The sequence below is a fragment of the Eufriesea mexicana genome, unplaced genomic scaffold (assembly GCF_001483705.2).
Source record: "Eufriesea mexicana isolate 0111107269 unplaced genomic scaffold, ASM148370v2 scaffold2340, whole genome shotgun sequence".
Lineage (NCBI taxonomy): Eukaryota > Metazoa > Arthropoda > Insecta > Hymenoptera > Apidae > Eufriesea > Eufriesea mexicana.
Window position 1 is genome coordinate 33394 of NW_016910419.1, and position 144179 is coordinate 177572.

Below are 144179 nucleotides of genomic sequence, written 5' to 3' on the forward strand. Positions count from 1 at the left end.
TATAAAATACCATAAAATACTGCAGGTATTTACAAATGGGGAAGAAAATGATCTTGTCCTTTCATTTTAATTTTATTTTAACTTTTTTTTGAACTAATTAACTCAACATTGAAATAAAGCGTAACAAAATGTTTAGAAAATAGAAGAATTTTAGTAGTTTATCGGACTTTTAATTTTAGGTTTGAAATAGAAAAAGAAAATGGAGGTATAGAAATTTGATTAGGACAAGCGGAAAGCAGGCAGGACCCAATTAAAAAGCGATATCTAACGAAACGTATACGGGTTCGCAGCTGGAAGCCGGTGCTCTCGTAATTTTCGTGGGGGTCATTATCACCGGGCGCACTTGCGCCTGAGGAAAGATTCTGAACGCAGCCTTCAGTACAGTTATAACTTCGCCACGAGACTGACGTCTCTCTCTTGTCGTCTTTGACAATCGGCTCGCAGTCGCTGTTCCGCTCGGTTCTAAGACACATCCGGTCCTGCCTTCTCTTCCAAGACAATGGAAAACCACGTTTAACCAATTTTCATTCTTAATTACCGAAGAAATTTAATTTACCACTTATTCGAATTTCGCTATATGTAATCGAGTATGTCTTAAAAATATAGCGAAACATACGCGAATTATATGCACGAAGTAAATTTATTGATTGTAGTCTATTTCTGATAAGGGGAATTGTGATTTTGTTCAGGTTGATGTACTTGAAAGTGACCAAGTGCCACGGGACATGAGGATGGACAGAGTGTGTGTTGGTGCTCAGTTATGAGGTAACAGAGTGAGGAACAGAGGGGTTAAGTGAGAGAGAAAGAGAGAAAGAGAGAACCAAAGATGTTGTGCCTGAAGAAGCGGAGAACCTACAGCTTCACCCAGGGTGTCTGCTCGGAGGTGCCTAGACGATCCAAGGAGGACAATCGGTACGAAAGGTCCTTGAACATGGCTATTACGACACTGCCGCGTAAGAGCAGGTGAGTCACTTTTCCTGTCTGATTTGATCGTATGCTAAGTCCAATCTGATCCGTTACAGGGAAAAGTGATTAGAGATCTCGTAAATTAAGTGCTCATCCAAGATTTATGCTTGTTATTTCAGCGTACAGATATGCTATGTTCGATCAGATACTTTGAGCGTTCTGATGTCAGGTAACCTGGGTAGGTTAATGTTAGATACTCCAGTACTTTGAGTACATTTTGGATAAGTCGGATTCATTGGATACTACCATGTACCTTAGATTTTTTCACCACCATCAGGTACTCTGGATACTTTGATATCTTATAATATTTCAGTTACTTTTGGATATCTAAGCACTCTGAGAAACTCTCCGGTACTCAAATATTCTCGTTGCAATCTGGCCGATAGAGCTCGAGAAAAGTAAGTCGCAACGCGAAGGTCGACCGGAGGTAAAAGTAGGTATCGTTCGATACAGTTGGACAAGTGGATAAACTTCCTACGCGTGCACCGCTGGAATGATTCCCGATCGCCCTCAGGATGTTGCGCCCTGCGTGTCCGTGGAACGCAGTCACGTGTGACGTGCAACATTATATATGTGAGAGGCAGTGTTTCTTTTTAATTAGATACGATTCCCTTTTAGGAGATTGCTAGACTGTTACGCCAACCTCATTTTCATTCCGTTTTCAGCTTCTTTCATGAATCCATGGATTGTTTACTTCACTCTTGTTTCTAGATCTCTAGTTACTGGTCTCGATTTATCGAAGACTTGCGAAGACTTACGAAGGCTTATAAAGTCGTGATTTCAGAGAAGGATGACTGTTGGGTTAGACAATCAAGAAATATTTTCTCTCTTTCTTGAAGAAGATTAAATTATTGTTGAAACATTAGATGGTAGGATCTTATATATTAGAAAATTCTTACGGTATCTGATTTCATACAATATTGGAGTACTGCAACTTTTTTGGGATCAGAGTTTCTCTATATTCGCTATATTCACTTGATAGGAACTAGCGTTCATACTTAAGGTACTACGTTTAATATAATACTACTAGCATTTCTAAAGTTAATAATGTTAATTTTCTTTCTTTCTTCTAAGTTCCTTGAAACTAATTCTGTTGCTTTCTTCAAACCAAATTATTTTGTCTTCACAGATAATATAATTATCTATAATGATCTATAATAAAATAACGAATAGAAAGAAAACATCAATTGGGGAAATCTCCCATAAACTCTGAGCAATTATGCATTTCCAACTTCAACAAAGAAAATAACAGCTTATTTCGTCATTTTTACTATTATCGTGTTTTCATTGAAGGATGCTTCTTCACTTTTAATCCACACGGATTTGCGCGCATGGTTATTGCATGTATGTGTGTAAACGGCTGCGAAAGGTGGATTTGAATACGGTGATTACTGGTTGCTACCGTTAAAGATGGGAGGAAAAGACAAGAGTAGCGGTGCGAATCATAATCGCGATATTAACGTTGCGTAAGTTATTAGTCGATTTTTATCTTCAACGCCAAGCGTGTTCTCAAGCTGGAACAAAGTGTTCCAAGTGTTCGAAGGATATGCGTTTTTAATGATCCTCCAGTGTTAAGTAATCATCATTGTTTCATTTCACTGATTTCCTTTTATTTTTTTAAATAAAGAAAGATAGAGGAATGTTTTATAACACTGAATACGTACCTCTATTTCCACAGAGGTGAAAAGTTGTAGTTTTAGAACAAAAGTAATTGTAGAAATTTATTTTTAAATAGCTTTGCTTTTGCAGTGTTACAGGTTGATTTTATAAACAATTTCATAAGAATGTTCGCTGATTATTTTGCTAGTGTAAACTATCTAAATGTTAATAAAATATTTGTGGTGTGGAATTGGCAGATAAATTTACATATCATGACATTATATAAAGAAATTTGTGAAAGGTGTTCAGTTGTTAATAGAATATTCTGTTAAAATATAAAAAATTGTTCTTAAATAAGTTTTCCACTTACATAAGAATCATAAATAATTATTATAATATCTAATCCAGGCCATTCTTTCTAACATCCACTAATTAATCTCTTTTTAGAAGTGACCTAACTTCATACTTATCCACAATTACTACCTACCCAAAGAATCAGTAATTAACAGTAACAATAGATTCTGTAATTGCATTATAGGAACAAAGGTATGAAACAAATTTTCTCACTGATCATCCTTAACACACCTGAATATAAGTTCCAGGGTTACTGAAGCTTGCTCAGATTGGTACCTATAGCGATAAACTAATCAAATCCCGTATTTCTATGTTTCTTTTTTTTCAGTAACCGATCTTGCCTTTTACCTCCTATCTAGTTCATCGTGTTCGTCCCCTTTCAATAGCCATGCAAGTGAGTCAGACTATGGTCGTCTCGATTGTGCCTTATCTGGTATAGTTTCTTTGGTCTTGGTTTTTCCTAGCTGGAAGTACCTTTGAAACCATGTCAATGTACTTAATTAATTGAAAGGTCGACTTATAAAGCGGGATTGGCTCTTCTTCGTCAATGATCTTCTTTCGCTGGTAAAATACATAAGTCATACGTAATTTATGAAATGCAGCAATATATCGGATCATATGTAACCATATATGGAACAATATAACACTAATTTTATAAAACAAAATTCTAATTTTAAGGTTTAATTACTACTTTAATTTACTGCTTTGAATGTAGTTTCTTAAATTTTCCTTTTTGTTATAAAAAATTATATATGGAGGTATTGAAAAGTTTTGAAAGGATTATTATTATCTTGCAATCCGTTGAAAATACAGACAATGTGGAAACAATCAAATTAGGAAATTGGAAAGTTGGATAATTAGGAAACCAGGAATTAGAAATTGTATGTTAATATTTGGAAGATATTGTATCGCAATAAGCTTGTGAACAATAAAAGGTGGTATATGTTTCTTAATGCACTTATAAAGTAGCAGTGAAATCGGATATCATTTATTCAAATGGAACCACTAAAATTTATTTTACTATTTCTTAAATTATTACAAAAATTCTTATAGATATTGCAAAATTTTTCATAACAATGATACTATTTAATCTGTTCTAGTACTTCTTTCGAGTGATCATCAAAATTATTGTTTCATTCTCTTATATTCTGTAGAACGGATCTCAGGGAGATTTCATATTTCATAAACCGTCATATGTTACCCATATGTAGTTAGATTTAGATCCTCTTTGTCTCATGGTCACTCCAGCAGAGAGATTCATTGTTGAGCCTTGCTCAGATACACTAGTCCCCAAAGCTAGATTCTCACAATTCCCGTTTCTCCCTAATGGGAAGTATCCCTCTTCTCTTCTCCATCTTCGAACGTAACAGAAGTGGAAGATTAATGCACGATTGTCTGGTTGGCTAACAAATTCCTGTCTCTGGTACACGTTGCACTTAGATTATAGTTGCTTTTGTCACGAATGAACCGCTATTTTCAATCGATTACAGACAATCCCTGATATCATTTCCAGTCTTCTACACGTGCACTCGGTTCCCTGGTAAAAGCAATTACTGCCTACTATCTACCATGTTCCTGAGACATCCTTCTTATTCCTTGGATCCTCAGTAACTGTATCATTGTACTGTACTCATTGTTGGGAATTTGAAATTATTACCTGGTGTGATTTTATCAGCGAATGTATTCTTCTACGTTGTGAACTTAGGTCGAGTTCTCTTAAATTAGTCTCTTGTGCTGAAATGAATTAGGATAAGAAATTTTTATAATTTGATGGCTAACTAAAGTTATGGAGGATGGTTAAATGGTTGAATGGTTGTTTGAAATTTATGTAGAATCTGTATGGAAATACCTTGTGTTCATAAGGTAAGTAAGTGGAGGTAATTTTTAGCTGTGATCCAGATATTGAGGAATTTAGAATCAATCGACTGGCACTTTTTGATGTTGTCATAGATGGTTGCACTTAGGTGTATCTTGTTTTTTAATCAGGCTAACTGCTGCTGTTGGGGACATTTCTTCAAACGTTTCCTCAAATTCTGACATTGATTTAAAAGTACTGGTACAGATATTAATAACAATTTTCTTCATTTTCAACAGGATGTTCGCTAAAAGGTTTCTTAACAAAATTGTTAATTAGTGTTCTCTTTTTTGAGTTCTATGAGACACGTAGTTATTCCAAACTTTTGGTCGGAAGTATATACCGGTTAGGTTTCGATTTTCACGGAATCTGATCTGAGGAAAATCATGGTTGAACTGCTTTTCTTGTTGGCATGTCGTTCGATAAGCACGATGTTAAGGTTAGTTAAGCACTTTCTATGCCAGTCGATGGCCGGTCGCTTTGGACGAGCCTCGATTCGGAATGGAAATTATGTCGTCGGCCTCTGTTACGTGGAATGTTGTTTCCCGATAATGAGGGACACCACCAAGGATACGTGCTTGCTGAAACTGCTGTTGTTTGGTTTCATTCACGAGTAGCTTGTACACTATAGATACTTCCTTGAATTATTAATGTGATTCAAGATTTAATAGCAAAAGACGTAAATTTACTATAATTACTAATTTTTTAATATTACACCAATTTATTCATAAAAGGTTTGATCATCGTTGTTTTTTCTTAAATTAATGTAATTATTTTCTCTCAACTACATGTAATACTATATATAATAATCTTTGGTAACCAAGTCTTGTTTTATTCATAAGAAGTTTATGTACTATTACTATATTTAGAGAAATGAATTACTAAAAAGTTACAAAAAAATTTAAACCTAATTACAGTATAGTAATAATAGCAGAATCAATTTTTAAATATCGCCAAGGTACAAAAAATTACAAAAAATTAATAAAGTATTTTTAATTATAAAAAATTAATAGACCACAAATAATTCCCTCATTAATAACTACGCAAGAAAGTATCTTCAACTCAATCTCTATTGCAATAACAATTATTCTCTGGTCAACCATGTCATTTTTACCATTCACTAATTAGTTATTGATCCAATCTACCTACGCCTCACTAAATTTTTTCCCCTAGTAATCAAGTAGTATAGTCTTAAGTTCCAGTACATTAAATCCATCATATTAGTCCATGTACCATGCGGACTCATCACCTGTTGCTACTAAATTGGCTCGTGGAACCACGACACCCTGTTCGAGACAAGTTGCCAAGAGAACAAGGGAAAAAGCGTTCAATTAGAATGATAGCCGTGTCGTGGCGATCTGAATTCTCTGCGGATCGTTCATTTAACATTAAAGACACGCATCTTTTTGGCACGGGGATGCATCGACGAGGATGCCCCGCCTAGTTGCAGAGAAACGATCGGTTACAAGCATAGACGCGTTTCCAGTCGTTCAGTTATTCCATCCGCAGCACCATTGCGTTTCCGTTCTGACGGGAAGTGATATGAATTCATCGGGGTTCCATCGATCGACTGTTTGGCGAGGGCATTTCAATGGACGATTGTTGCAGGTGTTCGACATCACTTAGTCTGGAACAGTCGATGGAAAACGTGTTAAAGGAAGATCTTTTATAGGTCTTGTAGTTCTGGAAGATTTACGTTGGAATTTTTTGTAAGAGTCTCTATTAATCCGATATTTTTCATTTGTAGGTTCTGTCTAGGAAGTTCTTGGATGTGCAAAGAGGTTTTTACGAATTGTGTTGAGTTCGGGAAGTTGTCACTGTCAATTCGACATGGCTTGCCCAAAAATTAAATCGGTGAAGTTACAACTAGGGAATAAACATACGTTATGTACTTGTACTACTTATAGTAGAATTACAAATATTGGAATTTGATAGCAATGGAAAAAATCTGTACTCTTTGATAGACTGGTATAACATAATTATGAAAATAGTCAATATCCTATTTTTGAAGGAGATAAGATTTTTCCATTCATCTATTTCCAAAGTTTTACATACGAAAATGCAGGTATTTAGTTACGCAAGGATCGAGGATCCTACTAATTACCCATAATTACGATTAATTGCAGCTGATGGTAGCCTTTGGTTCAGCTCTGAGAACGACACTGTTCTCAGACAATTTGTCGGCCGTGCAGAGATTGCATTTCGTCCTTTCGAGAATGTCCTCGTTCCACACCGTTATCTTGTGCTCCTGCAGATCTCACAGGTGGCTCGATGTCTCTAAAAATAACAATGAATTCGTAGAAAGTACCCGCAAACAATTTACATGCACGCGTTCACCTCGCCTACTTGTAACTCTGCCTCTATTCTGTCCTTTCACTGCTATGGTTTTCCAACCACCATGTGTAAACACTGTGTGCTCTTCTTTTAATAACAAACTAACTATTTATGATGTTTTGTCGAAGTTTAGATGAAAGTTCAGTTACATAGACTTATTTCGTAAAGTTAGGCTTGATAAGGTTTGACTAATTATAAGTTACATTAGCACTACTTGACAGAGAATTCATATACTTAATCTTTTAACTATAACAACGTTGGCTGAACGCTATTATCCATACCAGATAAATACTTGTATATCTAAACTCCAGTATTTTAATTTTGGTTTGTACAATTTTCTTCTATTTTCTATCACTTTCAAGCTGTAATTTCATTTTGTTCTATAGATGAAAGAAAAAATTGTGTTCTCATTTACTGAAAATTACGGAGCATACCTTTAGCAGAATCAGTTTCTGTTTCTTTTCAATTGAACAATTATATATGTACATACATACACGCAATATTAGCAGGGGTTGAAACAGTTCCAAAAGTAACTGTTAATAACGGTTGTATAGAAGTTCGTTCCAAAACAGTTATGAGAAACTGAAATGATGTTATAATCCATGACGAAACAATTCATATACTTATATCAATTTCTGTTACAGTTCCAGTTGATTTTAAAATGTTGGATCTATATTGGTTCCATATCTCGTACTTATATACAATTTTTCATATAATTTCAATTGTATAAGATTTTTGTATATTTTGTTATTATTGCTTATATTCAAAAATTAAATTACAAATATTATAAATATTTTATTTATTTATAATTACTATAATTACTAACAGAACTGGCAATTTTAGATTTCTGTGACCTACGATAATTGAATCAGAAATATGAAAACAAAAGAATGTCGTCATTCTTAATGGTCACACGATATCACTCACATTGGTCATCGACAGCGGCAATATCATTGTCAAAGGGAAAATGATGTCATGGTTCGATAAGCAATTTCTAATTTTACAAAATCAACAAAAGTATCAACTTAATGCACTGATATAAAACTGATATTTTAAAAGCTATTAGAACTGTAACAACTATTGATATCTTCACAGATTCTGTCGTACAATATATTGTTTTTGATAAATGAGCATCGATAACATAACACTTTTCAAATTCTAGTTATTGCATCGTATGTATGGTATATCCAACGCAGCGACCATAAACACCAACCTTACAACTAGCTTAATTTATCTTAATCTTACATTTCAATGTAACTGCTGTTATTCGCTCTATATTTTCATTTTCAAGCTCTCAACTTGGCATTATTCTCGAAAGAGAAATCTTTTGAAATCGATGTCAATTACTAGGTCTTTCTTAGTCCCAAAATTAGCGATCCTTTATTATATGTCTCCTATTATTCAAGCTGATGCCAACGGGAATATCGAATATTGGCTCTATTTGATTAGAAAAATGTAAGAATTAAAAATTAATTAAAATTCGCAATGTGTCGAAATGAACAAGTTCACGATCGCCCATTTGAATTGACTATATTACGCGTGCACTGTCGTGCACGAGATAACTCCATCCTCCAGCACCCTCGACCGATCAGTCCTTTAACTCGAGTCACGACCGACCTCGACACGGCTTACACGAGAACGAAGGTAACCAATAGTATCATATGACAGGACAAATCGAGGGTCTTTAGCGAGATTTTGTACCAAGATACTTACCGTATGGGGTAGGAACCAATTTACCCTTAATAATCATGTCCGTATTAACAAGATTTCGATTTTATGTAAAATTTCCTTGATCTCATGTTAATATGATCTTTTATGTAAAACCGTGTATATTCGTGTTTTCTAAAATGTAAATTATTTTGTTATTTTAGTCACGATACGTTAATAAGCATCATAATCTTATTTACTAAATCTATAATAAAAAAAAATTCGGAAATTACTGACCGATTTTTGTAGAATAATTCGACTCTTAAAAGGTTAAGAACCATCCATGAGAAATGAACAAGGCACGTCACCCTCTTGATACGGCAGTTTCGGTTGCGCATGCGCAACCACGGTACGGAACAATTCCAACGCGAATGCATTCTACACTATTAAAGTTATGAATTAATGAAAAATTTTAGTAATTGAATAAAAATACTGTTAGTATACCGTGAGTGTTAGATGTTGGTTGTCTATAGTCGTATTGTAGTGCACAACGAGCGTCAAACGTTGAGTGACTATAATCACCCGTTAGTATTGAAAGACTCCTGCAAACGATCGACATTATTGACAACTTTTTGATATTGTATTAATATTCACAGCATACATACGAAAGTTCATTCTAAAGTAAGTAAAATAAATAGTTTCATCATTTATACTGATCTTTTTTAATAAATTCACATGTGAATATTGTTTTTGACATCTAATTCAGTGTTTATATTTTATATGATATTTTAAAGAAAAGTATAGTATTATGGCTAAATAGACTTTCCTTCTAATTTTCATAATGTTCACAATGAATAAAGTAAATAATTAAAATATATTTTAAATGTAGTACAGAACGGTAACGTGACGTTTTATAAAGAAAACCGATAATACCTTCAATTAAATATTATATTGTCAATAATATTGATTGTGCACGAAAGCTTGGAAAGATTAAGCGCGCCAAAACTCTAGAACCTATACTACGTATAGATGGGTTAGATTTAATAAACCCTTACCTTGACTACAAAAGCGCCATCAGTCTGACGATGATACAACGAACTCGTCGCGTATCGATGATATACAGTGACTTGAGCGTCTGTGGAATGAATTCCAGAGAGCGATTTAAGAAAGCAAAAAGTTATCATCTGCGCGAACGTGCAGATTACTTCCTTTACATGATCGGGAACTAATAATCGCGAGAACAATTATGTTATAATAACCGACGGAGCAAGGAAGAGAGGGTAGAGAAGTTTTATTTTTCACTCTGAGTTAGATAGTGTATCTTAGTATAAAAGAGTGCGCAGAATGGACTTAGGTTAGGTATTTATCTTGTAATTAATTTAAGCTAACGGTAAGGCACACGCATTTCAAGATACTTGACGGTGTTCCACATTTAACATATTTGGTTGTGAAAAGATTTACGAATTGAGAATAAATATGGAACGAATATGAAAGAAATTCCATATTTAGGAAAGAACATTCGTTAAAAATACCTTATTTAATATTTTCAGTATTTGATTTCAGTATTCTTTCCAAAAGGAATAGTAAATTTTAAGTAACTTCAAAATATTTTTATATTGTATGGTAATAACTTGAGAAAGTAGTATGTGTTGGATCGACAATCATTACCCATGATGTTAACTGATGATTCCTATCTACTACAATCTATCCCAACCGAAGTCAAATTGACGAAATTGCTTAATCGATAATACTGCAGCCTTTATATATGCAGCTGCTGCTTGCAAAAGAATGACCGAAAAATGATGATCATTTCCGATCTCACTAATAATAACAGCTAATTTTATTATAGCTATTTTGGATACAATAGCCAATAATTTATTATTACTTTTATAATAAAAGATTTATTCTTTGAAAATTTATTATTAATGATACATTTAGTAATTTGTACATTCTTGCAAATTATAACTGTATTTACAACCCCATAGTATACATTCCCATGATACATCTATGTTAAAATATTCTTATTACCTTCTGAAGTTAAGAATATGTATATGGTAAAAAAGAGTTAGATTAATTAAGAGTTATCAATTAAGAAAATCTATAAATATATGTATGAAATTATTCACGCTATAATTAATTATAAGATTGCAAAATTAATAATATAAGGATAAAATATTTCATTAATAAATATATCAGTTACATTACATTTACTTTTTTAATCATTCGATAAAAAGGTTTACCCTCGCATCGAATATCTGTTTTATCGATTACGTATGTTACGTTGAATATAATTTCTAAACTCCTAGCTGTAAATCATAGAGGGCGTAACGGAACCTCTGTTTTTTTTGTACAATCGGTATTCCTGAGCATAGAATACAAAGTCTCATAATATGTTGTCTATTCGATAGATTGTCGTCTGTGGTGACAAGTCAATTGTTTACGTCGTATTTAAAATAAATTCAACGGACAAACGAATATCAACAATTTATAGTGACAAGCGTGCGTGTTGTCATGGAAATCAATTATATAGTACCATCATTCGACAAATAATTTCGTGGACTGTTTCGTAAAATCAATGAGAGTATTGATTTCAGATCCAATATTGAACCTCATTTCTAAAATTATTAGAACTCTAACCAAAGACGTTCTTTATAATAATTATAGAAAATAACGGTTTTTCGAAACTATTTCAAGAATCAAAATGGATATAATAACACTTTTCAATTCCTGCATATTAAAGAGCCGATCCATATAAATCACGTCGTAAATGCATTTTCACATTTACTTCGAGATTGCTAACAGTAGATTCTAGAAGTCAATAAATTTGTCTTACCAGGCATAATTATATGGCAGGGTAATGCATTTATCACGGAACTACAATGTGTCTGCATATATACATACGTGGAAGCTTGTTTAAAAATAAATTGAGTAATAGATTCACGCTCACAGCAGGTGAGTTTAGATGTGTATTGTGCCGAGTCGCGTGAAATCGAGAGCTGACGAAAATGTGTCGGCGCATGCTCGAATGCACTCTTATCCAAAGGAATCGTGGCATTTCGGAAGCGCGGACGGAGCCATGCTTTCTAACTTTTGCCTTGTAAATCGCGCTCCATCGGAAGACGTGTGCAAACTGATAACATCTACCGTTCTATGTTAATATGCACAGTGAAAACGGATCTGATTCTCTTAGGTTATTTTTTGAAATTGCGTTAATCAACACAACGGAATATTCATAACCTGGTATTTAATTTGGTGTTATGTTTCTCTATCGAAAAAGGTAAAAGTTTAGAAGTTTCGTATCATATATAATGTTATACGAAACATGAACTTTGTAGAATCTTGGAATAACATCTAGAATGATTCGTATAACTGATAAGGTAATAATTTTTTACTACAAAATAAATTAAAAGTTTGAAATAATCTCTGCATCGAAGCTTTTGTACATTACAATTTTGTTATAATTTAGAATTTTTTTTGTTATAGGTAACAACTTTTTTCTGAATCGATGTTTATATAAACATAAAGTGAATATTCTACAACGCATAAAATATTGTTCTACAAAATTCGTGGCATCAGAATTAAGAAACTTGTGTTGACTTTAATTGAGATAGGAATTTTATTCATTATGTGAATAACATGATGCGCGCATGCCTCTGCGACATTGCAATCATGATCACAATTGCGTACGTTGTGTTGCATCTATTGCAGGCGCTCTTTCTTCACCTTCTAGAACTCGTAGGATTTTATTGTCTTCTCTTATTGAAAAGTTGTTCTATTTTTAAATTATTCCTTGCACGCGTATATATGCGTGTGTGCACACTTTAATGTGTAATAATTATATTAATTAGTGAAATACAATCAGTATAATCAGATACTTTAAATCAGATATTAAATTCAATGTGTTGGAATAAGTTCTCACTGTTGATGACTTGAAGGTTCTCCGGGTTGTTTAACAATCCAAATCCTTTCCTGCTTCACCGCATTTCCCGGATCATAATGGCGAACACAAGAAACGGTTCATAAAACTTGTGCATAGCTGTTCCTGTATTTTATGTTGATTTTTATATTTCGTTCATTCCTGACATACTTAAATCATCGATTGCATAATAATTTATCTAAGAAAATTTCTTCGAAAGAAGAATTCAATGATTTCTGTTATATTTTATGCTAGTTGAGAATTTCAATTAAGCTATTAAATTTACAGGTCTTTTATTCTTGTATTTTAACTCAGTATTCTCTTCCAATTTTCTTATATAATAAAAAATGGTTTATTCGTTTTTAAAGTATTTATTCGTAATAAATTGGTTTGTAATAAGATAAAATTTCTAAATACATAAATTATAATGATTTCTAATTTTTTAATTTATCATATTACTCTTTATTGTTTTACCAATTGTTTAGTAATATGCAATATTAAAGTTTTAACTAATTACTAATTCTAAATAATTATTGTAGAATTATAAACAATTATTAATGTAATAGTATAATGTAATAGTGAGTGGCTCCATCACTCGTGCAAATCCATATGCAGGAAAGCACGTGTCAGGCATACATAACCACAACCAGCAATTCGTTGCTTCAATTCTTTGACTGAGAACAGAATTCAACCTTTTTTTCTTCCCTTTAACGTTTTCTTGATTCAATACGGTTTTTCGCCTTCCAGCCGCAAAGAAAGAGCCAATGGCAGGGTGTGACGAAGGTATACTGTTCAGAACCGGCAATACAGCAGCTGCTATCGATGTTCTAGCACGCGTCTGTTGCCAACGGTCGCTGTGCATCATGTGTGACCCTCGTACGCACCCTCAGTATGTTTTCAAACACATTCGTGAATAGTGTTGTGTCGTGCAGAGTAGAGATTCAGCAAAGATGGGTTTGAAATTGCGTCGTATTTTTCAGAAAGTTTGGTGAGTCATAATTTTCATTTATCCTAATTCCAGTATCTCAATTGAGTTTATTTTTGACATGTTTATTGAATAATACGATCGTTGAATATTTTGATGGTTATGTTGCGTCGTTTGAATTCAGCGACGGGTTTTCGGCACGTTTTTGCGTTCACAGAGCGAGAAATTCTCAAGTAAAATTCCGGTACGGTAGATTCCATAAATGAATCATTTTAACTTAGTGATATAAGATGAAATAATTCTTACATAAATTTATTAGATTGCGATTTTTAACGTGTGAAATTATATTTTAGTCGATCATATTGTCCGTTGTTTCGCAGTAGCATAAGGGAGATGAATTGTTGATAAGCGTCTAATTTAACTCGACTGTGGGAAGTTATATAGTCAATATTATTAGAATTGAAACGTTTTATGTTCAGGTCGGTTCGTAAAATCGTCGATGTTCTTTTTCAGTTACGAAATCAGTGTATTGTAGCATAACGAGCAAAATCAAACATGTGTATATACTAACCTCAATTTTCTAATTTTTTTTAAATCAAATTATACGATAGTTTTTTTATAAATATCTCTTGCTTTACTACAACATTTGGAAATATTTCATTATGTATCAGTGTTATGTATTATTTGTATAAATATCTCATAAAATAATTTTGGGAAGGTGTCTTAAGAATTTTTTGAGTACGTTTATTTCAAATAATTTTTGAAGTTAATAATAAGTTAATTTCTTAAGTCAATGTTTAATTTAGGAATAGGGACATTTCATCTATTGCAATTAATTCGTTCTTTGTCCATTTAGTATAGTGTATTAATCGGTATATAATGATGTATATATCTTCTTTATTCGATTTACATAGATATATTTAGTTTCAAATAATACATTGTTAAAACTCTATATCAATTTCATATAAATAGAAATTCTTTCAAAAGTTTATTGCGAAAGAGATATGAGTATTTCTATTATTATCGACGTGTAATTTAATTTTTTTTAATATTATTTCAAGATAAAGAACAATCGAGATTCGAAGAAATTTAAAATCGACAAATCCATAAAAATCATTCGTTTATCGGTAGTTTCGAGTGGTTACGATGATGACCGAGCGACTACCGAAGTCACCCGAGTGGCTGCCGGAAATCTACGACGAACAGGCGCGAAAACTACCGAAGCTGTTCGCGCGAAAGCCGTTAAGTCTTGATCAGTCGGAGTCCGTCGATCAATGAGTGTGGATCGTTAAGTTTTTCTCTGACACGTGTGCCTTTTCACCGTGATTAATCGCATAATCTACATAAATTTCTACATTTCCAAGAAGACAGTCGAAACATTTGATTTGATTGTACATTTGAATAATAAAAGAAGTCGTGGTCGTTGGTTGGCAGTGTGATTTTCTGACGTGGACCGACATAAAAGTTCTCGAACTTTTTTGTCAAGCATAAAAAGTGTTAGTGAGAGAAAGAAAAATATAAATTCGTGGAACTCGTGACTAGATAAATACATCTGAGAGACTACTGCGGAAAGTCACATTCAGTGACTATTGGGATGACAACAACGGAGAATTAATCGGTGAGTTGATTTCTCTTTGAATCTTTCCCGCCTCTTTTTTAAAAATTCAAACGACGTAAAAAAGAAAAAGAAGAATTATGCGTTTCTTCTTCGTCTTTAAACAGCATTCAATAGATTAGATATTAGGTATTTCCGTTTCTATATCATAAACAATTTTGTTATCATGTCATTAATATTGCATGTACAAATTATACGTTTTGCAATAATTAGGACGTGACTAATCTTCCATTTCGTATCTTTAAAAATGTTAATTTGTATATGCAAGTTTCCATTAGTGACGGTAAGTACTAAAATCGTCAAAATAAATTTTTAAAAATTTTCCAACGAGTTTTGTAGTACGTAATAATATAAATTTTTAGAGAAAGTACGTTACTAGACAAACTTTTTGCATTCAAATTATGGAACGTAGAAAAACGTTATGAGTTACATGCGTTATCCTAACGGTCGTTTTTGGGATGTTTCATTTTCGTAGAAAATATCGTAAAATTGTTGTAAAAAAGATATTTGTTAGATTTAATTTTGAACTAATTTTTTTTGTATTGGCACACTCTGGCAGGATGATATGATTTTCTATTGCGTACTTCGAACAATTTTTCAAATATTTTCTCTCCTTATCTGTCTCGCAAAGTGTTCCGCAATAAACCTAGACAATAAACTTCTTGACAGACGTCACACATAAATTGTCTTATGATTTCGTAGGATACTTATCGTTCTGATAAAGCTTTTACAGATTTCTATTTACCAATGCGCTAATATCTCGAAATTTCTCGTTAATTATCGCCATTAGATTCGCATAATGTAAATATGGCGACGTTGCACATATTTTAAAGTACGAAAGCGTTTTTTTATATAACCTAATAATGTGCACTTTTTGTAACGTTTCAGGGTTAAATAATCAATTATATCGCTTTTATCGATAAAATTTATGATTTCCGTGATGGCAGATATTCACCGGCATTTTTTTTCCATTTTTCGCAGAATCTTTATCACGCAACTATACGTACTCACCTTGAGGTGCTAAAAACTTCCATTTGTTTTAAATTGATAAAAAGCTGGCTGGTTTGATTTATTCTTGATAATAAATACCTACGTTATCGAGAAAATATTTCGAATTATTTGTCTGCTCCCGAATCGTTTTCGAGATTTCGTAAAGCCCAAAAACCAAACAATAATGTAAATTCGCTGAGCAACGATGCATTATGTGAAGTTTAACAACAATTTCTGTAACAATTGCAATTTTTGCAATGGATTATTATATAATAGTCCTATATATTATACTAATAATCCAATTATTAATATAACAATATTTAGGTAAGGGAAAAAATAAGTTGGGGAATGTTGGCCGCTATCTTGTCCCTATGATAATTCCCTATAATAACTATTTAGTAATTAATCGTTATGAATTGTTAGAAATAGCAAATACAAAAAAGTATACGGGTTAAATATTCAATATAAACTGGTAAATTTTATTCGAAGAACCAGTAGTCAAATAGAGAGCGACAACCGTCGGCAGTTTGCATGGCTTAGTTCGTGTTTGAAGTTTCCCTTTTAGTATTTCTGGTTTCCCGGCTCTATAAACGTCGCGAATCCCGTGTTTGTACAAGAATCAATCACAGGTGGTCTTTTGACAGCCGTGTTTCTTACGTAAAACAGGAGAAAATAAATTAAGCGTTTCGCAACGAACGTATGGGCATGGGGTTACAATTTATAAAATAAAAAGAGGAAAATAAAAATAGGTTATGTTAATCCTAAAATTCAGAAGAATATGGTCAAAACTGAAAATCAAAAATTTCAAGCTTCATTCATACAAAAAAGAAGATAATATCAAGAAGCGGTGGTTCTTATAATAATTCCCCAGAAATTCTCTGTTCTATTCATAAATTTAAATACCACTCGATCTCAAGAAATAACATTCGCAAATCATAGGTAAATATTAATCATGGTGGTTAATATAAATCCTATAATCCGTGGCATAAATTTAAATTCAATATTAACTGCAATTTATATCCCCGCTTTTCCTAACGTATAAAATTTTGTAGTTTCAGCCAGTGTACCCTAGCTGAGTACTGGTCTAACTATCGATGTCGTTAGAACGTAATTTCGACAGCAAGTAAACAAACCGTGCGCGACCTTTCCATCTTGAATTTTGTTTATCTTCGTCTGAACGCGCTCGTCGTTTCTCTACGCGGCCATTTTTTTCGTCTGCCGTTCCGGGAATACAATCGAACCAAGGCACCTGTCGCGACCACGTGCGTTCTAACACGCTCGTGTTATGTGTAAAAATAGTTTTTTTTACGGTCGCTGCCGGGTAGTCCGTTAGTTGACAAAGTTTATGACCGGCGATCTGCCTGACGACTGGAATAATAATTATAAGACAGTCACCGACTGGATTTAAGCTCATATATCCGTCAGCCATATTGAATCTGACGTTTCTGATGTGCTTAACCTCTCAAGCCGGTTCAACGTAACGTATAAACGTATATACGACAATATAGCGCGAAATTATCTGCTCGATGAGTTAATGTTTTTTGATTCGACTGTTCAGTCAGAGTGATGTGCGCTGAATTAAAAAAAGTCTTTCAGTTAAAAAATTAATTTTTATCGGGTAATAAATAATTTACTCTTACTCAAACGATAAAAAGAGTAATTACTGTAATCATAAAATTTTTAAATGTAATCAGGTAATTGCAATTGCAGAATTATAGTTCGCATTTTGATCACATAATTTCTTAATTGTAACGCTTAGATAATTAGGTATTCGTCGATAATTAAGCAAGTTATTAGTGATGAAATTGTTAGAGGTTGAATAGAAGAAAGAATATAGAAGAACATAGAATTGTAAGTAAGGTAGAAATTCTAATTTCGTAATTTATCAAGCAAATAAGGCTTGGTATGCTATCAATGGGTATAACTTTGAGCACTATCTTATCCAGTTTAGGCTGGCTGTTATCGAATCGGCTCTTTTGAACATTCTCATTCATCTTTTTCTTTCGTTCTTCTTGTTCCTATTGAACTTGCAACACACGGGCTATTGCAGATTCTCGGACACTTTCGCTGTCGGCCGAGTTTTTGCTTGTCAGATGTGTGTCTGTATATGTGAGCAAATATCCTGGCCTTGATTTGAAAATCTGGGCCGCGTTGCATGTCGTATCGGTGCTATAATCAGGCTGTGTACAATGACTGGTTGCATATGCTTATCTTCCACTTTTTTCTATCCATTGAATGCGAATTCATTTTGTCCCGTGTACCAACATAATTAAATCATCTGTGTACTGTACAATTCATCATGTACAATATTAAAAAATACCTTTGCTTGGGTGATCTTATGAGGAGAAGAGGATGGGTTAATTGGCCATTAGAACTGCTTTTTTTATAGGCTTGTTTCTATGGGCGTAATAATTCTTTAAGTTATAAATCTTTTAATTTAAATTTCAAGTTTCAAAATTTTTATTCTAAATGTCGGAATTTAAATTTCAAATTTCATAATTTAAATTCCAAGTTTCAAGATTTAAGTTAAAATTTCGAAATTTTAATTCTAAATTTCGGAATAAAAATTCTTAATTTTAGAATTTAAATTCTAAGTTTCAAAATTAAAATTTTAAACCTTGCAATTTAAAATCTGAATTTTCTAAATTTTTTAAATTCCAATACTCACAAAGTATACCAATAATTATGGAAAGGAAACCTGTACCATATAATATTCTTTGATTATTGACTCGTAAGGAAAGAAATATCCGGCAGACGTTTAGTTTTATCTGTACGGCTTAAATCTTCTGAATAAGTGACTTCGAGTATCTTTCTGCTCCGCTAATTAGGCGTTGCGTGGATTATTTAAAAAGAGGAATTTACGAGGAGTAATATCACGGTATAATTTCATATTAAATTGTCGACCTGCCTACCGCTATCGTGGCTTATCATTAATAAATAATTAACGACGCAAATAACGCTGCACGTTAGATTTTAAATAGTTGCCTTAATTACCGTGTTTCCATAAAGTAAAACGTGGAATTTAAATTCCACCAAGCTGTTCAACAGTTTCTGAAATTTTCTCTCTTCTTTTGTCCATCCGTAAGTAACATCTTTCATCGTTGGAGAAAATAGATATTGCAGAGTGTTCAAGGCTTTCAAGATGTGTGACTGTTAATTTCTCGCGAAACTTTCATTTCCTTATCCTATTCCCCGTTTTCGGGCTTCTCAGTTTGTCGTGGCAGATATTTATTATTGGAGGATAATTGACAAACCAGTTTCTGAATGAGTTGAATGGAAGTATTAATAATCATACACACGAAACGAATACCTTTTAGTTAAAAGACAAGTAAAAGACACTTTTTTTTCATTCTTGACTTTCTCTCGTGTATCGTACTGTGATTATTTAGTGAAACCAGTAATTTTAGGAGTCGATGACTGTAGTTGCTCTTATCTAAATATACATCATAAATTGGTTCAGCTTTGTCTTTCTCTAAATTAATATTAAACGTAACGTGTAAGATGTATGAATAGTTCTTTATATCTCAATAATTTGTATTCTAGCATTTACTGAACTTAATATTTAATATTTTGCATTATTCGATATTTAATATTTAATATTTTTTAATATTAATATTGTTTTATATTACTTAATATTTTGTATTTTAACAGTAATTTTATTCCTGTTTGGAAATAGCAGCGAGTGAATTTCAGACATACTTAAGATTCATAATTCAATTTTAAAAAGCGATTTCATATGCAAAAAATTTTTATAGTTGTAAATATTAGTTATTGCTAGTTACCCAATTATAGGCATTCGTTTACGGTGTGTTTAAGATACTAATAAGACTCGTACAATTTTTTAATTGCTCATAAATTGGTTAGAAATTGATATTATCTTTATAATATAAAACTGAATAATCGCACAAAGGTATATCTTCGAATGAGATTGATTATCTAACGGAATTATGTGAGATTTCGTTCTCTTGAAAATGTTTATCTACTGAATATCTGTATCATGTTTATGTTGTTTTATATATTTCCTTGTTGAAAGTATCCGCATTGTAATCTTATTATTGTGATAAAATGTGTGTCTGATATTGATTCACAGATCTACTGATTTACACACATTTAATGATTCACAGAATTATGTAAATCTCTTATATTGTATCTGTGCCTTACTTTTTAATTATCAATTGTAGAAAGACTCCGTATTAGTGGTTGTTGAAATTGTTTAATACTTTCACGAGTCGAACAAGGAAAAATTTGTGTCAATAGTATTGTGCAAACAGTATGACATACGTAGTGAGAAGAAAGATTATATCAGTAAGATTAAAAAATAATTGGATGAGATATGCGATACGTACGATGTATTTCTTGCAGATATGAACCGTGGTGGCGCTAGTGAGTTAAACAGAAGGTCGCTTTAAGACTGCCTTAAGACACCTATCCGTAAAAGAGTTAATTTTACTATTTTACTAACAATAGAAAACTATACTATGTTATTTAAAAAATGATAGTAATCTTGAAAACCTATACATAAAAAATTAGATTTAAAATTATACTATATAATTTTCTACACGCGTAAAATCTGTCCAGGGGTATTTATAGGTTATTTAATGTGGATAACATTATTGATCCGCCTTGTGTATTTAATACACGCACATTACCAACATCAAAGTAGGAAAATACAAAAATTTATCTTCGAAGATGAACTTCGCCTACAATATTGTCTGTAACTCGACTAAGGAAATCGTCTCAAGTATGAGTGAGAGGCGTGGTTTGTGGATAGGATCCAATATAAACATGAGTTAGGCTAATATTCGTTGATGCCTGTCTCAGTTCCGTGTTATTCTTCGCCGCATTCGCACGAAATGGCTCGACGTATGATCGACTGTGCTGTTATGGCACGCGTCATTGGAACTCAAGTCAGTAAGATAAGAGGTTAACAAAGGAACAAATCAGTATTTTAAATTTACTATTGACTATCGATTCTTGTACCTCTGTTAAATTGTGCCAAAAGTGATCTACAGAATGCATAAATGCATATTAATACGATACAATTATAAAAGTATGGCGCGTGTATTTCCCTCGTTGGTCGTAGCGATCGTATCTAGAAATCAGACAATATAATATCGCATGACGAATATAGCCAGCTAATCGCAACGAGAGTGAGTGAGATAGAGCGATAACAAGCGTCGCACAAACCTCAAAGCATTGGCGTAGATACTCGCGATAAGCCTCGGAACTGTACTATGCGTTGCAGATAAGAAGTCCGCTGTTTCGAAATTTGAATCGTATACTTTGTTGAAAGTTTTATGTCTTACAAAGGGAAATTAGATTTCGTATACTTGATTTTGATTGTGCCCTTTCCGAGGTATTCTTGAAAACAGAAAATAGGTATTACAGAAAGATGCGAGGAACACGAGTATGTACTATGCGTTGCAAAGAAGTCCGATGTTTCGGCACAGAAACAAGGGGGATATTCCACTCGCTCGTAGTTCCCACTCTTCCTTGATACTACCGAAACCACTATCTTCAGGTTCGGTAACATTATATGTTAACATAGGCATAAAATATCTGTAAAATTCCTATAATCGAATAATACATTGCAAGCCTGCGAACATGGGAATAATACTGCACAAGCAAAACATGATTATTTTCATTTATACTTCGAAAATATCGAACAGATATTTAATACGTGTACGAAATATAAGTATAGTTAAATAAAATTAGGATATGATCATTCGTCGGAAGAATCTGAAATTAATGCTTTACGGATGAGTCTACGCTCTTGCATATATTTCTTCGTCTGTCTCACTTTGTCTCGATTGTTTCATTCATTTTCTTTGTTACATGATACTATATGATCAGGCTAATAGGAAGGGATCATTTGCACCAATAAAAGCAGCCCGTTTACTCTAGTCCTGCGATGACGTTAGAACGAGTGCGTTGGTGAGGGTTAGTGGGTATTAGATGCTACGTTTTGCTCAGTGGACTTCTTCTCTGCAACGCACAGTACATCTCTCGGATACGAAGATTCTGCATCTTATGTCGGTATGTGTCACGGCGTGTGTGAGGATTTCGAATAGAAATTAGGCGTTGCAAACAGAAAGTACTGTCGTTCTGTGGGACATCTCGGCAAGGCACAGTATGTTTACGCACACTGTACATTGTGTACCAGTAGCGTAGAACGCAAGGAATGATCGGGACGGGTTAATAGCAACTTGGTACACAGAAGTAACTGTTACGTCTAGATTCAACGTGGAGTTTGCATGATTGCCGATCATCGTGTCTACGGGTAGATGTGAAAACTAAAAACGTTGCACCAAAGAAGTGGGAAACGGTAACTGCACTCGGTGATGGCTCACATAGACCGCAACGAAATGCACGTTACAGTTGGAAAATAATATATTACCGAGCGATTTCAGTCAGTGAAACTTCTTTTCCGGAACTTTGTTTCTCGTATGAATAATTTCTATGCCTTCGTTTGCATCCACAACGGTTAACATGGTCGTGTGCATGCATCTCCGATCACGATAATTTTGGATTAATCATAGTATAATTAGATCAACGTATTAAAAGTTAAGATATATTTGAAATAGTTGGAAATAGAAAATTCTGAATGTTGTAGGCAAATTTATTTTAAAAATTTGTTAGTTCCTTTGGGAGATTAGAGTAAATTGGAAATCAAAAAATGTAATATTTCTTATTTTTTTATTATCAATATTTATAAATGTATTATAATGTATTTGTAAATGGTATTATAAATGTCGAATTTTTCTTTCTTTTTTTTAATTTGTTTGGTATCGTGTTTCTTGTTTAATTGTTAATAACCATCATTTCTACATTATAATTACAAATTATATGGATTTAGTACAATTCGGTTGTGTTTTATAATTTATTGTTTCATAATTCAGATTTAAAAATCTGTTTTTATTTATTTATTTATTTATTTGATATATTAAATTCATATATACACTATCATTAAAGAATGAATAAATAAGTAAAGAAATCATTCATTAAATAATGAATATGTTTAATATTTTTCTTATGTATTCTGAGTGATTGAATTTTTATTGTTATACAATTAAGTAAATTAACTATTTAGCTTCCGCTTCGCGACTATTTCCGGTCTGAGATTTAAAGAAGATACAAACTGTGTTACGCAAAACACGAACCCCAGCTTGATAAAACTTTTCGTATTAGGGAACATAAAATTTTTATGCGTTTCTTTAGAGGGATAGACCAGTATTATATTTCACGATTCTTGGCTTCGTTTATGACTTGTAAACGCGGCCACTTTACCTGGTAAAGAGCGAGAAAAGATTATAAAAACGAAATAATGCGAAAGTATGTTCCGGCTCACTTTGTTGCAGATTCGAGTGGAAAAAATGAAAAGAGAAAATCCTTGAACGTGAATAGAAATAAACTATGAATCTTGCGGTACATTGGCGTACAGTTCGGTTCGTTTCATGCGTGACAACGTGACATATATATTATATTCCTCAATTTTCACTATATCGGAAATAATTAAAATAAAAGACACAGAAATTTCAAAAAGAACTTTATAAGAAAAATTTAATTTTGCATAACTATTTTATATTTATCTAATTCTCTCTATATTTCAGGTAACTATTTTAATAACTATTTACATGTTTCATCCTTTTGGCTATAAGAATATATTTAACACTTGAAATCCATTTACAAAGTCAGTTCTAAAGCTAGACAAGTTCAGTTACTTTTTTAGGTTAAGACTCTCTCCTTAGTGATATATGATTTTATCACTAGCTGCAATCTATCATAAAAACGCAAAACTTGCACTTATCTACCTGTATAGAAAATCCCTATAAAGGCATATATCCGCCAAGCGTGTGTTGGCAGCCATGATTTATGCAGGAACGATTAAGTAATACGTTTGTTCCTGATCCGTTTACGTAAGTGCGGATGGAGAGAAAGACGCACGAGGAACGCGGTTTACATGGCTGCGTGTTCGTATGCGCGCGCATGCGTATAAGTATTTGCGAGAAATGCCGGCGACGAGCGAAAGAGAGAGAGCGGCTTTCGATTCTATTTTTCTCGATATTGTCAAGGTTGCGGGAATTTGTCGCCGCGTGGCAGCATTTTGCATGCGACACGAAACAGACGCGTAGGATGCACCGTTATTCGCCCTGCGATGCAGATCCCGCAATAGGTAAATGCACAAGTCGGTCTCTGCCTTCATACAGATCGTTTAGCATCCTCTCGAGCGGTGTTCGTTTAAAGGAATAAAGCGTGTACAGTTATACCTCGTATCGTGGATTACACGTATATAACAAATGCTCATTTCGGATATGAAATATCTCGGTATAGGGTAAATTATGTTTGCGAATTCTATCGATTTTTAGGTTAGGTTGGATTATGAAGCTAAACAGGGTGGGAAAAAAGAGGGCCGCTGAAGTGGACTCTTGTCTATAGCCGAGAAACGTATCCTAACGTGGAAAGTATTGAACCAGTACGACAGCATATCCTTTCTGGGCGACCTGCGGCTCGTAAAGACGATCTGACCAAGAAAAAGTGAACTCTTGCGGGTTACGTTTTACAGTTACACAATCGACGGCTATTTTCAACCCGACTTCCTTCGAACTAGTGCGTTTAAGTTTACCCAGGTTCTCTCTGTTCTTTTGTTGATATTATTCGAACTCTGCTGCTCGTTTTTGAAGTATTCTATATTCTGTGTTAAAACTTCCTGACCTATGTTGCGCTAATAAAATTTGGGATTCTATAATTTTGAAAAAATGTCAAAAGAAAGAAGTTTATTTGAATTAAGTAGTAAATCTTACGTTTTCTTTCTTGTATTTTCAATAAATTGTTTATGGTGTTTGTAGTATTTGCGGTTTTCTCTATAACCGCAAAATTCTCTATAATTTTCTCTATAAGCAATTAAAATTTGCCAGGATTCCATTATTATTTATCCAGACGAAAAGGATTTTGCGATAAAAATAAGTTGGGAACCCCTGTTCCATCTAGTGATTATTATTGCAAAGTTTCTAGTTCTCTAGATCTTTTCCTCTAGTTTTTTTTTCATCAAAGTAACGATAATTGGACGTGTTGAGTGGAAATAATTTTTAATCTTCTTTGGATTCCGAAGTCCTGGTTCCATTTTCTCAATGTTTATTTAAATTCCCCAGAATTATTCTCTAGGCTAAAAAAGATACCAGGATTAATGAACCATTTTCTACGGCAATTTTCAACTTTCCAAACTTTCTTAAGATACTTAAAGTATCGTTAAGTTTTAAATTCCGAGTAAAAATTATATTTATCCTTTTGTATTTATCAGAACTTTCTCAATGCTTATTTTTCTCAATGCTAGGTTTTCCCCTAGACTGGCCAGGTCTTTTCCTTACCGGATCATCGTACGTGTTACTATTCTTGATGCACTTGCGTTAGAAGTTCGTGGAATGTGTGTCCTCATGCGAATTTTCAATCGAATAGAAAAGAATGGTCGATCGTGACTGTTGGATGAACGAGATCTACTGGATTGACGAGATCTACCAGATCGATTGTTGGCGTTGCAACCTGTCTCAAATATAATGGGAGTGGAATTTGCAGGGATTGGGATCGGTGATCGATGCGTTTACTTATAGATCATCGGCTGATCTCTTTCTCTCTTCAGTTTTATAGATCTCCCTTTCTGTCTCCCTCGACCAATGTCGAGTTCGTGACTTTGTCAGAACCACGATCGCTGCTAGTTCTAGGTTCTTGAAGCTGTTCACTGGAAACCAATTCCTGATACCTTAGATTTCTTACTTCCAGCTTCTTTAGTTTCCGTGATAGAAATCGCTTTTGACAAACATATGTCATATGGTATAACGTATTATAAAGGGTGTCTCAAAATTCACGCAAGTAATTTTGATAGAAAACACAGGTTTTTAATTCAAAATTGTAAATATTATTCAACAATGAAGACACGTTGTTCATCCCGAATTATCAGCTGTCACGCTTTCTTCTTTTTTTTCGTTGGCAACACTTTACCGCACAAATGGCGCAAAATTCAAATCTTGCGTGAATTTTGGGACACCCTATTTCATATATGTATTTATAAAATAATTCAGTACTGTGTTTAAGGATTGAAAAAAATATTCAACTATTTTTATTCAATTTTTTGCATTGTTATGTCAATTATTTGAGACTTACTCCTATTTCCACATTTTTTGGCTATCAAAACGAGGTCGAAACGAGGTTCGAGGTGAAATAAAATTCTCATAAAATTTCCTAGCTCTCGTGTAATATCTCAGACACATACAGTGGGTGATTACAATTAGCAACATAAAACGTGGAAGTTTTAAATTACTTGTTCTTTGACCACACTGTACATTGCTTTCACCGTATTTGCTATAGCCGTTGGTGAGCAAATACTTTTGAGTGTAGTGTATGTGGGTCCTTAGTCCACGCTAAGTGTTTCGCTTGAAACCTACGTAGGAGTTTACAGTAATCAGAAAGACAATTTAGAAAATCTCAGCTCCTTTAGCCATCTTGTTTCTTGAATAATTTAAATTCCTGAATTTCTCTTGACATTTAAATCGACATTGCAATTTATAATTTTCTTGGTAGTAAAATTGGTACTATAACTACGTGCCATATACAGATAATATATATAATAAATAATACGAATAATACAATGGAAAACAGTAAATTATCTCTTTCTGTTAATTTTCTACGATAATTTTAGTAATGCCATCCACCGACTATTTGCTAAAGGCACATGAAAATTCACCTTCCTCTCACTCCATGGAAAGTTTGTAATAGCATGAAGAGGACACCTCTATTGTCCTACGCCGTAATGTGTCATCGTTATCGCGACGAAATAAAAATCACTATTCATTTCAAGTCGAACGTCTTGAGATATGAGATAACGCCTTGTTATATGCAGTTATCTCTCCATTATTTAGCGCTGCCGAGCCTGTTGTCTAATCGCTTCTAATTACTAGGTAGCATTTTATTTTACAAATTTGTAGTTATCACGATGGGCATTAACCACGAGGATATTTCCAACGAATTCTATTCGTCGAGCAATTTTCTTCGTTGCAGAATAACGCGTTAGCTTTATGCAGAATTTATGTAGAATTTTCATAGTACTTACACTTAGAGGTATACAACGTATTTCCACAATAATTTTATAACGGCATTATCGATACGCTAGTGTTACAGTAATATAGTGGTATCGTGATCTTGGATAAATTGTATATAGTCCATATACTAGAGACCATGATCACGTTATCATGTTCTTATATCATGATACCGATGATTCCCAGTTATCCTGATTTTTTTACAATCCTTAAAATGGTATTATGTGCTATGTCTTTATATCTTGTTTTTGCTGTAATACCCGTAGCACGATCTGGTATCGTATTTTTCTAATAATACAGTATGTTAATTACAACACGAACGGATTGCAAAATTGCAGAAAACAAAGCACTAGGATTTCTGGCATCTGGCATCCTTATCAATCATTTTCTCCGGCGTCAACCTTAAAAACCGCTTAATTGCCGTTTTAACGTCGCAGAAGTAGATGTAATCTCAAGCAATAAATTCCCTCATGGCTCGTAATAGTTTCATCTTTATTGTGTTTGCCGTCTGAAAAGTGGGAGATCAGAAAAAAGTATGTGATAACCGTCTTCAGGTTGAATAGTAACCAGACATACTTTGCAATCCCCACTGCAAGAGTTGTAAGATAACTGTAATAATTCATGTCACTGCAAGAGCAAACATTGTAGAAGTGTCTACAATACACGTTTCTAGAGCTCGTTATATCAAAAGCAACAAAGTTTATTAAAAATAATACCGGCGTCATACTCGATTTACAATTGGTTTGAGGTTAGGAGCTATATTCAATCCTGAGAACATCAACACGTATGTAGGTACTGTACATGATTTCAAGAAAGTGAATTTTACGAATTCCTGAATCATTTCTTCAGATTCAATTATATTTTTCGATAATTTCTGGAGAAATTTAATCACTTATACATCGTAACGCAGAGATCATAACCTTTTTTGAGGTTATGTAACTTTTCGTGGAGGTCTCGTTACTCTTCATTAATTTGTACCTATGTATTATTTACATACATTAATTTGTTGGGAATATGAAATAAGGAATTGTGTGAAAGGCCATTACGACTAATCGAGAATAATTTTGGGCTTCTGAGTCTTTATTCCCCGAACGCAATTTTTCTTCGGCCATATTACGAACTCGGGATCCGACGTTATTTCTGTTGAAAGAGAAGTGTCCGAATTTAAATCAGAGAGGTGTTCATTAAAATTCAGGATCAAGCCGGATGACCGTCTCGTTAACTCGTTTCTCTGCTCCTCCTCTTCTTTTCATAAACAATTTTTTTCCCAACCTCTTCACGATGACCTTAAATTCTCGTTGCATATTTTCTCGATTTACCAGGCACAGGGAAATCGAATCTGAATCCCTCGAATCGTAATTAGAACGAGTTTCTCCCTCTTTCTTTCTCCGCAAACCGGAAGTCGCTGCGTCACTGATTTCGATGCGTTCCGCACGACTTATTCTAGCGATCTCTTTAGTATTGTTTCTTAGTGGAATATCCCAGTGAAATTTTAAGCGAGCATAACCTCACTTATGAAATCTTCCAATTCTTTCAAAAAATTCAATGAAAATTTTTGGCAACGGTTTAGCGATGACTTTGATGATCCTTGTCAGGCAAGTTATTATAAAAAGCACCTAAGCTGTTAAGAATTAATTAAGAATTTTCTATTTTTAGTTCCTTCCAGGTCCTTTCAAAGTCCTCATCGCGTAATTATTTGTTTAAATTCCATTTTTCTTCCTTTTGGTAACTAAGGGAGTACTTGATGAAAAATATTAAAATTCTCATTTTGTTTTTCGTTGGAAATAGTTTTGGCATAATTTCATTTTATTTTACCATAGTCTCTATCATCCGAGAATGCCATGATGATATAGAATTAATTGGCGAAATAATTTATAGCGCTAATTTATATCCTTTTCGATTTGCTGCTCTCAATTAATCGCTTTTTAATAGTGGTGACACTGTGGTTTCAGTCTGCGTGCTGGTGTAAAAAGTGGTAGGAGCTGGATTATCCAGAGCAATCTTGAGTTGGATTCGCGTATCGCTTTCTTCAGAAAAACGAAGAGAAAAAAGAGACCGACAACTGCGTCTAATCATAGAGATGGTTTCTGATGTTGGTCGGTCCTGTTAAGAACACCTTTCTGTCCGTTCGACCGAGCTAAAACTCTGTGTCGTTTCATAGAAACTGGACCAATCCGACGGACGTTTTACAAGTTTTTATGCGAGGCGTAAAATACTGGGTTTGCACGGTGTAAAAAGTACTCTATACAGCTCTATCTCTAACGTCAATATTGCTTTTTGATACGAAAATTATATTTTAATGACACTAGTTCGTAAATTCTGTTATTGAGAATAGACTTAAGGATCTTTTCTTTTCCTATATCGAGTTTATCCTGGGAATAAAAAGAAATGAATATGGAATTAAAGATAGAATCCATACTAATAACAGAATAATAATAAGGGGATAATTTTAATAATATAATTATTTTATTTCAACAATAATTCGTATTAGCGTTGTTGAGAATGGACTTAAGGATAAGTGTTCTCCAGTTCCTCTTCTTTTATTATGTTCAATTTATTTCAAGAATAGCGATCAGAATAAGGAGAATAATTTTTTATCTCCTGTCTCTATGCGTGCATTGAAAACTCGCTTAAGGTGGATTTTCAATTTCCAGCGATTTTCATTTCCGGGAATTAAATTGGGCGTCCAATTTGATGTCTTAATGGGGACAGCCTGTTACTTTCATCGAAAATTGAAATGTATGTTCTCGTCTAAGCCTTGCTAAATTTCAAGTCGCCCAGCAACAACGAAAGTATGACCGTTGGACGAGAAGAAATGACGTGTCCAACGGGGACCAGTTTTTCCACGACAAGAATCGAAACGCTCGCCGCCGATCCACGCGCGATCTTGCCGGACTGCTTCTTGCGGATCGGTTCTCAGCCGACGATCATCCGAAAGTCCTCGTTGGGAAACGTTAATCGCCGCTCTGGACGTGGTTACTTTCGATAAATGCGAGCAACCACATCCAAGCAGCGCTTGTGTGCCGTCGATAATTTCGGAGAAAATTTTAATCGCTTGCCGGTTCCACCGTGCACTCGGTACGGCTTAAAAAGTGATCTGGCCCAATGGAAAAATGAAGCAAAAGATGACTTTGGATACTCGAGTAAAGAGTACTAATAGGAAATTTAGGGGTTTTTAATTTTCGTGAAAATGCGGCATTATGATGGACTAAGTAGTTACGCAATTTTAATACTGGGCGATGACACTAGTATTATAATATATGGTATGATATTCTAAAGTTAGAGTCATTTTAAATATAAGTTTTTTTTATGCAATATTAAAATCAAAATATCTCCTAAACGAATAATTTGATTTAATTATTTATTTAATAATGAAGCCGAGTTTCATAGGTTTAGTGTCTTTTTTCATAGGGAATTTGTGACATTTATATTATAGGAAAAACTTTGCATGTGATAACTTAAAACTTAACATTGTAACTACAATGTGTACCTAACTGTAGAGTACATAGATAGTACTAAATAATATATGATGAAAATAATTAATTAAATGCAATTACATTTCCACCTTGACGAAAATTAATACCAATTTCTTCAAAAGTAGCTATATATTTTCAGTAACTGAATCTGAATTCAGTCACTTTGGCTCATTTGGTAGTGCTAGTCTTAGTTCTAAAGCATAATCAACGATTTAAAAAACATGTAGGTGAATCTTTTCAAATGAGCCACCCTGTGTATTAATTAAAAATAACGAGTATTGCATTAGAGTAATTTTTTAACCTGAAAATAAGTCCGAAAGCTGTCAGTAGCTCTGGAACACTAACGGCACGTTGGCCATTATGGCAGAGGATTGATTCGGCAGCTGACAATGAAAAATATTGGAAAGTGTTGGAACAATGTTTCTTTGGTCTGAAGACGGAGTGGCGTGTTGGATGGAGGATGGCTGGACATAATTTTCGACCGACTGGTATCCAGTTTAAGAAAGTCATGCTTATTAGGCGCCATTAAGGCCACCCTGCAGAAAGTGGGTTCCCCAAGGGAAGGAAAGGCGACATCGCTCTCCATTTTTACTTTCTTGCTCAGGCTGGGAGGGAAAGTAACGAGAAATCGAAGAAAAATGTTCGGTTTCCCAGAAGCAGTCTTACCAAAAAGGTCTCACCAACATCGCGAAGGTCTCACCTTCATCCCACACACCGCAAAATTGATCCCAAACCATGCTCAAAGCTTGCAAGATTCTACGCTATTCGTAAAACAATTAAATCGTGGTTCTAATTCGTTGGAAACGGAACTTAAGAAAATATTCGTTTGCCGCCTTCATCCTGATAATCAGAGAATTCGCTGGCCACTAAGTCGATTAGCGAGAATAAATGATTAGGGTCAGCCAGATTTACCTAACAGTATTAATGGATTACAGTCACGAAGCTTGCCTAGTTTCAATATGGCCGACCCTAATCCGAGGAAACAGGCTCAGTTTCCGCCACTAAGGGGTAGGAGTACGATCCTGTTGATAGAGCCAGATATTTTCAAGCATTTAATGCACAAGAAGCAACGATTGCTTCAATAATCGATGTGAATAAACACGTAGAAGTCCCGGAGCAAGAAGTTCCGGCGTCATGGCTGCAAATGGATTCTGATTAGCAGATAGGTCGTCTAGCCAAAGCATTAATCACTAGCTTGCAGCTATTACCGGTGTCTCGAGGTCAGGGTCACGTTTAGCGTACACGGGGAAAGCGGAGAAAAAGAAACCGAGGTTGCCTTATCCAGCTGAGGAGAAACTGCTCTCGGATGAAGAGAAAAAGCTGATTGGGACATGATCGAAGGGTGAAAAAGTTGAATGAAAGTTAGCTTCTGTCTGCGAAGAAGGAAGAAGCTGGGAACTTTAACGAGGCCCGAGACTTATCTTCAATTTTCACCAGGTGGAAACCATAAAGAGAAAGAACCGTGTGCGTTAGATGGATGAAACGTTGAGACCATTCACTGGTGTATTTTGCAAAGTAATTCAGTTTCTAACGCAGCTAGGAAGAAAAAAGAGACCCATGAGCAGACGCTATAACATGGTCAGCTATTAAACTGCCATTTCATACTACAATATACCGGCGGTGATACTGACACTGCAGCTGTATTACGTTCCTCAGCGTTAAATGATCCTTCTGTAATTCAATTAGGTAATATTAATTAGATAACTCGGTAATTAATTACGGTATTTATTAGACAATTAACGAACTGGTTGGAATATTAAACGGCGATAATGAAACATGTTGAATAATAAAGACACGAGATTAAAAGAGGTATAAAGACCTATTCCAATAAAAATCACGTGGAAACAAGGAAAGGGATTGTCAGCTGTCATTTTCTTCTTCGTTGGCGGCACTTTACTGTGCAAATGGTGCAAAATTAAAAGCTTGCGTGGATTTTGGGACACTCTGTCCATATGGATATTTGTATAGAATGATACAAAATTATTGCTTTTGGATTCTTTGTTTCCGTTGTATATAATTGCATATACCCGTTTACTTTCATCCTGTCACCTTAATTATCGTTGCACATGTATATTACGTTTAAATACACATTACGGGTAGTTCTAGCGTGAAAAGATGATTCTTGGCAAGAAATCTGGACGCCATAGTCCTGCAGCCTGCGTCAGGTACTTGAGACTCACTCGACGACGGTCATTGAATCCTGAGCAGCAGCATGGTTCATAAAAATGCATCGGATCTCCTCGAGAAAGTTTCACGAAAGTCAGCGTGGAAAAAGAGCGATATTTCAGGATGATCGGCTGGCAAAAGTGTGTCACCGCCTGTCGAATGGAAATAATTGCCTTATCAGAGTCGAGCAGAGACCGTGAAGGCGTGCGTATTTCATTTGACACGTGAGAATCCGCCTTGATACGACTATTCAACTTGATTTAGTGCCCCGCGTATATTATTTTCAGAATCCCATGCGATACCGCGTGATCGCGATAACTGCGGCTCGATATCTACAGAGAAGACAGTGTAACATTAGGGAATCGATTTGAGTGCGAGAGAAAAAGGACATGCATCAAGAATAACTAATTTCCTCGACTGCCCGAGATAAACGGCCATGATTAGAGCACCTGTACACGCCCATCCATCGGGAGATCGATTTGTATTAAGGCTGATTTGTATTAATGGGTGAGCAACGTCGCTGTTAATGAGCTTTGGGTAGCCACGGAAATTTTGATTAAACGTTCAACGAAGAACGACCGACGCATGCACGGAAATTTACACAGCGCAGGGTTGTTCGAATGTCGATCGGAAATTCAACAGATGGCACCCGATGGAGCTGACTAATGGCGCGTGCGCCCTGGCGACAACACGCGCGAGTCACGCAAGATGTCCATTCGGACCACTTTATTCGATATTTCAGTCTGTTGTTACACTCGAACGAGCACTGAAAAGCCTTCCTCTCGCGATTTTGTTTGCAACAGAAATCTCGAATCCTTGGCGAGTATCAATTTTGAAGGTTAGTTTACGTTTATCGCGCTGGTCGTTCTGTATAAGGCTCGAGACGACCTTAAGTGACATTGAAAGTTTTTTCAGGTTGAAAATAAAGCGACCTCAAGGAGAAATATTTTTAAGAATGTTTCTCGATGTATTCTTAATAGATACTTCATTAATTTGTTTTTTAACGCTAACTTCCAACGTGTTAACGTCCGAGGTACCAAACGAGTCAAAATGGCAGGTATACGGGAATACCCGTTTTATGTTTCCAGTTAGTGAAAACACGCAATTAATTTTGGCAAAGTTAATTTCGACTTTTATTCGAATAAAAACATAGTTTCATCGTGTCGCTTTAATTATTGTTATTTATTTATATCTTCAATATAGGCGGATACTACAAGCTGACGCTAGGTAACCCTAGCGTTGAACCAAAGTATATCATTTTAGGAAAAATTTGGTTTAAGTAGATCGCAAGTCAGGTTCAGTGATCTGTTTCATCGCATTGTTATAACTTGCGTTCGGTGTCTGAAGAAGAAAGAAGAAAAAAGAACTAGCGGTGAGAGAAAGTAACTAGAATCTAGTGAACAACTTTGTATCTCACGCAACGTAGTCACATTTCTCATTTTCTAAGGAAGTATCGGATTAGTTTGACCCGGTTCCAAAAGATCCACGATCCTCTCGGCTTACTTACCTTTGCTCCTCGTGCTAGAATCGATACAGTCGTGCTGTATGTATATAAAACACGAGTGGAAAGGTCCTTGAATGTGAACAACCTGGGGTGCCGAGTGACAACGACCTTGCTACTCTGACATATCCTCGTGACATCCTTTTCGCGATGCTCGTTTTCCCGTGCGAGTTTCGATCTGACCTTAAAACTCGCGTTACATGGAAACACGGTTTTAATTAAGGTGATCTGTCGGGTAGGCGAGACTTTTTTCATCGGTCGGGAGATATCGACGTGTAGGATGGACGATCTAAATACAGTTAAAAACGTTTCTCCTCGCACCGGTGACCCTGTTCGACATATTCAGGCTCGTTTTCAAACACGGTCGCGGATTCTCACGTATTTATCTCTTTGTCAATCGTAATTGGCAATCCTGAAACGCTGCATAGACCTGGCAAAACGATTTCTAATTGCACCACTGCTGCTGCAACGTGCGTAGCCAAGAAAATGGCAGATGGTTATCTCAGAAGTTACGATGAATCCATATTAGAAAATACAAGGAAAACTTCACATCCGATTCTCAACGGTTTCAATAAAATTAGAAACTCTTGCTGCAGATATTGGATCAATCGTAATAACATCTGTAGCATAGTAGCAAGAAATTACCCCCACCTTGTTCTTCTTTTTCTCCCTTTTCTTTCCCTCCCTCTTTTCCCACAGACAGACCAATATAGTTTTTTTCTTCTTATTCTATATTTATTTCCTATATCATAGATTAAGTTCTTATAACTTACTAATTCCCCATTTACTAGTAAGTGAATCTACCCCTGAAGTGCAGTACTCTGGCGCAGGATCTTTAATTTATAAGATTAAATTAATCAATACTTCCAGTTTATACGTTTAAGGACTCTTGTTAAAAATTTTGTTTCTTTTGTTAATTCTTCTGTATATATTCAAAAGCTTTAATAAACGTATGTTACAAAAAAAAAAAAAAAAAAAATAGTGTCAGGAATAAAAGAATGCCAATACTCGATCTTGGGTTCACATCTAGTAGCGATAATTTTCTTTTTCTTAGCGAAATAATTATATCAATCGTTACAATAAATAGGTGTATCGATTATTTTATGCAATTTTCTTCATTTATTACAACACTGTCTTTACATCTCAGCCAAGGTTGAAAAAATTATACTTGCATACATCTATGCGATTATTCAAAATCGTACATGCTTTTTTCAAAACTGATTCAGTATATGCAGCTCTGTGTTCATAGTCATACTTACAGTAAAGATATAACTTATTCACATTAATTTCATTAAACCCTATTAGTTTCTAAAATAACTTTAGGAAACTTAACCTTAAACTAACTTTAAGAATTGGCGTATAATCTAGGGGCGAATGAGAAATGAAATATTGCACAGGCGTAGATTTTGAAATTTTTTAAGCGAAGTTTAAATTTGTCGTATTAATACCAGAGTGATTCGAGGCTAGAGAATACTTCCCAAGCGAAGTACAGCTGCGGAGAGTCGCAGCCTGGAATCTCCGATGGCAACGACCTTGCCAGTCCGCGACGTGTCCTCGCGATATCCTCTTTCGCTGCGGCATCCTGTTTACATCCCGGTTCACCTGACGGTAAATCGACTTCTCTTTTTCTCTTACTCGTTCCACGAGGATTATTAATGCACGCGTGTCGAGTCCGTTTCGCTAGTTGCACGCAACCCCGTCCCTCGCGTTCCCCCACTCCGAGTCATCCCCACTCCCGGCCGCATCGTAGATCTACGACCTCGGCGAAAAACATTCGGCGCTCTATTTGCTTCACGAAAAACCAATTTCCACGCGAATGCTGTTCTTTCCAGTGCCTCGAGCCGCGAATAATCGTCGAACACGTAATTATCCTGGCGTTAAAGCTAACACGGCTTTTTACGCGACCCTTGAGCGTGTCGATGATCCTGATCGTTTCCTGAAACGAGAATTCCCGGAAGAAAGGTAGTAATCCTTCTTACACACCTTGCCTGTATAATTAAACTTGGATTAGATTATCGTGTACTTTATCTTTTTAGTTTCAATTATACTTATGGTAGCAGCAAAAATTCCATTGTTCTGGCAAAAGAGGATGTTAAGAAAAGGCCATTTTTGGCATCGTTTGGAAACAAAAAATTCCTGTATCACTTTGCCGAGAAACGATGGGAAAATTGTCAAGAATAAGTCGAATATGTGAAAATAAGACTGATGAACATACACGAGCGTCATGTTTCGTCGTCTTCCTCTTCGGATATTGAACCATCTTCGAAATAATTAGCGAGGATCTCAGCTGGCAAATGAACCAAAGGTTTGAATCGAGCAAAGCCGAAATACCATATAAGCATTGCTACATGGGAACAACACCCAACAACGCATTCCCCAACTTTGCATTCACACGTGTGTGCAAGAACGGCTTCCAGTTCGACTTTACTTTTATCTATTAATATGAATACAAAATATTTCCAAGTATTCGAATGCCGTGGACGCAGTTTCGTTTTCAGTAAAATGCAATTATTTCGTTCTACGGCGATTCGGTATTTTTGATAATCCATGCGATACCATGGTGTTGCAATCTTTTGATAATCTATGCGATACCATGGTGTTACAATCTTTTGATAATCTATGCGATACGATGGTGTTGCAATTTGGAAATCAAACTCTCTGTTTTATATAAGCATAGATCCTCGTAACTCAACGTTGGTAAGATTCTAATTGTACGACTTCTATACGTTAGAAATCTGCTCGTCTTGTGTTCATGTTTTCTGTATGTACCAGTTGTCCCAAAGAATTAATCCGGTTCGAATATTGCAAAATCCTGTCTATAATTAAGCGATCAAAGTCAGAGGCATGTATTGGATGAAACATAGCGTTTAAAATGGCACAAGCTATTTTGAAGTCATGGAATAAGGTGGATAATGTAATATTTTGGGTACATTTATAAAACAGCTTTTTATGCGTCCGTTAATTGCTTCGACCATAAACCAATCTTTTGTAACGAGTCGTGATTGATTGGCTTATTCAACTGTCAATGGTTCCCAAAGTCCATCTGCAAATGATGGCATTTTAGCAATGAATTCTCTTCTCGTGACTTCTTCCAGAGAATCTCAGAAACTACAATCCACGAGGAAAACATCGTGCCCTTCAAATTGATTGAATGAATCAGCTTCTAACAACGGTTCATTTAGAATTGATGCATTATTTTTGGATTTCTGATAGTCTCTAAATATCTACTATATAACCGTCCATATAACTAATTGATTAATTAATCGGTCATTGATTTAGTTCAAACTTTGCAAGTTTGTAGATTTAAGTCATCCAGTCCAAGAAAATGAATCGTTATAAGGGCAACTAAATAGTTTTTGATATATTTATATAGTTATCAAGTGTCGCCAAGTATGGCCTAATGGCGACATCCGAAAATTCTTTCGCTGGAGGCCCAGGGTCTATCCTGTCTGTAATTAATAGTTTTATTTCCAATTTATATTTTATTTTCTATTAATTTTTCGCTCATGAAAACAAATAATTGTAAATAAATTTTGGCGACATTATTCTCACCCTCGCCAATAGACGGATTCCTACTTAAAGGAGGTTCGCAAGTCCTCAGTAAACCCTCAATTTCCTATACATACAATTTCCAAACTTCCAATATTATCCCCATCTAAGTCAAGGCTTGCTAGGTAGTCTTACTGATGAATCCACTAGTAATCCAGTCCAGGGCGAAACGCATCCCTGCCTTTCCCCTTGCGTCCCTTCTAGCACCACCAATCACATTGAGCATACCTGCGACCGAACTACAACAGCAAACGCGAAGGGACCCCCTACAAAATTGTAAATGAAGAGGAAGACGAAACATGTTGCTCGAGTATGTTCGATTAGTCTCGTTTTCACATATTTCGACTCATTTTGACAACTTTCCGTCGTTTCTCGGCAAAGCGATAATGGAATTGTTCGTTCCTTGCAGAGGAATTACTCATTTCCAAGCGATGTCAAAAATGACCCTTTTTTAACATTCTCCTTTATATGGTAGCGAATAGACGGGTTCTGGAGATGCAGCCGAGTGGATTCTAGAAAAGTCAAAGATCCCGGAGAGTCAGGCTAGCGGTCCAGAGGAAGCAATTGGTTACATAAAGAACCCTGGTCCCGTTCCTCGGAGCCGAGAAGAGAAATTGAATCGTAAGGTCGTTCCGTGACGCGTTCAGCTCGTAGCTAACGCTCCGCGGACACGTAACACGTCGCGCGTAGAATAACGTAAGATGTAACGATCGTCCGCGGGCTCGTACGGTAACACACTGCGCACAGGATGAAACACGATCCCGTCAGGTGAGCTGTGTGCCCCGTACACGTTCCCTGGCGTGACCTTATACACTTCGCGGAGCGAACTTCTCTTCCGCGAAGAAAGCTTCGAGATCCCGTACACGTGGCCGCCTATACTGGGTGTCATGGAACGACGAGATCTCATCTGTTCCCTGGAGTCAAGAATCTAACTCCGTCCTTTTTCCTAGGGTTACAGCCATGTCATTCGAGCGAGTGGATAATTACAATAACAAATTCGCGATAATGGCCAGCGTTGAGATCAGGTTTCTCGCATGGCACTGGTTTGGTACCGTGTTCCAAGTGAACCTGAGTTATACCTTGTATATAAGTGGAAGACTGCTGTGAAAAATCGATCGTGGTTCATGATTTAGCATTCTGTGATATTACAGGTTTCACGGGTGTACGAAATTACCTGGTTAGGCTGTTACTTATTAAATTTCGCCTTAAATCATCGAGCATTTGCAGGGAGCAGTCGAGTTTATCAGAGCATTTCTGAATTATCCCAGACGATTAACACGATTATTCCTCGAGTTACGTCGATTGCCCCAGTTAGTGGCAACTCGATCCTCCTCTGGCAAGTTCAACGTTGTCACGATGGTCAATTGTGTTGACCAGAGAGGTTCCTTGTGTCGTTAAAGTCTTCTTCGAATTCCCTGGTCGCATGAATGACCGCTCCTGGTCGATTCAGCAGAGTCTAGGCTGCAATTAACTCGCTGGAGAAGAAAGAATCGATACACCGGTCTTTCCTTACACCGTGGCCAAGAATGTTAGACTGATGCGTTGTACAGGAAGATCAATCACGTCTGGACAGTTCCATTTTTTCCCTGACAGCGGTATCCGCTACAGCTCTCCATAGTTGGACGCTCTTATCAGTTTTGATTTGGAGTTTTATTCGGACAAGGTGATATACTTCTTTCTTGTTCTAGCGGAGTCGAAGTTTCCCAGATTCTGGGAAAATGGAGGCTGCACAGAGGGACCTGGTGATTAAGGGGAAAGGCTGGAACGAGGATAGGTGTGACTCTGATGAGACATCTTCGCAATGAGCACATCAGCGTCATCGTTACTTCTTCTAAAAAGAATCTGGGATGTCCCGCTAGTAAAAAATATTCGCACGTGTTCTTTTGGTGACGACAGACATTCTCCTTCCTCCTCGTAATCCTCTTTAGTCTTGCCGATCGTGACACAAATGGATATGAGATCACTTCCTACTGCGGATGAATTCATGCTCCTAATCATTCTTCAAGTATTTTTTGAGCTGCCTTTTATAAACCATTACGAACCACGCAGCTTTTCGCTGCTTCCATTCTTCTCTATAACGTGCAAGTATTCGTCTATAAGAAGTGTTTTTGTTCGACTCTTATGTTAGTAACCGGTTACCAGGATACTCTGTTGCATCCTGCAATAAGATCTTAATATGTATAGCCAGATCTTGGTTACTCGGTGTCTTCTTTATATGCTTTAGGTTTAGAATTTTGAAAATGATGTTTCGGTACCAAAAGATATAATTTTATTTATTTATTTTATTTATTTATTATAGTCCAATGTATAGCTTTGTCACTTTGTTGCATCCTGAAACAGGATCTTAATATGTATAGCCAGATTTTTGTTACTTGGTATGTTCTCTCTCTGTTTTAGGTTTAGAATTTTTAAAATGATGTTTTGGTAGTAAAGGATATAATTTTATTGATTATAATCCTTGCATAGACGACTTAAGATGGCTTCCAGTTTCCAATGCATAACTTTTTACATTCTTCTTTCTTATTTCTAACTCTATAACTAGTTATTAATAACTACATCTTATAAAATTGATTTATCCTCTTGATTTATAGTCTCTTGAGTAAGCTTATCATCTTATAATCTACCCTTGTACCCTTTGTGTCCTTGTCGATCTTTCAGTCTTCTTGCAGGAACTAAAAGTAGAAACTATTTTCTATTAGCTTCTAGTATTCTTCTTTACTGATTTTCCTGTTCTTCCCTCCTGCTTTATACATATATTTTATGTCTATTTTATTTCATCTTTATATGTCTATTTTATATGTCTTCTGCAATTTTATATGTATTCCTCCAATCTCTTTTACCACCCTCCCCTCTAGCAAAGGATATAACAACGAGAGACACAAAAAGATAGATGAACATTTATATGATAATATTTCATTACATACCAGTGTTTTACATTTCCAACAGGAGTGCTCAGAACAGCAGAATCAATTTCAATAATCAGATTCTAAAGATCGATGTTAATTAATATATCAAATTTAAAATTACCCAACGATGCGTATAATGTCTAAGTAACAATAATTTCGCGCTTTTGCATACGATTTCTTATTTATCGTTTTAAAAACATCGTCGTCTTATGGCAAAAAGTCTTGGAATTATTATTTTTCTGTAACGAAAAAATCCTCGAATGCAGAAGGTTAATTAGGTTCAGATAGTATATTTCAATTAATAGTAATTTGCTATTTGCTCTGTGAGAAAGCGTTCGAATAAGTACACGTAATTATGTTATGGATGTTCCATCATGATTTACAAGGATAAAAATATTAGTAGCTTGTTTTTGCTCGGCAAGAAAAAGAGACTATGTAATATTGTTACGTGATACGTTCTACTGTTGGTATGACTGGTGTGCGTGCGCACACGCATCTGCATACAAGCATGGCGAAGCATTGAAACGAGCCTGGAGAGATCGGAGATTGCATTCTTGGCAAGGGCGTTCGCAGTTTATGTTCCCCTGGAAGAAACTGAGAAAAGGAAAGAAAGGGGCGCGCTTGAGGGTTCCTCTGGTTTCGTTCTCATGAATCGAGTCGACGTTTTTCTGCAGCAGCCACGAGCTTTATCTCGCTTTTTAGTCCCTAGTTGATTTTCTCCTATACCTGGAACATCTCAAATTATTCCCAGGTATTCCTTCACTTCTCCGCCATTTTCCTCATCCTCGCTCGGAGGATTTGCAAAAAAAAGAAGCATGCAGTAAACGTGAAATCTTATCGGTGGAAAATAACTGTCTGAATTTTATTTTTTCTTCTTATGAGCGAAGTTGTTAAATATGGCGTAATAGGCGATTAGAATTCGGAATAAATTAATCGTCGGTTATTAGCAATTACTTTGAGTGTACGTAGTAAACATATGTCATTTTTTGCCAACGTTAATTGCACATTAGTAATCATTGGTGGTTGCGTCGTTATTAATTTCGTCCTCTAAAAAGCTTCCTCCGTTTTGCATTTTCATGTATTCAAATTCATGATTCACAACGTTCAACCTGCACGAAGGTAGAATGCAAAACTCGAAGAAAAATTTCTAATTAAAATAGCTTCCGCCAGTAGGAAGCGATGTACGCAATTATTCGTCGAACCTATAAGCTGACTTGTACACTGGGATTTACGATGTTGTGTAATGCTTTCTTTCCTGGTATAGGAACTTTTATTGTCGTGTGTCATCTACCGTCTATTTATTTTCGTCTTGCTCTTACGGAATAATCGGTTTCCCCTATGTAATTTCTTAGACATTAAAGTCGTATCAGATTTCCCCAAGGTTACTAGATTTGTCTTCGACTCTTGCATGTTTAGTGAGAATTTTGGTTCGACATTCTATAGGCTAAAATTAATCGAATATTAGAGATATTATGGTTACGTAAAGAGGAAAAAGGACAAAGATGGTAAGAAAATAATTGCAACAGCGTTTAGAAACTAGATCTATTTGTATGCTAAACTGTAAACACAGGTTACAAAATGGTGTGCTGCGCAGCAGCTGGAATAAATTATCCCTCTCTACGATCCTGATCGTGCGCAAATAATACTATAGATCGATTTGTGCCACTAGAACGACAATTACGTTTAAGGTCGCTTAAGGATGAAACATGCGCAGAACAGGTGATGACACTCGTCAGTGACCTTCTTCTAGACACACTTCGAGGACGCATTCTTCATCTTCCACGTCTGTGGTATTCGATGCATCATTCGGAGCTGAAAAGTGAAGCGTAGATAAAATATAAACTTACGAAAGAAAAGTTACCGAAAAAGTCACTAGGATAATATTAGTATCGAATAATGCAAACTCTAATAATATCCTAATTTAAACTATAAACATTCTCATCTGAACCATTCTCTAATCAAAAACATCTTCAAACATGTATTCAAAAATTTGGACAAAGAAATGATTTAGGTTAGGTCCGGTTTAGGTTAACTTCCTATGATTGTCTAAAGTTTTTCCAAATATTGCATATGTACGGAGGAAAAAGTCGTTCCAAATCTTCATTTGTACAACGTATTTAAAAATCACCAGAATTTTTTTTGCTTTTAACCTGTCGTAATTAATCATAGTTCCTCATCATGATTTAAAAATTAAGCAGTGGTAATAGGTAGATATTACAGACTATTTAATATCAACATAATGGTACAGTAATATAGAATACAGTGATAAACGAATAACTTAAAGATATATGCATATACAGGGTGTCCCAGCAATGGTAGTATAGCCTGCAGGGATATTTAATTTCGAGGAATTAAATCTAACCCAGACCTAACCTCTAAGATTATATTAACTTATATATCTTTGGAGTTGTACAGGGTGTCCCAGCAACAGTAGTACAACCGGAAAGGGGTGGGAAAATTCTATGTAAAAAAACAAATTGAAAATAAAGAATAAAATTTTTTCATTCGAAGCTTCATTATCGAGAAAATTGACTTTGAATACTCACCGAGAATATCCATCTGAGCCATTGCTAAGTGCACGCGTACTCGGTGAATATTCAAAGTCAATTTTCTCGATAATGAAGCTTCGAATGAAAAAATGTTATTCTTTATTTTCAATTTGTTGTTTTACGTAGAATTTTCCCACCCCTTTCCGGTTGTACTACTGTTGCTGAGACACCCTGTACAACTCCAAAGATATATAAGTTAATATAATCTTAGAGGTTAGGTCTGGGTTAGATTTAATTCCTCGAAATTTAATAAATATTACACGACCTGTTTCTAGTATAAATGTAATATTATATCAAAAAGTGAAAGAATCTGCGCGATGGCGAACTATTATGTCAATAGCACTGGTCTTTCCCTGTTAGTCATAGGGACAGAGGGAAGTATGGGACATGGACCTGGTCTACTCGAATAGCATTCATAGCCGACCTCACAAGACCCAAATCGGAGACAAAATGAGCGGAAGGAAAAAAGAAGGCGGTGGCATTGCAAGGCTGCTGGTCGGGTTTTGCAATCGCGTTGTGATGCAATCGGACTCCGAGTCTCGTCGCGACACTGAAACCAACCTACCTGTGTGTTCAGTGGGAGTCAGCCTTGCCGCGAGTTTATTTCGCGTTTTCGAGCGGTGCTCTGCGATTATTCTACGTAAGATTACGGTTTTCTCGTAACGAATTCCGTCTTGCTTCCTTTTTTCTTCTATCTCTTCAGCTGCACAGCCATCCGAGAGACGGATGCCTGGCGAATGGCCTAACGTTTCATGGATTCACGGTACACGTGCTCCTTTGTTCTTATTCATTTTCTTATTCCTTTTATCGCCACCATTATACTTGCTAACTCGGGAAACTTTTTACGCGTGGATGTACAACAGTGGTGTCTTCACAGCATTCTTGGTGGTTACGCTAGAAGTACCATTATGGGTACAGTCGCTTTGAGCCATATAGCAAGGTCGTAAAATCAGCCCAATGAAAAACCACGATTGTCCCGACTTCCGAAACAATTCGAAATATTTGGGTGAGATACCAGACTCAGAAGTCATTTAGATGCCGTGCGAAGTCGATTCAAAATGGATTCCCGCATCGGAGTAAATTGCTGACAGCGGCCTGCGAAGAATTTCTTTTAATTACTCGGTACACCGAAATTTAGTGGTAGTAAATTGGCAGTAGCTAGTAATAAGCGATCCGCACTGGGATTAAAAGTTAATCCACTGTTCCTTTTCATTTTATTCGACGGTTTACTGCCTAGAACTGGTTGCATGTGGTCCTCGACACCGGTAACGTCAACACTGCCCGCACTGAACCGGGGCTGTTGCTTGATACGTTAATTTACGACCTGGTTGTATCACTCGATTGTATATACCATATATTCCAGGTGCCATTTTTGAAAGTACTATTTTTCAAATTGGTGCCATTTCTAATGAAGTAATAGCGGATCATTGGAAAGGCATCGCTGAGTGTTAATTAACGAAGGAGCACTGAGTATGGTCTACCATGGACCATTATGACGAAGCTGTGAGAGATAATGGTATTCGCAACTTTCTCTTTTATATGCGATGTCAATGGACCACATATCAAGCGCGTGTACAGGGTGTCCAATTTTAATCTGTAGATGAATATTAATCGGTAATTGCTCGCTGCATGAAAAATGTTTTCGATGAAAATTGGATAATTCCCGGAGGCTATAAGAAGATATAATTACTCTTTTTGTAAATGAGCGTGTAGAGGATATATGAAGGACAACTACATTTCTTTTTTAGTGGAATTATCATTTTTAGTATACTAATCGATCCAGTTCATTATCGGAAATAAAAGGTACTAGATCACGTGTGACGAAAAATTACTAGTTTACTAGTAATATTTAATATTTAGAGATATTTAAAAAATTTTTAAATTGCAATCATGTCAGATAATTTATCCACAATTACAAGGGGGGTCCCTTTTTCCCCCTTTTGTCTTTTGTCATCCATTTTCTGAACCTGCGTGGCCTTAAACAGGCAGGGCAGTTCTGACTGTACGTCTGTTCAAAAAACATATACTTTGTTCCACCATTTCCACTCGATACGTTCCTTTTCGTAACATAACCTCTCAACCACTCAACATAAATAAATTTCGTTATTCACTTTAAACATTCAAAAACATTTAATTCATTTTCAATATTTGTATAATAGATGAATAATTCATAAACTTATAATATTTCTCGTGATTTAATACATCTCCATTTATAATCACGAACGGAATCGATTAGCGTAGTAAAAATTACACGATTACTTAAAAAAAACAAAATTGACCTTCACGTGTCCTCTACCCATCCACCTGCAGAAAAAGTCAACTATATCACTCTATAGTCCCCTTGAGATAATTCGATCCTTATCAAAAACGTTTTTCAATATTTGTATAATAGATGAATAATTCACAAACTTATAATATTTCGCGTGATTTAATGCATCTTCATTTATAATCACGAGCTGAATCGATTAAGGTATTCAAAATGACGCGATTATTTTGAAAAAAAAAAAAAAAAAAATAAAGTTGACCTTCACGTGTCCACCTGCGGGAAAGGCTAACTATATCATCCTATAGTCCCCTTGAGATCATTCGATCCTTATCAAAAACATTTTTTACACAACGATCAGTTAACGAGCAATTTTTATTTATAGATGAAAATTACACACTTGGCGCAGTGTACGTACGCATACACGTACAGTAGCAAGTACCCTACAACATAGGTATACTAGTTTAGTATCCAAGAAGTTCCTCGAGAGAACTGAATATTTTACAGTGATCTGGAATATTTTTATCGGTGTAAAATTTCAGAAAGTGATTCACTAGGCACGCCAGCATGGCGAATTCCAAGAACTAGCGGACGCATTAACCGAACAGTATAATGGCGGTATCATGTTTCGTTGCTGATACCGGAGTTATACTCTGGGCGACGCGCTGGCAGAGAATATCTCGATTGGCGGAAGTTGTTTATTTTGCCAGGTGCGCAGTCGATCCAAATTTCTGCCGAACAATAGAGCATATTTTCGGCTCAGTGCGTGTATTAGTCACGCGCAATAGCCGCTTCTCGAAATGGTCGAATTATCTACATCGACTTCTGCGTCGATTTGCGATTAGTCTTCGAATTAGCTCGAACATAATATCGAGCAGGTCTGACTCACCCATTTATCGCTTTCGCTTTCACAGATAACATTTTATATGCAGCCTCCATAGATCCGGCATCTTTTGGCTTCGTTTCCAAGAATACATTTTTGTTGTACCTTCGGTCACTGCTATCTGATGTTTCCATAAATGGTAGTATTTCGGGACGACTCGGCGTTTAACCTCTTAGGCACGATGCGCTATTATAGTGGCTTTCGCGGATGTCATCTTCTTGAACGATGCGACACAATAGTGGCTCACTCGTTCACCGTTTGCATTAACTGATCGTTTTCATATGTTTTGTTTCACACTGTTTTGCCTTCGCAACGTTTTATAACAGTGTTAACAATATACAGACAGAATATACAATCTTTGTTTTTGACACGTCAGCGTCAGGTATGAATTGTTGCTTTTCATTTAAATAAATGTGCCATTTACTCTTAATATACCAGATGCTCTTTTTAACATGCCGATCCGTATCCCTGTAATTTTTTAGAACAGTATTGTCCGTCACATGTGCAGTGCTGTATCATTTACACGTAATTTGCGTTAAACTGTGCCGTACAGAGAAACAGTCCCGCGCAAACTTCAGCCGTGTTTAAGAGATTAAATACAAAGTAATATGTACGGCGCGTTCGACAAAAGAAGTCACAGCGTGTTTATATTCTCACGGCTAATTGATCCGTTGACACTCCCTTGATGACAGACAGTGATCGCTATTAGCCGAAAACAGTGACGAAAATCATCAGTATGTACTGTACGTTCGAGAAAAGAAGGCACAACGTGTTTATATCCTCATAGTTGATTAACTCCGCCGACACTCCCTTGATGACAGACAGTGATCGCTATTGGCCGAAAACGGTAACAGATGATCAAGGGCCTGTCAGCAGAGTTAAGCAGCCGTGAGGGTGTAAACACGCTATACCTTCTTCTCTCGAACGTGCAGTACGACCATCTTCGACGCAACGTAATTTTTATGGAGATATAAAACGTTATTGTGGGATGAAACAAGTAACTCGCGAAATTAATGAATATGTATATTAATATTAAGATAACAGGATACAAAATGTAATATAAATAAATGGGTAGAGATTATATATTTCGGCCACATGTTTTGGCTTTACACGACCAGATTAAAACACACAAAATTATCACTGACTAAGAGTGCTTTTCAAATAAAATACAGAGATATCAATTATAGGTTTAACCATCTATTTGTTCGAAATTTATAATTTTAAGACGATTATAAAATTTCGACATATTTTTTAATCTCTCTGTTCTCCTATTCGTTACAATTTTATATGTTTTATTTATATTAAATAGGTTTGGGGTACCGTAGTCTTATCCAATGATGATATACCTCGTTCGTGAAACTTCCAATTGATAAGTATTTTCCGTTAATATAAATTCGCATGTTTAAAAAAATGGTAGTATATTTACCAGAGAAAAAGTTTCACGCAAAATACCTCTTCCTTTATTTTCTCCACTGACGTAATCCTTAATACTCGCATATTCTTCATAACCCCATTAACTTCTCACCCCAGCCCTTCCACCCCCTTCCACCAGGTGAAAGATTCCACCCGACAAGCAACCACGTCTTCCGCATTCGTAATTTTCTTTCAAGCCCCACCAGCCTTGCCAAGCCGACGAGGAAAGTTGTTTTCAGCCATTCTCCTTTTCTCTTCCCTTCTTTCTCTCCACCAACGGCCGCAACTCGTATCATTGGCTTGCGTGAATTCTAATCGGTTTTTACGTAATATCGGCCAGGGCTGCGTGCAAGGAATGCACCGTTGTGCTTCTTCTTGCGCGGCTGAAAGGCTTCGTCGGTTCCTGTCGATGCAACCGGTGCACGATGCTCGTAAATCAGCCTGTTTTTAGTCATGCTATCGTTAGCCAGGTCTGTTCTTGCTGCTAGTCTTTGAGACATTAGGGCTTTGGGATAAGAAACTTGTCCGATGAACCTGGCGAGGAGCAAAGTTGGCTGGAACGGTTTCGTGAAAGGAAATTCTAGGTTTATATCAAGGTCCAATCAGCTAGAGCTATGGACTATTTTGTTCTGCAGCCCGGTGTTAGTCTACGTCGGTGGATAGTGATTAGGCGATTTCGTATTGCAATTCATGTTTTGTGTCTGAATGATCAGTGTTTGATTACTGGTTTTTCCGTCTCGATAGGTGTCAGTTGGATAAGCAATTTTGGGTCTTTTAAAAATTCCCATTGTGCCAGGAATATTAGGTGTTCCTTCATTGGATAGGATGAGAAGTAAAAGTTATTACGACGTGTAACTGGCGATACAAGCTGACCGATGTGAATCTACGCGAAAAAATAAGTCGAAAATATGGAGTGGTATTTTTTCGTACGAAGCTTCGTTTTCGAATAAATCGATGTCAAATATTCGTGAAATGGGTGTGCACATGACCCCACTTAGGTCACTGTTCGAATCGCCATTCCAATCTCTTACATTATGTATGTATTAAGAAACGAACATTGAAGTAGAATTATTCTTTGATCAAGCATTAGTTCACTATTTTCACGTAGAGTCCGCTCTCTCTGTAACCTCGCCATTCTTATAGTCTATGGACGCGCATCTATAAATGGTTAACATCGATTTACTTGGAAACGAAGCTTCGTACAAAAAATTGTCACTCTACATTTTCGACTCATTTTTTCTCGTAGATTCATCCCGCTTCGTTTCGTACCTCCAGTTTAATAACCCCGTCTACAGCAACGTTACTACCTCAACAGTCCATACCGATTTTACCACGAGCAGTTATACGTTTTTAAAAATTGCTTGCAAAACCGAGAACTCTGAAAGCAACCATTTAGATTCGTTTGGTAGTTTTAGCGTTAAGGATATCAGTTTCACTAATTTCTTGCCTCATTTGAATACCCTGATAACGTGTCTTATCGTTTTTGTTTCAGGTAAGTGGAGTCCTGGAGTAGAGTACGTATATGCACCCAAATCACTCGGGACTGTTAGCATAACAATATTATACTTATTGGCTGAAGAAACCTGATTTGTATTGACTCGGTCAGGTTTGACTGGAGATAGTTCTGAGCGTGTGTGTCGCTTAGTGAGTCATGACGAATTTGTCCGCAAGAACCCGTCTACAATGAAAAATTCCTCGCTTGGCTCCTCGTCCGTAGAAATTTCACTGTATCAGCGATTCGAGGCGTTTCCTGATTTTACGGGACTTCTTGCGTGCCATGCTATCGTTATGTAACCTCTTCAGTCGACGAACGAAAGTCGTGGGAGTGGAGGAGTGCGATATAGATTAGCATTACGAGCCAGTCGAGTCCACTTTCTCGCATTGAAGAAAGCGCCACAGAGAGGAGCACGATGGTCATTAATTAAGTCCAAATTCGTTCTAGGCTGATTGCACCTTATATTTGTTCCCTGGACGGTGTACGGGAACTATGAGTCTCATTATATTATACAACTTTGGTTTTCAAGGCAAGCCTGTTTGTCACGAATGCTACTGAACTTGACTGGCTTTGCTAATGGTTAATCTAGACCAGGATTATAACTGAAATCCCCATAGAGAAGGTTATGATTATAGCCTTCAGCTGTGCCTCAAAAGCTTTGCACTAACACAGTAGAATGAAATGCAGTTAGTGCTTGAAACTGCCTTTGAAGTGCATACAAAGGATTCAGTTTATCGTTGGAGAAGCTAATCCATGGAGTCATAGTGGCTATGATAATGATGATTCCTAGCTTGTTAAGCTAGTAATGGTCGCGTTACCTTCACTCGGGCCTGCTGATATCGCGGAGGAAGAGTGGTCAAAGAAACTTGATTTCTTTGCTCGTGGATAGAGGCAAAAGTGAGAATTAAGCAAGCAAAGTCAAGTAAAATCGAGTAAAGGCAAATATTTGTTTAACGTAATGTTGTAAGTGGAATGTTTGCATAATTCCTGACATATAACAGAATCAGGAAGAGTTTGAATTATGAGAAGGGGAAAGGAATCGTTGCACAGGCGACTTGTGTAAGCGTGTGTGCACCGGTTGCATCAGGAAGTGTGTCGGATAGTCTTTTCTTTTCCTAATTAATTTCAGGCTTGAGTCAGGAAAACTTTTGGAAATGTAATTAGGTTAGGTTAGGTTCGAACACTGGTACAATATCGATGATTATAATTTTTCTGTCAATATTAAACCTGTAATGCGCAGCTAAACGTGTTATATAAATTACATACATATCGGGTGTTCCAAAATTCACGCAGGAAGTAATTTTGATAGAAAACACAGGCTTTTAATTAAAAATTGTAAATATTGCTCAACGACGAAGACGCGTGTCTTTTGTAAAGCGCGCCATTTTTAATAACACTGAACTGTCAGCTGTCACATTGTCTTCTTTTCTCGTTGGCAACACTTTACCGCGCAAATGCCGCGAAATTCAAATCTCGCGTGAATTTTGGGACATTCTATATAATACATAGTTAAATATACATACTAAATATAAATAACAATCATTGAAATGATCCGATAAAAATAATTCGAATCCGACGAGGATGAGGTAAAATTAATTTCGTGAAAATTAAAAAAAGAAAGACAATTTTTGAAATTAATCATTTTGATTCTTTGGATAGTTGTTGTGTTGAAAAAACTACAGTATCATGTTAACCATAATTTAAATAAAATTATACTTTTAACGTTCTTTCGTGTTCCGTGCTCGTAAAATCGATTTGCAATCGAGATAAAGTGTAACTACAGTTGTATTGAGATTTAACATTTATTAATTGCAAGTCATGTCAGATATTCTGCTTGAAGCACCGTTGTAGCTAGATATAAAAGCCTGTCGAGCAGAACGATCATTAGCCCTTGGATTTTTCCCATTCCGGGATGAAAAATCTCATCTCTGTTGCGAATGTGGTTGCTATGTTCTGTATCTATTCTTCGCATCTACCCTCGGCGTCTACGTGCAAGATAATCAACATAGATTATTATCTGGAATGAAATAATAAAGTCTTCATCGAAGTTGATATATTCGGTCCACGTAGTAATTGTTCTTTTAGATACTTTTCTCAGATAAGGAAGTCTGATTTCTTCTAAAAAGAACGTTGCAAGGGATTAGAAGCGATAGAGATACATCTGTGTAAGCAGGTTGGAGATAATTATGCAGAAATAATTGCAAATGAAATTATAGAATAATTTCAACGATAATTTATCTGCAGTGGAATCTTCTTGAGGTAAAAACTGGAAAAAATGTCTATTAATGCTCCAACGGAAGAAATTTCCTAGTTCCAGGCTGTTCGTAAAAATGATCATTAGTATCTAAATATTTTGAAACGATGGAATCATTATTCTTGAATACGTTAAACATACGTATCGAAATGATAATTTATCTGCAGTGGAATCTTCTAGAGGTAAAAACTGGTAAAAATGTTTATTAATTCTCTAAAAATTGGAGAAAATGTCTATTAATGCTCCAACGGACCAAATTTCCTAATTCTAGGGTATTCGGTAGAATGATCATTAATACGTAAATGTTATCATTATTCTTGAATATAATACGTGTCAAGCTTCCTCCTTGGATAATAATAAAAATATTTTAAGCATTGTTTTTCCAATTGAAGAGAAAGCCAGTCGACTGTTTGGATAATAAACCCGAGTCCCTGGAATGAAATTCGAAAACGCTTCAGAATTAGAATTCCGGCTTAATATCAGTCGTCCCACTTTCTATTTAATAATCCACGCGAGGCTAATATAGATAATTTTATCGAGATTTTTAAAATCCCATTATTACGGCAGATTATCCACCGAAAAGTATATTTCCGTTCATCCAATACAAATGCTCGTCACGAGGCGAGCCAAGAGATTGACTTCATTAACATTCCTGTTTCCCATGCGTTCGAATGCAGTCAGGTAAAAGCTCACGGAATTCCAACTTATATATCTCTCCTTCAGCCTACTAAAGCTTATAAGCTCCTCTAGTTAGCGTTCGCTCGCCCATTCAGTCCCATGTCGTTAGCTATCTGGAGACGTGCCCATGGGGACGATGGTAAGAAAGGTGGTGTAGCTGGAAAGAGCAAAGATGGAATCTGGACGTATTTATGATGCTCTCGTGATTAGTGCATCTTCTCCTACCTTGTCTATCCTTCTTTTTTACCTCGCTATACCTTTTCCTGCTGTTCTTTCCACGTTCCCAGTCACTGATCCTTGACGGATCTCCCCAGGTTTCTCCCAATCTTGTGGGATTTCCCTCTTACAAATTCTCTTTGGTTATGATCTTCTCCAAATTATTCTATAGAAGTAGATTTCTTATTATATCCCATTTCGTTCCTTTTTATACCCCATTTCGTTCCTCTTTTTCTCCAAATTTAATTGGTCTTCTGGTCTCTGCGGACACTGGTCTCTGCTAACCTCGTTTTTGAGAATCCTTTTACTTCTCTCTTCTTTAGATCTCTTTGTGTGATCTTCTTACGATCCTGTGCGATTATGTCGTATGTATCTTAACGCTTTCCTCGTTTCCGAATGTTCTTGTATATTTTCACTCTTGGATCTTCGCGGCTCTCCTTAGGCCGCACCCACGGTAGTTGTCCTTTTATTCGACGACGATCTCGTTGCTCTTCTGCAGTGCGTCAGACAGGCATGTAGCCTTTGCTAGTGCGTGTGCACGTGTGTGTAATGCGCGCGCTTAGAGCAGAGGAGCAGCCTCCGGAGAAGTCCTCTTCGAGGAGGTCGCGAGCAAGGCCACTTGGGGCGTTGCCCTCCTGAGCTCGATCTCGAGCTTACATGTGGCCGGTTATCTACACGTCGAGGACTCGTTCAGGATCGATCTACTGGGTGTCCTGTTTCGACTCTTTCTCAGTCGCTTCTCCATACCTTCGAGATATCGCGAGCAATTTTCTTTGGTCCAATTTTACCATTGAATTTAGACATAAATGTGCGTTTAAGCGGATCTGGAAGTGAACCTTGCTGAATTTGAATTTTGGGCTACTCAAAATTCAGTTCGTGCAAAGGTGAAGCAATAATCTCATTGGTTATCTCGGTGAGTACTCTGCGACCATAATTTGAAGGTCAGGAGTAACAACGCATTGAGAATAATGATTTGTCTGGGATTAATGCGTTTGCTAATAAGTCGTGTGGGTGCCATTGTTTGGTTACTAGGAAACTCATAGGAAACAATCGTTTCATGGTATGTAATCGCTTCTTCTAACCTTGCTACATGAATGTTGCGAATGATATAGGTATCTCATTAACTTTTCAATAATTCTATGCATTGGGCGTGGAAGGAGAAGAGATCTTGAACATTGAGGACCTTTTTGTTGCGAAGTGAAGTCATTTTAAACATAGAAGATCGTCAGACACAGAGAATCATCTTTAAATCATCGCAATCATCTTTGGAACACAACTATGGAGAAGGGAACTTAGAAAAGACTTAAACCAATGTCAGGACGAACGTTTTGAAGCAGAAGAATTAGTTATATGGCTCTGGCTCTTGGTTATCTGGTTTCCTTTAGACTTTAGCTGCTCTAGAGGAAAGTCTTCCTTGGGAAACGCTGCTCCACAATGTGTCTAAGTTCCCAGAGGTAGAATACTGTGTGACGGAGATCGAGTTACTCCGTGGAAGTTGTGCAAGTCCATTACTGTCTCTTTAAGACAATAGAGGCTTAATAAACTAGGAACAGAAATTAAATACTGAGCCGCGGACTTCTCTACCTGTTAATACCGTTCCAGTATTGCTCGTGATGGAGATTAAAGGCAGGAAGATTGCATGATATTGCAGAAATAATTCTTTGCCAACGTTAGTTCCCATTTGAGGCAGTATTCACCAAGTGGATCAAGAACATTGTGTATATCGTATGTTTAACGCAACAATATTTTGCAACAACGTTGCACATCTTTGGGGATTTAAATATGTTATAATAACAGATGAAATCTTCATTTTGGTTTTTATCCTTCCATTAGCTGCGTCAGGTGTAAATGTGTTTCTTGCTTACGGAGAAAGGAATACTATTTGCAGAGCCTAAAGATTAAAGATATAAATCACGTTTAAAATTACAAATTTGATTCGGTATAACTCCGATTTCGCATTCAATTATAACGGAAGGGAAAACTAGCATTTCTGAATGTTATTGATTCACCGACCATAGGGGCTTACATAACTCCATGGCGTATTTTATTTTCCATAAAGTGTTTTCTGTTACTTTCATTTAAAGAAGCCAAGCAGAACATGCTACACTTAGGAAGCCAGTGCCGACTTATTTTTTACGGATGAGGTGATCAGGATTTGTGCCAGTGAATAATTTAGAATTTCAAGAAATTAACACAATTCACCAGCGAATGAAATACTAACCGTTCGTTTAAATGAATTCCGTGAAATGCAATATCCTTATGAATTTATACAAAATTCCAGGTGGTGAATTTAAAAATAGAAAAATCGCACCTGCTATTTCCTAGCTTTCAATAAAAACCTTCATGAATATTCTGAAATGTAATAAACGTTTACAGTAAGATTGCAAATAATATACGTTAAATAGGTTATGAAATAATTTCAAATACCTATATTCGAATTATAGTTAATTTGCGAACAGATTTCCCATAACAAATCAAAATTCATGCACGTTGCATGCATATAGTAAATCAAATGTCATAAAACCGTGGCAATTATAGGAGAATAATTGGCGATCGAAAATGCTGGTCTAATAAGGAAGAAAAAGTTGCTGGAATCAATATGGCCGCCGCACAAAGCGTCATGGTTGTTATATGTATCGATCTTAATGGCCTCGTTAAATTAAACACCGTTATCCGACGAAATTATGTCCCCTTACGTCACGAAGCGACAATTATATCAGCTTATATGCTTCAACAAGTAGCTTCGTGAATGCTCGTATTTCATGCAGCGATGGCCACTTCTTTTTTCCTGTAAGAAAGTTCCTTCCACGTTCAGTGAACTATGTCGAATGTTACTTGGAATGGATAGTACGGCTAGTCGCTCCTAGTCAAAATATTATCTTCGTCGAAGCGTGTATAATTTCGCGAAGTGATACTCAAAAATCGATTATTCGATCGTCGTTGTAAATTAATATCGTTTTAAGGAAAAGTGTCGTCGAGGGTCTAGAAATACGATCGACAGCGAGAGACATCTGTGAGAGGGAAACCGAACTTACCAGCGACGCCTAATGTGCTTCTGGACGGGTAGTACGACGGACAGCTATTAGCGTGGAGTAGGCTCGCGAATATCGCTGCTGGAATTATTCGATGGCAATGTAAGTGGAAAAAGAATCATAGTTGACTGCATTGGCAAAGTGCATCGCATCTTCTTTGGAGTTACGCGCGTTGCATCACCGTGCGTTATGTAATTTGCTCGTAAACAGAGGAAAGGACGAAAAGGGAAAAAAGCGGACGGAGATCAACGAGAGAGGTCTTTGCTTGAGAAATCTTCGGGAGAAATTTTTTCTCTCGACACTTACGAGTAATAGCTCTCGTCGATATTCAATCCGGTTGTCAAACGTCCAATTACTCCTCCGAGGAAAATTGCAGGTACTTTGGAACATTTAAAAGAATTATCCTCGATACTTTCGAGGTTATTGAAACGTGATTAGAGATATGGAATACTATAATGATTCAGAAGTGTATCTGAATCTTAATTCTGCGTAATAATAGGATGTGCTTGTATTACTACAGGATGTACCCTCTAGACATTATTTTATCATAGCCAGCTTTCTCTGTGGAGTTTATAATTCATAAAAACTGCCTTTTGCGTGTTTATTAGGGACACGGTGTTGGTTGGAACTTGATTGCTATAGTAAAATATGTCTACCTCTTACATAATGCAGGATGAATATGAAAAGACCATCTCATGATCCTTCATCCTCTGTGACCAACCTAATTAACTTTCACGCGGCAGGTATGGTTATGTACCAATTGTGAATCATTCTGATCAAAGCATAGTAATTGAATCAATTGTCCTTAAGAAATCATTCTCATGTAGATGTTGGAAACTTTTGTCATTTTTAATTTTCATTTTTCTTTTTTAAGTAGATGTTACGTAGGTTAATTGTTATCCCCGGAACCGAAATAATTATTTTATGTTAGAAGTAGACAAAATGGCGAAATCTTAAATATTTCAAATTTTCGCAATCTTTTGATGAAGGAAAAAAAGAAAAAGATAAATTCATTGTGAAAAATGTAATTTTGGTTTTGACTAGAGTTATTAATACATGGAATAACGAATAAATATTTTAGGATAGTCGATTGTGTAATTTTCGAAATTTTATTAAACGCGTTTAAAGTTTTGAGTTTGAAAAATAATTACTAAAGACAGCAGTACATTAATACTTCACTACATATACTTTCAAAAAATGAAATAAAAATAAATGGAATTTTTATGATCCTACATGAGAATAAGTCCTTAAGAGCTCTATATATTAGGTAATTGAATAAATCAAGTAAACTGTTCCAAATAGGTTTATTTGTTTCTAATAAATATTCCAAGTCCAAATATTTCCATGCATAGCTAAAAACCAGTTTTAAATTGCATAGGAATGAAGTACTACGTACTTCTGGGTTCGCGGAATTAGGGGAATCCCCTGATTTGCATTGAACGACTTGGCGTTATTTATATCCGATTGGGGGAGGTTTCGTCGATCTTATTGGCAGCCTATTTTCCCACATATTTCCCACCGTTCACTTTCCTGTAGACTAAGTCAATTCGTTATCGCGAATTGATCGGTGACCGGCTGTAATAGAAACTCTCTCGGCATTGTAACGATCGATCTCTGCGAAGTTTCACGACACGATATCGATTGCTGTCTCGAGACGGGACCAGAAATCTCCGCTCCGTGTGTTTCACTGGGCACGCGCCACTTTTTCCCGAGCCTGTCGATATTTCTATTCTACTTAATTACGTTCCGCATCGACGGGACCAGCGTAAACTAATACTCGGTAATCGATCCGTGATCCCTTCGTTCCCATGCGTATATAGAAGCTCACGCGTCTCCCCTGCATTGTCTTTTTCAACTATTCTGGGAGAGATTCACCTTTTCAACGAATATTAATTCTGAATGGTTTGAGAACCTTAACCTAACCTCATTGTGAGGTTAGGTATGTGTAAATATAACTTTTTGAGGTTATCGTTTCCCGAATCTTCGTTATCGTCTTTGTTATATGAGAGTAAGTTTTCTTGATGCTTTTGAATAAAAATTGTATGAGAATTTTGGACATTTGAGTTTCAGAAATCATAGAGGATCACTTAATGAAGAAAATAACGACCTTTCTATTCTACTTATTATTATCTATCTGTTTTAAGTTTAGGTTAGGTTAGGTGTTCACCAACGTGGGAGTAATTTTTGAAAACTCGATGTTTCGATTATTCTTGTTTGATTCTAATGTGTTGGGGTAGTCAGTGAACAGAACCTACGAGTTAAAAGAGAGGAAGAACGGAGAAAGTTGGGTGACCAGAGAAGCTTCACCTCGAGGTCGTCGGTGCTGTTTTACGGTTCCTGAAAGTCAAATCGTTTCGTTCTTGGTGAGGTCAGGTTCATGTCTTCGTCTGTCTGTCTCCCTGTCTGTCTGTTCGTCTCCGTGGAACCCTTGTTCCACATACGAAAACACCACTATTTCCATACAACGTCGCAGAACAAGAGCATAAAAGAAGCGGAAGTTGTGAGGTGAATACGAGATTTGTCCAACCGTTCAAATTAAGATTCTTGTCTCTTTAAATGCCCGTGGTCGAGACTTATCACGAAATTAAGTAAAATAATCGGAATTAACTAGATAATTTTTACGATATCGTGTGACAGTTAGTAGTACACGCGTAGCTGTTATAAACATTCAAAATGTCCGTTTTCCCGCTTTATTAACCCTGTTTTACCGACCGTAAAATTCACGTTTCTCGTGAATTTAACCGTGCAATTAAAATTCCCGACGGACAAGCCAACGATCCAACGAAGTTTAACGTCAATGAACGGCGAATTATCGCTGTCAAATTAAATATAATTCTCGTTGAAAGAAGGGACAGGAATGAAGTACAAGGTAGAACGTGCGAGAATAAACCGTTACGAGCCTCGTTATGGTCAATAAAATAAAATGGAAGGAAAAAGTCCAGGAGAAGGTGTAATTGATAATGTAATCAGTGGATTTATCCGCAACAAGCACGAGAGACTTAACCTCTGCTATTTAACCAATTATTATTCCATCTGGTTTCCTCGAATATTTTACTCAATGGATTGTCCCACTTCTAATTTATGCTACACGTAATACTGTTTCGTGCACATTGTCCTGCAGTATCGATAATCGAATCTCGAAAAGGAAATTCTAAATTAAATTGCTTCATTCGTAGAGGTTAGGTTTTACAATCGCTCAGTCGGTAACCTAGGTTCGTGTCTAGTCTAGTCACTTCTATCGAAAGTTTCAAATTCGTAATTTGACTGGATATAGCTTTTTAATGCCGAATGGTATTTCGATCCGTGGCATCGCTACAATCGAGGTTATGAAAGGAAGAAGTCGAGCAATCGGATCACCGAGCGGATCACTTAACGAGCCGTGAGTCGAAAAAGGAAAACAACCGTGGAATTTTATGATTCATAGCGAATGTTTGATTTTGTCGAAACCTAGAATTCATCGAACAATTTGCGGGAAAGTAACAACGAGCAAAGGAGACAAAAAAGGGAACGGGCATTAGAAAAGTAGTTTCTGGGAAAACAGTTCGCTGCAAAAATGCTATTTTCTCTTCGAATGGATAGTTTTGCAATCTATACAGCTTCGTTGCGGACAATACGATCTCAATTTCTCGGCCCTGGATTGTCGAGGAAATTGTTAAATCCAGCAGTGAAAGGATTTTACTCGCGGACTTAACGCAAATCGATGCACCGAGCGCGAAACTTCTCTGCTCGTATCTTATTAGGTTAAATCCGCCATTTTCCTTTTCCATTCTTCCTTTTTCTTTCTTTCTGATAAAATAAAATTGACTTTCTCGAAAATAAGAATACCGTTGATAATATGAATAGTGTAATTCCAAATAGAATATTTGACAAACGTTTAGAAGATGCCGGAGAAAATGTATCTCGACGGTAGCAGAGCAGGTATAGTCATTCTGTAATACCTTATAAGGTGCGCAAACGAGGACGATCGTCTTGGACTAAGGCAGACTTATCCATGCGTGAATAATTGCAGAATTTGCTCAAATATTTAGTGCACGTTGATCCTTGTTGTGCTCTGCCTGTTTCTGTCGGGGTATGTAGAGCATTTCCTTTAATATAACCGGTATTTTCACCGCATGTTGGACAGGACCTCCAAATGGAATCGCGAAACTCGTTTCCAAACGGATCGTGATCGTCGCATGATACTCAGCGATGGAGACCCCAAGTTGCGAAGTCTACTTCATGCAGTAGCTCCTGTTTGACCATTAGTCCACATTCGGTCTTATTTGGTGTCGCAACTGAAAATACGGGAAATAGACACGGCATTTTTTCTGCGAAACTCGCGTTTCTTAATCATCTTTATATTCCTCGACATGCCGATTCGAGATAATCGATCTCGAGATAAGGGATTCTTTTCAGATTCAAGGAAGGCTATCGTACTCAAACATTGAAAATAAGAAAGAAAAGATATAAAATAGAAGAAAACTAGATTCCGTTATGTGAAACGAAAAATATTTTATTATTGTAATACTTAAAATTTGAAAATTAAAATTAACCACGCGTAATAGGTGCTGCATAAATTAAAACTTAACACTTTGACTGCCATGCACTTTTTATTTGGTACTCACATGGGGACATAATAAAATTTCCATTATTCTTATGACACAATGATGAATTATTAAATAATATGGCAAAAAAATGATGCAAATCCTAAAATTTAAATTTTCAAAAAATGGTTAGAATAAAACAAATATAATTTTAAAAAATTAGTATCGCTGGATACTAGTGACCACCATGGTATTCAATGTGTTACGAAAGCATCTAGATTTAACAGTACGTCTGCATCTCTGGGGATTTTGGTTATTTTCATATCACTATGCGAAACGGTATAGTTATAAACGTTAGTTCCTGAATTTTATATCGAGATAGAACATTGTTGGTTCTAATATTTTCTATGGTGCAACAGGGTTGTGAACAAGTTCTTCTAGTTCCATCAACTTCCTGACCGTTGGCATCGCATTTTAAAATGCAGATATTCCTTCCCAAGAAAATAGAATGACTCCATGCTATTTTTCTCCTGCCTCACACACGCGCGGACGCACGCCGACTCATACAGACATTATTATTCTCTTATTGTGTATGAATTCTCACGGAGTTTTGCGGCACAGAGAAAACAATAGACTCGTTCCTTCAGCGTGCACGTCTTTGGGGTGCAGGTGCGCGTGTAATTCAATACGCGTCCGAAAAAACGACCGTTTGCTCACGTGTCTTGCCTCGGAACGGACACCGTTTCTTAAAATTGGACGATGTCGATGGCTCGCAAGCATGCCTGAAAGTAAAGGATAAATCAATTTTATATCAGACACCGATATCGAACAAATATTAATAAACGCGTTTCCCACAGCTCCACTCGATTTTTCAACTCGAAACAATTGCAAACAATTTTTCAACTCGATTCACCAAGAACACAATTTCCCATCGAGTAATTTTTAAAAATCAAAAATTAACTCTACGAATCTGTTTGTGCGATAGTCTTCTTTTATTTTTCATCTTTATCGATGAAAATAAAACCACATAACCAACATTCTAGCCATTTTTGCCATTTTTGCCATTTTTACCATTTTTGTCATTTTGCCATTTTTGTCATTTTGCCATTTTTGTCATTTTGCCATTTTGGTCATTTTGCCATTTTGTGCCATTCGTTATATTTTAGTCGGCCACTGTTAAGTTGTTGCACTCGAGATGCTCGAAGAATCATCCATTGTCGAGGATGTATAGAATCTTCTCAGTGGAATGATTAATCAGGCTACGCGGGATTTTGCATGTTTATGGTCACGGATGTAACTGGTGCATATCCATGAAAATTATGTAAGGAGTGAAGCAGCGAAGAAGAGAGACAGAGAAAGAATGGAGGTAGAGAGACATTCCATAGCTCGAGGCCCCGGTCTTCCTAAATTCCAACAACGCATCCGTTAGTTCTCCACCTGTCTGTTCGTTCCAGCCGTAGGAAAAGTATTGACCACTTTCCAGTCTGTTTACCGCAGCAGCGGCCGCTGTGGATTATGAATGGAACGATCATGCCAATTGCTGTCCATGGTGTTCTCTAAAATACGCTGCAACACGAGTATCCATGGATATTAAAATCCTGCAAACACCATTTACACTTATTTTCAACTCCTTTCAACGCCAAACATTCGAGTCTCTACATTTGCATAACAAAATACTAATTTTGTAAATTAGTCTCAAATTATTTATTAATTATTAATTACTAATTGTCGTTAAACTAGAGTAATGAAAGTTACCATTAAATTATTAACCAATCTGAAATTATACTCCTGAAAAATTAATGAATTCTGGAAGAGGTTTGCTGGAGAATGTTATATTTAAAAATGGAGGTAGATACCAATCTTCAACCTGCTAATAATAGAATCACACAATGTTCCTTATAATTATTTTGGAGCCAAGTGTCGCAGAACACTATTCAAAAAATGGCACGACGGTAATGGTATCCTGTCTCCGGAAAAATAATGTCATTTCGACATAAGTGATCACGAAGGTGCACACAGGCCTAGGTATAGCGCAGCTTTTTACGTAACCATAAGAAGCTGCTGCGGGTTTCAAGAGGGCGAGAACACGAATTAATGGTAATGCGTGCATGCATTGTATGCAAAAAGCAGCCGACACGCATTGCACGGGGTCTTTGAGGGCCTCATTAAGGATTTTCATTACGTGTGCATTGGACTGCGAGGTAGACTGCTTGTCGAACGCGTGTTGCATTGTCTGGCGGCTGTGCGTGACCATTTTCCCAATGGGCGAGTATCTCTTGTCAAGATTGGGAGAATGGTTGGTCATTGTCCTGAACTGGACGATATTTTTTCCCGCTATATACAAACTACGTTCACTCTTCGCAGTCATTTGTCAGCGAGAATCCTCGTTACACAAGCCTTTCAATTACCAGATTGAATCTGACGAGGATCAGCCTTTACTTATAACAACGCTCGCTGAAACAAGTAGCAATAACAATTTCCGGCAATCCGTCGTGCTATTTTCTTCGGGATAAAAGAAAGACAGTTTGTCAGTCACCAACAGGATACGTTGGCACGAGTACTGTGCGTTCGCGAAAAGAAGGCACAGCGTGCTTACATTCTCACGGGTGATTAACTCCGCTGACACTCTCTTGATGACAGACAATGACCGCTATTGGCCGAAAACGGTGACGAAGGATATCGGTCACTATCGAACGCACTATGCCTTCTTTTCTCGAACGTACAGTAGTGAATTATTTTCGGTCAATAGCGGTCACAGACTGTGATCATGGGAGTGTCCGCGGAGTTAATCAGCTGTGAAGATTTAAACACCCTGTGCCTTCTTTCCTCGAACGCGCTATACTGTGCGTTCGACCGGCAATGACCGTTACTGGCCGAAAACAGTGACCGATGATCTTCGTCACCATCTTCGGCCAATAGGTCACTATGATCATGGGAGTGTCCGCAGAGTTAATCAGCTGTGAAGATTTAAACACTCTGTGCCTTCTTTCCTCGAACGCGCTATACTGTGCGTTCGACCAGCAATGACCGTTACTGGCCGAAAACAGTGACCGATGATCTTTGTCACCATCTTCGGTCAATAGTTAGATTACTATGATCATGGGAATGTCCGTGGAATTAATCAACTGTGAAGATTTAAATACGCTGTTCCTTCTTTTCTCGAACGCACTGTACCAGAGTTGCGGGGTTCTGCGTTGTGAGAAATAAATCATGTCTCCTTCGTTGCATCTCTGGTTCAGGCCACGGCCAAGGAAACACAGAAAAGGATCGATACTTCCTGTGTTCGAGGCACCGAGCCAACAGACCGAATCGTTGCAAATACCTCGAAGACGTCGTATCTTGCAGGACGATCAGGAAAACGTAATCTATAATATTCAAGACGTCGATTGACCAATTACCCTCCCTGGTTCGTGCAGATGCTGCACGAAGATGAAGCCGTTACTAGGAATTTCAAGAAACAGCCTCTCATAAAAAGGGCACCAACCAGATGTTTCTAGGAATTTCTACCATCTTCTGCTGCATTGGCAGATGGACGGATGAAAAACTAAAACAGGAAGAAGATACATCGAAAAAATTCGCAAATTATCATTTTATTGAAAAATTCTGACTAGAAAGTAAACCAAATGGTAAATGGTACAGTCGGATTTTGTTTGCTTAGGAAATGAAGAATTTCGTATTAATAAAATGCAATTAAAAAGAATGTGGACATACACTACGTATCATAATTATAAAACCATTGTAAAATTTTCAATTTTGATATGTCGCTATTAAAATAACAAATAGCGAAGTTTACCATATTTGATCTTGTGTTAGGAAATGACATTCTGAGAAAGAAGGATAAATTGGATCCACTAGAAAAATGCAGAGATATAGAAAACTTATTTATTCTTGTTTCGTAACTATAAAACTGGAATAACAGAGTATTCTTATTAAATTATACAAATATTGTGCTGAGAATACAGTAGAATTAAGTTATAACAATAATTTAATAATGTATAAGTCCTCCTTTATCTTTAAGAATCTCAATTAGTCAATTTTTCATATTTCTTATTAGATTTTGTCACGTTGTACTTTGTATCTCGTGTACAATATTGATAGAAAACAATATTAAAACGCTTGGTCTTAATATTTCTAAAGAAACATAGATTCCTAACGCAATCTCAAATACAGCATATTCCGTTTCTTCAAATTTTAACAAGAATATATATAAAATTTAAAATTTAGAGATGAAATTTAAAAATTAAAAATTAAAATTTTTATATTTATGACACGCAGTGTATGAGCACACAGACACACACATATATATATATATATATATATATATCTAATTTCCATATTGTATAATGATAACATATTCAATGTTATATAGGTTACTGATAAGCTCCAAGAAACATAATTGTCAACTCATGTTTAAAAAAGATAATTCAAAACTTACTATTCACTAAAAGTCACTATTTTATGTACTATTGAAATAGTAATACTTTACTACCACCTTATTATAGCAAGACAATATTACTATATTTTCCTATAACCAAATACTTAACTATAAACATTTGATGTAAACTTACATTGTTTTAATTTTCCTCAAAGTTCTATGGGAACTCACAGTTCTCTTCTAATACTGAACACGTTGAAGGATAGTCTCGCAACTACTCTTGTATACGAGCATTAGACCAAGAACAAGAGTTACACGTGTATGAGAGAGAGGGGACACAGTAGTGGGGATAACTGACCCACCTATTTATCGGACTTTGTCCATCTATTGACCCATATTAGAAACAGATAAACAGAAATGAATTTCACAAGAATTTTCCCTAGAAATCGAGTACCTCGAGTACCTTAGGTATTTAAGCCTTATGTCGCAAGTACTGAATTAAGCCTACGAACAAGCGTCTCCAGAGCACGCATTGCTGTTTTATTATTGTACTTCTTTCACGCGGACTTCGTGGTGGAAAACGTACCAGCCACGGGAACTGATTGAGCAAGCCACTATCGCGAATCGCTCTAGGGACGCGTCTACGAGTCACGTGCACCTGCACGTGGCGATATTCTTCGACAGGGGAAGATTTATTAATTTGCGCGCAGTATAGTGTTATCTATACATTCTCTTTGGTATAGTATTTCTCAGGTATGATGAAAGGAGCACACGATGGTTCTCTTTCTTGAGTGTCTTCTTCTATTATCGTCATAAATATATATGTTACTGTAAAATCCTAAAGATCGGTGAATCCTAGGGTTTACCAGAAAATCCCTAGCATTTACCGCAGTGAGGTTATAAAAGTCTGAAGATAAATTTCCGTTTAGGTTAATTCTAAGATTCACCAGTGCCAATTGGTGAAACTCCATTTTGTTAGATTGGGAGTATGATTTTTATATTTGTGGGAAGATACCAAGAGGAGTAATTCTTTCCTAGTGTTTTTGTCGTGTCCCAAGGAAACCAAATTTGATTTGTCGAAGCAAGAATAATTATTAGTTTTTTGAGATACAAATATACGAGAAGTGGCCAAATAGTAATGCGATTTTATGCATGTTGAACTCTTAGGTACTAAATGTTCCTAAAAATAATATCCCTATGTAATAAAATATTTGGTGATAAAATTAATAGCATGTAATTTTGTTGTCTATATATCGGTTTAGTGTCTTCGTTGTGCAGGTGAAGTTTGTACATTTACAGTTTTCGCATTCATAGAAAGGAATGCATCTCTAGGTTTATCAGCAGAGTAAACAGCGATGAATCACCATCTCACCGCCTCGAGTTTATTAGTTTATATATATATATATACGGTTGTCTGGTCGCGTTACATGTATGCAATTAACAACATTGAGTAGTCGGTGGCTGCATTTGCCATTTGTAAGCAGCACCCAGGGCCTCTTACGTAAAGGGCCTCTCCTCGAGGTCCGAATTATGTAACGGTACCGTTCCTTCGATATAATCATCGGCTATCCGTGACTGGAGTGATTTATACTGAAATGGGTGCGTGGATCTCAATTTACTTTCCCTGGTTGCCCGATGAAAACCGAAACTGCGCCTGAAGCAGAGAAACAATTACACTCCAGTCATCATCTTGTCAAAAGTGCATCGTAAAAATGACCGCAGATAAATCGCAAATAAAATCTAAATATATCAACAGATTCGGCGCAAAAAATTAAAGAAAATGTGTCTTAAGAGTGTCTTTCATAGGGTTCTCCGATTTCGAGGAAACCGAAGGAAGAAAATCGCCGGGTGCACGCTACGGTTTAACGCGGCCATTACGAAGATGGCGTCCTCGCTGATGCGACGTCACGCCAGAAATTTTGAACACCGTTTTTTCGCGAAATTATGACCCATACGAAAAAATTTTATCCTACATTTTCGATTCAGTTTTTTCCGTAGAAAATTATTCCGCATTAATATAACGAAAATATCTCGTGTACGAAGAGTACGATTACGCGATAAGTTAAAAATGAAACGTAATTTCAAATTGTCAGGGTAGTCTAAATGGATGATTCTTTTAATTCAGCGTTTCGTTCGCCTTGTATCGAAATCGTGAAGGAATTTTAAGAGCTCCAAGCAACCGTTTTCCTTTCAATGGCCAACAGTCACGTTCATTCAATTGCCAAATGTCGTAATGGCGTGTGAGAGTCTGTTATAAAATCACTGATGAAACTACTGTTTTCCCTGCGAGTCCAAGATAAGGTTTATTTAGGATATCATCGGGCACGTTTTCTCTTCAACGTTTCTTCGATCTTACATTACGTTTACGTTGCACGTACAATTCTTTAAATAATTTAAAATATCATTTGGTTATACCTGTAGCAGTATGGAATCGTATTAATCTCGGAGAGATACGGGTATGATATTATGTAAAGTATGAGATGAACGAGTGTCGTATTAAACGTTTAGCTGTGTGTATTCTGGCCAGTGTATAGCAGCAGATAAACGGTAATCGATCTGACCACCTTATTCGACTCAAGAAAGACCGACAGGGTGGATTACGTTATAGGAAACGATCCTATCTCCTTTTTATCACGCGTTTCGACTTCCAAGTGTCACCGTTCCACTGTATCCTCTTACACCTTTCAGAATACGCGTCAGAATACACATTGGAATTCTTCTTTGAATTCTTCGTTGGCATCGATAAGCTAACTTTTTCAATAGTATCTTCTCATAAGTCTCCATTGAGATTCTCAATAAATTATTTTCCATTCATCCTTTTCTCTGCACGTCTTTGTCATTTGTACGATTTTTCACGCATTAAGGGGGCAGATCAGTATAGTATCAGTATAACCTTCAAAAAATCGATTTTTTTTATTGTCCAGAAACCCGAATTCGAAATTCGAAAAATTCGCATCACTATATAGCGTCCTTCGTTGACAAAATATTTATGTCAACACTGTCTTCAACCATGGTGAACAGCATAACAAAAAAACCAAAGTTCCAATCACTGTAAAAAAATTAGGAAAATTTTTCAAAAAAATTATTTCTTAGGAACAATTTGTCTTATTCTATCACTTTCGACTTCGTGATTTTTCTTTGAACTTGTTCGATGCTCTAAAGTTGTTAACTGTGGTCAATAGCATAGCCACATTGTTTGCCTTTACTCGTCACATTTTTTCATACTTAGCAGACTTTTTCTCCACGCTGTATCTTGTCTACCATCGAGATCCGCTCTATATAGCAGATAGTTAATTCAAAATTTTTTTTCGGACATTTCTGTTGCGATATTTTTCATTTCAATTTTTTTATGAGTAGTTTAAGGTTGAAAATAAAGTCGGTGAAAAATTTACACGGCTACCTTCATCCAGTCATTTTCTATGAATTTTTAAAGAAGGTTATAATAGAGGTTATGTCATACTGCTCTGCCGCCTTAAAGCGAACGAAATATCGTACAATTATTTCAACATTTTCTCTAAGAAAAATATAGAAATTACAAAATTTACTAAATTTTAATGCAATTGAACTTGCACGAGTCTAAAGAGTTAAAAAAGGGAATGTAAAATAAAATAATTTATATCTCATTATTGCAAATAGTTGAGCGAGGTAAAATGAATGTTACGCAATCAGTGGAAGAACTTTGGACATTATTAAAATTGGTGTTCGATTTGCAAGAGTTATCATTCACGGTTACTTAAGGTACATTCAATGTTACATTTCACTTTTAAGGCATTTAACGGTCAGGTTAGCATTGTCCGTTCGTTCTGAACCAGTTCAGTTGTTTTTAAGCACGAAATCTAGATCGAGATTAATTTGGCCGCGTTTTAAAACGACCACGATGATAACGGTTGGCATTGAATAGCTGCGTAACATGGGAACATGAAAGTGTGGCCGGTGTGTTTCTGCGGAAGTCGTGAGGAATTTGTGTCACGTTTGTTTTAATGCATGCTTTCGTTTCGTACACATTCGAAACGTTAAGAAATCTTTATTTCGAACATGCTGCTTACTGGAATTGTTATGCAAATAATTCGGTAAAACACGAACTCCATGACTTTTGTATTAATGGGAACAAGAATCGTGTTGCGCATGATGTGGAGGATATTTATAACCAGTACGTGGCACCAAATTAATTACAAAGAATGGAATTAAAATTCGAATTACACTCCAATTTACGTTACCTAATTCTTCATTATCGTTTCAGTTATTCGAGTTTGAATCGCTACTTGAATAATGTTTAAACAATTTCATTTCTCTTTCGTTCTATCATTGTCATCGTTCTAATGTCGAAGCGGTTTAATTTTTATTGTTAATTAATATCTCGTTTTATTTATTTCCAGGACTAGAGAGGAGAGGCCATCCAGAATGGTATTAACCGTGACCGAGGACACGCCAGCAGACATGCTAGCCGGTAGCATGGAGCTCCTGGTCCAGTTACCTCGGGAGTATCATCTTCAAACGCAAAGGGTCACGGTACAGAGAAGGTATTATACTAATCTATTCATCATTTCAATCTTCCCTCGTATATACAAACTTAACAAACTTAAGATTCTTTCGTCACAGAGAAACCATAACTCGAAAATTTTCTGTCATACATTTTTTCTGCCATACTTTTTGCCATAGCATCGACAGGAATCGTGTCTAAATTAACGTGTTATTTAAATGTTTCGTGTATCGTTTACTTTAAACTTGATACGGAGCATTCATCTTTTTTCAGAATTATAATTCAATTTTCCCAACTGGTCACTGAGAATCTGGGTTGCAAAGGGTTAACGCTAAACCTACTGTTCCATTCCTGAGGTCGAGGTTATACCATAACTCGTATTTTAATCTTCGATAATTCTAAAGACTTTATTATTTTGTATTACGAGTGCACTTCCGAAGGTTAGGTTAGAGGAGAGGCGTGTCATCAGCCTCTCAGTAGATTAAGTCATATATCTAAATGCAAAAGTACAGAACATTTACAACTATCAGACCCCCGACAGATTGTACCCACGTGCGATAGACCCGCTAAAGCAACGAATGGACACCTACTTATAAATCACGCCACTGACTGCTGAAAAGCAACTTCTTTGACAGTTCCCACTTTTTAAGTGGGAAAGTTCTTCGGACACACCCACGCCCAATCAAAAAACTCTATTTTTCCTTCACTAACATCTACTTTTAACCAATCAAAACAAATTCGAGGAAACGTCGAACAGGGCACGAGGTGACATGAGAGGAAGCAAAAATCAGTACGTATTCTACATCCATCACTGAAACATCTTATAAATACTGTAAATCGCGTCTTATAAATACTGTAAATGACGATATTCCGCTAACGTTTTCACATTTAATTATTATACACATAATTATTATACTAATCATACTCGCGATCCGTAAAATATAAACCAATCACGCAATATCAAGTTGGCGCGTGATGCGTTCTTTTTAATTGAATCAGTTCAATTGATTGTACGCTACACCTACCGGCCTATGTATCCAAATATAAGTGCACTTGGATAACAATAATCAAAATCGCGTTATGAAAATCATTAAATCAAATGCTACGTTGTAGGTTGATCAAATTAATACCGGATATTACCAGTCAAACCCGATTAAAAGTAGTCATACGTTTTCGATGCGTTACGTTAACTGTAAAATAAAAACCCTGAAACCAGTCATTCTGGCTGGTTCGGTATTTTTAGCGTTAATAACCAGTTCCAGTCATATTTAATAGAATTTATTTATCACGATCTTAATTCGCGTCGCATTATCTCAAATTCCCATCCAGATTCATGGTCTAAGCCAGCTGAAATCGCTGTAGCAGGAATCGCGAGGACGTCACCTCGCAAAGTGGGTCCATCTAACGGTCAACCAGATATCGAATTGGAAGTAAAATCGATTGGCCGTACGAAAAGCAAGGTTGCACACGCGTTTCGTTGCACTAGATTTGCTCGTAACAGGATCGTTCATCGATGTTAATCTAACGGTTCGATTAGCAGATTAATTCCTGGATCATCGTGTTAGTGCAGCTACGTTGTTCAAATTACCATCGGCTAGTGCCGATGCATAATTACGAAGCCTTCTTTGCTGAGCAACGTCTTTTATTCCTCGTTTCCAGTGGCCTGCTTCAAGCTCTCGGAGGTTGAGATCGTCTTAGGTGTCCATCCTTCGCTCTTCACCGATTTAACTTGGTCAGTGGTGTTAACAGCGACATTTGGAACACCGTAATCGTTTTGTAATTACTTTTTGCGCAAATTTACCGTATATTAGGTCTACTGATTGCTTCATAATTACATGCGTCTATGTAGGCAGAGTGCTCAGGCTATGGGAGATGCTCCTCGCGCTGTGATCTATCAGTCGTTGAAAAACCAAATTACCGTTCTCCTAATCGATGATCATTCTTGGTAAAGATTCTGTTGAAATGATTATTCACCGAATTACACTTTTCCGAAATTACTCGATTATATACCGAATTGCTCGATTTGCTCAGCTAAATGTAACTCGCTATTCAAGATACCTGGCTTGTGAGAAGAATCTTCATCCCGGTGCTTTCTACGGCTGAGAAACTGTTCTGGAAGGAGAAATTTAGCTGACTGTTTTCTTCTCGTCTCTATCTTCAACGGCGTTTTTTCCCTTTGAACAGGACTTATCCGATTCTCGCGCTTTCCACAAATTCGGGTCGCTTCATAGAAACGGTGGCTTCAGCGATTCTACTTAGCAATCTGCTAAAAACGTTTCGGCTGGAAGAAAGTACTCATTTTGCGATCTTACTGTTATTATTGTAGGATTAGTGATAGATTGATCCTATGCTGACAGAGATCTGGTTGTCTGATAAACAACGACTCCTTCTTAATAACAAAACAGGTTTATTTAAACTAAAATATTACACTCGGTTTCTCTCAACTCTAATTCTCAAACATACGATTCTCGACTACATGCATTCTGCCTCGCTCGCGCCCTTACACCCTTATTTAAAGTCTATCACTCTCTCTTTTCATACACAAGCTCCCTTCGTTGATCACTCATTTCTCACGCGACCTCGCCTCGCCCTGGGCTAGGTACTTCAGACACTCGGAAACATTCCTAGACTTTCGTTCATTGCTTGCACTCGACTGTGTCATAAATATCTCATCCATACAATTCTTGCACCTGGTCATCCGTTCGTCTGCATGAACTCCAGATGATACCCTAAACGCCTAAGCCGGACCCAATACCGTTCTTAACACTATACCATCCGCACGTCTAATCGGGATTCTTTTGTTTGGCGCCGGTAGGACTATAACTCATCATTTGTGCATGATACCAACGTGGTGTCACTGGCATTTGCCCGATAGTTTTCGCATGACAACAACGTGGTGCCACCGGACGGCATAGTGTTTCCTTTGCTAGAGTCCTTCCTAGTTTCACAATACCACATTATCATAAGCTAATATTTTCTTAGACGTCTCTCTAAGACTCGCGAACCTAATGTAAAATGGGAATAAGAAAGGCATAGACAGGAGAAAATTAGCGTGGTTGCTAAGGAAGATTAGACCACAAAATTCGTAGTACCTTGATTTCTCAGATGATCGAAGCAAACCGAGCAGAAAATATGGAGTATCATTGTTCCTCGGGCATGCTCGTTTCCAAGAACACTAAATTCAAAGATCTTTGAGTTGATACCTCGGATACAGCGTGGAATTCCACTTTCTTTTCCGTTCAGCTGCCATGTGTATAACGCGAGTCCTTTATTCCAACTTCTCTAACTACATTTAACTCTTTGCGGCACAGAATTTCAGATAATAAAATAGACCCACGTTGCATAGAAATTTTATTGCATTTTAAATGAAACAAAATTGGTAGATTTTTACTAATAAAGGAATCACATAATGTAAAAACATAAAACCAGGAAAAAAAGATTGTCGCAATAAACCTTCCGCTTGCAACAATTGATGAACCTGTACTGGCATGTTGAATGTTGCCAACACGAGCGAATACATTTATAACATTTGTCGAAGGTATTACCAACTGTTTTACGTAAATAAGACGAAATATAAACCTATGCGCATGCAGCTATTGCAATATTTGGAGGTGGGACTAAAAATGTCCCATAATGCATTACAGTGCATCGAAAAGGTGGGACACTTTTAATCCCAGTGTGCCCCAAAGAGTTAATACGAGCGAGGTAAAAAGTCGAATAACTAATAATCTTAACCTTTTGCACTCGAGAGACCCTTCAATCGCCATTTGATAAAATTTCGAAGCTCGATATTCATTAATATGTCAAATTTCAGATAATGTAACGGTGTGCGAGGTATCGAAATCAATTAATTCTACGTGTTAATTATCATACGACTTCTTATTCACTGCTCAGAAAAATATCGTCAGCTTTGTAACAGAAAATCTTTGAACTCCTATTCTTCTTTAACCAAAAAATCGTCGAGTGCAAAGGGTTAATAACCTGAATTCGTTTGGAACATAATATCTTCCTCGTTGTTTCGATTTTACACTTGAAGCTTCTAAATTAGAAAGGTCTTCGAATATGACTGAATCCTCTCTTCTTAGGAAATATTCTTTTTCCCGTGTTCGCGATGGTTGGAATTCGAAATTCTCGTATTTTCTCTGGCACGAAACACCGTCTGTAGAGCATAGCAATAGAGTTCAGGGACTCGATTCCTGAGACGTGTCGACGCAATGTCGCGGAACGGTATGGCATAATGTAGCATGACTTATCACTTCCGGCGTGGAGATCAAGAGCGAATTTTAAGCGTGTTTCTGGGCTTCTTTCTGTCCACAGTACGCCGATGATGGATCTCCTTGTGCAGATTACCACGGCTCACAAGTTAACAGCTTCCAGTTACACCCTTCAAGCCATTGGAGAGCGTGGGATGATTCTACCTCATCAGCCCAATACACCAATCGGTGCTTTGGATGCACTCCAGGTATCGTTTGCACTACACTAAGTGTCGTAACTATAAAACCACTATAGCGGTTAATTTGATTAATAATGCCGGGTGGAAGTTATTTAAACGAGCAAGAAAAGGCAGAATTTTAGTTTTTCTTGAAAGAAATACAGAAAATATGTAAAGTTGCACGTAGACTTAATCGTTCTCAATCCTAATCAATATGTGCAAAATAAAAAAGTAGGAGCTAAGAAAAAGCTTTTTCCCAGATTTTTAACCCTTGCTTTTGATGTTTAAACTTCCTTTTCCTCAATGTTTAACTCTTAATACGGTGAGCAATTCTGGTAAAACACTTGTTCAAATTAAGTCGGAACTTTGACTAAACATGCCTTGTTCGACAATACGTTGAATTATTACAAGCAGTTCCCACAGAAGAAGAGAAAATTTAATTAAGGCTGCACGATTATTAAGTCGGTATAAAGAGGCTAGACGAGAATTTGCATACATGAACATTAATCGTAATATAAAAATTGAAAATTTTACAGTAGTTTTATAGTTATGACACGTAGTGTATGACATTCAACTCTATCTTCACGACTGTCAACTATAACTTATTATTTCGTAAGAAAACATTGTAAATTAATTTATATCGTTGAAATAGTCAGTGTGGAGATTTCATCTTGTTCCATTGAGTGGTTAAGGAGTTGTTTGAATATTTTATGTGATAATTAAGGACGGATACACGGTCTCGTGTGTGAATTATGGATAGGCAAGAATCTTTTTTAATACTTCGGAGAGTACGGAAGGCTCTCTCCCATCTTTGCAAATTTTACGAGCTTCTTTTTTAGATGTTCCCAACAGGAAATTGTAGCATTAGGGAGAGAAGAGCTACTACTAATGCCACTTGTGCGGTTTTTCTGTCTAGTGAAATGAAGGGTTTGAGTCGAGGAAGCAACTTGGAATTCCGTGAATCGTGTGATCCTCGAGGAAGGAGGCGGCACACATGATTCTCTCTGTATACTGCCTCTAATTACTTCTAATCTCACCAAACTGCTTCGCCGACCTCTAATCGAAATTATTTTTAACTCTTTACCCACGTTTTTTTAATTATGGGCAAGGATGTTGTTAAAAAAAATTTAATTGGCTAAGATAGAACAAATTATGTAATTAATACTCGACGTAGATGTACTTTTACCTACTTCATGCTTAATGAAATCGTTACTGGAATTAATACTCACAGAAGCTGCTTTCATTTTAATTTTCATTTTCTCGAAGCAAGTAATTTCAAATTTTTCCCATTTTATTTAGATTTATTCAAGTGGAACAGTATATGTGCTAATGTGCACCTGTTTAGTGTATATCGGCTTTACATACACTTAGATATATAAGTATTCGCATGATTATATTGCATTTATATTTAAATCGAGGTGTTTAAAACGATGTAGTAGGAGGAAGTCCTAAAATTAATTTATAACGCTTTTGTTCTAAATATGAGCCATGGTGGCGCTAGTGTGCTTACTGGAAAATCGCCTTAACCCTTTGCACTACAACGAGTCTAACTCGTCACGAATTCTTCGCTTCAATATCATAAGTATAAACTATACTAATTATAAAATCTTCATTATATTTCACGTGTTTTAACGTACACAAAATTCAGAGAATTCCTAAAATTTGTATCTAATTTTATCGTGGATGGAGCAGATGTATAGTGACTAATTTTATACTACTTCGATGCATAAGTGCAAGAGGATTAAGGCTGTCGCAAAAGATGGATCATCATCGTATCAAAATTTTTCATTTTTCAATCAATAATTGACAATCAATTCGACAATTATTATACTTTTGTAAATCATCAATAATACATATCTTTTACTATAAGTATGTAATGTAAATACTGTATAAAACGTTGAATTATTTTCCAATTTTACTCTTTCAATTTTAAATCTTCTCTCTTGGTATTTTCTATACATATAGTGAAAGAAAATTTTATATAACACGATACAGTATCATTATATGCAATATTGTGAATATAAAAATACAAAATTGGTAAATGTAAACGTTCTAATATCTTCGAGTGCGAGCTATGTGTATAATATTTACACACACGTACAAATTACCTTGTATTCGATGTTCTAGGTAAAATTGCTACCCAAACAGGGCACTTTGGTACCAAGAAAAGCCAAGCAGGTTAATCAACCGTTCGAAACTACGTTTAGGTTACAGGTAAAAAGAAATATCTCGTAATTTAAATATACACTGTTAGAAACAACAGAATTTAGAGTCAACAAGTTTCGTAAATATTCGCTTAAGATGTTCCACTTTTATCGTTCCATTTTCTATATCTCCTCGCGTGTACGATAATTTATCTAATAATCAGTGAGCGCCAGAAAAATCACGATTGTGCAACTGTCGTAGGTACATTTACCGAGAAACCAGCTCTACGTGTCCAGAGTCAGTCCCAAGATGAACCTAGGCGAGATCTTAGAAGAAGTATGTCGTGAAAAAGATTTGGATAAAAACAAGTATGAACTACATCATCCAAGTAAGTAATCTACGTTTTCTCCTAACCAAAGTAATTAAGAAAATAAAATTATAGGAAAAACACAAAGGGCATAAAAATTCTCGAAAATAGAAATTCTGAAATATTCCGGAAACTGGTTTAAAACTTTAGTGGTACAAACAGGAACATTGACCCGAAGCTCGTTAAAAACAGGGGTATCAACTCGTGGCGAACTGTGTTAAGCAATTAAGATGTTTACGCGAGATTCCGTGGAAAAGAGTGCAGATAGGTTGTTTAAATTTCGTCCTCGCAACGGGAAGCTGTTCGATAAGATTGTCCCGCACAATTGGCGGATATTCATTGCGCTGTGGAGCATAGTAACTGAAACGGAACTAGATTACTTCGTTTGCATTTGATATTTAAACCGGCAGTACTGGCCTGGTTGCCTTTTTAAAATTAATTTCCAACTGGTTCTCTTAAGTAAAGAGGGTATTGCGTCACGTGTTGAGTAACCTCATCCTTTTTCGACAATCATTTTTGTCGTTCGGTTGTTCAGTGTGTTTCGCGTTACCTTCAACAGCATTGGAAACCAAAGAGAAGGGAAGCTTTCGAAAACAATATTCACAGTGAATAGCATTATTTGCGTGATTAATGTCGGTATCAATTTTCAGAAGCACGTATCAGATTTGCAAACTGAGGTGTCAGTAGCCGCGTGCTTCTGCTAGGTTTACTCCAAACGTTATGGCTTCCGAAGCCATCCAGATCACACGTGTATAAATATATGTATACGTGTGTACATAACGAGCAGGTCTCAATCCAATTTCTCTGAAATTCTGCATTCTGGTTCACCAGACGGATGAAAGTCTTCCTAAGAGCCTTTACCACGTGACAAGGCATAGAATTTTAGGATTATGTTCGTGATTTCTCTCTCTTTGTAATTAGAGAAACTTCTGAAGATGTTTCTTAGCACAACTATGCATGTGCTATTTGCTCTTTCCCACAACTCATGAATGACGGTCTTTAACCACTATTAACACATAAGACAACTACAGATGACTTTCACTTGGAAGACGTGTCATTATTGCCTCCAAAAGGCAACAATAACGAGATGAGAACTGCCCATCAGTGTAGTCTTCGATTACACCTAAGCTCCAGTTACCTTCGACATTAATTTCTCGGTATGATTCATGGGCTTAGAACAGGTTTCGTTAATTCTGGCAAAAAATTACAACCTTCGTTTGATTGACAAGACATCGGTCTCGTTGGTCTAAGTAAATCTTAAAAGATTTGGATTTTGATCTCCAGTATTGAGATCTCCAAAACAGAATGACAGTGGTAAAACCTAACTTAGACATGTCCTAATGTCCAAGGTAGACTTAATATCTTCAGATTGAGATGACAATTTCAAACAAGTCACCCTGTAGATCATCGGCTTGAGAACACCCCACTACGTTTGAACATAACCAGATTCACCGATAAATGGTTCGGCCATTCTCCAGAGCCTATTCCCGATACTATGAACACCGGCGGGAACTCCCCGATTATATATCTCGCGAACTTACGCGCCGGTGCACGAGATATTTCAGTTAGCTAGTTACACCAAGCCAGTTGTGTTAAGATCGCTATCGCAAGGTTGCTGGCCGGCTCTTCCACTTGTTACTCCTAGTCGTTAAGCGTGCATGCTTCGCGTTGCTCTTCGGGCTCGTCGTCTCCGCGGAAACCGATGCTCCCTTACACTTGTTACCGATCCCCTGGACCTGTAAGAATCTCTTTCTGCGCTCCAAAGCCGCGCCTCACTTGGAATTTGCTGTTCGGTGAAACCCCTTCTCATGAAATGGTCTTTATCCACTTTGGAGCATCATAGTTGATAGAGAGACTTCGGTGAGGTATTGCACACGGGTGTTTTTCACGTGTCTTCTTTATCAGGGGAAGCATAGATTAGTGAAAATCCCATTTTCATTGAAGAACAATCGATTAATCGGCACAGTTTCTTTCCTAGAGGTAATTCAGACTGCTGAGGATATTTCCTATATTAGACAGGATCTATATTAACATAGAAACAAAGCTTGATTTGTTGGAGAAAGTGAATGTAAAATTTGAAAATTAATATCCTTCCACAGCAAACTTGGAGACACTGGATTTGTCGTTGTCCTTGCAAGATTATCATCTTCAGGAAGTCACCTTGTATGCTAAGCAAGGTAGAACATTAAGCTCAGCGCTCAGTACCCAGGATATAATGGCTCTGCAGAGACAAGAGGAGCGACGTAGGCAGCAGGCGAAACAAGGTGTATTTGGATTTGTGTTCAAGAAATCTAAGGAGGGTTCCTTGAGTACGGATAGTCTTGGTGAACGCAGTGCATCGCCAGCGAGAAGCGATGAGACTGGAAGAAGCACGAGTCCTCTACAACCGCCTGCCAGACCTCAGAGAAAACGAAGGCCTGCACCAAAGCCGCCTATTCAGGGTCAAGCAGAAGTTAGTAATTTTAATAAAATTGTTTGTTCGGTAGATATATATACACGTAATTAATAATATGTAATATATCTTTTTATATAGTTAAAACAACTTTATTGTGATGAAAATGGTGGCATTTGTTCTAGGGTACGGAGGAAAGCTCTGGAGATTCAAGCAAAGATAAAGTGGTAATAAACCACAGTCGCAATAGTAGTGATAGTTCTGGTTACCATGAGGCTTCTGTGTTAAGTGACAACCTAGACTCCAGTGGAAAACTTCCAGAAACATTGCCAAGAAGAAACAAGGCTCCATTAGAAGTACCCAGGAAATTAGCTCAAACATCTCAGTCCAGCAAAAGCCTGAGCAACCTGGCTTCTGTACCTGGTACGCTTAGTCATGGAATTAGCAGTACCTCATTGAGTTCCACAGGTGTAGTTTTCTCTTATCTTATTTTAAACACAGACTTTCTCTTTTTAATTTTATGTATGCTTTGTATTTTAATAGTAAATTTTATTTTGAAATATATTTGGTAAAAGCAATGTAGTGTAGGTATAAAAATAATCCCTCATGCAATGACAATGTTTCATTAAATTGCAATTATAGTCCTTTTTGTTTATTGTATATCTATCGAGTTTTTTATTACAATATTTTAGCTTCACTATAAATAGTGGTGTTACTGAATTTTACAGGATTACGAAAGAAAAGGGTTGCACCTCCTCCGCCAGTCTCCAGGCCGCTGTCGTCCGCAATCTCCACCCAAGGACTTGAACGCATAGTCGATTCCGAAGAATCTCTAACTTCAGATATAGATCCTTCTAAACCACCTTCGGATATCGGTGTTCCATCTAAAGCGAACTCAGACATAGAAGAACGTCCAAAAGCTAGTTCAGATATCGGAGTAACAACAGTTGCTTCAAAATTATCAGGAAGCATTGATTTCACAAGCTCAGAAATCGTGAAAACGGAATTAGAATCGAAGAATAATAAATCCAAAGTTGATCCGTGTTCTAGACTTGGTTCTACAAATGTTAAATTATCTGGTACAGAGCCAGAGCACCCTGCTCCCGTAGAAGATGCTCCTGTAGACTCTAGAGTGCTGCGGAAGAGAGGTAAGCTAGTGCATAGCCGTGGTAGTATGGAGAATAATGTTCCTTCTTATAGTTTCATATCTACAAATAACTTTGAGAATGTAGAAGAAGGAACAGACTCCATGAGGAAATGTATAAATACTTTCGACCCAGAGAAGGTTAATTTACAGCCAAAAATTCAAGCGTGTAGTGCGGAATATAAAAACGGTAGAGTTTCTGACGAATTTAGTACTAGTTTTTCCAAAAGTAGATCAGTCACACCAAAAATTAGCTCTTTAGAATCAAAGAATAATTGTTCTAAATTACAACATAAATTACAGAGATCTCAGAGTCTTGCCGATTCTAACGTAGTCATTTCCAAGTCTAGGCAATGGTCTAAAATGTGCAGTCTTTCGGGTAACGAAGATACTTCCAATCGAAATTCATTTAAATTGGAAAACAGATTGATTAAGATGCAGACTTTAGTTAATTTAGATGATATAGAAACAGATATTGAAAATATGCCAGTGTGTGGTGTCTTGGAAAATAGGTTCAGTCCTAGGAAATTGCATGTGGATAATTATATTTGTGAAGGAAAATGTCAGACTAAATCATTAAAACATAGCTCGAGTTTTCAAGCTGGCTATAAATTACGAGAAACAAAAGTAATTAATAGTTTTGAAAAACCAAAATTATTAAGTTCGAGAAGTTTCTGTGCTCATAAAAATGTTCCTGTATCAATGGAAAGCAAGCAGCCAAGACTAGGAAACGTTGATACCACTAAATATTACAATAGTTTGATTTCTTCTAACCTTAACAGAAATACGTTTGAAGATCCAATGATAAATAATCATAGATCCAATCTTTCACCACCTCCATTGAGCAATTTACAGATATTTGCAATTTCTACTAAACCATTAGATATTCCAGTGACAGCCATAGAACCTATACCTAGCAATGTTGATAAATTACCTTCTCTGCCCATTATTCAGCACAGTGAATGTCGGTTAGAATCTGAGAAAAAATTAAGTATTTTAGAACCACCACCGCCAGGTTTGGTGAGTCGGGAAGAATCTACAGAAAGTTGGAATAGGTTTTTGATTCAGTTGAATTCGATATTAGAAAGCAGAATTGGCGAATTTGTTTAAATATTACTGAAAATATTTTCTATATTACTCACCAAATTGGTACTAATTTTAGTGAGATCTGTTCCATCCTCTACCTTAAACATATTGATGTTAAATTGTACTGTAATGCGCGTAATGATTATTGATACTTGACATTTTTTACACTGTAATCGACAAATTTTTATTTATTTTATACCACTTTTTATACCATATCACTGTCCAAAGAAAAACTATTTCTTGAACAATTAGAAGTAGCATTTTCATATTGCATGCTTATAGAGAATTACACTTTTATATTTTTTCTTCAGTGCACGGAAATATCTTTTCTAAGCGGTATTCACCTGCTTGCTAAGTAGACCCATTGGTGATGGCCTCTTCTTTTTCTTTCCTTCTGAGTACAGTTGGAGAACCTGTTCCACTTCCCAAGCCTAGAAAAGCTGCCCCAATGCGACCTGAGGTACCAAAACGCAAGTTAGCACCGCCTTGCCCATTGATTACAATTCCCAGTTCAGATTCCAACCACGTAGACTGCTTGCTAAATGCTTCTACACGCTCCAGTACCAGAAGTTGCACGGATGACGAGAATTTAAATATGACTGACGAAAAGAGTTATACCGAGAGCGTTGGCTCTAGCAATGGAATCTTCTTCAAATCTGAGGAGAAGCTGGACATAGCTTCTGACTGTTCTACTAGTGAAGATGAAATATTTATGACACCTGGAATTGATCAGATTGAAGCAAGTTTCGATTATAGTTCAATAAACCTAGAAGAGAAGAATAAAATTGAGTCTATGAACTTGACTTTAAAAGATGATGATGATGGGGCTAATTATGAAGTAGAATCGAATATAGATGGAAATAAAGAGAATATAGACATTTCTTTGAATCAAGATTCCACAATAAAAAATGTACACAGTTCAATACTAATTAAGGGTACTTCCAGTCAAGAAAAGAAACTATGTGCTGTGATTTCTACAATGCCAAAATGTGACCACTTAAATACATTGAGTGTTAACAATACAGTTACTCAGGAGAGCTTAAAAGAACCAAAGAGAGGTAAAATCCTTCGAACAGCGTCAAAGTCGAATGATTTTGAAATTAATTCATTGGAAAAACAGAAGAGACATTTAACATCTCATGCAGAGGATATCATGTTTGCCTTGAATCTAAATGTGACTTCTAGTATTGATCTATTGTCTGAAAAGGAGAAGCAAGATACTGGTTCCCAAGGTGTGGGTGGAGAAAAATCCTATGTTGCAGTAGGTCCATCAGGTGCATGTTGCATATCACTAATGTGTGTGGGAGTGGGCATTATTTCCACTTGCACAAATCTTCAAACAATTTTTTATGATTAAATCACTTCAAATATAAAAAATTAAATATTAATTTTGAAGAATTTAAGAAATAAAAATAATTTGTCCTTTCATCACTATTGTACTTTCAATTTATAATTAATTTCTAGAATTAAGGAATTGTTTGATGTCTTGTACAAGGTGGTAGAAGTTGGGGAAGCAATAGTAGCTTAATTTTCATGAGGTTTTTGGTTTATTTGCACAGTGTCAACAACTTTAGGCAAAAATAAGTCTCTTTCTTAAAATGAATTCAAAGTTTGAACAACGTTTCTATTAACGAATATCCAGCTAATTTATTGAAATATTAAATTACAGATACAGATCCCTCAGAAACTGATGTCCTGCTCCAGAAAGTATCTGACACCTTGTCCAACTCTTTGCCCGTTTCATCACCCAATGAAATACAAGATTCTCCAGTTAACACAAAATTAGAGCTAGCAAATTTCTCTCAAGAAACGAACCAAAAAAACAAAAAGAATGCTGAGTACACCAATGATTCCAACATGAACACTAGCACAACAAATTTAACTGTAAACTCACAACAGGATACATCAGATTACATATCGGCAGCTGACGAAGATTTATCTGTCACTGAATGGGAATATCAACTTCCAGCTCCTCCAAGTGCTTTTAGAGACAGTTCCTCTCCGGTCTTCGACAACTTTGAAATGATTACTCCTTCACCTGAGTCTTTTAGGGACTCAGAAACTAAAGAAATAGTTGAGACATTAAATAATAAAGACTTGAAGAACATTCTAGAAAAAATAGAAAGACAAGAAAGTAAGGACCAAGTACAAGAAAGTGAAGTCAGGAAGGAACAAAAAGAAAAGTTGTATCAACAACGAAAGCCAGATTTGATCATGAAAAAGGAGGTGATTTATGAGCTAGAAAACAAAATAGGTACTTTGCCTCAAGCTGCAAAGGATGTGGACTCTAGGAAGGCAGCAAATCTATCAATCCCTAAAATTGCTCCTGTGGATAATACCTTATCAAATTTTACCATAACAACGTACAGTAAACAAAAAAATCTAAATATATTTGATGAAGTACAGGAGCAGTCTAGAGGAAAAAATTGTGATGAAAGGTTTATTAAATCGTTTGCAACATTGTCCAGAAACAAGAGAAGTCTAAATGACAATGAAGATAAAAATTCGAAGGAACTCAGTGTTGGAGCTCATAAACTGAATAGTAAGAAGCTGGAACCAAAGATACAAGTGGAATCCATACAAAGGTGTCCATCTGGCAACGAGAAGAGTAATATTCAACGATCCAAAAGTTACATATCTATAGGTGACAAACTTAACTATCAGGGTAACGTATATGAAGATCAGGTTATTAAAACTGGAAAAAATTTGGAGATGGACGATGCCGGAATGAAAAAAGCAACGAGCATAAGCAACTTAAACATAATTACGCCTAAAAATAATGAACAATTCTCGCAATGGCGGGATAATATTTTGAAGCGACAAGAAAATCCTACCAAAGAAAAGCAACTGCAATCTTTACAGGTAGGTAATTCTAAATTTTGTGCAAGTTTTTTAAGAATTAAGTTTTTTATAACTGTAATAAGTAATTTTTTTCAGGTGCTGAAAAGCATTTTACCGCAGTTGAAAAATGCTCAACAGGCGGAGGAAAATGTGCCCAAAGATTTGAGTAATACAGTATTATCTGAAAAAGCGAAGTAAATCTAAAATTCTTTGTAACCTGAGATTTCTTTTAAGTTCAAATAGTAAACATTATTTAATATTGTTTAATTTTACTAGGTCCGGGACTACGTCTAACGAACATTCGATTGAATCGAATGTCGTTTCGATTCGTGAGCCTCAGACAGCACCAAGTAATAAAATAGAATCAGAGCCCCAAAGATCACCTTCTCAAACGAATACTAAACGTTATATCTATTCAGGACCTCCCACAATCAACTTAGGTAGCTGGTCTGAACGTCCAAGTATCAATGTTCAAATAAAGACAGATACAGACTATAAATTTGGAATAAAACAAGCAAACAGTAAAACGATTGTTAATATCAATGGCATTAAAGATGAAGTAAACACCTCCAGTGACGAAATTGATAATTCCAACAAAATGCAAAAATGTAAATTTGAGGAGCCTGATAAACTAAACAAGAAATTGATTACTCATACAGTTTCAGGCTTCAAAAAACCAATATTAAATAAAATTAATAGTTCAGAATCGAAAGTTACTAATGACAAACCAGTTGTAACAGGTGTAGAACTAAAAAAGAATTTCATGGAAAATAAACAGGATGATAATGTTATAGATACTACTCCAGTGAATTTTAAAGAATTAACAAAAGCGTTTGGCCAAGACATTTGCAATCGACCGAAACCGAAACGATCCAATACGATCCAATGTTCAAATTCTTCGTTGGAAAATGATTGCAACAAGCATAATGGACATAACTCCAATCAAACCTTAACAAATGCCTACCAAAATACTATGAAACCTAAGAAATTTACTTCAATTGTGGGCATTCCAACACAAAGTCAAAGTAATAACGTGATGTTTAGAAATGGACTAAATATGAAAAGAAATCAGCCATTGCCCATTGTAAGAAGCTTCAAATTATCAAATATCAAAATTATTGAGGGCCAAAACAATGAAAACCAAACTCAAGTATTGAAAGAGGGCTCAAAGGAAGGAATAAAAGAAGATGGTATTAAAAGATTACCTAAGGAGTCAACGAATGGCACTCCAAGGCCTCCTACAATGCCCGTGATAACAGGTGTAACATTAAAAAGTGCAAGACCCAAGTCCATGCCTGTTCAGATGGACCAGCGAGATATATTACTGGAATCGATTCGAAACTTTGGCGGTCGCGAGAACTTAAAAAGTGTAAGCATTTTAATGTAATTATATAACAAGAGGGATAATTAAACAGAAGCTTTTAATCAATCATTGGACAAATAACCTTTGATAAACAAAGTAATTATTCATGATGTAAAAAGCAATAAATTTATGCTAAAGTAATAATTTGTGCTAGAAGATAGAATGTTGCATACTGGAAGTAATTTTAATAAAGACTATTTATTGGAAAAAATATAGTCAATGGAAGATACTTCCAAATTTAGCGTATTATTTGCAAAATTCTAAAGTTTTTGTTGCTTTTATATTCGCTTAATGAAAATTTATGGTTGCAGGCCGCAGAGAGATGTTAGCTGCTTTTCAGAATTTATCGGAAATATTCCCATCCGAGGGTAATATCGGAAATCTGGCAAAGGATGTACCATTCCCAAGGAGACATTTTTGGTGCTTTAAGTCATACAACCTTAATAATAGAAAAAAAAGTAATTATCGACATAATAGGAATTTTGGGGCAAAGAAAGTTGTTTATGTGTACCTTATGATCACGATCAAACATTTATTTTTAATGTTTTTTGTTGATTATCCAATCTAATTTTTTCGAAATCATTCCATTGACAGATTCACTGACTAATAATCTGCAAAGGACAGTCATATTAGTCATTCACGTGTATATACCGTGTGTAAAAATCGGGACAATTAAAAAGAAAAATTATCGATAGAAAAGAAATCAGTCGATGATGTGTACATATCGTTTAGTTGTGTAAAGCGATAAGGGGAATGTTGTTTTTTCGTGTCCAAATAGTCAACGGACCGGTTTAAGTTCGTTTTCAAAATATTGTTGCTCATTATACGATGCAGTCCATGCAATTTTTGTTAAGTTTTTCTTTTTTTTTATCAGTTCAATCAACCGTTCGTTCCTAATCTCAATAGAAAGAGGATCGAAGATAGGTTAGATCTGAACGGTTGAGTCAATGTTGACTAACATTTCCTATTCTTTATGATTAACATTAAGTTTCTATCATTGGGACCAAAGGTGACATTTTTTATTTCACGTACTGTACAACGAATTTAGATGCAGTTAGGGTATGTGTGTGTTTAATTATGAAAGATTATCTTTTTTTTTCCTAAAAAAGATTGCGTGTATGCGAAAGGAAGAGAGCGAGAGAGAAAGAGAGAAAGAAAAAGAGAGAATCTGGTCAGTCATATAGGTTGGAAATTATTATAATTATGATTATATTCTTAATGTGCGTTAACAAAGTTTAAAAAGTTCTAACATGTGTTCTCATAAAACAACGAAGAAATATTTAATGATATAATTTTTTTGCGTTTACAACATTTAGTGTTAACAGAAAAGAAAAAGAAATTTATTTCGTTTGATTTTTTGCAATTATCGTAACAAAGTTTCAATGAAAAATTCATTACTTTGTTAATACAATGTTAACAATATTGTAGAAGAGTTAATGCAAATACTATTATTATGGTTAATTAACAAATCTGAGATATATATTTGTTTTACAATTTATGATCATTAAGAAGAAATATTTTTATGGTAAATGGTAATCACCATGGAAGGGCGTATTCTATACTGTAAATAGTATATAACTTGTTAATATTGTATTTAATATTATTTTCTTTGCGTAAAAATATATTATGGCGACACTTTTATTTATATATGTTGTTATTTTGTAGTTCCATTAAAAATTAAAACAAGAAATTCTGATTTTTACTTAATAAATTACATTGGGAACAACTTTGTATGATTGAAAACATTGAATTAATTACTAACAGAAACTACAAATGAAAATGAAAATACAATTATGTACTTACATGAATACTTTATTCATTGAAAAACTACAATAGCATTATTAAAATTAATTGATCCACTGTTGTTCAATAGTTTTTCATAGCTATATTTTGTATAAAAATAGCATTTATAATGTTTATAACATGTAACTGGTAATTGGTGTAAAATTAATTTCGAAAAATAATATTTAGCAACTTATTTTACATATTCTATTTTCAAATTTTATATTTTAATAATATATATAACATATAAAAGTAATATCTAAAAAATAATCTTGATACAATGATCAAACTTATTAAGTAATATTTTTTTTTTTTTAAATATTGCCACTGTGATGGAAGATATGTATTGTCACTGAAGAATCACAGACCTTTTAACTAACAACATATTTAAACAGTAACAAGTTTCATTTTCAAACTTTTGCAGCTGCACTAACAATAAATTTAGTTTATGCCTTAATTCTAATAGAGAGATATTATTAAATTTGTAAACAATAATAACAATAAACATTAATCATTAGGTATGGGAGTATTGCAATTTCCATGCCACAATTTTGTTTCTGAATCACACCTTGAATAATTTCCAAATACATCTGCATATCCACGATCTCTCCACCATGTACATAGTTGCCTATTCCAACCACAATTAATGGTATGAATTAATTTGGGTTGTTCCATCCCTAAAAGGGTATAAAAATCTTGATCTCCTAAGTGACCCTAAAACAAATGAAAAATTTTTTTGGCTATTAAGTACTTGATGACAAATAACAATACCAAGTTGTACCAAAAATATCAATACTAATTAAAGTGAAGATAGAATCACCGAGTTACATCCATTACCTTAAAGTGATATTTTTCAGTCATTGCATCAACACTTTCCTTTTTTACGATTCTCTCATAAACAGTAGAATTTCGTAATTTGTCAAGATTAAAAAGCACCACACCACTGTTATAACCAGGGTAACCACCTGAGCTAGCAGGTTCTCCAAATAATGTATTGGGTTGCTTGTTACGATACAAATACAAAACGTGTCTATAGACTGGAGTAAGCTCTGGAGCCAAACCAAACAAAGCTTGGCTTCCAAAACTATTAAATTCTTCAAAAAGTTCTTTGATATCTTTACGAAATTTAGTATCAGCATCGAACATTGCTGCAACACTTTGCTCAGCTGGAGCTATTCGATGCAAACCCAAAGACAAAAAGAACAGTGCATCTGAATAATATGTCCCTGGTTTGCTGCTGAAATGTGGAGACATGACAGATACAATGTCCTGCAATTGCAATGCTAACTCATGTACATCATAATATTGCACCTAAAATGAGGGAATACAGCACTTAAAATTTTAAAGGAATATATTCTATGACATTTAATTTTTTAAAATAAAATCATGTCTTTACATTCATAAATTTCCCTGTAGATGAAAGAATATTCTCCAAAACATTTTCTGCAACATTCTTGCTATCATCATCTGTTATGACATGAAATGCAATATGGACAGAGGATAGTCTGAGTAATGATTCTGCAAAGATTTCAAATTTTCGTCTCATCGGAGAGTTGCTAGCAACTTTTGTGAATATGCACCAGACATTGTAATAAACCTTCTTATTTGAGAGGAATAATGTTGTGGAGATCGTATCCTCGTTAGAACCTTTCGACTCGATGGTCGAAACATTTTCTTGCTCACCGTGTAATGCCCAGCGTATACCATTTGACGTTTGATAGCAGTAAAACAACACAAGAATCACAGCAAGAAGCGTCAAATTTATGAGCACCTTGCGTAATAAAAGCATTTAATTATTCGATCATGTTCAAGACTCCTCCGTACACGAAGTGGTGAGTTTCACGAAAAAGATTTATTAAAATATTGACGATAAACCATTGATCCTTCAATAATTTGGTTATTTTACGGAAGTTTATAAAAAAGTATCATACTATCGAATACATAATTGGATTGGAACATACATTCATTATATATTATTATATAATTATTTAATTAATCAACGTAAAGAAATCACAATTTGTTTAATAAAAATAAATATCACACCTAACGTTGAAATGAGAAACAGTATTCTACTGATGTAGCTGGTATACTAAATGCACTAAAAATCCCATCTTAAAATTGTATATTTTATGGCTCGTTATACTGTAAGATTATAATTAAATATATATTAACGTAGATATTATATAATATTTTAAGTAAATTTGAAAAATAAAATCTATGTAATATACCTTTTGGAATAAAAAATTGAATTTGCAGTTAAATATATTTTACTTCAAATACGTATACAATAGTTCCAACAGCAATCACTAGATGGCATAAATAGTATAAGTTCTTTCTAGAAGATTACATATGTATACAGAAACAGTTCGTGCTTAATTTCAACAGAAATATTCGAAATTTTTTATATGAAAAATGTTTCAACGTAAGACTGTCGAAGTATTAATTTGAATTCACTAAGTACCGCCTGCAAATTTAATTTTTGGAAATGCTTATAACGAAGACTTTTTAAGTTTCAACAAACAAGAGTATCATACAAAATGAAACAAAAATTTTAATAATTTTTTACTCCGACTATAATGATTAATAACCTTTCGAACCTTTGACACGACACAAAAACACATTTTACTTTAAAATTATTTCGTTACAAAAAAGAAAATTGGAACAACGAAATTACAGCAAAAGAAACACAAATTCCAAAAAATTGATGACAAGTTTCAAAAGATTTTCTCTGATTGGTAATAAAAATGGATGGAAAGTGAAAAAATTTCAAGGACACCGTTGTGGCGAACTTGTGTTGAACTTGCGCCTTTTTATCCGTATTGTCTCCCATGCTGAAATCTGGACCAGCAACCTACCTGTCCTCTGCAGAAGACCTCTCGCAGTATTGATCACTACGCGAAAGGTACGTTGGGGGGTGGTCGATGAACACGTGGCACTAGTCGGAGTTCCAAGTGAGGATTTTCACTCCTCACCCTCCAAAGAATATCAGAAAAAATAAATAAAATAAAGGCCATACATACCAAACAAAAATCTATGAAACTATTAAAATAGAATGAATGTAAATCACGAGTATCGGAAAACATTGAGCTTTTCACAAGCCACTGGAGTATTGATCCAGTTTGATTAAAATGTAAATTTGCTAAATTTGGTAATTATTTGTTAATGATAATGATAAACTATAACTTTGAAATTAGTCACTACTCATTCTTTAAACTTTTCTTTTAATTTGTTAAATTCTCGTTCAAAATAATAGTTGCATATAGTATATAGATACACAAAACAATTAAAAGACAATTTTTTAAATTACTTTAAATAGTAAGGAAGATTTTCGTTCAACTATCATTAATACAAAATTCATATCATTACAGATATTGCTAGTAGCACTGGAGTTCAATGAAACTTATTTTGGTGGCCATAATTTATACAATCTATTCGGTCATTTATAAATTATTTTCAAGGTATAAAAATTAAACTAGAATTGTAAATTGAACATTCAAGATTTCAAGAAAATTCAAGATTGGTTGGAAAAGATTTCTTTAACTTCTATCTAAATTCATCACTAGTCGATATCATTCTAACTCATTGATACTACAAAATTAATACACCAAAAATTAACTACACAAAATCAGTGATACTAACGGTTAACAAATTATGTTTCAACAGATCATTAACTTGGAACCCTTCTTCAAAGTCAAAGTACAGTTTATACGCAGTTGGCCAGTCAGAGTAGTGATGAGAAGACATATCGAAGGAGGCAGTCGAAGAGGGTGAGTTATGGAGGAGAGCCGCGAAGGGAGAGATGCGGAGAACGTAATCAGAGGGGTTGATAATACGAGCAAGCCGATAGGACCGACCCAAGAGCAGCGTAATGGTGTTGGTATATAAGGCACGAGCAGCGAACGTCTGCTCCTGACAGCCCATTACCACTGTACAAACGCGAGCACAGTGCTTTGGGAGGATGGCGAAGCTTCTCCTCCCTCCCAGCTCTCCGTCCCGTCCCTTTCTGCGTCTGTTTCCCTCCTCCAGCCACCCGACGCTTTTCCACCACTTGTACGACTTGCTCGTCCCGGGGAAAGATGCTGGAAACCACCTTGAACCAGAGGAACTTTCGCTATAATTTCGTTGGACATGAAAATCACGGTTTCCTGGGAAGAGGCTCTTGTTTGAGAATTTGGGAGTGTTTGGCAATTTTTAGAAGCAGGGGAAAGATAAAGATTATCTAGAGATAACAATTATTTTTTGGTCAGATTTGAGTATAGCACTATAGTATGTTACTACAGTACTACATTCAAGGTTTCTGAAAATTTTTTCAGAAATTATGGGTATATAGGATGAACTTTTAGAGGAATTTGCCAATTCTTTTATCCCAGAAATTATCAAAAATAAATGATCCTTTTAATTAGAATTTATTAAATTTAAAATTTGCTGTATCATAATTTTATTATAGTTAACTTATAGCAAAATTAACTTCCCAAAAAACCAATTTGAAACTTTTTCCCAAACATATTCCAAAATACTAGAATAGCCAGTTAAATGAAACATTCGTCATACTAAACTTCAATTTTATCTTTTTCTAGGAGCTGAATAAGATTATGTCATGCGATATCCTGTCAACCGTATCTGGAAGGACGAACAGATCTGCATCCTGTAAGAAACTAGAATCCGTAAGAAAGGAAATCCGCACGAAATCAATTCGTCGTGTATCTCTGTGCATGGGAGGGTGACTGGTGGTTTTTCAAGGGTGGTGTCGGAGCCACGCCTGCCGGCTAAGCCACGCCCGTTTACGAACCTACCCCCGGAGGCTGTCTCGAGCGCCGAAGGGCTAATAATTCACGTCATGAGCACACCCCACCATAAAGAGTCAGCCACAGCCGCGACGCGTCGTATATTCCGTATCAGCGTACCGTATGGACGTTATCCGGCTCCAGTTACTGTTAATTACCGATCATCTTCCGTAATTAATTGCCTCCTCGATCGAAGGGATCTCTTCGCAGCCGCCAGTGTCGGCAGCTAAATATCGATCTCCCGCGTTCGGTCCACGTTACTTGAAACGTGAGAATCAATTTCGCAAGGTTAGGTTATGAAGTGGTCGAAGACATCGGTATTAGGACAGAGAGATTCTATACTGTAGTTTAGTGGATTTTGGAAGCTTTGTGTTTGATAATGAAATTGTAGAAAATAATTAGATACTTCGTGTAGATATTTTAGAGGTTAGGGTCGTGGGTGTTTTTTCTGGAGATTAAGGGTCGTAACTACTAATTTCTAATCAAAGTTTAGGAATGTTACATAAATTTTATATGTTGTTGTACGAGGAAGCATGATCGAGGTAACATTATTTTGGTTTAACGTTTTTAAACGAAGTTACGAGGAGAAATCGAAATAAAAATATCGATAACAATTGAAAATTATGAATAGAGTATGATTTAAGTAGAGTTCTAAAAGTACTGGAATATAAATAAATCGGTAGAGAATAGAAATTGCTAAATTAAAATCTCGTTTTCACCACGCATAAATGTGTCCTGGACCAGCGTCGATGTTTTAATTCTGAAAATCGATATCATCTTTTGTCATTTATTATCTCGTCAGGGAACAAGATTGCAATAATATAGCCTGGAGTGAGGTAATTAACTGGCCTGACAATTATGTAACATATTGACTCGTTTACATTTGGACGTGTTTCATCGTTATTTGGTAATTCACCGTCACCCTGAAAATGATTGTTCTCAATGCGATTGCGAGTCAATAGCCTGCATATTTAATTGAGATTTCCGTAACGCAATTTTCTTTTTAGTCGGATTACATAAATCTCATGCTTCGAATAAAAGAGAAAGTATAAGATAGAAAAATGTATGGTCTAACTACTTTAAAAGGATTCGCTAAAAAGTTCTTCGAATCAATAAATCTTCCAAGACGAAACTACCATAACCTAACTATAAAGATCATTGAATCTGTTGTGAGGGTATAACACGACTTCTTCTAAAAATCAAGTATGTCGGTCTTCAAATCTATCATCATTCCTGAAGATATGTCGTCACTGATTTCAACTAAAGTGGACTTAAAATTCTCAACGGCTCCAACGAGGCAAACAAATCCACTGGAAATCGGTCACAGGACGTGAACTCGTTGAAAGGAATCGACTTTGCCGTCGGTGGTCGACGGTGTGCCCCTAAAATTAGCCACAGTGACATATTGAAGAGTGCACCGAAGCGGGCGGGTCACCGTACCCTATGGGCTACTTCCCCAGGCTGCTATTAGGCACAAAAGCGGTGCCCTGGGAAAATCAACTGACGCGTAACTAAACTGTGTATCATTAATTCTGACATGTATGTTTATATCGACAACGTTAAGCAGCATTTGCACGGCCAATTTTCACGATCCTAGAATGATCGTGATTTATTTTTTCCACGCTCTGCCCTCTCATTACCTTTCAGTTATAAAGTAGAAGATAATTTAAAATGCCCGAAGACACTTCAAGATCACAGTTTTCAGAAAATCTCGTTCCTGATTAATCATTTTTAACTTACATTGTCAGATACAGAAGATACTTTAAATTAGAGAAGAAGCAGATGAGGTTAGAAAATTTTCTAAATAAGAAACTTGGCTTTAAAACCAGGAATCTAAGAGCAGATTATATAATAGGTTTTAAATATATATAGAAGATTATATATTATAATTTATGTACTTGATGCATTTAGTATATCTGATGTATCTACAGTGTTCAAAATTCTTAGTATACTTAGGATATTCAGCATACATCACAGGTACTTCATAGAAACATCATTATTTCGTTTAATATCAGTCAATATTAACTTATAAATTATTATACATAATAGAAAGATTAACAAGAGGATCGATATCGAAATTTTAACATTTGTTCTGCTATTTTTGTAGGTTTCCCGTATCATTCCTATTAATCTCTCAACGAACGAAGTTCCTGCTGGCTCCTCTTTTTTCCTACACGCAGTCGAGCTTAATTGAATCGAACGTCCGTCTGTTTCCAGTGTTCGTTCCTTCTTGACACCGTCTTTCACATTCTGTCTTCACTGACACGGGGCTTTTCCTTTTTTCGTAACACTCTGTCGCAACGAATGGATACCTTTCGTGCCAATCAACGGCCCTCCATCGCCGAAGGTGAACGCCGATAACCGGCGCCGGGAAATCGACGTTTTCGCTTGACAGGATCAACGCGTGCGAACACTCGCACGGAGCGTTGAATTTCCACAGGTGAAAAAACCAACGACAGAGCTTCGATACTATGGAATTATAGTCAATTCCTCGTGGTTCTATTTTGAGGATGTTTTAATCCGATACCCAAATGGCGATTTAATGCGAAGAACTGGAGGAACTGTGTGTTGAAACTGACCTTGGACGTTAAATGTGAAAATCCTAATCTGAAATTTGACTAAATTACGATGAAAGCTGGGTTATGAACATTTAGTTATGCTCAACATAGATTAGAAAAACTGAATTGAAATTTGAGTTTATGAGCAAGTCTAAAGAGACTTCAGGAAAATTATGGAAGTTGAGACCTGTTGAAACTTCAAAGTGGAATATTAATTAGCAATATCTCAATATCTGAAACTCGTAACTAGTATAAATCTGGTAAGACCGAAATTTAAGTGGAATTTTGATAATTTAAAATATGCAGCCCTTATCGGGACCCAACAAGATGAAAAGGATGGAAGAAAGAACCTGGTTGAAACGTGTTAACCATTTAATTTTCCTCGTGTCTTTGATGCTCCCAATGGAGGAACCGCAACTCAAGAACCGCACGCTTCATTGTGCTTTAGGCTGTCACGACGGTGGTCCTTGGTTGGAGCAAACAGGCTTTGGGCCACCAAGCCTATTTGGTACACGTGTCCTAGCACGTTGAATCTCGGTGATCCTCCTCCCTTCTGGGTCGGAGGAGAGACCAAGCTCCCGACAAAAGATCGACACGCTTCGACACGTGGCTACCAGTGGGACGATTTCGATTTCGGGGCGCCAATAAGTGCCAGCCAACAAGGGGGACAGGATAGCCCTCTTGGGCCCTCTGTTCCCTCTTTTGGCTTCCTTGCTCTTCTTTTCTTCCTCCTCTAATTTTCTTCTCTCTTTCTCTCTGCTAAGTTAATTTAGGCAACTAGTTGGGGTAAGAACAGGTTCTCTTTAGGTCGAATGAAGCTAATACACTTGTAATATTTTGTAGTCAGTTTAGAAAGTTTAATTTTATAGTACGTGGAAATTTTATTTCAAAATCGAAAATGAATTCAATGTTTTTAGATAATATGCAGATTATAATTAGGTTGAAGTTATAAAATATCATGAACAATTCGTTTCTAATATGCAGTCAAAGTATAGTCTAAAGTATAGGGATATTTAAATCATAAGTAAGGTTATAGTTATCTTATTGTAGACGTATAGTTGTATTGATATTTAAATATTCTTTCTAACTAAGTGTCTACAAACAACTACCCTCAATTCTTTCTTTTTGTATTTCTCCTTCCCACGTTCTCCAAGTCCTTCTTTTTATACTACCCAGTCATTTTTCATCTTTCTCTTCACAATTGCCCCTGGTATGTCCCTGTGCTCTCAATGTTTCTCCCTCTTCATTCCACTCTCTTTCCAACGTTAGACCGTCGATTGCCCGCAATTCAGTGTCGCATCGTTGCACACAGTTTGTGGCGGTAAACGTCAATTGCATTGCTCCGCATATTTCATTTCAGAGTGGTCCATGACCTATCACTGTTTCAAGGGATTCCAATCTTAAGGGAGAAAAAATATTCCGCCGGATTAATGAAAAGGATTTGGAAACCAAGTTACGTTATGGAAACTTAATATTTTTAATAACACTGAGCAACAAATTTTAACTTTTTCTCAAACCTGTAATATCCGTAGGTGTAGTACCTGTAATATCTTGTAGAACTTTCGTACCTGAAAACGAATTCGTAAACGAAATTGCTCGATCACCCACAGTTGCCGAAAATTATGAGTTTCTCTAGAACAGCAGAATTTTTTGATAAAATGAAGTGTTAGGTGAAAAGTACGAATGTTAAGAGGTTCATTGTTACTTAATAAATTAGGTGAGGGTATCCCGAATTTGTCAATGTCCATAATTATAATTATTTGTACTTCTGAATAACTGTAACTGATCCCCGAAGTTTAAAAGTAAGCCACCGAACGTAATTCCTATGCATATTCTTGCTTTTTTACCAAATTTTTTTTATTTAATACGAATTTCCTATACAGTAGCATATTCTGCAGACTTTTCTGAAGAAGAAACCATAAAGAAATAATATTAGGATGATTTTAAATGTTGTCAGGACAATAAAATATATATCGGGAACCCGTAAGTGGAATTTTGCCGCCACGCAGCCATTGTTCGCAACACCTAGCTTCATCAGGGCCGTAGTCACAAGTAATCGATACCAAAGCCATTGTCCAGTAGATCTCATTTTTTATATGCATAACATATATATATTTTTTCATGTAGTTTTTTATAGTAATCGCAAAATTATAAGAAATTTCTCTAAATCGTTTATAGTTTTAAACAGTTTTGTTATTCGATGCATAAATACATAAATAAAGATTTTTTAATATAAAGTTGTTAACAAATTAGCTCTCATCTAATTCTTAAGGTAGAACTGAACCTTCTAACGTTTTCCCCCTTTAAACCATTTATTAATAACTTTTTTTTTTGTTTTCAGATATTAATTATTTTCTTTTCAGGTTTTAATTATTTTTTGTTTTTTCAGATTTTAATTATTTTTTTTTTTTTCATTTCAGATGTTATTTTTTCGATTCTATTTATTTTTATTTGAGAATTCGAATATTTCGTATAATATTTGAATGCTTCGTCGTTGGTTTTTTTTATTCCTCACCGTTTGGTTATTTATGTTTCAACCTTGGGTTCTTAATAATTACTTTTTTTTAAGGTCTAATTTATTATTTTTTCAAGTTTTTATATTTTTTCATTTTCAGCATTTAATTATTTTTCTACTTTCAGATTTTACTTTTTCCTTTCTTTTGATCTTAACTTGAAAATTCAAATATTTCGTATAATATTCGAATGTTTCGTCGTTGGTTTGTTCATATTTCATAGTTGGCTTGTTTCTCTCTCATCGGTGGGTTGTTCCTTCCACTTGGTTAACCTTCATGATTTCTATTCGTTCGTTTTCTTTCCTACTACTAACCCGTTTCCTTTCAGGTTTATATTAACAATAATATATTCTGTTTTAGCTTTTAGGTTTCTCAAAATTCTCAAATTTCCTCAAGATTTCAGTTACAATACATCAATGAACGACGCGGGATGCGTGCATTTAGACCTAAGTAGATATAAGCAGTTCTAAGATAGATGCCTAGGCTAAGTCTCATGTGCGTGCTATCTGTACAAAGGTAAGCTACCTAACTTAGAGCGAAATATACCAATTCTCTATCCTTCTGTATCCCCTTCGTCTACCAAATAGAACATAATTGTTCTCGCGATAATCGCGATCGTTCCTAAGTACCGACTAGCCTGCGCGACGTACTCTCGTGTACTATTTAGCTCCATGTTTCGTATGTCATCTAAACGACTCGTTCCGACACTCACCCTCGCCACTGCCACCCTTGTCACGCATCGGTTCTAGGGTGGTCGGCGGGCTGGCACTCATATGGGTCAATCCGAGGGTCTGTCGGCCTTAGTCGTCCTTGGCATCAGCGCGTGCACGGCCGGGGTATGGGTCCTGTAGCCGGACATTGCATATGGGCCTACGGTCAGACATCATGGGATGATTAATTTCTCCCCCATGTGGCAGGGGCCTGCGTGACCGGCTACAGGGCCTCGCTAGGGACCCTCGGCTTGATTTTGGATGTTTCGTTGGTTCGTCGATCGCTCTCGTTCTCGAGTAAGTCATGGCAGGGTCTGTGGTGGCTGGGTGGGCTAGGTTCGATCGGGAGGGTGCCAAGGCATGAAGTTATCTCTGTACACGGGAGTACATAGCCTAGGCTAGTCGGTCTTTCGAATAATCGCGAACTCGTTTGGGCGCGATCGCGATTTTTAACTTGCTCGCGTGTTTTATATTTCATTCCCTATTTTTATTAGACATAATATGTCTCAGTGTTGCGACAATAGAGTAGTACTATATTGAATCGAAATCCCCTTTGTAAGACACGAAATTTAATAAAGTGTCAGTAGATTTTCACTTTAACTTCTTTCGCTCCAAGTTAGATTAGGGTACCTATGATACAGATAGTACCAATAGGTTGAGTCACTAAGGCGCATGACTGGGTCTCGATGCGTAGCCACCTCCACGTGGTGAGCCCAGGTAATTGGTATCGTTTTCCAATGAATTATTTTTGGAAACGATACCAAGCTAAGAGCTATGCACAAAGTTTAAAATATTTCCTATCTTTTGTAAATTTTCGATATTTCAGTTAAACATTTGACGATTTTTGAGGATGCGAGATGTAATTGAACGGAATTCTTGGCAATGACGTTATTCAAATACAGTTATAGATCATAAAAATGTATAAATAATCCAATTTCTTATTAACAATAAATTGTTCACAGCGTAAATTTATAACACAAGAAAAAAATTAATTCATTGGTTATTACTTGAATAATATCATACTAATGTTCAAATGTACCTATAATTTGCAAAAATGTAAAAATTATTGCGCTTATTTTTAATAACAAAATGTTCACAACGTAAATTTACAACACAAATGGAAAAATTACTAAATTATAGGCTATTACTAGTATATATAACGTATTTGCGTGAAAATGTATCTATAATTAGCAAAAAGTAAATAAATTACTACATTTATTGTTAATAACAAATATTTTGCAACGTATAATAACGATAAAAGTTAAAAAAGTTAATAACTTATTAACTACTAATTAAACAAACAACGTATTTGTGTTAAAATGTATTCGTATCGTATAAAAAGTTAATAAATTAATAAATTTATTATTAAAAACAAATTAAAATCATTGATAACACATAGTTTGCAACGAATATTAACGATAAAAGTAAAGAAAGTTAATAAATTGTTAGTTATTACAGCGAAAAAGTAACTTTTAAAGGAATCGGTGAAGTTCGGAAATTTTCGCCGATCTTCGGCCGTTCGTCGTTATATAAGGGGCCCGTGTGCAGACTCGAGCCAGTTGTCGGTTCGACTTCGGGAGGTCCGCGTTAATATTGCTTCTTTTTGTTTCAGGTTTCAATTATCTTTCTTATTTCAGATTCTATTTCTTTTATTCTAGATTTCATTGCTTATGCATTCAAGTGTTTTGTACAATATGCGAATGCTTCGTCGTTGGTTTATTTGCATATCATCGTTGGCTAGATCAATGGCTATTCAGTAGCCATTGTCCACTCTCTTAAATAATTTAACAATAATTTCTTCTTTCAGGTACTAATTATTTTTTGTTTCAGGTTTTAATTATTTTTCTTCTTTCAGATTCTATTTATTTTATTCTAGGTTTCATTGTTTGTGCATTCGAGTATTTTGCACAATATTGGAATACTTCGTTGTTGGTTTATTTGTATATCATCGTTGGCTAAATCAATGGCTATTCAGTAGCCATTGTCCACTCTCTTAAATAATTTAACAATAATTTCTTCTTTCAGGTTCTAATTATTTTTCTTCTTCCAGATTTTATTTCTTTCGTTCTATTTGTCTCTTTGTTTCAGCATTCGAGTATTTCGTACAATATTCGAATGCTTCATCGTTGGTTTACTTATGTCTCATCGTTGGCTAAATCTTTCCTTTCACAAATTTTACGACTTCCGTTCGATTTGTTTTCGTTAGAGCGTTCGAGTATTTCGTATAATACTCGAGCGCTTCCTCGTTGGTATGTTTATATCTCACCGTTGGAATGTTTCTGTCTCGTAGTTATGTTGCTCAGGTCTCGTCGTTGGCTTGCTCGTTCCATTTGGTTATTATCCTTGATGGTTTCCTCGTACTAATCCCTTTCCTTTCAGCTACATATTAACAATAATATATTCTGTTTTAGCTTTTAGGTTTCTCAAGATTCTGTTTGCGACACATCAATGAACGATGCGTGCGTTTACTTTTAAGTAATCATAAGATAGATCCATAGACTAAGTATCATGTGCGCGCTGTCTGTACAAAGGTAAGCTACCTAATTTGGAGCGAAATTTATAAATTCTCTATCATTTTCTTATCCCCCTCGTTTAGCAAATAGAACATAATTGTTCTCGCGATAATCGCGATCGTTCGTAAGTACCGACTAGCCTACGCGACGTGCTCTCGTGTACTCGATAAGTACATGCTTCGTAAGTCATCCTCACGACTCGTCTCCGACACTCATTTCCAGTCACTGTCAATCTCGTCATGCATCGGGTTCCAGGGTGACCCCCTCGGATCAGTGCGTCTTCTGACCTCGACGGGGCGGTCCGCTGCCTAAGTCGTACGCGACTGGGGCTCGGGCACATGCTGGCTGACGGACTAGTACCATCTACGGTTAGACCACAGGGATGATTAAGTTCTACCCCGTGTGGCTGGGATGCGAAGTGTCTGTCTTGGCCGGCAACCGCCCAGCAGGGCCCTCGCGTTGACACTAGAAGTTTCATTGGTTCAGGGACTATCCTTGGTCCACGTGTAAGTCTTGGCGAGTGCGACAGTGACTGGAATTGAGCTAGGCCCGATCGGGAGGGTGCCGAGGTATGAAGTTATCTCTGTACACGGGAGTACATCGCCTAGGCTAGTCGGTCTTTCGAATAATCGCGATCTCGTTCGGGCGCGTCGCGATTTTCTATTTGCTCGCGTGTTTGATATTTCATTCCCTATTTTTATGGGAACTTGAAAATATCTTAGCGTTGCGACAGTAGAGTTTCAGTATACCGAATCGAAGTTCCTTTTGTAAGACACGAAATAAAATAAAGTGTCAGTAGAGTCACTTTAACTTAATTCGCTCCAAGTTAGATTAGGGTACCTTTGATACAGGTAGCACCAGCAGGCTGCGCCACTAGGGTGCATGTCGGGTCTCGATGCGTAGCCACCTCCACGTGGTGAGACCTGGTAATTGGTATCGTTTTCCAAAGAAAAATCTTTGGCAAACGATACCAAGCTAAGAGCTATGCCCAATGTTTGAGATATGTCCTATCTCTTGTAAATTTTCAATATTCCTTTTGAACTTTAAATATAGAAAGTAGGCAATATCTGTTTAAACAATATTTAAATAAAGAAGAATTAAGATCAGTAAGAAAAGGAATGCAAGTAAGGGATGGTAAGTAAGTAAGGTAGGTATAAGGTAAGTAAAATAATTAAAACATACTGCAAAGCAGGAAAAGTATTATCCAAGGAATTGTTGGAAATGACGTAATTTCTTAGAATTGGTCGGCGAACACCTCCTGTTGTTTTATGTTACCCTAATAGAAAGTTGCAAAATCGGCCGAAAATTTTACGGCAAGGCTACAAAAATATTGTCCAAAGAATTCTTGGAAATGACGTCATTTCTTGGTATTGTTCGGTGAGAATTTTTCGATCGATTTTACGATTTTGTATCAGGAGTACATAATATGACAGGAGGTTGTTCGCCGAGTCAGTTCCCAGAAGTGACGTCATTTCCAAGAATTCTCGGATAATACTGTTGCCAACTTGAGGAAAAGTTTCTGTCTGATTTCGTGATTTTATATCAGGAGAACATAATGTGGCAGGAGGTTGTTCGCCGAGACAGTTCCAAGAAATGACGTCATTTCCAAGAATTCTTTGGACAATATTTTTGTAGCCTTGCCGTCAAATTTTCGGCCGATTTTGCAACTTTCTATTAGGGTAACATAATATGACAGGAGGTCGTTCGCCGAGACATTTCCAAGAAATGACGTCATTTCCAAGAATTCTCGGTCAATACTTTTGCAGCCTACACAGACGACACTTTTGCCGCTTTTGGACAATACTTTTGCCGTCTTTGGTCAATACCTTTGCCGCCTCGATGGACAATACTTTAGCCGTTTTTGGTCAATACTTTTGCTGCCTTGGCGGACAATACTTTTACCGTTTTTGGTCAATACTTTTACAGCTTCGGTAGACAATACTTTTGCCGTTTTTTGTCAATACTTTTACAGCTTCGGTGGACAATACTTTTGCCGTTTTTTGTCAATACTTTTGCCGCCATGATGGACAATACTTTTGCGGTCTCGAAGAAAAATTTTTGGGCGATTTCACGACTTTGTATCAAGAGAACATAATATGATAGGAGGTCGCTCGTCGATACAGTTTCAAGAAATGACGTCATTTCTAAGAATTCTCGGACGATGCTTTTGCTGCGTCGCCGAGAATTTTTCAGTCGATTTTATGATTTTGTATCAGGATAGCATAACATGAGAAGAGATTGTTTGCCGATCGATTCCAAGAAATGACGTCACTTTCCAGGAACTTTATAGAGACAAATTTCGCAGCATGTGCGTGAATATACATACTATATGTAGACTATTCGTTCTAGAAGATTTTAATGATTTCACTTAGCTTATTTACCATACTTACCTTACCTACCTTACTTCCTTACTTACCTTATTTCCCTTACAGAACTCTTCTTAATTTACATATTACTTTAGCAGATTTTGTTCACTCTTAATTTTCAAAGTTCAAAGAGAACATTGAAAATTTACAAAAGATAGCACATATCTTAAACTTATTACTAAATCATTGCTGACTTATTTATAATGTATAATTCACTTATGTCCAAATAATGTCTATCTTATAATTAACTTATACCTAATTAATGACTGGCTTACAATTAAATTATAACTAATTAATGACTAATTTATAATTAACTTATTACTCAATCATGACTAATTTATAACTAACTTACAACTCAGTTATAACTAATATTTCAACTTTGGCGCGTAGCTCTTAGCTTGGTATCGTTTGCCAAAGATTTTTCTTTGGAAAACGATACCAATTACCAGGTCTCACCACGTGGAGGTGGCTACGCATCGAGACCCGACATGCACCCTAGTGGCGCAGCCTGCTGGTGCTACCTGTATCAAAGGTACCCTAATCTAACTTGGAGCGAATTAAGTTAAAGTGACTCTACTGACACTTTATTTTATTTCGTGTCTCACAAAAGGGGTTTCGGTTCGGTATACTGAAACTCTAGTGTCGCAACGCTAAGTTATGTTCAAGTTCCCATAAAAATAGGGAATGAAATATCAAACACGCGAGCAAATAGAAAATCGCGACGCGCCCGAACGAGATCGCGATTATTCGAAAGGCCGACTAGCCTAGGCGATGTACTCCCGTGTACAGAGATAACTTCATACCTTGGCACCCTCCCGATCGGGCCTAGCTCAATTCCAGTCACTGTCGCACTCGCCAAGACTTACACGTGGACCAAGGATAGTCCCTGAACCAATGAAACTTCTAGTGTCAACGCGAGGGCCCTGCTGGGCGGTTGCCGGCCAAGACAGACACTTCGCATCCCAGCCACACGGGGTAGAACTTAATCATCCCTGTGGTCTAACCGTAGATGGTACTAGTCCGTCAGCCAGCATGTGCCCGAGCCCCAGTCGCGTACGACTTAGGCAGCGGACCGCCCCGTCGAGGTCAGAAGACGCACTGATCCGAGGGGGTCACCCTGGAACCCGATGCATGACGAGATTGACAGTGACTGGAAATGAGTGTCGGAGACGAGTCGTGAGGATGACTTATGAAGCATGTACTTATCGAGTACACGAGAGCACGTCGCGTAGGCTAGTCGGTACTTAAGAACAATCACGACTATCGCGAGAACAATTATGTTCTATTTGCTAAACGAGGGGGATAAGAAAATGATAGAGAATTTATAAATTTCGCTCCAAGTTAGGTAGCTTACCTTTGTACAGATAGCGCGCACATGATACTTAGTCTATGGATCTATCTTATGATTACTTAAAAGTAAACGCACGCATCGTTCATTGATGTGTCGCAAACAGAATCTTGAGAAACCTAAAAGCTAAAACAGAATATATTATTGTTAATATGTAGCTGAAAGGAAAGGGATTAGTACGAGGAAACCATCAAGGATAATAACCAAATGGAACGAGCAAGCCAACGACGAGACCTGAACAACCTAACTGCGAGACAGAAACATTCCAACGGAGAGATATAAACATACCAACGAGGAAGCGCTCGAGTATTATACGAAATACTCGAACGCTCTAACGAAAACAAATCGAACGGAAGTCGTAAAATTTGTGAAAGGAAAGATTTAGCCAACGATGAGACATAAGTAAACCAACGATGAAGCATTCGAATATTGTACGAAATACTCGAATGCTGAAACAAAGAGACAAATAGAACGAAAGAAATAAAATCTGGAAGAAGAAAAATAATTAGAACCTGAAAGAAGAAATTATTGTTAAATTATTTAAGAGAGTGGACAATGGCTACTGAATAGCCATTGATTTAGCCAACGATGATATACAAATAAACCAACAACGAAGTATTCCAATATTGTGCAAAATACTCGAATGCACAAACAATGAAACCTAGAATAAAATAAATAGAATCTGAAAGAAGAAAAATAATTAAAACCTGAAACAAAAAATAATTAGTACCTGAAAGAAGAAATTATTGTTAAATTATTTAAGAGAGTGGACAATGGCTACTGAATAGCCATTGATCTAGCCAACGATGATATGCAAATAAACCAACGACGAAGCATTCGCATATTGTACAAAACACTTGAATGCATAAGCAATGAAATCTAGAATAAAAGAAATAGAATCTGAAATAAGAAAGATAATTGAAACCTGAAACAAAAAGAAGCAATATTAACGCGAACCTCCCGAAGTCGAACCGACAACTGGCTCGTGTCTACACACGGGCCCCTTATATAGCGACGGACGGCCGAAGATCGGCGAAAATTTCCGAACTTCATCGATTCCATTAATTTCTCTTTTTCCGTGTTAATAACCAATAATTTAGTAATTGTTTTATTATTGCTATAAGTTTACATTCTGGACAATTTGTTATTAACAATATTAATTTGTTATTAACAGTAAGTGCAATTATTTATGAGCTCTTTGCAAATTATATATATATTTTAACATAAGTACTTTTTAAGTTCAAGTAATAATCAATAATTTATTAACTTCTTCACTTTTATTATAAATTTACGTTATGAACAATTTGTTATTAATCAATTTAATTTATTATTAATAATAAATTCTAAGATTTATTCATTTTTTATAAACTATAGCTGCTTTCGCACTTTCATGGAATAAATTTTCCATGATACGTATATATATATTAAAATATTTCTATTCCCTCTGCATTTTTACCTAAAATGAAGCATTGCTCGGAAAATGAAAACGTTGGAAGGTTCAGTTCTATCTTCAAAATTAGATGAGAGCTAATTTGTTAAGAACTTTATATTAAAAAATCTTTATTTATGTATTTATGTATCGAATAACAAAGCTGTTTAAAACTATAAACGATTTAGAGAAATTTCTTATAATTTTGCGATTACTATAAAAAACTACATGAAAAAATATATATATGTTATGCATATAAAAAATGAGATCTACTGGACAATGGCTTTGGTATCGATTACTTGTGACTACGGCCCTGATGAAGCTAGATGTTGCGAGCAATGATTGCGTGGCGGCAAAATCCCGCTTACGTGTTCCCGATATATATTTTATTGTCCTTTCAACATTGAAGATCATCCTAAAATTATTTGTCTATAGTTTCTTCTTCAGAAAAGTTTACGGAATATGCTACTGTCTAGGAAATTCGTATTAGATAAAGAACATTTTGTGAAAAAGCAAGAATATGCGTAGGAATTACGTTCGGAGGCTTACTTTTAAACTTCGGTGATCAGTTACAGTTATTCAGAAGTACAAATAATTATAATCATAGACATTGACACACTTGGGATATCCTCACCTAATTTATAAGGTAACAATGAACCTCCTGACGTTCGTACTTTTCACCTAATACTTCATTTTATCCAAAAATCCTGCGTTTCTAGAAAAGAGCAATTTCATTTATGAATTCTTATTTAAATATATAAGTTCTATAAAAATTACCCTGTGGATATTACACATTAAAAATCGTGTTAAACCGTATTATTTTAAATGTCAATGTCAAATACGATTTTTTGTAAAATTATGATGATATAGTAGCGAAAGAATAAACAGAAGAATGGCAGTCTGTAACAAAAAATTATTTGAATAGGAAATAAATATTAATTCAAATTTTAATTATAATATTTTTTCATTAGTTACATACAATACGTGTATATTATGTATTTATTGTAAATAAAGAATAATGTTATGCCAAACTGAATTTCACCTCTACTGCATAACAATTGCAGTTGAGATATCCACCGTCGGCTGGATTTCTTCAGTAGACAGTGTCTTCCGGACTTGCAATTACACAAGGTTTTCTACCAAACAGGAAGCTAAAATTTCTAGGCAAAGAATACTTAAATGCTTCAAATTTTAACACTTCAAATATTATAATAAATAATAAACTTTAAATATGGTATAATAATAAATATTAAATTTTAATTCTAATATTTTAAATTCAAGATGGTTTAAATTGCGTATACTTTCAAACTATATCTTAAACTATATCTTAAACAATATTTATTATATCTTAAGGAATTGTCAATGTTACAAAGTATTTTTGATGATTCATAATTTTCTTTTGAATTCTAAATTTCTACTTTTAAGCACAAAGAACCAGAATTATGAATATGCTAATGAAATATACCGATATATTAATCACAAATATATTAACCAACAATTGAATATTAAATTATTTCTACGTTCTTTATAGTTACTGACTACTAGCCAAATAGCTCAATTATTTGCTTCAATTCATTCTAAATGCATCCATAGCTATAACAAAAGGGGCCCGATTAAAGAAAGACTTTGGAACGAAAAATTTTGAGTTTACCTTTCCCAAACCTCAGTTCAAACAGATTCGTGGTTCGGGTGGCGTCATTTTCACCGAGAACCACTTCCTCGTAGGCATATTTGACCAATAAATAATTTATCAAACAAATTGATCCCCAGGGACTATAAACAGATACTTAGAGGCACGCGTTTCACTCTACACCTTCGTCAGAGAATCAATTGACCATTCTATCTGTTAGGTTACCCTATACGCTAACTGGACAATTAATATTCGACAAAACATGAGACCCCTACTGTGAGAACCGGGACCCGCGGCGTGAAATCTCTATTATCGAGGGGTTGGTATGGTACCCCGTTGATCCGTAGTTGTATGTGTACTCTGGTCGAACTGGTGTTGACAGGGACCCCTTGCTCGTTGGAAATAATGTAATCGCGAATTAAATGTTTGCTCGGATATCCGCGATTCCCTGGTATTTCTGGTAGCTAGAAAGGAAAAGAGAGAGGAGATATTTATACCTTTGACTTAACTGAGTTGTATACATAGATATAGATAAATATTGATAATATTCTACAAATAAATATAAATAAATAAATGTAGATGTAATGGATTTAACAAATATAACAAAATATAAATACAAATAAATAAATATATATAGCTAAATATTATTTTGAGAAAATTGATTAAGAATTAAAAAATAAAAATAAAATAGAATTTATTTGAATTTTAAAAAGTGATACGGTTTATCGTACAAGATACTTTACTGTGTATACTTAACTGGAATATGAATGAAATACAAATTACTCGTTATATGAATGGCCAATATTTTAAACTCCTCAATGTCTTCTTGTATTATAGGCATTAAAAATATATCATACCATAATCCACCTAAATTTAATATTTAATTCTGTAAAGTAAATAATTGCATAGTATTAACCAAATAATAAAAAAGTTGCAGGATAATAATGATTATAAAAGATATAAAAAATAAGATTAAAAAATTATATGTGGATATATCGAGGTGAAGTTATTGATAAAAATAGAGAGAAGAAGATTTGGCGAAGCAGGAAAACACAATGGCTCTCGTCCGCGGTTGATATTGATAAAATCTTCGAGTATCGATTCTGAGAGGAGGATGTGAGCCAGATGCGATTCAAGTATCGGTTTTACGAGTATCAATTCGCAAATGTTCCGGAGCGTGCCGTTTCGAGTACCGCCGTGACAAATTTCAAGAGCGCATTGTGTCCCCACAAACGATTATTTATCTCAATTTGTCACGTACCTGGGGTGAGAAACTTGGCTAAGACCGAATTCTCAAGTATGCGTTATTTTTTTGACTTCAATTTAGTTTACCTACAAATTCAAAGAAAAATTCATCTCTTAAAAAAGTACATTTGTAATAAATTTGCCTCTCAATTCAATTTTTAAACGTTTAAACTTGAGTTAGTACTATATTATATACATACATATATAGTAACACAGACGATATTATATTATGTTTCTTCCATGTAGATTCCGGAATAAGAAACAAGTTTATGGCGGAAAAAACCAATTAACCTTTAAACAACTATAAAGACTACAACTGTAAAATAACGCATTAAAATAGTGCTATTGAATCCACATAAGAAATCATGAAAGATTTGCCTCACTTTATTTTATTTGAAATAGTTGTCTACGAGATATTTCATCGTGTCAACTGAAATGGAACACTCTGTATACATTTATTATTTTACTAACCTGAACTCGGCTGACGTTTACACACACTTGCATCTTTCACAATAAACCAAAATGTATTATTATTACTTCTTAAATAAAGAAAGAATCAATATTTTCTACGTCTTCATTACAGTTCTTTTTAAAAGAAGAAGAGATTAGGTAGGATTTCAATCACCAGATAACGTTAGAATATGTAAATGAAACGTAAAAGAGACTCTGGTTCTTCCATTCGAAATATCCGTTTTCGTACGTTCCTATAGCTAATCCCAATTATGTTGGCAGATCTATGCTATATTGGCGGTCGACAATACTAATTCGTTTCGAGACGAGCAGATACTCGTTTTTCAGTATAGATGGCGACAAAACTTTGCCGATGCACTAGTACAACCCTAGCGAACCAGCATTGTGATCGTATTAACACCTTGCATAATTGCATCGCCACCGACGCCACCGCGATTCTCATTGTGCGTCCGTTAAACACGTCTCATTTGAATATTGGCCTATTCAACACTCTGTCTGTCTGCTGCATAACCTCTTTCTCGCACTGGGAAGCTCGATCGCTGATAAAGGGGAAGCCGTGTATTCCTGGTTGCTTCCTATAGTATTCTATACACTCAATTTACAGTTAATAACGTAGTACCATGTTATTCCTACACAGAATGTAATGGAGAAGATGTCATGAAGATGTTGAAGATTGTTTAACTTGGAAAGTGCAGTATGTTTACAATTTTTGCAGCATTGTGTTACATATACGTATTGACGATATAGTATCAAGTGGAAGAATTTGACAAACATACTTAACAGTATTATTGAACTATCGTTTTTAGCAACGTAAAACAAATATATCCTTTAAAAATATATCCTATTTGAATTGTTATATCTATATTTATTATTTTTTTGGTATACATAAGGCTAAATTATTTCGAAATACATTGATTTACTTTGACATTCATATATAACTTACTTAGTCATTTCGATATGTAATTTAATGTAATTCGATATATAATTACTAAAGTATTAGACTCATATTTATAGATACTTTTCGAATTCAATATTCATGAATATTTAAAATTCAACTATTAATATTATCGGAATATTAATGATTGCTATGAATATATAATTTGATATCTAAACGGAAAGTAAATATAATGGAACATGAAATAGACTAATATATTATCAATAATACTTCACTAAATAAGCGAAATTTTGTTAAAAACCACAAAATTTTAAAGTCGAATATCTAACCTCAAAAAATAATATACACAATTACGTTAAATGAAAGGTATTTATAATAATTTATGTTATTATTAGTATAATATGTATGTTACTAGTACATCTAATCACATTTCGAATATTTCAACATTAATTATAACATTGTTTTTAGATTTTTCAACAAAACAAATTTACCTCGAATATTTCACTGAAGAAAAATTTTGAAAAATTCAACGAAACACTTGAAGAAGATAACTACGACTGTGAAAGAAGCCAGAATTAATTTCCACTTTAAAGAGTATCATAAAATTTTCCTTATCCCTCCACCTTTTTTCGGTCGCGTAAAAGGCCTCCGTTCCACAACCTCTATAAAAACTGTCGAGTGTCTTGAAATAAAATCGCCGAAATTTTCAGATTTTAAGAAGAGTTCTTCTGTCTCTCGTTGGTCGGACTGCCGCCAAATTATGGAAAGAGGAGGGGCAGTAGAGTTGAACAATTTCAGCGGTACCAGGCAGTAGGAGGATGGAAAACGATAGAAATAAAATTTTAGTCCAGCAGTAACAATAAACCACAGCACTCTGGAGGCCGAAGCTTTGGCTGTTAAACGATCCACCAATGGCTGGAAGGACTAAGATTCGGTTTCTCCCTGGAACAGCCGCGATTGGTTGGAATCTCCGCCCAGGGGTTGTATCGATCATCCCCTTGGCGCTTCAGCAACCTCTGGTATATAAAGCAGCCTCCCCAGGGACACTAACGATAGTCTGACTCTTTGCTATCTCATGCACCCTCGGTTCCCGCCACCCACCGTCGTGAAGTGATCCTAGGGAGGCTGGAAGTAAATTCTAATACGGTTAATTAAAAGGAAAAAATAAAAGAAACGTTTAGTTAACAGTAGACTCATTTTTAGAAGTGAATCTTTCGGGAAGAGACTCTCGAAAAGAACCGGAAGTTGATTAGGAATCCTGAAGAGATTGAAACTTTAGTAAATTAATTTGGAAGTTGCAAGTGAAGTGATTAATGAGCTGTTAAGGAAAAGCAACAGTTATGGCGAGCCATTCTAATTACGAATACGAGGATAGAGGACAGAGGATGCGACACCGGGTTGGTACAACTTCTAGAGCCGCAGACTCTACTGTGGCCTGCACTAGGTGAGGATTTCGTCGAGTTTCTTAGTCTTTTCTTTGAAGACTTGAATTTAAAGCATCGTGTATCTACGTCTTAAATTTATCTTCTTTTCTAAAATTATACTATTTGACTTTTCATTATACTTTCGATCTAAAATTTCGTTTCCGTTCTTATGGACTAGTACTAGATAACATTGTAGAAAAATTGTTTATTAAAGATGGAACAAGTAATAACAATGAAGAAAGAGATTTTGTTTATAGTTTTATGAATAATTAGAATTTTCGATGGGTTTAAATACGTGAGAATAAAGAATTTGGAGTACTTCGTGAAATGGTAATAATTATCGGTTACAGTAGTCAATATTATGTTGGGCCGAGCAGCGACATCAGTGAAGAAGATCTCGCAGAGTTGCCTTCTTGCGTTTATGCGAGTAGGTCTACTCAACACGTCGCACACACCTCCTCACACACTCATTCTCCTCTCCATTACCACATGCCGGTTTCTACACCTGGTAATTCAACTGATAAACTTAAGAATTTTTATACTAGATACTAAATACTTGATAATCATGATGATGTAGTTAATAATTCATATATGATGATAGGCAAATTTCTCAGAACTTTGTGGACATTAATTAAATTTCGAATTTTGTATTTGTACAGAAATTTGTTGAAGTTTTTTTTTAGTCTTGAATATAATTAAATAATATTACTTTTTAACTAAGTTTTCTTGCGAAGAAACAAAATTTATTATGTTATTCCTGTTTTAGATCATAATGATACCGAGATAAATGGTGTAGAAGAGGGTTACTATCCAAATGGCAGTCCTTACAGAATTCAGCGACATGCCGCCAATATACGTGAGAGGAAACGTATGCTGAGGTGAGAAATTATTCTCGATGAAATTATTCTAACTTTAGAAGCAACAACTATAAGTAATCGGTCATTTGAAATATTAATTTTCTTATAATTTCTTTAATAAATTAGAAAAGCGAATATAACATAGTAGAGAAACATTTTCTATTACAATGAAAATTGCAATAATTTTACTTGAATAGTCCACATTAACAAAAATTGCGCAAAAGTCAATGAACAAGTGAAACAAAAGAATAGAGTGAACAGTTAAACAGGTTGTCAGTGAGATTACGATTTTTAGCAGCATCAACTCGGCTTTCGACGAGCTTCGAGTTCACGTACCAACGTTTCCATATGAGAAGAGACTGTCTAAGATTGATACTTTACGCCTGGCTATAGCATATATTGCTCTCCTTCGAGAAGTGCTGGCTGCCAGACTCGATCCATTAACTTATGTCGAGAGGTGCCTTAGAGGAGAAATAAATGGGGAACGTGCTGAATGGAATACCAGCGGTGAGAATTATTAAGCAAAATTATTTATTATGCAATCAAAAGTATGGAAATACTTGATGGAATTACAATATCCCCATGGTTGGTGTGAAATTCGGTAATAGATTACAACCACTGAGGGCTACATCCCCACTATTTCATGTTTCTTTCACTATATAGTTATACATATAGTTTGCTTCAAACACGTGAAAAAATTTGTATATCACGTAATTTATTATATGCATTTTCCAAATATAAAAAGTATTGTATATAAAAATAACTAAATATTCTTTCTATTCGTAGATCTGACGGCACGTCTATCATGGATAAATTGGGAGAATCTAGGTGTGAATCCCAACCGACGATCAGTCTTAACCACACTAGCCCTAACGACAGACAATATGAATTAAAAAACAGAAAAAGTCATCGAAAATAATTGCAGATGAATTCTCCTTTTCTTTGTAAATAAATCCCAGTCGAATAGAGTGCCAAAGAATGTTATACATAAATATGTATACATTTCAGTTCTAATCTGGACGTGCAATACGAGCGATGATATTATATTTCGTATTTCTACATATAAATAATAATATATTATACGTACACGCGTGTACATGTAAAATGGGAATAGCTAATCTAGTTTTAGTATTTTATTTGGAATAAAATCAGCGCTTGTGAGGAGCTACAATTACACTGTATTTCATTGAGTGATACCTTCTTGTTCAATTTTCTTTATTTGTAAGATGATATTTTACTCAAAGTAATAAACTATATTAATTTTATTCTGATTAAATTTTGGAAATAAAAACATCACAATTTTTTAATATGTGCAGTATTATAAATTAAAGAATTAACAATTTATAAATATTTCTTGACAATAATTTTCATTTTGGACGATATTAAAGTTGATATGATACAAGTTTAAGTATGAAGGTAAAATTATTATAAAAATTATTACCCACAGTCGAAAACATGATAATTTTTTTTTCCTCACCATTTCTGCTTTCTAAAGAATTAAAATGATAAACATAATAAATTAAAATTAAAATTGTGTTAATTTTTCAAAAACTTAATAAAATATCAAATTAAAAATTAACATTTGAATAAGTAATAGTGATACAGCGCACTCTCGACCAGCTAATCTAATTCTAGGGTAATGTACCATTACCGTTTCACCATCATCGAACACAAATCTGGATTACCAGATGACACTATTGTTCCCATTATTGGACCATGAGAAACAAAAGCATGTGACACGTGCTCGGAGCCAGTGTATCGGTTATATTTTCTTCGATCATTTGTATACTAAACACAAGCCATTTCATTTAATCGACAAGTGTTTTTCAAGAAACTTATTCTACATCGAAGGACTTTATACACCTATTTATAACACAATAGAAATAAATATTTTTCGCCGATAGACGTGTTCAGTGCATCGTATTTAATTTATACATTTTTCCACTCTCTTTTCCAAAAATATTGTTTAACCGACCAATTAAAAACTATTACGTATTCCTGTGAATGTTTGACTAAATTTTGTGAGAAATGAAATGGAAAATTCGAAAAAAATGGAATCGAACCAACAAAATTTTTATGTTGACAAAGACGACGATGACGTGAGCGTGATTGCTGTGATAGGAAAAGAAAACGATCGATCTTCAAGGCAGCAGCAAGATGAAAAACCGAATAAGAAACAAGAGGATCGACGAGTGTTCGAGTTGAGTGACGAACGATGTAAAATGGCACTTCGAAAGCAACTCGATCTGAAATTATTATCGACTGAGCAGGATAATGTAGTGGATGATTACGACGATGTAGAAATTTTACAAAAACTTCCTCCTGAAACAATTGTTATTAAACAAGAAAAGAAATATAAAGATGATAGTGATTATGTGCGGGATTCGACGGAAACGAGTAGTGGTGGGTCGAGTTCTAGTAGTGGAGTAACAAAAGTTAAAAGAATTCATCGAGCTACAAAAAAAAAGTAGGTATACAAGGCTTAGGAATTTAAGTTTTTTGTAAATTTCATATTTATGAAATAGAAGTTAGAATATTGTAAGAACTTCAATTGTTCTGTTAATTTTTTTTTTACAGAAAGTTTGTATTCAATGTCTCGAAGTATTTGTATCATATATTGGTAACTATGCGACATTTTTGCCAAATATAAATTGAAGAAAAGAGATATTAATTGCTAAATAAAATATTTTAAACTATTTGTATAATTTTATGCTAATTTCTATAATTTCTATAATTTGGACTTATTTTTATAACTTTGTTACAGCCGTGAACCAGCAGAAGTCAGAAGAAATCCGATACGTGTTACGAAAAAAGATCCAGACAAAGATTTTTCTCGACCAAGACAACGATTACTTTCTGTAAAACGAAGGGAAATGCTTCTTAATTCAGAACCTACTAAACGTGGAAAATCTACCATGCCCTATATGAATACAAGATCTGTTACTCGTAAAATGTATAACGTTGGGGCTACTTACCAAGCACCCACAATAAAAGATGAAACAGAGTGGAAAGAATGGCCTGTTCATGGTATGCATGAACGTCCAGTCTTTCATCCGCAGGTAAGAATTTTAAACAGTTGTTAAATAAAAAATATGCATTTAATAATTTTTTATTTTTTACTTTTTATTATTTAAGTACTAATTAAATATATTTGCCAGGTTGGATTAGCTGCGGAATATTTGGGGCATTATTTCACAAGTTTAGATGGATTTTCTTACCGAGAAATAATTGATCGTCCGGAAATAGAAGTGGTATCTGTAGATCCACATTGCGACTTCCTCCCCTCATCTACTAAAAAAAAACAAAATAAAAAAACCAAACCTAATAAAGGTTTCTTCAATACTAAAAACGTAAAGACAGAGTCTTTGAACTCTTCTGAGAAGTACAGGTCTTTTGAAACTTGTATGCATGAAAGTTTCCACTCTGTTCTCGGTTATTGTTCCCAAGTAATGACTCCGACTTATAAAGCGACTGTAGAAGGGAAGATAAATAAGTTAAGTGACAGCAAAAATTCATCTAAAACCTCTAAAGAAATGGAGAAGCAATCTCTTGTGAATACTTCTATGACAAATATTGTTGAACAAAGCTCTAAAAGCGAATCTACTGTTAGTTTTGATAATTTGCAAAAATCAGCAGCAGAAACCAAGTTTTTTGATAATTATGGAGTCACCATGTTCCCACAAAATGTCAAGAGTTTTACTCAAGTTCCAAAGTCGCGTTTATTTCCAGCTCAGAAGGTGTACATAGCCAACTCTCAAAAGTCCATTGCCTTCACCAACCTTAAAACGTTACAAGGAGGGCAGATGAAGATACAGGACGTGATGCGGTCGTCTAAGAGTCCTTTCATTTTACTAAATTCTTCAGATACAAAGGAACCGCAACTTTCGAAGTCAATTTCGAGAAATATAAATGCAAATAAAATAGAAGAATCTTCTGCCAATGAAGAAACTTTAGGCGAACTGACATCAATATATAAAAATGTATCTAGCGAGGAGCCGACTGGAAAGAAACGTGGGAATAAGGTAGAATTCACGGTGACAAAGTATCTTTTCGATAATATGCAACAGAACAAATTTCAAATGGGAAAAGAATACAATACCAACGAAAAGAAATTATGTTACGAGACTCCTGGTAAAGACATACATGTAAAGGCTATTTCTACCGACCAAAATAAGACTTGGTGCAATGGCGAGACTTCAGAAATAGCGAAAATCCTTTCGGAATACAATAAAAGTAATCTGAAAAAATCAGGCATAGAAAATCAAACCTTTTATCCTAGCATGAAGAATATTAAGGTTAAAGAACTTTGTATTAAGGAAGAAAATGCCAAACAAAGTGTTCAAGAGAGTTCCATAGATAAAAATGTAAACATAAGCTTCCCTCAGGGAAAATGGAGGCGGTTCCACTTAACTGTGGAAAAGTTGAAGGATTTAAAAGGTAATTCCAATGAGAAAAGACATTCTGTGGGACTTGTGAATAGGCAATCGTTATTTAAAATCGATCAAACAACTGGAGAAATCTTTTCTGACAGGAAAGTTGAAAATTCTAAGCAATTAGAAACGTTTCAAAAAGGGCGATTAAATGTAATGAATTTTGAGAAGAAAGAAAGTACATCGACAGTAACGAGAAATGTAGATACAACAATAACGAAGACACAATCTCTGCAAGAGTTGTTAGAGAACACGGCCATGTTGTATTGTGCTGCTACTGGCACTCATCAGGACGATTTAGCTAATTACATTGATAATTTAGATGCTGCACAGAGCATACAGTGGTTAGAAACTTGCAATAATTTAATTGTGTGAATCATTATGTTGCACAAAAGAAATGTTACTAGGTTAATTTTTGTAATTTTATGATAAAACTTCAATGCATTTATCTTTTTCAGATTTTAATCCTCTTACAAAGAATTATTTAATTTTGCATGTACACATATTTTTTTCGTAATCCTTGAGGTTGGTATCTTAATTAAGGTATCGTAAAAGGGAACTTAAAAGACAGGAACGATGTTTTCGTTCTTTCATTAATGCCTTAATTAATCTAAACACAAAATAGTAGAAATTTTTTTTCAATCATTTTCATTTACACTGATTATATATCTCATTATATAAAGTTATTTCGTTTTAATAATCGCGTTTATAGACTGGAAGCATATTAAAATATTATCTTAATTTCTAATTCGTATATGAACTATAATTTTAGTTTGAGCTACTTGGATGCTAGACTTTTAAAAAATATGAATCTTGATTGTTCTTAACTCTTTGCACTTTAATTTTACTCCTGAAGTATAGTTAACATATATATTGAAATATATTTTAATATATGCAATATTTATGTAATTACAATGTAAAAACAATAAAGTAATTTAAAAGAAATAATTAACATTTTCTGGGGAACTAAATTTCTAGTTTTTTTTATATTTTCCATATAAAATAGATAATTCAAGTGCAAAGTGTTAATTACTAAAGGAAGTCTCCTACATTTTCGTAGTTAATACAATGCCATCGTTGATCCCAGCATGTATAAAAAGCATGCAAATTACAAGAATCGCAGAGTAGACGAATAAGAGGGCGATTACGCCGAGGTATCGTTGTCAGTCTCTGTTTTGTCGATGCTTTTTATGAACATATCTGTAAAGAAAAGCGAAAGAACCAATTTCTAAAATCGCCGATTGAAATTATCTATTTAATCTATAAATCAATTAAGAAATGTCTTAGTTAGAATTTAAAAGAGTCTCTATGTTATTTGTTACTATAGAAAAAATATTTTTTTATCACAAGTTCCTATTTTGTACACAAGTTTCATTTTTTAAGAAATAAATAATTCATTATTATAACAATTCATGAATGCAATAAATGTTATTCACATAATATAGTGTCCTGTTCAGTTATTTTATCATTAATTAATTAACTCACCTTTTTCTTTCTGATTCTAATTCACTTTCTTCGCTAATTGTCTTATCAGCTATTTCTTCCATTGTTGACTCTTCCTCACTATCTTCTTCGCATCTCCAGCTGGAACTTTTAGTAGAATCTTCATTCCTAGATTTCATTTTAATATTTTCTGAAGGCTTTCTGTTTACTTTTCCCGACGTTTTTCTGTGAATTTTTCTTCTATGTTTTTCATCTTCGCTGGAAATTTCAATTTTAAGGTCTTCAACGCGTGATATTTTTCTTTTAATATTATTCCTTTTCGCTTTTCCATATCTTCCAGAATTTCTAGAACTAGAGGTAGAATAACCAGTGTCTTGGCGTGTTTTCCTATAATTTTTTATAATCACAATAATAATATTTAGTTTCTAAATTTTTACATGTTAAATATTAATATTCTATACCTTTTCGAGTGGGTAATATTTCTAGGAGAAGAATCAAATTTATCTGCTTTTTCCGTGGTTTCTTCACTGTCAGTGTAATTAGCTTCTACATCTTTATCTCTTCTTTTCTTTATTCTTTTTTCTTCGGAAATCTTTTTATTTCTTACATCTTTATAAATATCTTCTCTGGATATGATACTGATATTTGGTATTTCAGATTTCTTTTTCCTCTTGTTCCTATTTTCCGTCTGCACTACGTACAGTCGGTAAAGTTGCAGGAGTATCACTAAAGTATTCTTACACGTGAAAAAGATATTCATATAACTGACTATACGATAGTGAACTATTAAAATTAATCTAAATGCAAGAAACGGTCCATCCTGTAATATTTTGAAAATATTTAATCTTCAGAAACTTTAAAAATATGAAATAAATTATTTTGTAATATTAATGTATTGTTGGCAATTTAAAAAACTTACTATTATTAAATAAAGTATGTATTTAATAACTTATTAGCAAAATATACAATTTAAAAATAAATCCTAAAATAAATATTAATATTAATATAAGATGAAAAACAAAATCATAAGTATAAATTATAAATTTTCAACGTTACTATATGAAAATATTTTCTATGATTTAGAAAAATTATAGAAGTAAAACAAACCTGTAAAACCATGTTCAAAGCAATTCCCCACACGTCTATACTGCAACAACTAGTTTCGGTGTGTACCCGCTTTTTGACAGCACTTCCAGAAGATAATCTAGATTTCCGAGACTTGGTGGCTGTCAAAACGACAGTAAATTGCATCAACGACCATGCCCAAATTCCCAAAGTTAAATAAACTAAGACAGGTTCGCGAGCTATACGATCCTCTTTAAAGGAGTCAAAGAATTCAATGATATCTGCTGCTGTTCCAATATATACCAATAATAATTGACTTAGTTGATCTCTAGTTAAATCTCCCTTTGGTAACATCCATCTTCCAATAATTAAAATTAACATTAGAAACTGTTCGATCAAAGTTACCCAAGTCTCTGTCGATATCTGTATGTCCGGTAGATGTATGTTTACCTAAATTATATATTAAAAAATAATTTTTCACTCCTTATACATTTCTAATAAGCATTCTTTTAATAATATAAATGGAACTTACACCTAATGCCTTTTCCAGATGTTTTAAGTCCTCAGCAGCTAAATTAGTTAAATCAAAGTTCTCGGATATGTTCACATTCGTTTCGAACGTCCTCAGTCTTTTATCAACCTTGTCTAATTCCAGAAGCCATATTGCAGGAACTACACTGCTTAAGTACAGGAAAACGGAAGGACAAAACCTAAAGGAAAAATTTTTTTTATTAGTAAATAATCCCATTCTTTTCTTAAGGTTACCTTTCACTCGATCGGTAAAACAGGATAACTAACGATTTGTAATATAGTGTAATTTATCCTCGCTTTAGGAGGTGAGCATTCCAGGAATCTTTATTTTGTCTAAAGTTATATTCTGATTAAAAATTTATGATTTATATCATGTGAAAGAATATTAATTAATCACAATATATTATTAGAAAATATCTAATTATAGAATATTAAACAAATGTATATACTACATTTTTTTATGATTCGATATATTGATCTTTTTCAAGAATGATCAAAAATATAGTTTCCATCAAATATGTACTCGATCAATCATATATGTGAATGAAAAAGGATATTAGAAAAAGGGGTCACTGTTACATGGCTCTTTCTGTATATCGATAATTTTCAACGTATAGTGGATTATATCTCGTCCCACTCCTGTTACTAATGCTCCAATTTCCGACTGTCAAATTGAGACGAACCCACAAAAACACACCCCTTCCTTCCAAGCGAAAAGTAGATTTGTTTTATCGAATAGATTGTTAAACTAGAGACCTTGCTTTTTGGCATATTTACTTTAGTAAATTTTTTTATTTTTATATGTAATTCAAAATTAAATTTAATATGTGTATATAATATATTTTAATAGAATATTTTTTATAAATATAATAAATCAAGTCAAATTTATTATTTTTTCCTTCGAGTATTGTTAATAAGAATTATTAAAGTATCATGTAGACCATAGTCCTAAAAATTTAGAACTTCAAATTTTAAAAAATAAATCAGTATGAGAAATAATTAATAAATGTACTTTTATTACTTACCACTTCCACTCTTGATTTTCCTTTATAGTAAGTGTAAATATACCTTCGAAGAACAGTAACAAAATTGGACAGCTCAGGTACCAAAACAAAGGATTCTTTTTAAAAGTAGTTACTTGCCAAATTGCTATAAAACCGTGAGACGCAAAAACTAATCGTGTAATTATCGCTTTAATCGTTGCTAAAAACTTTGCCATTTTCACAAACCATCCAGTTATTTAATTAATAATTATTTCACTATAATTATTTCGTTCTAATTATATTATATTCACGAATTTGTTAACACACTCAAATATCCTTTAGTTATAGCGAGAAATAGAAAAAAATTAGAAATACGAATTTTTTGCAACTTTTGTTTAAATACTACATTTTTATTGTATTCTTTTTCAAGGTAATAAAGTATCAAATTATTTTGCAGTACATCAAATGTCGTTTGACTGGATCTCACTGTATCAGAACTGGAATAAAAGGTCCTAAACGATTTGGATTTCAAACAGCTGTGCGCATGCGTACTTTGACACTGCAAATATTGTCATTTATTCGCAACAGGCGTTTATTAAAAGAAATATTAACTACGTCATTAAACAATTGAGAACTTCCTGTAATTATAAATTAATTATTAAGAAATTTTCATAATACAAGAATCTCCTAGTTATAAACTGACAGAATAAAATTACAAGAAAAATACCTATTAATAAGAAATAAAAATAGCACGAAAAAGGTATAAAATAGGAATGGAAGAAAAGATGAATTCATATAATTAAAATTATATTAAAATCACTTTATGACTAAAAAATTTAAACTCGTTCGATGAATCAGTAAAAAGTAAAATTGTAGTGCAGCTGTATAGCTATAGAAAGTAAAGGAGAATATTTGATTGGCTTATCAATTTCAATACGTTATTGTACTACATATAAAGAAAGTTAATCATTAAACTAATTTTGTAATATTTAATTTGAATTAGGTAGTTATTACATATATTTATTCTCCCATTTGTCATTGTAAATATCGAAGGAGTATTGAAGTCTAATCTTTGAATACTTTTAAATATTAACCTTTAACTATTTTATAAGGTATAACCTTTGTTGATAAAAATATTTTATCGTATAATGTAATTATGACATTAAGGTGCAATGAATCTGTTCGAAAGTTGTCAATTACTTTATTCATGTTTGATTAGCGATTTCTCACAAATAATTAAATTCTTTCTAATAATTCTATAAAAATAAAGAATCGTAGCAGAAACTATTTCTTGATCATAGTATTAAAATGCATCGCACGTCAGTATTTAATTGCTTACTGGAAATTGAATTCAATAGGAGTAACAAGCATCAGTATCTTTTGTTTTCAGTAACAATTTTTACTTGCAAGCATTCCAACAACTTCGTGAAATACAAAGGAATTTATATTTTGCAAGTGGTTTATAAAAATCTATCATATATTTCTTATACTAGATAAAGGAATTCTATTTTAATTAAAAAGTGTCATTCATTCATTAGAATAATTCTAGGCTTTATTCATGAAACCCCGTTTGTCTTTAAGCAATAAATATTTAATTTCTGTGTACCATATTCACTCATTAATATATTTATGATATTGCGAAAAATATTAGTTTCCTTTATCAATCTCATAAGGGTCTCCACATAGATCGGAAATCGCTTAAAATCAGAATCACATTATGTTAAAACAAGCTAATTACAATAATTTATTTGCCCTGTATAATTCACACATATTTCGCGTTTATTCTTTAAAACATATCTATAATTAATTGCGCCTTTTTGACCGTTGTACTTAATTCCCTTTAATGTAATTCCAATACAATCTATCTTACAATCCTTTGCAGGGTTTATTTCGCGCTTTACATCAGGCAATTTTGAAAACGAAAATCAATAACAGCACCTCTAATAATGTTTTAAGTAGTTAAAATCTAGTTACATTCCAACTATTTAATGTACTCGGTGGACAAAAGAAAATGAACATTCTAATTAAAGATAATTTACTAAAAATCACGAAATATTTTTCTTGCCGCGTTTAAACATTATAGAACCTATAACTTTGAGCCTGATTGAAAATAAAACCTCAAAGAGTTAGTACGTATTATCCCTAGAAAACCACTTGTGTACATTCCCATGTGTGATCGTCCTTTAAAATCACCAATAAAGACGTGAATCATAATTTTTCTTTTCTCATCCATCTGCCTCTAGTGAAGCCACAAAATAATAAATCCGCTATCGTTAATTCTATTTAATTAAGTACAAAACACGTTCCTTTAGTACTTTCGCGTGTTCTACGATCCTGTAGCGTGAAACATAAGGAAATACGCTAACGATTTTTATATCGTACAGGAAGTGAGTCTGATGACTGCTTTTTTCCGCATTTTTTTCGTTTCTAGTATACGATATGCATTCAAACATAGCGCATATTTTCAAAAACCAAAAAGAATACATCATCGTTTATCTGGTACTTCAAATAAGTAAGTTGAATGTGTTTTTTAAGCACCTTTCGATAGTTGGCCACTCATTTGCTTAATTATTGAAATTTCTGTTGTGCTCGCTCGTACAAGCAAGATAAACTTAACACCTTGAAGAATTCACAGACTATTAATATTTACACAGGAATTAATGCAATAATATGAGTGATATAGATCGGATATACGAGACTACAGCCATTAATGATTAGAACAAGTAGAAATTTAAGCCAGTACGAATTCATGTTTTTCTTTCTGTTTTTACGAGTCCAAAACTTAACAGTTGGCAGAATTGATGAATAATTTTGCCATAGAAGATCATTGCGAATAATTAATTAATTAATGAATTAAATTCAATCAATTTTCTTTTCTATTATCAATAGTTTCAATAAGAAATCTATTCTCTATCGCCGCAAAGATCTTCAAACAATCTGTTTTTCAAAAACTCGTATTTATATGTTACTTCGAATACGCATTCAAGCAGTCCATCTGTAAATGAATTCTGTTCAACGCTTATATTCTGCATTACTTTATCGTATTTGCTAGAACTCCAAGGAAATAAAAATAGAAAAAAACCGTAGAAAGAGAAAACAATGATAACAGAAGGTGTCTACGAATCGGTGAAATTTTTTCGAAATTGTTCTCAGTCAATGAGAGAACCAACCAGTTTTTGCATTTTCTGAACTGGCGCCTAAGAATGGTATCCTGAGAAATTTCAAAAACTTCTGTATTCTGTTTTAATCGGTGATGGAGATCTGAGCAAATCCTATTAACGCCTTGTCGTCGGGCAGTTCATTGGCTGCATGACCAGAATTCTAAAACAATATTATTTATAATTAACTTATATTCGAAGTTCATAATCTTAAAACAATTATTAAAGTTGAAAATTTACCAATGAAAATGTTACTGTTCGTAATTGGCCGGCACTGTCTATGAGTTTTTGTAGATTTGCTGCTATTACGACGATATCTTTACCATCTACCAATCCTGCACCGACTAATTCCGCTGCTATACCTTCGGCAGAATCCACCCCAACAGCAAATTCAAATCTGATATCATTAAGCTCTCGTTTCTGGTTTCTAAATAAAAAAAATTTATTTTAGTTGAAAATTTCTACTAATATATCATTTTTCTTATAGTACTTTACGTTGCAAGAAGGATTGTTTAGTAATAGCTAAATTAGGAATTGAGAAATTAGGAAATAGGGTTGAAACATACTCGGACTTGTCTTCGAGGGTGAAATGGGTTTCAGGACGTCTGCAATAAAAATATAACTTAAAATAATTACAAAAGCAAATAAAACATTCTAGATAATATTTTTTGAGAAAGAATTCCCCAAAATTCTTTAAATTTTGAGAAAAATTTTCTTATATTAATCTTAAGAGTCCTACAAATAGTAAATTTATTATTAAAATAAAAAACATCAAATATAAAATTTAAAAACATTAAAATCTAATTAAGATGTACCTTAATCTTAGCACCAAATTTATAGGAACATTCGGCTCCGTAGCCTGTACAACAATATGACTTCGTGCTGATTTCACTTGTCCATAAAACTCTTCCTCCGGTTCCTCTTCGGTGCTAGATGCATTTTCGATCGTGTTAACAGGTAAAGCTTCTTTGCCTTCGTCGCCACTAGATGCACTACTATCTTCTTCTTCTGAAGACCAAACCCATTCTCCTGTAACTGTTCTATGCAGACGTCCCGATGTACCAGGTTGTCTTTTTGAAGCCTAAAATAATTATCGAATTAATCAAATAAAAATATACATTATAAATAATTAATTCATTAAATGAAAAATATACCTTTTGTACTCGAGTTTCAAGACTAGGACCACAAGCTACTAAAGTCTGCTGTAAATATTTTTTATCTTTCGCTTTCTTGAAGAACGGATGTTTCAGTAGCTCTGTTGCTGTTGGTCTGAAAAATTATTGTTTTTAATCTGGATTGTTTTTAAAGTTCATAAGAAAGCTTTCAATGAAATTAACCTCTTCGTCGGATCTTTTTGCAAACAATCGACGATCATTTTTCGGAATGTCTTGCCATAGGCTTTGTATTGATCTTTATCGTCGGCGGCAGTATCTAAAGTTGGCGGATCGTTTTGTAGAGTTAACATGAGTACTTTCATTGGTGGGTACTTATGATATGGAGCTGTGCCACTAGCCATTTCAATGGCAGTGATGCCAAGCGACCAAATATCTGCTTTGAAATCATAACCATGGTCCTGCAAAGGTATTCTTACATATCATAATCGATTTTACAGTGTACACATTGAATCAAGATACTAATAGTGAGAATAAATCATGCTATTTAACAGTAACATGCTCTTTATGTCAATAATTCTATTGAAAAAAATGGAAAAGTATAAGATGTGCATATTAATAAATATACTTGACAAATACAGCTGTTATATAATTTACATGCTTAAAACTACATAAACGTATAAAAATCCAAAAATTGAAGTTCAGAGATTTTTAAATTAGAGCAACACGTTTTTATCAAATAAAAATAACGAAAAAGTTAACATAAAGGTAACTAATTTCTAGATTTTAATTTTTATAAAATAAAAATAAACGAGTTTAGAATCTTATAAACAAAGAAGCTTAAATATGAACACCAAAAATGCAGGCTAAGAAGTTGTAATGTTACTTTCCTCTCTCACCTGCTCCATGACCTCAGGTGCCATCCAGCAAGGTGTGCCTACAAACGTGTGTCTAACTTTCTGTCTGCTCAAATCTCGACCGGTCGCTAGCCAAGCACTAACACCGAAGTCAGCTATCTGCACGGTGCCATCTTCTCCTAGTAGGATATTACCGGCTTTTATGTCCCTAATATTATTTTGTTATTAAAATTTGTCTATATATTATCAAATAATCAAATATATTCACTTCGCGTTTCATTCGAAAAAAATATCGCATATTACTAACACTTTATGGCTCGTTTGAATATAAAGAATGACTTCTTTAGAATTGACAATATATTAATATAAATAAATGGTTACTATTGATACAGATTTTAAGAATTTATAATATTAAACAGCAAGAATGGGAGCACAAATTATGCAGGAAGAAAAAATACCTATAATATTTATCCGACTTAAACGTTATAAACTAATTTCTTTTATATTATTTTATAAATGCAGTAAAGAATTAATAAAATACCTGTGTATTTGCCCATTACTGTGGAAGTATTCGAGGCCTTTGAGTACTTCTCGTAAAACTGTTGCTATTGTTGCTTCATCAAACACCCCATGTTTACAGTTTGTGGTTCTAGTTTTGTGTTTGATGATATCCAACAGGGATCCTCCTTCCAGCAGCCTCAGAACAAGCCAGAGCTCCTCTTTCACGACGAATGATGTATAATACGTGACCACATTCTCGTGATTGCAGGAGGACATTGCTTGTATTTCTTTCTGTTTATAAAAAAAAACATTTTTTCAATAAAATTCTTTGTAAAATATGCACAAAAATCTAAAAATTACATTATATTCATGATTAAAATATATTTTTAAGAATATCTAATATCGAAGAAATATTAGAATTACAAGTTTTTATAAATATTACTATTTAATATCTTCGATAGCTACGTAAACGTAAACAGAACGATTTCGGATTAAGTGGTGACAATTACGATAATATAAATCTTTCAACAATAAAAATTTCATTTACCAATGAATTTATATCATCAATATAATGTTTATAATTTTCTCTTCAATAATGTTTAATAAAAAAATTACCAGAAGCTCGTCCATGCTTGTGTTCCATTTTTCCAAATTTATTCTTTTGATCGCACATTTTTCTTGCCGTGGAATGCAAAATGCGGCGTGTACTACGGCAGTCGCTCCAACACCTAAAATTAAATTAAAAAATCATTATAATACACAATTTTTAATAAAGATTATACAGATCTCATGGGAATAATATTTTCTCTGGTTTAAATCGAACCTTTGAATAGTTATGATGTAATTATACGTCATGACACGTCACGTGTCGGTGTTATGACGTATGTGCACTGGCACAGGATATACACTGAAATTATCTCATTTTATTCTGCGTTTCAAGACCTTTTTAAGTTTGTAATTTTTCAACTTTTCTAAGAAAAAAATGATTCTAAATGATTTATAATCCAGTTAAACACATATAATTGCTCCAACTTCTCTATAAACAGAAAAAAAGCTTCCTCATATCAAAATCTTTTTACCAGGTAACAGCAACAATTTTTTCGGAGTAAATTAACATCACGTTTTTAACAAAATTAAAATCAATATTCTGAGAAAAAAGGGGATGTGAGAAAAGATATATAAATGTTTTTCTATTTTAATCTGACATTTCGTTCATATTACTCCAAAAAAAGCTGTTTATATTACTGCAAGAAGTACGTTAAAACCTTAAGATTATTAAACATTTTTTAAATTTATTAGAAGTAAAAATATCTTTAAAAAACTGGTTTGAAATCGTATTATAACCTCTGTTATTTTTCTATTTGTTTATTTCTAATCTTACGATAATCCGTTAACTCATCCCAGAAATCCGTATGTATTTCGTATGCAGTAAGAATTGGAACCGTTTTTCGAGCAAGTTAACTAGGTTAGGACGTATTGGGCACCGGTATACGTGCCTTCGTGAGTGCGAGTGAGTAAGCAAACCTCAAACTCAAGTATGAGAGAGACGACGGCGTAAATGCGGACGAGGACAATGCATCAACTTAAAGCTCACTATTCAAGATCACGAAATCATCGACTTTTTTATATATTCCATTCTATGATCTCGCGTTTTTATGTAATGTTTCGTTTACTCGGTTAAGGAACTTTCTGTGAATAACGTCAAGAAGCAGAAGCAAGTATTCATCAAAACCCGGTAAGCATATATCACGACGAAGATCCTCTTCCCGATGAATCTCATATGAGAAGCAATATTGTAGATGATGAGGGAAACAGAGAGGTAATGATTACTCACCAATAACCTCTTTGAGCTCGTAGTCGTCCTTGGTGTTCGGCCAGCCCTGCACGACCGTGGTAGAGCTCGAGGACGCCATTTTGTTTGCCAGTGCCGTACCAAGGCGTGTGTGCTTGCTGGTACTTCGAGCACCCCGCGCGAGCAGTAACACACCACTCTTTGAACGTGTGTTGCTGTTAGTTGTTTTCGGCTCACGTGGACTTCTTGAATCGGCGCTTGCGCACTGATGATTATTTGCCGCAGGTGCGTTTGCGTTCTTTGGCGGAGTTGAGGCGCGGAATGACTTCTGCCGGAAAATCCCCGAAGAACAAGAGGGTAAAACGTCCGGTGAAATTTTCCTATGCAAATATTCAATATTTCGAGAATTCGTACATAAGAATAACTATATTACATTTTATTTTGGTTATGAAAAATTGTTTAAATCTCGTATGTTTAATTTGAAATAAAATAAAAAATTATCCAACAAAAGAAAAGGTTAAAATTTGTTTAAAGATTTGTTTCTGCAAACAACGCACAAATTAGGGCTGGATTATATTAAAGAGGCTACGACAATGTGTTTATTAAGTCTCAATTACATGTAATTTTGTCAAAATAAATGCGTCGATAAAGCGTCGACGCAACCTACGCAAGCCCCAATCTGATTCATTAAGTCGATTGGTCTTTCTTAGAGAAACTAACCATTCGAGTAATAAATTTTAATTTAGTGCAATTTACTGTCTCCGAAAAAACTTTTTTTCCATTTTGGATACTTTAACAGACAAATTTTTAATGGCATATAACATAAAGTATTTTACAAACACTATATAGTTTAATATCCGTTCTTTAAAACTCTCCCTACGTCAAACAGAAAATGGAGGGAAATTTAAGTATCATTATATCTCATCATATCTCATTTCTATCGAGTGATTAAATTGTGTGGGTGAAACTGAATTAATAAAAATATCGAAGACAGCTATATATGTAAATCTGTATGACCCTTTTAATTCTCATTGAATATTTCTGTTAGAGTTTACTCACGTAAGTGTCGAGGATTATGGTTTATCCGACATAAGCAGTGCAGTATGGTGCCCGGAATCCGTCACTACTGTCGAACAATGATTCAAAACATTTTTTCGGTGAGAGAGAACGAGAGTTGCGTGATATGTGACCGCGATATTAAGGTTAATCCTGGTCCGTCTGTCCAAGTCTCACTATAAACTCTGTCGATGGCACGCTCGTCGTGATTAGTAATTGAAGTGCTTTCATCGTCATTCACGCATATATTGTGAAGCATGTTAAATAAAGATAGAGAAAGAAGGAGTGACAGAGCTTAGAGATACCACAATGCTCGAATTCTCGGGCAGCACGAAGTTCAAACTGAATTGAGGTTCGATTCTCGATTCGATTCGAGAACTCGAACGAGTGGCTTGAATAAAACAAAGCGACTCGAGCAAAATCGATAACATGAATAAAGCGAGTAGCTTCTGCGAGATCGGACAGTTCGACTAAACCGAGCGACTGGAAAGAAATCCAGCAGCTCGAATAACCTAAGCGGCTGGAATGAAATCGGACATAATATGTCCACATGACCCGATACGGTAGCTGCTTCGCTCGTCACTTCGTTCACCATTCATCGCGTGTTTATGCTTGTAGCTCGCTTATTGATCTCTAGATCAGTTTTCACATTTAAGATTCGTAAGCATTTCAGTGACGATTTTGAATTTCAACTTGCATGTATGTACATATATATATTTATAATGTATATTTTTTATGAATTTTTAAATATTTCGCATATAATAGAAAGGCAACATATTCGATGTAGCATAATGGATTTGTAAATATATGTTGTACATTGTACGTAAAATATATATGACATACTACGTCGAATCTTTCGATTCAAATGATCAATTGTTAGAAGTCGTTCGACTTACTTGATTATGTATTCGATTGTATATTCGGTTTCGAACCGAGTGTATACAGTTGGCTTAATCATTTCTGTATTTTTAAAAGGGCTACAGAAAAGAGCGGGAAAATGCAATCAATCATGGCGAAATTGGAGCCAAAAATTGGAAATAGGAGTAAAGATAAATCTAGGAAAAGATAAAAAGTTTGTTATTTAACAAAATTTAAACGTTTAAAAGAAGGGAAGTAAAGAAAATATACATAGAACAAAAAATATAAATATACAATCTTCTCATTTGGCAATGAGCGAGTAAAAATGTGTGTGAGACGAGAAGGAAATAGTAACGGTGTAAACGTGGATGATACAAGGTGAAATAGAAAGAGCACCGTAGAAAAAGAGGAAGTAGTGAAGAGGTTAGGTAAGACAAGTTGACTAGTAGGATAGTAGGAACGAGAAATAGAACCACGACGAAACGCTAGAAAGATACAATAATGCTTAGGCAAATTCAATCAAAATTATATCAAATTAATTATTATAATTAAAATTAGGTTGATTTATATCGTGTTTAGACTCATTTTTACCTGAAAAATCTCAACAATATATTGATATTACTTTTACAGAGATAATGGGGGAATAAAATTGGGGAACAAAATGGAAAAAATGAAGACGAAATAACTGAGATACATAATGCAAAAGAACGGGAAGATAGAAATATTACTAAAAAAATTGGTGTTAAATTTTGTCTGACAATTCACCGCAGTCAACATGTTTGAAGCCCATTTCGAGATCCTATTTCCAAAATATGACGCTAAAATGAGCATTATTATATAGGATGTATGAAAATTAATCATCGCAGTCATTACAATCGTTGAAGATAGTTATAATATTAGATTATAAGATACGATAAAGAAATTACAGACAAAAATTAAACAAAATAGTAATAGCAATAAATAAAATTATATGAAAAAGATGGCAAAGAATTTCAGGACAAATTAGAAGAAAAAGTACGAGGTTAGAAACAATATCAAATGTATAGTTCGAGTTATCGATATTGGGAAAATGTCAATCGACACGATTAAAAAAGTTTAATTAAAAAGTCGATAGTCAAATACGATATCGAATTTCACTGTTTGCAAGAAGATCTATTGATAATGGCCTTTACCTTTGTACTAATAGATAACTTAATAACATAATGCGTTCAAATCCTGCATGTGATATAAAAGAGCTGGTTGAAAATAGATACATCAGTGATCTGGTTTTCAGCCTCTAATGAAGGTGACATTTTTGGAAAAATTGTTAAGCCACGAAGAAAACAGGAAATTCAATCACCATGCATCGACTAGGGTTTCTTGCAATGGTAAGCATTTATAAAAATTTATCGAAAATTTCATATAAAATTTTATTTAAAATTCGAAAATTTAAACCTGAATCCTTATTATATTGCTGCTATAACGAGAAATAGTGAATTATATTGTAAAGTATTTGTACATTTTGTCTTAGAAGTCGTATCCTGTATGTATATGTCTATATATGTGGATATATGCATATGTAGCATGTTGACAACTCTTGAACACTTTAATTACTATGGGTTTACTGCTACGTCATTAAGAAAACTTATATTGGTAATTAAACTATAAACGAGAAATGAAGATGAGGTTCTCAATCTCTAAATGTAGTTAGTTGAATATATATACTGGTAATTATAACAATGGTCCGTATCAAAAAACTGAAGGAAAGGATTTTTACACTTATTTTGTGTTGCATATATTTATATTACAATATATTATATTGTTATAATTAATTTTTTAATTTATGATATATTTAAAGCACGAAATTTTTAATATATCAAAACAAGACATATGTAACTTAGACCACTTTTATAATCATTAGCACATTATGTAAAGTTTTAACAAAAGTGGCTACACGTTAATTTAGCCCAAACTAGCATTAATTTAATAACAAATGATCTAAACTAAAGGTTCCATTTCACTGTTACATAAATTTTGGTTGTTTTAGATTTAAATGCAATGGCTTACATCCGAGTCAAACGAACACACACACGCACACAATGAACAAAAATTTCTACGTTCTCTTTGCTGACTTTTTCATAACTGAATTCTTTCGGAATTTTTTCGATACTAAAACTTCACTAGAAGAAGAGATGGAGGAGAACTCTCAGCTTAATTTTTCGTTTATAATTTATATAAACGACCGTAGAAACACCTACTGCGATAAAAGGCGATCGTACACAAACGTTACAAACAAATACACCGTCATGGACAGACGTGTATACACATAATTCATCATAACAGCAGTACAAATTGTTTGCGGAATATCTCGAATACTAAGGCCAAATATCTGCTATATTTATAAGAGAAAATTCGAAATATCGATTTCTGTAGAATATTTAAAAATCAATGCCGTGTGTCTTAATCTAAATAATTACTTCTGCGTTCTTTACCATCGAGCTATTAGTATGCCCCCGTTTATTTACCACGCTGATAGATACTAACTCATTTAAGATGTTACACACAGTTGTTAATTTGCAACGTAAATCGTAATTAAATTTAACCTTTTTCAAATTTATCTCTTCATATACAACTTTTACGAGTACGTAAGTGGTTACCACAATTATGGGGCAACAGCTGAGATTGTCATTTATACGTAGAAATGAGAACTATTTTCTAAATTGATGAAATATGTCAAAGAAGTAAATACGAATAGCGAAACACATTCTTCAAATTTCTATAACTTCGGCGGATATTAAAAATTTCTATTCCCCGATAACGAAGAACGGCTTGGGTTAGGTCTTTTGAATTCGACACATCGCAAATTACGAGGTTTCTGAAATTACAATCGAAACGAATCCTTGTGTGAGGAAGGTCTACCAAATCTTGAATTACACGGACAAAATGAGAACAATGATAGTACTCACCTATTTCTGCCAAGTACTAATGTTGTTAAGAATCTGTTGTCTTGGAACTTCAATCGTTCCTCTTCTGTAGATATAGGCGCCGCGGCGCCAAGTGTGCCGGTCTTACGTTGCCTCATGCTGCCCGTAATTCTACGCACATAGAAACACTCGTGTTAAACCGGTTGCATATCCCAGGCGTCCTTATACTCGGCTGTACTCATTCATAATTACAGTGAAACATTTATTAATGAGATACTGGTCATTAGAACATGAATGGAACAGAATATGACTTCAATAAAATTCAACGAATTGTTCTCAAATCTAAACACAAACTTGAACTTTAACATCGGTGAAATCTCTTTGTACGAAAATTGATTTGCATAGAAAAAGTTCAGACATCGTATATGCACTTCTTTTAAAGAGAATAGGGGACTATCCTACATCGCTTTAACCTTTCTACAAAATTATTATTGTTCGTTTCGTTGTTGTTTGCTCCCGATTGTTATTAACCCCTTGCACTGCGATTTAATTATGAAAAGTTATGCATTGAAGTAGTATTTAATTTTAATTCACCACTATATACTTATTCCATTCATGATAAAATTAGATAAAAATTTTAGAAATTCTTCTAATTTTGTGCATGTCGAAACGTATGAAATATAACTATAGTCGTGTAATTATTATAACTTATAATCGTGAGATTTGACATAAAGAATTCGGGATGAATTAGACTCGTTGTTGCAGTGCAGAGGGTTAATATTGGAATGTTCTTACTTTGTCATTTTCCGAATATCTCTTATTTACTTTAGCAAAGAACGATTAATTTACTATCGTTAGATATTATTCCGCAATTTTCAATTTTGCAGCTTTCAGTATTATTGCAATGTTATTTAATGTTTTTCTATCCTGCCAACATATTATTTGCATTTATCCACAACGCAGCCTGAGGACCCTAGGCTGTCAGCGTGTGGAATATTTCTAAATTGGCGGTCAGTCGATTGTCACCTAAATACCTAAATGGAATAATTGGAGCTGGATTGGCCTTACCGGCTATTTTTAGCCAACATCAAGGGGTAGCCCCTATCTTGCTACCTAAAAATAATCCGATAGCGAATGGATCTTTGGCTGTTTTCAGACTGCAGCTTCAAGAAACATTTTCTCTCGCTTCCTCTATTAAATATTTTGAACCAACATTGAAAATTTCCGTGAAACTAAAGAAGAAAAGGAAAACAATTTTTATACCTTTAAGGAGCAATTTTCATTTTCTGAATACTTGTAACATTCCTGTACACGTCATTCGCGATCTGCTAATAGATTTAAATCCGTCCTCGCGAAAATATCTTGCTAGTACGATCTAATTGTCTCTTTAAACACGGGGAACTCGTGCGCATTCCTTTTTAATGTGGTTATACATAAGCCCCCGTGTCTTAAGCGTGAAATATTCCCCAGGAAATTTCTCCTAGCGATGGAAACTTTAGCTATTCTTTTATAGCTAAAAAAGGCATCGGTGTGTTAATCGAATTCGCATAATTCAGATATTAGCTTATAATAGCTCGAATATTTTGCAAAAGCAGATATAGAAAAGGATACACAAGGCTATGCACAGTTTCCTGCACACGTTGGCCAAACAATGTAAAGGCACATTAGAAACAGCATATGCAATAAGATGAAGAAGTAAAAATTCGAGAGGATCATGCGAGATGAGTGTAGGTAGAGCCTCATGCTGACTATAAACTTAAATTAAAGTCCTTGTTCTGCTCGGGAAATTAAACTTTTAACCCAAATAAGAGGCTCGTGCAAGACCTTCTACTCTAACGTGCTTTAAAACAGCTTTACAACGAAAAAAATCGGAAACTAAGAATTTTTCTATCTATTAAAGAATTATAACATCTGCAAACGGTATAACTGAGTAATTATAATGTGAAAGAATTAATTTCTAATTTTTTATTTCAAAGTATCAGCAGAAAGATTTGAGTCTTCGTTAACCGAATCATAATGGCGAACGGGTCTCGGATCTAGCTCGGATCTAACTGTATTTTTGTAGAGAAATAGCACATGAATGTAACCTGTACTTTTCAGTATTTCATTATAGACAGAGAGAATATACCAAAAGTTTCACTGTCAAAAAATATTTCAACATTTACGAACAATGCTGTAGCCAAACATTTCTTTATCCTTGTACTATGTATATTATACTACAATATGATGTCACGAATAGAAACAAACGGTGTTCATATTATCCTCCACCTATTGAACACACAGTTATTCAGTAATTTTTAGTGAAAAGAGAAATCGTAATTCAGAAATTCAGAGATCATAGAAAGAATAAAATATTAACGCATATGCCAGGAATAATTATTTACATGAAAGAAGCTGTGATTATGCGATATTTAATATAAAATATTTAATAGAAAGAAAGAGGAAAAGGTGATAGTGTACGAGATAAATCGCGATCAAATCGATCAAAAGAGCTGACAATAGGGGAATAGCCAGGAGAAATAAGAAAAGCAATAAAAAGAATCCATTTGTGAAGAAAGATGAGTATGAAGAAATCAAAATACAACACCTCGTGTGAATAGATATTCAATCAACTGTTAAACACATCACAATGGTACTAACAACTATCAACAGTAGTACAATAGTAAATGTATAGTAGCACAATAGTGCAGAAGTATATTATTTTCAAGACAGTGATTCAAAGCATACTGCCAAAAAAGCAAAAGAACGGCTATTATATACCGTGTCTAAACAACTTATTGCCCCACCTTAATCTCTAGATGTCAATCTTATAGAGAATTTACGCTGTACCTTAGAAATCACAAGAAAAATATTCAAACAATGAAGAAGTCAATCTCAAACACAGCAGCTATTATTGAGACTAAAAGAGAGTAAACAAAATATTGAAAGTGTATTTTGTAATTAAAAAATACGTTTGACAAAAATGATACAAACGTGTTTTGATTATGAGAGTTTCATTATTTTTATTATGTATAAGGAAATATCATAAAGCGAATGTTGCATTAATATATTTCTTTACAGGAAGTTATCTTGGGAAAGCTAAGCGTGCAAGTACTTTTCTGATCCTCTGTATGAATTCCAACCTTACAGAGTGAAAAACAGAATGATTAGACCACTTGCGACCTTATGACTGCCAATGTGGAGCAAATAACGTATTGAAACGATAGTAAACACGTCACGTAGAGTTTCGTTGGAATTCTTGCCGCATCCTTGTTGCTTGGGACGAAGGGTCTAATTGATTTCCTAAATTAACGAGTCTAATAGTCTCTTCTCTACCAATCGTTCCCGTTTACAAACCGCGTCCCGTCTACAGTTTCGTGTTCTGAATTACGTACTAACTGGTCACCTTACTTCTGCAATTCCTCAATATTTAAGCAGTGAAATTGTACAGTTCCTCTAGTTAAAAATATCTATTATTCAGTATTATTCTCTGCTTAATGTACCATGGACGTATTTAATTAGATTGTTAAAATAATAACCGTGACTATTACTTCTTGTTGAGATGATGTGTTTATTTATTTATTTAGTTCTCTGATGATGATATCAAAACTATTAACAACGTAAAGTCAACTAACATATTTGGTAAAATCACAGGAAACGACATCTATTATCGATTGGCCAGTTTCGAAACAATCTGACATTTGCCAATCCCTGTCAATAGTATCAGACAGACCATCTGTTTGTGTTTAATTTTTTCTTTGACAAGAATTACGTGAACGCTGAGTCTACTATACTCTATATCATAATTAAACCTATATGTACATTGAGCGCACATCTGTGAATATTTAGAGGAACATTTATGGAGGCATAGAGGAATATTTATGGAAACGTTAATTCTTTCAATCGATAAATAGAAAATAGAAAGAATATTGAAGATTTAAAGAAAAGAGGTGGAAAGTTTGAAACAGAATACAGCTAGAAACCATAATGATTAACGTCTATTTTAATTTCCTAAACACCACGTGAATTTATTGAAACGACTTTGCATCGAGACCAAGTCAAATGGTATATTCGTTTCAATAAACAATCTGATGATTTTAAATTAAACAACCTCGGCTCCAATTCATATTCTGCTGATTTTCTGCACGTTAAATTTTCACTATATATTTTTAATATGGACAAAGATTAGAATAATTTAAAATTTTCTTCTGATTATTAAAGTTCAAAATACTTTTCTTTAGAAATTAAGAATTTCCAGATGAAACTCGAGTTTAGCCCAACGGCATCCATCAATGGAATCTTTGCTCGGGAGGTCGAGGGTCAATTGGTTATTAACTCAGACAGCAGTAACGACTATTAAACCATTTCACTGTCATGAAAATTGCCATAAGAGAGCGAGGAAATCACGTTCTTGCACGAATCATCCCAAAATCAGAATATTAACAATGCATCAAAATTCTAGATAATTGTTCAAACATTCGTCCTGTAGTCAATTCTGACGTAATATTATGCATTATGAAATTTGCTTCATACAATCCTAATGTTCATTCATCTCAATCAACCTAAAACATATAATTTGTTTTACATATCGTTTCATCTCCGTCTATTTCATTAGAGAGACTTAAATAACATATGCTATTTCCTCTTGTTCTAACAACTAAATTCTTGCAAGTCAAGTACTATAACTCCCTGACTATTTTTATAAACAGACACCAATTCCTCAGAAACATATCATTCTGATAACACCAATTTCTCGTTTCGTTACCAGGAATATTGGCTCAAAGCACGAGCTATCAACAGAAATTCCATTTTTACATGTTCCACGGCATTGTTGATCAGCCGACAAATAGAACATACAGGGAAAAGAAAGACCAATACCTTATCTTAAGCTATCTCTTATCTGCTTATATCTTACCTGTTGGACGTTGACTTCACGGATCCATTCGCGTACAGGTCGGCTGCCATCTCAATCGAGCTGGTCCACTCGCATCTCCCCCCACTTGGATGCTTATTTATTCCAGAAGAAGCTGAAGAAAAAGTCGGTCCAACCGACTTCCTCAGCTGTCTATTGACAGCCAAAAGAAGAACCAGTTCACTGACTGCGGCTAACCTTGACCGAGTTCGTTCTCACTGGACCAGCAAACCGGTCCCAAAGCACGATCACGTCTCTGGACACCCTTACGGGAATCGTCATGTCGATTTCTTCAACAATTACAGAGTTTAATTTCCCTTTCACCGTTACTGAAGTACAATATCGATATGGTTGGAAGAAATACACAAATGGAAGAACGCAATTCGCTGAATACCGGAACGTAGAGACGCAAAAACGTCACTGTTGGCAGAAACGTAGTCGGATCATCCTGAGTTCGTCGTCGACTGAACTATGTCAGACGAGGGCACTGTCAATTGAATAACTACCTACCACACAGCGACGTGCCACCGCGTGGAGAATATGCTTGATAGCGGTCCGAGCTGACGACCTCCCTTGCTCCTTTCTGAAAGTGATAATTCGTTTTTAATTTTAGTTGCTTGATAGTGAACCTGGAATTTGGATTTATAAATACCTTGGGGGATGACAAGAATTCCTAAATGTTCATGAATTTACAATCTTCAAGGTGGAAAAGAATTTTAAGTAACTGTTGCCGAAGAATTTTCTTCTTTTCATTTTTTCACCATGATAAAAAGAGCCATCAGTGGTATAATAACTTTTAAATAGAATTAAACAATGTTTCCAATGTTTTAAAGTTACAATCTTGATGATAGAGGAATCGCTGTTCTGGAAAAATGTTATGAAATTTTTAATGATATGGGACACCTTCTACAAAGCTTTGAAGTCCAGAATGTTGATACCCAGCGATGGAAAACTTTTTAAAAAGGAAAAATAGCTTTGAATGTTAAAATCCTTAAGTTTATGTTTAATGTTAATGTACCAAAATGTTTCATAGGTATTTTATTTTTAACTTCTATTCTATTTTTCATAGGTGAGTACTATTCCACAGTCAATTTAAAGACAGCCACTGAGATCGACACTGGGAGACTAATTTATATCATACGACGCGAAGCACGTCAGCTCAATCACGATCGACCTTGCTGTCCGGTTCATACTCTGTTTTTCGCGGGAGTATCATCGTCTTTAAAGATTCGTCAACACGGCACGCTCATTTCTGATATTTCGATCCCATGGATCACGAAACTGGCTCGACTGGCACACTTTTAAATTGTTAACAAATGATCTTCACTGAATTAGTTGAGCATGTTTCTGGTATATTTGTTTTAACGCAAATATTTTAATACAATTTCAAGAAATATACTTAAAAATTACTCTTATGCATGCTATTATACATTTTTACTTAAAATTTATAAGTGAAATAACTTTCATAAAAATGATTGATGTTTTCGTTGAAATGGTCAAGACGATGATATTATGAGCTTTTTAATGACATTTTGTGTAGTCGTATTGCGTCATCGTTAAAATTCAAGCATCGACGGAGGTCTCAGTCAGCGTTAGAGACCTATCAAACTTGATAAAGCATAAATCGCATGCAGAGGGTTCTGCCAAGTGGGTATGGAAGTGGAGTGAATCGGTCTAATAATGTAACTGACGAAACATCAGAACGATCGTTGATTATTGATGACTCGCGTTTCACGCAGATTTGATCCCCTGACTTTCACTATTTCTCCTTATCATAGCATATAACATCCTTATTTTGTTATTTATAACATGATGCTGTTATATTTTTATTATACAATCCATATTTTTATGATTAGTATAGTTCATAATTCCATAAGGATAACTGATTCTTTGCAGAAAATATGAAATTGTTTGTAGAATGTTGTAATATATCATATCTTTTTACTAAATAATTCATATTTAAAAGTGTTTAGTAATTTACCTCTTAATGAAAATAAGAAAAATTAATTAATTCGTTTTAGTTGATTAAAAACTTGATTGATCTCATCTTTGCATAAAAAATAAACAATTATCAAAATGATACAAAATTAGCTTCATCATATTATTTTATCTATAATTTGCAAACTTCGTAGTTTGCAGCTTTAGCAGTGGTGGCGCAAGGTTCTTACGACGTCTGCAAGAGATGCAACAGGAGTTCTCAGATGTTAGAATCACAGAATTTTTACTATCCTGAACAACGTCTTTCTCTGCTACAGGATGCCTTGTATCTACCTGAAGAAGATCACATCGAGATGTCTGACAACAATCAACAACAGTCTCTTAATCGAGCTAATAGAAATTTATTACATGTCAGTCATGGTGTGTCTGATAGAAAGAAATAAACGAAAAGCAAAATTTAATGTTCTATACTTTGCCTATAGGAATATCGTAGTTTATGCGAAACTGTAACAAAAGAAGTACGGCTAGATGATTCTGAATACGAATATCAACCACCCTATTACCATGAAGTTTATTGTAAAAGTTATTCGTTGCTAAATAACTTGCATCACGTCATGAATCCACCGAAACAGGTAGTTTGCAAAATAAATTCCATTTAAACAAAAATTACCTAAGATTTAAAGCAGAAGCTTCCAATGGGTAGTTGATAACATAGCTATCTCTCAGATAAAAAGAGAGTCCGCAGCCTGAAAAAATAAATTATTTTTTTTTTGTTTTTGTAACTGTAAGTAATATCTAAAAGAATTATGCGTTCTATAAATTAATACTTATATCTTATTAATATAATATTATAAAATATTGAAAGAACCTTTTGTTAATGAATTTTCTTGCAAGATTTGTGTAGGAGTTGGAGACTTTTTGTATTCTTCTCTCATATTATATGGCATATGTATATTTCAGACATGCGTGCATTCTGCTTTTCATTGCGTGCAAAGAAGGAAAACATTACTATTAATAAGGCGACGATGGGATAGTGAATGTTGGGAACCTTTCACTAAGCAGATTACCAGTGGTTGTGATTGTATGTGGCCAGTTTCTGCTCTTGGAGATATAACTAATCATTATTAGTCACCTCTTTGAGATCGCAAATGAAACAAGGAGATTGATGATTAAAAATAGAAATATCAATTCTTCTAACATTCCTTTTTAATCAATTAATTATTTGGTAGAGCAAAATGTTAAAATAATTATACATATTATGAATTATGTAAATGTAATCTGTACTATTTATTTGTCATGTAGTGTTTATTTCACCGTTTTTCTTGTCTGTATGGCTGTGAGTGTTTAACAAAATAAAAAAGATTTTTCTTTCTGTATACCTAAAATTTATTTTGTATGGTGAATATTTATTAAAGAACGAAAGAAATAAATTTCGATATAAAACTATTCTGTTTACGTGATATATACATTATTTCCACGCGTTTGCTTTATGTTTCGGTAAAAAGTGAAATCCTTCAGGCACTTTTCCAAGTAACATTTCCCTAAAAATAAACCAAAGTAAAAGAAAATAATTATATTGGATATGATAGTAAATAAAAATATTTTTACGATAATTTTGTCCAATCTGCACAGTTCGAACTAGCCATTAACGTTTCCATTTCATCGCGACCTCTATAAAATGGAGGTCTTTCGTTAATTCTTTGCGGAGGTCTTTCTAATATTCCAACTGGAATATACCTAATTAAAAATAGAAGTTAATAATTTATATGTCATAATTCATTACAATATTAAAGTTACCTGTGTAAAAAAGATATCCATTCTAACATGAATCTTCTCGTTGTTTCGACCCCACGAGTATCTGAACCCCAATGTTCAAGACCATATTTTGAATATTTTTTCAAAATTTCAAATCTTTCTGCACTCGATATATCGATCAATTTTTTTTCTTTTATTTCTGTAAATATCCATGGCTTTATCAGTGCACCACGGCCTATGGCGATACCGCACACAGATGTATACGAGTCTCGAACTCTTTGATAATCATCAAATGATAAAATATCTCCATTTCCAAACACTGGAACAGGATGAGCTATTTTTGCACACTTTTCTATATAATCCCAATCAGCTAATTTCGTATACCTTTGTTCACGAGATCTTCCATGAACCTATATTAATTTATGGTTAATGATCAATAACTTTTAATATAATTTATAACAATTTTATGATAACAATTTAAAAATATAATTAACTTACTCACAGTAATCATAGACACACCCCAATCACGAAACTTTGGCATCAAAGTGTGTGCAATAGGTTTGTCTATGTATACTCCTGTCCTAGTTTTTAGAGTTAAAGGTATATCCATAACTTGACTAACAGATTTCACAACAGTTTCTAGAACATTCAATCGATTCAACATACCACTGCCGCCACCTTGTCTGTAAATTAAATCTATGGGACAACCTAGGTTCAAATCAATGAAGTCGATATTAATTTCTTCATTCAACAACTGAGCACATCTTGTTAATACACCTGGATTGTTTCCACAAAGCTGTACACCAAAAATGTCTTCAGATTCATGTCTTTTCACTAGTGCCCATTCTTCATGAGCTCCTTTCAATATCCTCGGTGCCAAAGCCATTTCTCCACAAGTTATATCTGCTCCATATTCTTTACAAATTCTTCTAAATGGCAAATTACCAACTGTTGTCAATGGACTTAACAATATTTTATTTTTCCAATCAATTGCTTTTTTTTCTACACCTCTACATTTTATTAAATCATAATCTTCAACAGGACCAATCCTCTTTTCAGTATTTTGAATTTCAAAAACCTCATTCTGAGAGTCACTGACACATGTGTCTAACATTAAATTATTTCTTATCTCTAGTTTATTTTTGTTTGAGGATTCTTCAATCTGTTTCACATTTTCTATCACCAATTTTTTTCTACATGGTTCATTTGTTTTAACAATATTTTCTGCTTTAGAAAAATTATATTTATGTTTTCTTAATTGAATTTGAATATTTTTAGTTAAATGATTTTTTGTAGAAGGTGGTTTTTTCTTAAATTCCTCTTCCCTTTCTTTATCAATAATATTTAAACCTTCTTTTGTTAGATGTTCAGAACCCATTCTACAAGCTGTGCCTCGTGGACATCTGCCACTAAGTTTAAAAAGATAACATTCATTTGCAATGTCATCTGGTTTGATTTCTAAATATTTAATTCTATCATGCAAAAATATACACTGTTTATTGTCACATTTTTTTTCAGGCTCATCCACTGCTTGGTCTGCTATCCAAGGACATAAATTTAGCTCACGTTGTGTCTTAAATGGTGGTGGTCTTGCTTTATTTTGTCCTCTAAGTTTTTCTTTTTTATTATCATTTTTAAATTTCTTAGATGGAGGTTCATCTAATACAGAAGCATCATCATTTATACTACTCGTATTAATTGAAACTTTCTGTTTATCAATTTCAGTTAAACACTTTTTGCTTAGAAGTCTTACATGATCTTCTATAACATACCTGTAACAATCTTAAATTAACATATACGATTGCAACACTTAACAAAAATTTTCTAATGCATAAAATAAATTATTTAAAAAATATGATAATTTAAAATTTATGACAGAAGGCCACGCGGTTCATATAAATTAAGGTTATCTAGCATATGATTATAATAAATCGCAATAATTTCGAAAAATCTAAACAGTTTTAATAAATATAATAGTGTTTACTTACTGTTCTTTAATTAAACATACACCTTTTTGTTTATCTTCATTGTAATCAAACGAACAATCCTCTGCACACTTTTCACTGTAATCCGCCATTTCAAACAACTCGATGTATTAAATTGCGAGAAATCGATCATTGATAATTGAGAGGAAAACTTCCTAAACTCTAATTCATAACATAATAAAAACAAAATTAATTAATAGGTCATTACAAAGATTGAATTAGTATTTCTATACTATCTACAAATTATTAATAACATTTATTGAGTTTCTATTGCTATATAAAATGCATTCAGGCTTTACATATGCAATACAAGGTAGTTTTCCAAAAATGAAATATTGATTGCATGTTATATAATTTTTGCATGACACAAATACAAGTTAATGATTTTGCTAAATTCTATATTATAGGAAATTTTAGAATGTTGAACAAAATAAGCTTGTAATCCTTCTTATTACTGTAAGAAAAAAATAGAATTACTAATTTCGTTAAATTTCGTCATTTATTTGTATAGAAATTGACTATTTAAATATTTTTTTTATCCTTATTGTGTGATTTGAGTAATTAAAAAATGGAGAACAATGGTTCGCAATAGACAACCTTTGAATATTAACAATTAATAACTGTTTAAGTTAAAAAAAATTGAATACATATTTTTATTACTAATAAATAAAATTCGCAATTACTTAGATTAAGTATTTATTCAAAATTTAATTAATGTACAAAATTTTTTAATTTAACGATTATATCTTTTAGGATTTGTAATTCTGGATAGAAATGAAAAAAAAATCTAATAAAATCATAAATCCTCATTTTTTTATAATATCCAAATTACTCTAAAATGAAATTTCACGTTTAATATGGGAGTTACTCTAATATTGTACATTGCACTTGCCTACGTTTTCTCTATATGTCATTATGTTTCCATGAGAAACATTCGTTATGAAATCCATTCAATAATGCTAGACAGAACCTTGACGTGGATCAAGAACGATCCGCTGTAGCGAGAAATTCATACCAGTCGTATTCGCGAACGACATTGCGATATACCTGGTAAGTTTATATACTTGACAATACACTTCTGTCTATTCATAAACATCATAGACTATTATTGATTTGACAAAAATGTCAATTATCATTAATGTCATTTACGATTAATCATAACAAATTCCTTCATACAATCAAATTCGATTATCACAATTTAAATCATTGCAAAAATAATATTGATACTTGTGTGATTTATTAGAGACATTAGTAAATAAATGACTAGATGAATACCATTCATTGTACTAAATATTGTAAACTAAATCTTAAAGATTATAATAAAACTTTCAGATATTATAATTATATCACAATATACAAAATAAAATTATTTATTTGATATTTTATTATTAAAATATGAACAGTATTCTATTATTAATTTTTTGATGTTTACTTTTATTATTGTGTTTATTAGTGTATAAGTCATAAATAACACTGTTTTTTCAAATAAGAATTCTTAATGTGATTAATAATTAGAACTATTGAATATGACAAAAGTTTAAACAATATGAGCTTTGAAAGTCTTAACTTCAGTAAATAA

The 144179-nt window shown here is 34.9% G+C and overlaps 8 protein-coding genes across 13 annotated transcripts in view; 4 read left to right on the plus strand and 4 right to left on the minus strand.

Annotated features, from left to right (window-relative positions):
• The first annotated feature begins 14868 nt into the window (after positions 1 to 14868).
• LOC108549933 (cordon-bleu protein-like 1) lies at positions 14869 to 86058 on the plus strand. Of its 5 annotated transcripts, none has more exons than XM_017903512.1 (13): positions 14869 to 15214; positions 68944 to 69087; positions 73365 to 73509; positions 75607 to 75693; positions 75886 to 76012; positions 78091 to 78443; positions 78569 to 78851; positions 79112 to 79531; positions 81018 to 81887; positions 82283 to 83475; positions 83551 to 83648; positions 83731 to 84823; positions 85129 to 86057. In XM_017903512.1, exons 2-13 carry the CDS (start codon positions 68969 to 68971, stop codon positions 85144 to 85146), a joined length of 4806 nt encoding a protein of 1601 aa, XP_017759001.1. In that variant the 5' UTR covers positions 14869 to 15214; positions 68944 to 68968; the 3' UTR covers positions 85147 to 86057. The 5 variants fall into 5 exon arrangements, with proteins under 5 accessions (XP_017759001.1, XP_017759004.1, XP_017759000.1 ...); XM_017903515.1 differs by lacking the exon at positions 14869 to 15214 and adding an exon at positions 44026 to 44198 and having other exon boundaries at positions 78569 to 78806; positions 85129 to 86058; XM_017903511.1 differs by lacking the exon at positions 14869 to 15214 and adding an exon at positions 44026 to 44198.
• Positions 86059 to 87026: 968 nt separating this feature from the next.
• Positions 87027 to 88515, minus strand: Xxylt (Xyloside xylosyltransferase). The gene is made up of 3 exons (XM_017903498.1): positions 87996 to 88515; positions 87437 to 87910; positions 87027 to 87313 (listed from the first exon to the last, which is right to left on the minus strand). The coding sequence occupies exons 1-3, from the start codon at positions 88386 to 88388 to the stop codon at positions 87107 to 87109; spliced, it is 1074 nt and encodes a 357-aa protein (XP_017758987.1). The 5' UTR covers positions 88389 to 88515; the 3' UTR covers positions 87027 to 87106.
• Positions 88516 to 110326: 21811 nt separating this feature from the next.
• Positions 110327 to 116147, plus strand: LOC108549905 (uncharacterized). Its single transcript, XM_017903475.1, has 8 exons — positions 110327 to 110505; positions 110836 to 110993; positions 111252 to 111363; positions 111638 to 111849; positions 112129 to 112233; positions 113431 to 113809; positions 114107 to 114401; positions 114501 to 116147. Exons 1-8 carry the CDS (start codon positions 110402 to 110404, stop codon positions 116145 to 116147), a joined length of 3012 nt encoding a protein of 1003 aa, XP_017758964.1. The 5' UTR covers positions 110327 to 110401.
• Positions 116148 to 116935: 788 nt separating this feature from the next.
• LOC108549932 (transmembrane protein 26) lies at positions 116936 to 120030 on the minus strand. Its single transcript, XM_017903510.1, has 6 exons — positions 119837 to 120030; positions 118813 to 118990; positions 118323 to 118730; positions 117677 to 118035; positions 117258 to 117602; positions 116936 to 116972 (listed from the first exon to the last, which is right to left on the minus strand). The coding sequence occupies exons 1-6, from the start codon at positions 120028 to 120030 to the stop codon at positions 116936 to 116938; spliced, it is 1521 nt and encodes a 506-aa protein (XP_017758999.1).
• Positions 120031 to 122686: 2656 nt separating this feature from the next.
• On the minus strand, positions 122687 to 137135 carry LOC108549938 (serine/threonine-protein kinase OSR1). 2 transcript variants are annotated; one of them, XM_017903527.1, is made up of 11 exons: positions 136926 to 137135; positions 132074 to 132202; positions 127257 to 127594; positions 126038 to 126150; positions 125463 to 125713; positions 124955 to 125129; positions 124290 to 124525; positions 124107 to 124221; positions 123768 to 124033; positions 123193 to 123379; positions 122687 to 123115 (listed from the first exon to the last, which is right to left on the minus strand). In XM_017903527.1, exons 1-11 carry the CDS (start codon positions 136973 to 136975, stop codon positions 123038 to 123040), a joined length of 1938 nt encoding a protein of 645 aa, XP_017759016.1. In that variant the 5' UTR covers positions 136976 to 137135; the 3' UTR covers positions 122687 to 123037. The 2 variants fall into 2 exon arrangements, with proteins under 2 accessions (XP_017759016.1, XP_017759015.1); XM_017903526.1 differs by having other exon boundaries at positions 124964 to 125129; positions 136926 to 137066.
• On the plus strand, positions 130419 to 140029 carry LOC108549939 (uncharacterized). Its single transcript, XM_017903529.1, has 4 exons — positions 130419 to 130495; positions 139055 to 139270; positions 139343 to 139492; positions 139821 to 140029. The coding sequence occupies exons 1-4, from the start codon at positions 130469 to 130471 to the stop codon at positions 139986 to 139988; spliced, it is 561 nt and encodes a 186-aa protein (XP_017759018.1). The 5' UTR covers positions 130419 to 130468; the 3' UTR covers positions 139989 to 140029.
• A 155-nt stretch (positions 140030 to 140184) lies between these two features.
• On the minus strand, positions 140185 to 142692 carry Dus3 (Dihydrouridine synthase 3). The gene is made up of 6 exons (XM_017903500.1): positions 142604 to 142692; positions 141118 to 142387; positions 140658 to 141025; positions 140469 to 140597; positions 140328 to 140401; positions 140185 to 140239 (listed from the first exon to the last, which is right to left on the minus strand). Exons 1-5 carry the CDS (start codon positions 142690 to 142692, stop codon positions 140329 to 140331), a joined length of 1929 nt encoding a protein of 642 aa, XP_017758989.1. The 3' UTR covers positions 140185 to 140239; position 140328.
• Positions 142693 to 143469: 777 nt separating this feature from the next.
• The window catches only part of LOC108549910 (putative sodium-dependent multivitamin transporter), a 3355-nt gene continuing 2645 nt past the window's right edge, over positions 143470 to 144179 (plus strand). The window contains exon 1 of the mRNA XM_017903479.1: positions 143470 to 143650. The gene's annotated coding sequence lies outside the window, so the exon portion shown is untranslated. The remainder of the gene's footprint in view (positions 143651 to 144179) is intronic.

Coding starts and splice junctions, on each gene's coding strand:
- LOC108549933 (XM_017903511.1), top strand. Junction 78,852..79,111: donor TACCTCATTGAGTTCCACAG/GTGTAGTTTTCT, acceptor TGAATTTTACAG/GATTACGAAAGAAAAGGGTT. Junction 83,649..83,730: donor GTATTATCTGAAAAAGCGAA/GTAAATCTAAAA, acceptor TAATTTTACTAG/GTCCGGGACTACGTCTAACG.
- Xxylt (XM_017903498.1), bottom strand. CDS start 88,388: ATGCTTTTATTACGCAAGGTGCTCATAAATTTGACGCTTCTTGCTGTG. Junction 87,911..87,995: donor CTACAGGGAAATTTATGAAT/GTAAAGACATGA, acceptor CCCTCATTTTAG/GTGCAATATTATGATGTACA. Junction 87,314..87,436: donor CTGAAAAATATCACTTTAAG/GTAATGGATGTA, acceptor CATTTGTTTTAG/GGTCACTTAGGAGATCAAGA.
- LOC108549905 (XM_017903475.1), top strand. CDS start 110,402: ATGGCGAGCCATTCTAATTACGAATACGAGGATAGAGGACAGAGGATG. Junction 110,506..110,835: donor TCTACTGTGGCCTGCACTAG/GTGAGGATTTCG, acceptor TATCGGTTACAG/TAGTCAATATTATGTTGGGC. Junction 112,234..113,430: donor AACGACAGACAATATGAATT/AAAAAACAGAAA, acceptor ATGTTGACAAAG/ACGACGATGACGTGAGCGTG.
- LOC108549932 (XM_017903510.1), bottom strand. CDS start 120,030: ATGGCAAAGTTTTTAGCAACGATTAAAGCGATAATTACACGATTAGTT. Junction 118,731..118,812: donor ATCTGGAAAAGGCATTAGGT/GTAAGTTCCATT, acceptor TATATAATTTAG/GTAAACATACATCTACCGGA. Junction 118,036..118,322: donor CTTTGAACATGGTTTTACAG/GTTTGTTTTACT, acceptor AAAATATTACAG/GATGGACCGTTTCTTGCATT.
- LOC108549939 (XM_017903529.1), top strand. CDS start 130,469: ATGCATCGACTAGGGTTTCTTGCAATG. Junction 139,271..139,342: donor CTAATAGAAATTTATTACAT/GTCAGTCATGGT, acceptor CTTTGCCTATAG/GAATATCGTAGTTTATGCGA. Junction 139,493..139,820: donor TCATGAATCCACCGAAACAG/GTAGTTTGCAAA, acceptor TGTATATTTCAG/ACATGCGTGCATTCTGCTTT.
- LOC108549938 (XM_017903527.1), bottom strand. CDS start 136,975: ATGGCAGCCGACCTGTACGCGAATGGATCCGTGAAGTCAACGTCCAAC. Junction 125,714..126,037: donor CAAGCATGGACGAGCTTCTG/GTAATTTTTTTA, acceptor TTTTATAAACAG/AAAGAAATACAAGCAATGTC. Junction 124,526..124,954: donor TCATGGAGCAGGTGAGAGAG/GAAAGTAACATT, acceptor ATACCTTTGCAG/GACCATGGTTATGATTTCAA.
- Dus3 (XM_017903500.1), bottom strand. CDS start 142,692: ATGGCGGATTACAGTGAAAAGTGTGCAGAGGATTGTTCGTTTGATTAC. Junction 141,026..141,117: donor GGGGTGTGTCTATGATTACT/GTGAGTAAGTTA, acceptor AAATTAATATAG/GTTCATGGAAGATCTCGTGA. Junction 140,598..140,657: donor TGGATATCTTTTTTACACAG/GTAACTTTAATA, acceptor ATTTTTAATTAG/GTATATTCCAGTTGGAATAT.